This window comes from Sceloporus occidentalis, unplaced genomic scaffold, assembly GCF_023333645.1.
Source record: "Sceloporus occidentalis isolate IW3139 unplaced genomic scaffold, rSceOcc1.0.p SCAF_14, whole genome shotgun sequence".
In the NCBI taxonomy this organism is placed as follows: domain Eukaryota; kingdom Metazoa; phylum Chordata; class Lepidosauria; order Squamata; family Phrynosomatidae; genus Sceloporus; species Sceloporus occidentalis.
Window position 1 is genome coordinate 12,039,913 of NW_028316994.1, and position 128,677 is coordinate 12,168,589.

At 40.3% G+C, this 128,677-nt stretch overlaps 6 protein-coding genes across 6 annotated transcripts; all 6 read left to right on the forward strand.

Moving 5' to 3' along the window:
- Nucleotides 1–1,386: 1,386 nt before the first annotated feature.
- Nucleotides 1,387–9,310, forward strand: LOC149303991 (vomeronasal type-2 receptor 26-like). The gene is made up of 4 exons (XM_089480646.1): nucleotides 1,387–1,422; nucleotides 5,428–5,655; nucleotides 7,984–8,110; nucleotides 8,412–9,310. The coding sequence occupies exons 1-4, from the start codon at nucleotides 1,387–1,389 to the stop codon at nucleotides 9,308–9,310; spliced, it is 1,290 nt and encodes a 429-aa protein (XP_089336772.1).
- Nucleotides 9,311–17,997: 8,687 nt separating this feature from the next.
- LOC149303992 (vomeronasal type-2 receptor 26-like) lies at nucleotides 17,998–27,993 on the forward strand. The gene is made up of 7 exons (XM_089480897.1): nucleotides 17,998–18,002; nucleotides 19,323–19,484; nucleotides 20,072–20,363; nucleotides 21,285–22,139; nucleotides 24,811–25,038; nucleotides 26,667–26,793; nucleotides 27,095–27,993. Exons 1-7 carry the CDS (start codon nucleotides 17,998–18,000, stop codon nucleotides 27,991–27,993), a joined length of 2,568 nt encoding a protein of 855 aa, XP_089337023.1.
- A 5,727-nt stretch (nucleotides 27,994–33,720) lies between these two features.
- On the forward strand, nucleotides 33,721–50,004 carry LOC149303993 (vomeronasal type-2 receptor 26-like). The gene is made up of 9 exons (XM_089480898.1): nucleotides 33,721–33,725; nucleotides 35,040–35,201; nucleotides 35,789–36,080; nucleotides 37,003–37,857; nucleotides 40,527–40,754; nucleotides 42,447–42,573; nucleotides 42,875–43,771; nucleotides 45,414–45,464; nucleotides 49,835–50,004. Exons 1-9 carry the CDS (start codon nucleotides 33,721–33,723, stop codon nucleotides 50,002–50,004), a joined length of 2,787 nt encoding a protein of 928 aa, XP_089337024.1.
- A 1,313-nt stretch (nucleotides 50,005–51,317) lies between these two features.
- Nucleotides 51,318–63,147, forward strand: LOC149303994 (vomeronasal type-2 receptor 26-like). The gene is made up of 5 exons (XM_089480502.1): nucleotides 51,318–51,601; nucleotides 53,363–54,217; nucleotides 57,803–58,030; nucleotides 61,865–61,991; nucleotides 62,249–63,147. The coding sequence occupies exons 1-5, from the start codon at nucleotides 51,566–51,568 to the stop codon at nucleotides 63,145–63,147; spliced, it is 2,145 nt and encodes a 714-aa protein (XP_089336628.1). The 5' UTR covers nucleotides 51,318–51,565.
- Nucleotides 63,148–67,767: 4,620 nt separating this feature from the next.
- On the forward strand, nucleotides 67,768–83,336 carry LOC149303995 (vomeronasal type-2 receptor 26-like). Its single transcript, XM_089480899.1, has 6 exons — nucleotides 67,768–67,925; nucleotides 69,187–69,478; nucleotides 71,244–72,098; nucleotides 78,262–78,489; nucleotides 80,351–80,477; nucleotides 82,438–83,336. Exons 1-6 carry the CDS (start codon nucleotides 67,768–67,770, stop codon nucleotides 83,334–83,336), a joined length of 2,559 nt encoding a protein of 852 aa, XP_089337025.1.
- A 16,544-nt stretch (nucleotides 83,337–99,880) lies between these two features.
- On the forward strand, nucleotides 99,881–109,576 carry LOC149303996 (vomeronasal type-2 receptor 26-like). Its single transcript, XM_089480567.1, has 4 exons — nucleotides 99,881–99,916; nucleotides 104,334–104,561; nucleotides 106,537–106,663; nucleotides 108,678–109,576. The coding sequence occupies exons 1-4, from the start codon at nucleotides 99,881–99,883 to the stop codon at nucleotides 109,574–109,576; spliced, it is 1,290 nt and encodes a 429-aa protein (XP_089336693.1).
- The last annotated feature ends 19,101 nt before the right edge of the window (nucleotides 109,577–128,677 follow it).

Below are 128,677 nucleotides of genomic sequence, written 5' to 3' on the forward strand. Positions count from 1 at the left end.
TTGTGCCATGTCAATGCTGTATCTATAAAGACTCAATTCAGGATGCTATCTCATTTTAGCTGAGCATAAATCTCCTTCAACTCAGTGGGACCTACTTCTATGCAAACCCTGATGAAATTCCTCTGCAAGAAGCTTTGATATTTCATCTGGAGGACTAAAACACAGTTTGGAATCTGGCTCTTGATAAGGTTACCCAGTCATCTGTGGGGTGTGATTTCCTCTGGTTACTTTCAAAACAGATTCAGCTTATGATCACACAATTATGCTATCATCTATGTGTGCGACAATGCAAGTGTTTCAATGAGTTCAACTTTTGTAAGCGCACAATATGTTTTTCTTATCAGTACTCATTTTCTTCATTCCATTATCTTTCCTTGACAGCATGAGTTTGAACAACACTGGATACAAACAGCAAACAAACGCTCTGCCTCAAATCTTTAATCCTCAATACGATCTCATAATTGGTGAATTTGTATCTATGATGTATGCTGAATTGCCTTTACACAACTTTATGGCATATCCAAGCTCCAACACAATAGCAAGGTAAGCAGATAGATCCCCTTCCACAAGAAACTGCATTGGAGTAATCATCCTCATTCCTCTTATCGCCTTCATTGCCTTTCTCTGAATTTGCTCCAACATGTTCATATCATTTTTAAAATGAAGTACCCAGAACTGATCACAGCTACCAAATGGAGATCATTGCACTCTAAAAAAAGGGACTTACCTTTGCTGGGATACAGTCACATTACGGTTTGCTATCGGGAATTATCACACAAAGAGCGCAGGCGGTGGGTTCTGACACTAGTAGGGCTGTGCATCTCCTCCAGGTTTATATTGAATTTAAGAGGAACTGTCTAACATACAGAATTAATTTTGGGAATAGGGATCAGCACATTGGGTAGTTCATTTGAGGCTCAAATTAAAAGCTAGAGCAGATCTATCATCCATTGTTTAAACCTCAACCTAACCCCTCAAAATCAAAAAGAAAACCAGAACATGTGCATGGAATCCTGGCCGAAGGGCCAATAACTATTACTTGTGGAAGTTCATGCATGAATCTCATTGGCATAAAGTGTGCTTGTTGCTCTAATATGAGATTGTAAGACTATGTGAAATTCTCTTTACAGTCTTATGCCAAAAAACTACCAGTATGTCCTTGCTTTTGTTTTTGCCATTCATGAAATCAACAACAATGCCAGGCTGTTACCCAACATCACACTTGGATCCCAGGTTTATGAGAATGCTTTTAATCCACTGAGAGCCTCTTGGGCCACTTTAGATCTGCTTTTCACCTCAGAAGGCAACCCTCTGAATTATCACTGCAAGAGAGAGAAGAAGCTCATGGCCATCATTGGTGGGCTCACCTCCTACAACTCCATCCAAATGGCCAACATCTTAAATACATACAAGATTCCACAGGTATGTTTTTTCTTCTATTTTATTCTTCCAGATACACAGGGTTACCCTGTAGGAAACAAAGTTTACTCACTTAAACATAATACCTTGAATTGTATTGGTTCCACCAAGTTCTTAATTGTTCTTCAAGTAGAGTGGACTGATTGAATCAATAGCTGAACGAAGTGTCAACTTGTTGGTCCATCCTATTGATTCAATGGGTCTCTCTAGTACAGAATAAGAACAGTCAAGCCAATACATGTGTCATTTGCCTTCCCTTAGTAATGTTTGGTAGACTTCCCTCAGTTAAGTGAGATAAGTTCTCTTATGTTAAATGGGACTTTCCATCAATGCAATACAATGAGAAAGCATTAGCTATCTTTAATCAATGTTTTCCTTACACAATATTTCAAAACAAAATACAATAGTTCTTCTTTTTCTGTATCAATCTGGTTAGAGGCCCCTCCTGAGAGTCTTCTGTAGGTCAGAAATCTCTCCCACAAAATGGGTTTTGGCTATAATATGACTGCGAATGGCAGCTGTCCTATATAAAGTCAGACTGCCAATTTGTGTGGCTCAATTTTGCTAAACCAGTGTTGAGGAACCTTTAGATATTGTCCAATTACATTTTCCACCATCCCTAACCCTTGGTCATATTATCTGGGTCTGAGTTGGATGCATTTCTTAGGGTTTTTAATACAAGTTTTATGATTTGATTAGCTCACCTATGGCCCTCTTCTTGACCCTGTCCTGAGAGATAAAACTCACTTCCCCTCCTTCTTTGGGATGATTCCAAATGAAAGGCTTCAGTATGAAGGGATTGTGCAGCTCCTGAAGCATTTTGGATGGAACTGGGTTGGCCTTCTCCTTTCAGATGATGACAATGGAGAAACGTTTCTTCGAACTCTGAAACCAAAGCTCTCACAGAGCAATATTTGCCTAGCAATGACTGAGGTGATTCCAACTGTGGGAAGCTTCAGATCAATAGTTCATCATGATGTCCTCAGGAGGATTGCTTCCATCCTCTGGTTGTCTAAACTCAATGTATTCATTGCCCATGGGAATGATCAATCTATGGATGGCTTACGAATAATTCTTGAAAATTTTGAATTTATTCATATGCATCCCATGGAGAGGGTTTGGGTCATAACTTCTCAGTGGGATGTCACAACTCTTTTCCCTTGGAATAACCTCACAGTAAGATCCCTCAATGGCAGCTTGTCTTTCTCACACCACACAAACGCAGTGCCAGGATTTCAGGATTTTCTTGAGGCCATAAATCCATATGAGTCAACAATATATTTCATCCAGCAGTTTTGGACATTTGCTTTTCTTTGTTCATTAGCATCAAATACCGTTTATGAAGTGAAGCTGGTTAACTGCACTGGGAAGGAGAACCTGAGTCACCTCCCTGGAACTGTGTTTGAAAGAAGACTATCTGGCCTGAGCTACAGCATCTACAATTCTGTTTATGTTGTAGCACATTCTCTACATGCTTTATATTCATGGAGAGACAAAGAAATAAGAAATGGGATCAGAAATAGACAGAAATATTTGAAAGTGCAGCCATGGCAGGTAAGTCATGCCCCTTCCCACTACCCATCAAATATAAGGATCCCACTTAATGGGATTTTTCTGGTATGAAGAAGTGCTGTTGTTGGTCCATTGTCCAAACCACAGAATGAGATGATGATCTTCCTGCTTGGACCATAGTCTGCCAGTGATACGTGCTCCACACTATTTGGAATTACATTGGAATTTAAGCCACATCTCCACGTATCTCTTGTACCATGTGTAAACCCCATATTATGATTATTTTTGACTTTGTGAAGTGAGTTTCTTCAGTTTCCCAAATTCCACAGCCATACACAGAGATCAGAGATATTACAGTGTGGATTGACTTTGGTGTTTAGTAATATATCTTGGCATTTGAAGATCTTGTTGAGTTCCTTCATATCCACCCTTCCACTTCTTGGTCTTCTTCTGCATTTTTAATTATAATCCCTACTTTTATTTGATGACTAAATCAGGGTAGAGCAAAACAATTTCAGTGTCTTCATCATCAGCTCTGAATTTCTGTAAATCTTCTTTTGTCACCAGTCTTATCTTATTAATGTTTAGCCTTAGCTATGCTTTTGCAGTTTTCTTCTTAACTTTCATTAGAAGGCGTTTCAGGTCTTTGTTATTTTGTGCAAAGAATATATTTTCACTTGCATATTTATGGATATTTCTTCCTCCAGTCTTTCAAATTTCCTTCATCCAAGTCAAGTTCCATTTTTGTGTTTGTGAAACACCATGTATGTAAATAAAATAGTAAAAAGGGGTGGGTTTTTTGTTGAAAAAGTGTGCCTTTTCTGCAGTTTTTGCACATCTGCATTATCGGTTAATATTCTTCACTTTCCCATGTAACTTTGGTTATCATCGCACAAGTTCACCCTCCGTCTGTTGAAAATGCATGACCATCTGAATGCATACAACGCAGATGGACAGCCACACATATGATAATGTGCATTTCTGTAGATTTCAGTGCATACTCCAGTAAGAACTGCGGAATCTTTTTCTACAGAGTTAAATGAGTTTTTCTGGGGGAGAGGAGGTACAACAAGCCTGAATTCCTATGAATTGCATGTGACTGGATCATATTCTATTCAACTGGAATAAGGAATATGTCCAACCCTTGGTGATCTGTTAAATATCCATTTATCTGATTTAATTAATTTTTTGTTGTTTTTACTTGGAATTGTTTTAAATTGTCTACATTGCTTTTATTGCCTTGAGATCTCATGGTCGAAAGTGGGATAGAAATATATTAATAAAATAATAAATAAATAATTACTTTGAAGCCCCAGCTTCAAAGGGGCTGGAAGTTGCTTTATTTTGCCTGTCTGTTCCACCCCATAATCTCACTTGTTGGATTTAACAGCACAGGACCTGTGGAACCTTCCAGTTCAGAAAGCTCTGATTTTGTCTCTTTCAGTGAATATACACTGCAGAAATAAAGCGGTTGGATACCACTTTAGCTGTCATGGGTACATCCTATGGAATCCTGGGATTTGTCGCATGGTGAGATATTCAGCCTGGTCTTTCAGAATGATCTGGTGCCTTATCAAATTACTATTCCCAGGATTCTGTGGGATAAGTCATGGCAGTTCAAGTGGTATCCAATTGCTTTATTTCTGGAGTGCAGCTACATCCTTTCTTGGAGCCTTTATGTAGGCTTCATTTAGAAGTCTAAAGCTAGGTGCTGCTCACCTTTTGATTGTGAATGACTTTACTACTATAAAGTACATACTAATCATATTATTAATATATGTCTGTTCCCTATGAGACAGGTCATAAATATGTGTAAGCATGATGTATATCTAAATTTTGACTGACGTAGCCAAGCAGCTGGTATCCCCTGGCTAGTCTACAGATTAATTTTGCTGACAAAGAGGCTTGCTGTGTCATGTTGAAAGTCTTGCCCACCTCTGTTTTATTCTTCATTTCTTAAGGAATAGAACTGCCATTTTGTTATCCATCCCTGAAGCTTCTTAATTATGAAATATTAAGCACTTTCAGCTGAGTTTTTAGATAAAAATTGATAATGTGCCAAGAGAGGGCCTGGGAGTCTTTCATGGGCTTCCTACCAATGAGAATAGAAAATACTCCACTGTAGGGAGAACTGAAGGACAGAAGGAGAGATTGCTCCCTTCTTGTATCATTGTTGCACTACGTTTTCCTTTGAGAGGGGAGGTAACTATTGATGTATACGGAGGGATTCCACCAAAGCAAGAGAGAGAATGATCTCTCCCTGCTTTGTCGGGTGTGTCTCTTAATCCCAGGCCTGTTTCTGTGTTTTGCGGCTATTCCTTGTTCAGTTTACAAAATTCAGTGAATTCACTTTTAGCATTATGGGATCTGTGTAGAGTGGTTAAATCAATGATAAGAATGAGTTGACAAAGCTGAGATGACAGGAAATTACAGAGAGATAACCATTGACACTTTCCCTACCATTACACTGAGTGTTACCTTTTTTCTTCAATAAAGCTTTGCTCTTTCCTGAGGAACATTCACTTTAACAATAGTGTTGGAGAAGAAATACTTTTCAGTGAGTATGGAGACCAGGAATTTGGATATGATATTATCAACTTGATCACGTTCCCCAACCAAAGCTTCCAGAGAGTCCAAGTTGGGAGGATGGATCCCAAAGCTCCTGATGGAAAGCGGTTCAGCATTAACGGAAGTGCCATTTCGTGGAATCACAAGTTTCAACAGGTAGAGATAATTTTGGGTTAACATTCTCAGTTACCTAGTTTATTCCTGTGTCTAGAGAATCAGATTGCACTATTCATCTGGCATACATACACTGGGCCTGTGAGATTTCTAGTCAATGCATGGACTAAAGCATATGATCCATATACGCACCTACCACAAGCACCTGTTAGAAAACACATACTTTAAATTACTTTCCATGCTGCACTGGGTGCCAAGGATCAATATCTTTCCTCCATAATTCTTGGGTCCAATCAGGAGGAAAATAAAAATCCAGGATGTATCAGTAGTTATATGTTAGTATTTTATTGATTGTAAATTGTAATTGTATTTGTATGTGTATCTGTATTCATTTTATTGGATGTAATCCTGCCTCGATCCTCAAGGAGAGGTGGGAAATGTATTATTATTATTATTATTATTGTTATTATTATTATTGCAAATTCCCACAGACATATATTTTGTTCAGTACTGCAGAAAAACAAACAAACTATGAGATGGGCTTTGTTTGCTTTCATTTCCGAAGGGTGCATGGCTTGGCATGTAGTTAGTCTGTAGTCCCTCCATTGCTGTAGCGCTTCTTCTCAGGCAAGCCGCTCTGATATCCTTTTAGCTGAAGAGTGGGGTATAAATAAATAAATAATAATAATAATAATAATAATAATAATAATAATTAGTCCATCAATGCCTACCATTCACACTGCTTTTCCACCATTGATGAATGTGTGATAAGTTCCTCCTGAAGCAGTTCCGCTGTTGTGGAAAACTGATAAAACACTGCAAGTTCTTCCACTTGACTCACAGCAAACCCGGTCTGACAGAATCAGAAAGGAGGGGACCAAAGATGAATTTGCAAAACACAGATTGTTTATTTTAGACAGCTGTCACTCTGGGAGGAATTCACATTCCAACAAAGATCCCAGAGCCCCGAAAAAAGAAAAATGGCTCCTTTATATAGGATAGAAACAAAGAACTCTAGCTGGCATATCCCATTGGATATGGTAAAAGTTAAACATATAGGATTTTCGTACAATCAGGGTACAGATACATGAATACATTAAAGGTACATTTTAGCCACATTCCATTAGCCTATTAGTCTTATCTGTCTTTGCCCCCCTTCTAGTCCTTGCGGAGATATCTCTTCTCCAGGATTCATGTCTCTCTGCTAACTTCAACTAACAACAATCTCCAGAACCTCGAGGTCAGAGCCTTGGGTCACTCTGAGCTCTTATGTCTTAAATCTTACTCTTTTGCCTGCATTCCTGGGCCTCTCAAATTCATTCCAATGCATGTACCTTTATTTCTACAAACTACATTTATATGCATACTAAATATGAAACTTTAAAAATCTTCTATCTCACCGCTATGCAGGCAGTGATGTGATGTGAAAAGGCATGATTCTGATCCTCCTTTCCTTCCTTGTCCTTCCTGTACTTAAGTAGGGATAAGTGTTTCCCCCTCCCCATTTCTTTCCCATTCTTTCTTTGAGACTTTATCACATGACACCTCAAAAGTGGATTTAGAACAGGATAGTAGGATCTGTGCCTGTACCTTATCATACAACACTGTGTCTTTTCATTTGCTGGTCTCTATTCCCCCCATTGCTGGAGTGCTCCTTCTCATTGATGGGCAAAACCCATCACTGCCTCCCAATCACACTGTTTTTTCTCTGTTGATGCATGTGTGATACATTCCTCCTGAAGCAGTTCCAATATTCAGGCAGTCATGTGGTGTGAATGGATATGATTCTGCTCCTCTCCACCTCTCCTCCTTAATATACCAAAGTAGGATATAGTTCCCCCCACATATTTCTATTCTTTTTTCTTTCTTTCTTTCTTTCTTTCTTTCTTTCTTTCTTTCTTTCCAGTGGATTGCTATTATCATATCATTGTAATAATAATAATAATAATAATAATAATAATAATAATAATAATACAGCCTGAAAGGCATGCTGAGAAGACCATAGGGCAGAGATGCAGGATTTTGATGGCCAGTGTGTGGAAGTTGAAGGCTAGGACCATGGAGATTTGGAAGAACTGGGTGATAGTCCCGATCTGGTATGTTTGAAGTTCCTAGATTAATGAAATAGTGATGCCTTAGGGCCTGGCATAATTAGGTCTTTGGCCTCCCAAAATACTATTTACAACCTCCATTACCACTATATAGTTTCTCATTACACTTCTAGTGTAGTTTAATTTTCTAATCGAAGAATTAATTCCACTTTTAGTTGGTTCTATAGACTTATGCCACAAAACTCAAAATTAAAGAAGTACAGCTGTAACAATCTTGTCTATTTCCCCCTCCAATTTCCTTCTTGTTGTTTCTCACCAGACAGTTCCTCGCGCCACATGTGTTGACAGCTGCAGCCCTGGTTTCACCAGGATTGTCCAGCCAATGGAGCAAATTTGTTGCTATGGATGTGCTCAGTGCCCTGAAGGGGGAATTTCACCTTATGCTGGTGAGTACAAAATAGTTATTTGGGAAGGGGTGGTCCAGATTCTTTCATGGTGGGCTTACTGAACAAGACATTCAGCATGAAATATCTGCTCATTGATTATAAGCTAGAATGGACATGTGAAATTTTTCATACATCCCTTTTGCTAATATTATGAGGAACCTGCAGAGAATATTTAGCACCGGTTACTTTTCAGTGGGCAGTATCAAATATTTCTTACATAACACAAGTGACTGTGATGTGATGCCTGTTAAAACTAGAAGTTACATAGTAGAAACACTGAGGTTTTGTTGCTGAATTTCAGATACAGATCAATGTGAGAAATGCCCGGAAGAGCAGCATCCGAACAAAAACCAGACTCACTGTATTCCCAAAACTGTGACCTACCTATCATACAGTGAACCCTTGGGAGCAACTTTGGCTGGCTGTGCCATTTTGTTTTCCACCATCACCAGTCTAGTGGCCTGGATTTTCATTCACCACCGACATACTCCTCTTGTCAAAGCCAACAACTGGAACATTACATGTGTCTTGCTTGCCTCACTTTTACTTTGCCTTCTGTCCTCCTTCCTTTTCATTGGAAGACCTGGGAAAGTGTCCTGCCTCCTGCGACAAACCATGTTTGGCATCGTCTTCTCATGTGCTGTGTCATCTGTCTTGGGCAAAACCATTACTGTGGTTTTGGCTTTCATGGCCACCAAGCCAGGAAACAGAATGAGGAAAGGGGTTGGTAATAGACTGGGACTATCTATTGTTGTTCTGTGTTCACTAATTCAAAGTGGGATCTGTGTTATATGGCTGACAACATGTCCTCCCTTCCCAGAGCTTGACATGCACTCCCAGATTAGTGAGATCATAGTGCAATGCAATGAAGGCTCAGATGTCATGTTCTATATTGTCCTGGGCTACATGGGTCTTCTGGCCATCACCAGCTTCACGGTGGCTTTCTTTGCCAGGAAGTTGCCCGATAGTTTCAATGAAGCCAAGCTGATCACCTTCAGCATGTTGGTGTTTTGTACTGTTTGGGTCTCTTTTGTCCCTTCCTACCTAAGTACCAAAGGGAAATACATGGTGGCTGTGGAGATCTTATCCATCTTGGCTTCCAGTCTTGGTTTACTGGGTTGCATCTTCTTCCCAAAAACCTACCTTATAATCCTGAGACCTGAACTAAACAGCAGAGAGCAACTAGTAAGAAAAAAATGAGGATGATCTTCACATTTATTTCTTAATATTCCTTGGCCCACTTTACATTGCTGTATTCCTGTCTTGGAGGTTTAGGCCCACTGCAGAATTAAAGCAGCATGACACCACTTTAACTTCCATGACTCTATCTTTCAGACTTGACCAAACTCAGAACCAATGTGCATCAAAGAGTCCAGTGTATTGAAACAACAGAGAACTTTACTGAATGGTCATAGTCAGAAATTGACCAGTAGGCGTTTAAACCAGTGTCAGGGATGATGGGAGTTGTAGCTCTTTACCTCTGGCTCTAACTCACCACCTTGTTATGAAGCATTGCTGACCTGCTTTGGTCAGTGGTTAATGCTTTTCTTCGAAGCAGCAGAGTTTCAGAGAATAGGCTGAAGACCCTGACAAACTCTCCAAGCCTTTTCACTCTTCTTCCTCAGATGTCTCCAAACTTCTCCAGGATTCTGCTGACTCTTGTATCTTCACCCAAGACACCAGACAACTCAGTAGTCTTATATAAAAGATCTACTTTATTCTACTATATATAAATATTATATGTCCTACATCACAGTCTCTACAATCTCCAATGCTCCAAACTACTCCAACTACCCACAAAATACATTGGCAAACATTGGCAATTATTATAGCCATTGTTAATCACCACCCACTAGTCAGTTTCCACCCAGTGGGCGTGTACATTCATTTTGATTGGTTCACATAGTTCAACCCATACTTAAGAGTTTCATCATTTCACCTTGGACACTTAATGAATCTCAGGTATTTCCAATTGTATATTCTATAATTCTGTCCTTGACCTTTAAGACTTCTAAATTACATTAGCTTTTTCACCTGTGTAGCTTTTTAATTGCTCTTGCTTAGTCATTGTGACTTTCACATACATGTTTTATTTCTTTTACTGTATGTCCCCTGTTGCATTTTCCTTAACAATCCGCTCTGAAATAAAATATTGTATGTGTCTTATAATGTCATTTTAACCATTTGTGTCAGTCTTTTATGTTTTTCTATTGTCAATGCTTTTGTGAACAAATCCGCTATGTTATGTTGTGTATCTATATATCTCAACTCTATTTCACCCTTCTGAACCATGTCTCGCACATTTTGATATCTTATATCTACATATTTCATTCTGTTTTTCAAACTTTCAGTTTTAGCCATCGCTATGTATGACTGTGAATCTTCTAGAATTTTTACTGGTATCTTGAAATTTTTGTTTAAATCATTTAACAATTGTTCAACCCACTGTATCTCACTCACTATCTCATTCAAAGCTGTAAATTTTGCTTTAGTCGTATTTAACGCTATATTAGTTTGTTTTTTATTTTTCCATACTATTGGACTTTCACTGTATTTAATTATCATTTCTGTAACTGACTTTTTGTCTCTTAATTTTGACGCAAAAGAACTGTCTATATAACAATCTAATCTGAACTATTGTTTTTGATTATTAATTTTTTATCTAAAGTTCTTTTTAAATATCTCAATAAATGTTTTACTGCTGTCCAGTCTTTAATTTTTGGATCATTAAGCCTTTTTGATAATACATTTATAGCATAAGAAATGTCTGGTCTGGTGTGACAAGAAATGAATTGTAAAGATCCTATGATATTCCTGAATAAAGTCTTGTCTTCAAAAGGTCTAGTTGTTTTTTCAGACAGAAAACCAGTTGTCATTGGAGCTCTTACTATTTTAGCATTTTGTAATCTATACTTTTTAATCAAACTTTCAATTTTTTTTCTGACTTAACAAACAATGTCCTTTTTTTGTCTATTTAACACCAATATCTAAATAAGACTTTAATAAACCTAAATCCTTTAAAACAAACTTTTTAGACAATTCTCTTTTTATTGACTCAATTTCCTGTTTTGACTTTGTTGCTATGCACAAATCATCTACATAAATCACTAATATTATGTCACCTTTTGTATAGACACAAGCATCTGAAACGCTCCTTTTGTATCCTAGCTTAACTAACTCATCATTAATGTATAAATTCTAAGCTCTGGCACTCTGTTTTAAACCATATAATGCTTTTTTCAATTTATAAACTTTTTGACTACCATTTTTTTTAAAACCTTGTGGCTGTTCTATAAATATTTTTTTATCTAAACTAGCATTTAAGTAAGCTGTTTTAAAATGAAAATGTTCTACAACTAAATTTCTTCTTGTAGCTATAGCTAGAACCATTTTCAAACTTTCTGGCTTTGCAGTTGGAGAATATGTCTTATCATAGTTTTCATACTGTTGTTGTGTAAAACCCTTAGCTACTAACCTAGCTTTATATTTAATACTTCTATCTGGCATTTTTTTTTGTATACCCACTTATAACCAATTACTTTCTTATCTTTGGGTCTGTCTACAATTTCAAAAACGTCTTTATTTACCAGGCAACCAAACTCACTATCCATTGTATCAAACCATCTTTCTTGTTCTTTTCTAGAAAAGTTTTCCAACTCTTCAAAACTATCAGGCTCTTTTACTGTTAAACAAGCTCTTGTCACAACAAATCTATCTGGAGACTTTTTTATTCTGTGACTATGCCTGGGAATAAAACCTGCTGATCTGCCTCTTTTATCATCACTTTTTGTACTAGGAGTTGTAGTTCTACGACTAAATCTCTTGTCTTTAGTCATTCGAGTAGTAATAGGTCTAGATTGTGTCTCATCACCTGAAGAACTATCACTACTGCTGGTTGATGCTTCTGGCTTAACTGAAACCCCTCCGTTTTCTGAAGTTGGTTCAGTTTGTACTTTTTGTTCATTTGAACTTTCTAATCTCAAAAAAACTTTTTTATTGGCATGTAGTTTGTCCCAACCAGCATGTCTCTCGAAATTTGTAGACCTAGAATACTGTATTTTTTTTCTACCCAAATGAAACTTGTAGCTATTTCCAGAATACCCCAAAAACATAAGCCTTTTATTTTTGGGTTTTCCTTTTTTCTTGAAACAAGCAGGTGTGTAAACATAAGCAAATTGTCCAAAAACTCTCAAATACTTGTAATTTGGCACTCTCCCATACAATATCTTGTAGGAAATGTCTTCAATTTCTGAATGATATAGTCTGTTATTAATATGTATTGTTGTCAAAGTTGCTTCTGTCCAAAAACTATCTTTTACTCCTGTATCTGCCATCATACAAGCAGATATTCTTTTAATGTCTTGTATTTTTTTCTCTGCTAAACCATCTTCACTTGGACAAGCAGGGTTTGTAGTGTCATGTCTTATTTCCACCTTTTGAAACCAGTTAAACAGTTGATTATTTAAAAATTCTCCTCCTCTGTCAGTAACAATGGTGCCTATTCTGTTATCAAACTGTATTTCTACCATTTTTACCCATGTTTTTAAACTTTGCCCAGTGTCAGATTTGTTTTTCAATATTCTCACAAACGCAAACCTTGTAAATCTGTCAACAATTACTAGGAAATACTTGTTTCCACCTAAAGATAAACAATTAGCTTGGGCAACATCTGTATGAACAAATTGAAATGGTCTTTGAGCAATTCTCTTAGTTTTCTTGGCAACTGGATATGCTCTGACCTTTACCTGATTATATATTGTACAATCTAAAGGATTTTTGCATTCAGTTACTTTTAAATCTGGACACATACTGATTAAATTCTTTAAACATTTGAAACTAGCATGTCCGAATTTTTTGTGGAGCTCGTGTATGCAGTCTTTGTGGATTGGACTATTGTCTATGTTATTAGCATTTTCAACCTTGTAGCTATCAATATTGTCCTCCAAGAAATAAAGTTTATCTTTTTTCAAACCTATGTCACGCAATTCTCCATTTAGTGTTATCTTACACAAGTTCTTTTCAAAAATGACTGTGTAGTCTCTGTCTGTTAATCTGTTTACTGATAACAAATTATTTTCTAACTCCTTTACATGTAACACATCACTAAAGTTTTCTTTCAGCCCTGGAATGAAAACTGTACCCATTTGATTTACAGTATTGAGCTCTTTCCCATCAGCCAAAACTACAGCATTTATATTAGCTGATTTTCTATTACTTATTAAATTAATATTATTATACATTGAGGATGAGGCTCCTGAGTCAACCAGCCATTTAGAATTAGTATTTTGTTTTTCCTTAATCATGGTCGCAAACCCCTTTTTATTATTTTTGTCCTTCAAAAATGGTGGTTTGGACTGCTTTTGATAGTGCTGCGGCTGCCATCTGTTCTCTCCTTGCTTGCTTCTTTCAGCAGCCAATTGTTTACAATGTCTCTGCAGATGACCAATCTTTTTACAATAAAAACACCTTCTTTGCTCCCTTGAAAAAGACACAGTAGAAGCAGCTTCTTTCTGTTTTCGCAAATCAGGCGTTGTTTGTTGATTCGGCACAATCTTTAAACTTGCTGTGTCACCCCGCTCAGACATTCTTCTCTGGTTCTCTTCTAATATTCTGGCCACAATTAAGTCTCTGTTAAGCTCAGCTTCTGCTAAGTTTTGCAAACTGTTCGTAATATTGTCCCAAGAAGAGTCTAGCGATTCTATTAAAATGTAACACTGCTGTTCTTTGTTAATTTCCACTCCCCTCAGTTCAGCTTGTACAAATAAATCTTGCATGGTTTTTAAATGTTCTATCACACACTGTCCTTTAGTCATCTTTTGCCTGTATATTCTTTTAGACCATAACATTTTTGCAAAAGCAGTTGAAGGAGTGTGTAATCTCTGCAAGGTATCCCACACATCCTTGGCGGATGCTTTATCTCTGACGTCGTTAATCAAGTCTTCTTCAAGCATGAGAGAAAGACAGGCTTTCGCTTTATTATCTCTCTCTCGAGTGGCTGTATTAGGATCGGCTGCCAGCCCTGTTTCAACTGTCGACCACAGACCTTCCTTCACTAGTAGAGATTGGGCATAAATCTTCCAGGTGGAGTAGTTGTTTCTGTTTAATTTACTAAACTTTAGAATCTCCATCTTAATTTGTGCAGTGACTCAATTTGACACAGTCCTTCTGAGTATGTACAATTGACCCCTTCCGGGCTTAAACAAAACACAGAATGATTTACTCACGAAGCTTATCAGTGCAGCGCAAACAGCTTGCTCTGATCTGTCTTCCACTCTCTGGAACTTTCAGCTTCTGTGGATGCTGGTTGCTCTAGTATCTGGGCACTTAGACTCTGGGCCCATAACCCTTGTCAGGGATGATGGGAGTTGTAGCTCTTTACCTCTGGCTCTAACTCACCACCTTGTTATGAAGCGGTGCTGACCAGCTTTGGTCAGTGGTTAATGCTTTTCTTTGAAGCAGCAGAGTTTCAGAGAATAGGCTGAAGACCCTGACAAACTCTCCAAGCCTTTTCACTCTTCTTCCTCAGATGTCTCCAAACTTCTCCAGGATTCTGCTGACTCTTGTATCTTCACCCAAGACACCAGACAACTCAGTAGTCTTATATAAAAGATCTACTTTATTCTACTATATATAAATATTATATGTCCTACATCACAGTCTCTACAATCTCCAATGCTCCAAACTACTCCAACTACTCACAAAATACATTGGCAAACATTGGCAATTATTATAGCCATTGTTAATCACCACCCACTAGTCAGTTTCCACCCAGTGGGCGTGTACATTCATTTTGATTGGTTCACATAGTTCAACCCATACTTAAGAGTTTCATCATTTTACCTTGTACACTTAATGAATCTCAGGTGTTTCCAATTGTACATTCTATAATTCTGTCCTTGACATTTAAGACTTCTAAATTACATTAGCTTTTTCACCTGTGTAGCTTTTTAATTGCTCTTGCTTAGTCATTGTGACTTTCACATACATGTTTTATTTCTTTTACTATATGTCCCATGTTACATTTTCCTTAACAACCAGAACTGCCCCCCAACAGGTGGAGGCCCACTGCAGAATTAAAGCAGCATGACACCACTTTAACTTCCATGACTCTATCTTTCAGACTTGACCAAACTCAGAACCAATGTGCATCAAAGAGTCCAGTGTATTGAAACAACAGAGAACTTTACTGAATGGTCATAGTCAGAAATTGACCAGTAGGCATTTAAACCAGAACTGCCCCCCAACATCCAAGCAATATATAAAAACCCCAGAAATCCAAACTCCACCTGAACTCCATTCGGCCCCAAAACTAGCATCCACCTCCAATTCCCATTGCTTCTTCCCCCCTACTAGCCAACCCCCCTTCTCAGCCTTCTCACCAACTCTGTCTCTTTCAGACTCAGGCATTTCCACCATCCACCCCTCTTTTCCTCACTACCAGACACCATTCCGATGCAGCCCACATCTTACACATTCAAAATCTACCCTTCCCAAAACTATCCTAAACAGCTGCACATATCCTATTTTCCCCTATGCCAACTTGGTATCTAATTCCCCATAAGCCACAGTAACTATTAGCCTACCCATCAGCCCAGGCAAGGAAGCATAGTAATAAAATTTATTCGGTCATTGACCAGTATAAAAACAAATCACACAAGCAACATATCAATATAACAATAACAAATTAAAATATAAACTGATAGTAGACTGTACATGTACAGTATCAAACAGTTCTTTCTACACGGTAATAAAATGACCATTTGACAGTTGAGGGCGCAGTTTACAAACAATATAACAGAATTTAGCCACCTTAAGGGATACTGTAGAATCATTGTTGTCCAATAAAAGGAGTCAGGTTTGCCTGGGAATTTACACAGTAGTGGGCTAATCAGTTGGTGACGAATGTCTCTATAGAATTGACAATAAAGGAAAACATGCTCATTGGTTTCAACAGTGCCCGAGCCACATGGGCAAAAACGGATTTCAAAAGGTGTTTTTTTAAATCTACCTTCCAACATGGCTGTGGGCAACACATAGAAACGTTCATATTCCTTCCTCCTATTTTCACTCCTACTTCTGTGTTCAAATCTGCTTTTCGTATAACATATTCTGCATACAAATTGAACAGATAGGATGAAAGGATACAACTTTGACTGACTTCCATGCCAATTGGGAACCATTCTGTTTTTCTGTGTTCTTTAATGACAATAGCCTCTTGTCCTGAGTAGAGATTTCTCATCAGCACTAACAGACCTCAGTTTAGCTGAGGGCATTAACTGTGGCCTTTCTGGTACAGAGACATATTGAATACATTTATTCAGGCTATTTGGATTTCAGGTTGAGTCTCCTTTACCTGGAATTCTGAAATCTGAAGTATTCCAAAATCCAAAACATATTTCATGGATGGCTGAGATAGTAACACCTTTGCTTTCTGACGGTTTGGTGTACACAAACTTTTAAAAATATTATATAAAATTGCCTTCTGGCTATGTGTATAAGATGTATATGAAATGAATTTTGTGTTCAGACTAGGGTCCCATCTCCAAGATATCTCATTATGTACATATATGCAAATATTCAAAATCCAAAAACATCCAAAATCCACACACCCCCAAAAATTTCTGGTCCCAAGCATTTCAGATAAAGGAGACTCAGCTTGTATTGTAATGCATAGGGTTATTGGAAACTTCATTTTGTACGAAATAGAATGGCTGTGTAGGGCCAGATCTATGGAAAACAGCCTCCTCATTTCCAAGTGCATTCACTTGTTACTTGTCCATTTCTAGGCACAGTACAAGATCCTAGGTTTAATACTGAAAGCCCTCAGGCCTTATGAACTAAAAACCAAATGCATCACTTGCCCTGATGTGTAAAAAGTGCTGCTGCTGACCTTTGAAGCCTTTAATAAATATCAGAATTAATATACAGTAGGATAATAAATATTAGGGGAAAAAAGAATGGGAAATATATAAATAGCTTTGCACCTGGTGCTAAGACCTAAATTCTGCTGAAAGGCTGGAAATATCCAAACAGAATAATCAACCAACATGACACCTAAAAGACTTTTAAAAAGTTAATATTTTCAAGGATTCTCTGGAGAGGGAAGGATAGGACCTTGCCAATAAGAAAGACTGTATCTTAGGTCAGTTTAGTCATTTCATCTCAAATGGTGAGTAGCGTCAAAGAAACCTCCCCTGAAGAGAATAACAAGATCGGTGAAGGTTCACATGGAATCAGATGCTCCTTAACTTCTCATCTTAGACTATTGCTGTTATTGTGTGTCTTCGTTTACACTTTATGATGATGCTATGGTGATCTTATCATGGGGATTTCTTGGCAAGATTTTCTCAGAGGTGTTTGCCTTTGCCTTCCTCTGAAACTGAGAAAGTGTGACTTGTTCAAGGGCATTGGGTTTCATGGGCAAGCAGGGATTCGAACCCTAGTCTCCAGAATCCCAACGTTGAAACCACTATGCAATGCTGGCTGTCCATCCTAAACTGTATACATACATCTATAAGGCGAAATCAGCTCTCTGAATTATGAGTAGATGTGAAGCAGATAGTTGTGTGCTTGCCACAAGACAAGAGAGCTGGATGGCTTGAATGATTAGTCATAGATAGTAAGATGATGTTCATGGCCAGGCAATATTTTTCCAGGCTCCAGGAGTCCTCACAAGTCAAAGAATAGACTCTGTGCCAAAGAAACTCAGAAGGGCTACTCATGTGAATAAACCAGTTGATGTGCCCCTCATGACAATGATTGAGTATGTGGCAGTTTGCTGTGACCTTTTGTCTAAAGCAATTGTCAGTCCCAATGGCAGGGAGGAGAAGGAGGAATGGGCACACTCGTTCCTGTTTCTCCTTGCCCAAGGGCCTGTGCCTGACGAAATGGCGTAATGTGTCACTTCCGGCACACGTGCCATAGGTTCACCATCATAGCTTTAGCAGTAAGATTTGACTTGATAGACTACATGAGGCAATGGAAACGGACGTACTGACAGCTCGTATGAGAGAGAATATGAGAGAGAATACGGATGAAAAAGCAAACTTAATTGAAAAAGAATGGAATTGTGTAAAAATATATAGAGAGAAAAAACTTAAGAATGAAGAAAGATATATTGATTAATTTGTGTTAAGTGGTATCCAATTTCATAAGATATATATATATTTAAAGATTTCTTTTCTCTGCTCCTTTTTTCATTCTCTCCTCCTCCTCCTTCTTTCTCTTTTCTTGTTCATAGAAATAGATTACTCGGTTAATGAATCTTGTAACGCCGAATTGGTTGGGAAATTATAATATATATAAAAGATAAAAATACACTCCTCTCCTTCCCAAAAAGCGGAAGTAGAAAATATGTATAGCCAATGCTGGGAATCTGCTGTGTTTGAATCTCTTTTTTGGATTGAGTTTATTAGATAAGAAACTTGATTAGTGAAAATAAATATAAGGATTAAACACCATCTAGGAAGTAAATTATAGATGAGACAAAAGATATTTTATTTATCTTGTTTTCGGAATGTTATTGTATATATGTATAGTAACGTCATGTGTTTTTTTTCTAGATGTATAACCATTTAATAAGAACTTAATTTAAAAAACCCATATTTTCCATCACCCCAAGTGAAGAGCACTATACTATACAGTCAGAATAAATCAGGTACACATGTTTTCTTTGGCTCTCCTCCGATTGTTCAAGGGCTAAAGCCTTTGAGGACAGACCATTTCCACCCCTCAATTAACTGGAGCGATATGGCTTGCGTCTGTTTCTTGTGGACGTCCCAACGGAATCTGAGGCTGTTTATGGGACTAATCACAAAAACAACATAGTAGCTTGTGCCATGTCAATGCTGTATCTATAAAGACTCAATTCAGGATGCTATCTCATTTTAGCTGAGCATAAATCTCCTTCAACTCAGTGGGACCTACTTCTATGCAAACCCTGATGAAATTCCTCTGCAAGAAGCTTTGATATTTCATCTGGAGGACTAAAACAAAGTTTGGAATCTGGCTCTTGATAAGGTTACCCAGTCATCTGTGGGGTGTGATTTCCTCTGGTTTCTTTCAAAACAGATTCAGCTGATAATCACATAATTATGCTATCATCTATGTCTGCGACAATGCAAGTGTTTCAATGAGTTCAACTTTTGTAAGCGCACAATATGTTTTTCTTATCAGTACTCATTTTCTTCATTCCATTATCTTTCCTTGACAGCATGAGTTTGAACAACACTGGACACAGACAGCAAACAAATGCTCTGCCTCACATCATGAATCCAAAATATGATGTCATAATTGGTGAATTTGTATCTATGATGTATGATGAATTGACTTTACACAACTTTATGGCATATCCACGCTCCAACACAATAGCAACGTAAGTAGAGAGATCCCCATCCACAAGAAACTGCATTGGAGTAATCATCCTCATTCCTCTTATCGCCTTCATTGCCTTTCTCTGAATTTGCTCCAACATGTTCATATCATTTTTAAAATGAAGTACCCAGAACTGATCACAGTTACCAAATGGAGATTATTGCACTCTAAAAAAAGGGACTTACCCTTGCTGGGATACAGTCACATTACGGTTTGCTATCGGGAATTATCACACAAAGAGCGCAGGCGGTGGGTTCTGACACTAGTAGGGCTGTGCATCTCCTCCAGGTTTATATTGAATTTAAGAGGAACTGTCTAACATACAGAATTAATTTTGGGAATAGGGATCAGCACATTGGGTAGTTCATTTGAGGCTCAAATTAAAACCTAGAGCAGATCTATCATCCATTGTTTAAACCTTAACCTAGCCCCTCAAAATCAAAAAGAAAACCAGAACATGTGCATGGAATCCTGGTCGAAGGGACAATAACTATTACTTGTGGAAGTTCATGCATGAATCTCATTGGCATAAAGTGTGCTTGTTGCTCTAATATGAGATTGTAAGACTATGTGAAATTCTCTTTACAGTCTTATGCCAAAAAACTACCAGTATGTCCTTGCTTTTGTTTTTGCCATTCATGAAATCAACAACAATGACAGGCTGTTACCCAACATCACACTTGGATCCCAGATTTATGACAATGATTTTAATCCACTGAGAGCCTCTTGGGCCACTTTGGATCTGCTTTTCACCTCAGAAGGCAACCCTCTGAATTATCTCTGCAAGAGAGAGCAGAAGCTCATGGCCATCATTGGTGGGCTCACCTCCTACAACTCCATCCAAATGGCCAACATCTTAAATACATACAAGATTCCACAGGTATGTTTTTTCTTCTATTTTATTCTTCCAGATACACAGGGTTACCCTGTAGGAAACAAAGTTTACTCACTTAAACATAATACCTTGAATTGTATTGGTTCCATCAAGCTCTTAATTGTTCTTCAAGTAGAGTGGACTGATTGAATCAATAGCTGAACGAAGTGTCAACTTGTTGGTCCATCCTATTGATTCAATGGGTCTCTCTAGTACAGAATGACAACAGTCAAGCCAATACATGTGTCACTTGCCTTCCCTTAGTAATGTTTTGTAGACTTCCCTCAGTTAAGTGAGATAAGTTCTCTTATGTTAAATGGTACTTTCCATCAATGCAATACAATGAGAAAGCATTAGCTATCTTTAGTCAATGTTTCACTAACACCATATTCCAAATACAATAGATCTTCTTTTTCTGTATCAATCTGGTTAGAGCCCCCTCCTGAGAGTCTTCTGTAGGCCAGAAATCTCTCCCACAAAATGGGCTTTGGCTATAATATGACTGAGAATGGCAGCTGTCCTATATAAAGTCAGACTGCCAATTTCTGTGGCTCAATTTTGCTAAACCAGGGTTGAGGAACCTTTAGATATTGTCCAATTACATTTTCCACCATCCCTAACCCTTGGTCATATTATCTGGGTCTGAATGGTGAGACATTGAGAGTAACAGATTCCTCACCATCGCTCCACCATCAATAATACCAGGTTTTCAAGGGATCAGAGATGTATCTTTTCAACCCTTAACCAACAATGCCAAGGAACCAACCTGGGAATTTCTGCATAGGAATCATGTGCTGTATCATAAAGTTGAACCCTCTCCGTCATTTTCTATTCATTGGAAAGTCCTCTCTGGTGATATTTTGGGGGATACAGATGAGTTGGATGCATTTCTTAGGGTTTTTAATACATGTTTTATGATTTTATTAGCTCACCTATGGCCCTCTTCTTGACCCTGTCCTGAGAGATAAAACCCATTTCCCCTCCTTCTTTGGGATGATTCCGAATGAAAGGCTTCAATATGAAGGGATTGTGCAGCTCCTGAAGCATTTTGGATGGAACTGGGTGGGTCTTCTCCTTTCAGATGATGACAATGGAGAAACGTTTCATCGAACCCTGAAACCAAAGCTCTCACAGAGCAATATTTGCCTCGCAATGACTGAGGTGATTCCAACTGTGGGAAGCTTCAGATCAATAGTTCATCATGATGCCATCAAAAAGATTTTATCCATCCTCCGGTTGTCTAAACTCAATGTATTCATTGCCCATGGGAATTATCAATCTATGGATGGCTTACGAATAATTCTTGATAATTTTGAATTTATTCATATGCATCCCATGGAGAGGGTTTGGGTCATAACTTCTCAGTGGGATGTCACAACTCTTTTTCCTTGGAATAACCTCACAGTAAGATCCCTCAATGGCAGCTTGTCTTTCTCACACCATACAAACACAGTGCCAGGATTTCAGGATTTTCTTGAGGCCATAAATCCATATGAGTCAAGAATACATTTAATCCAACTGTTTTGGTCCACTGCTTTTCAATGTTCATTAGCATCAAATGCCATTTATTGGGTGAACCTGGTTAACTGCACTGGGAAGGAGAACCTGAGTCACCTCCCTGGAACTGTGTTTGAAAGAAGACTATCTGGCCTGAGCTACAGCATCTACAATTCTGTTTATGTTGTAGCACATTCTCTACATGCTTTATATTCATGGAGAGACAAACAAAAAAGAAATGGGATCAGAAATAGACAGAAATATTTGAAAGTGCAGCCATGGCAGGTAAGTCATGCCCCTTCCCATTACCCATCAAATATAAGGATCCCACTTAATGGGATTTTTCTGGTATGAAGAAGTGCTGTTGTTGGTCCATTGTCCAAACCACAGAATGAGATGATGATCTTCCTGCTTGGACCATAGTCTGCCAGTGATACGTGCTCCACACTATTTGGAATTACATTGGAATTTAAGCCACATCTCCACGTATCTCTTGTACCATGTATAAACCCCATATTATGATTATTTTTGACTTTGTGAAGTGAGTTTCTTCAGTTTCCCAAATTCCACAGCCATACACAGAGATCAGAGATATTACGGTGTGGATTGACTTTGGTGTTTAGTAATATATCTTGGCATTTGAAGATCTTGTTGAGTTCCTTCATATCCACCCTTCCACTTCTTGGTCTTCTTCTGCATTTTTAATTATAATCCCTACTTTTATTGATGACTAAATCAGGGTAGAGCAAAACAGTTTCAGTGTCTTCATCATCAGCTCTGAATTTCTGTAAATCTTCTTTTGTCACCAGTCTTATCTTATTAATGTTTAGCCTTAGCTATGCTTTTGCAGTTTTCTTCTTAACTTTCATTAGAAGGCGTTTCAGGTCTTTGTTATTTTGTGCAAAGAATATATTTTCACTTGCATATTTATGGATATTTCTTCCTCCAGTCTTTCAAATTTCCTTCATCCAAGTCAAGTTCCATTTTTGTGTGTGTGAAACACCATGTATGTAAATAAAATAGTAAAAAGACATGGGGGTTTTTGTTGAAAAGATGTGCCTTTTCTGCAGTTTTTGCACATCTGCATTACCGGTTAATATTCTTCACTTTCCCATGTAACTTTGGTTATCATCGCCCGAGTTCACCCTCCGTCTGTTGAAAATGCATGACCATCTGAATGCATACAACGCAGATGGACAGCCACACATATGATAATGTGCATTTCTGTAGATTTCAGTGGATACTCCAGTAAGAACTGCGGAATCTTTTTCTACAGAGTTAAATGAGTTTTTCTGGGGGAGAGGAGGTACAACAAGCCTGAATTCCTATGAATTGCATGTGACTGGATCATATTCTATTCAACTGGAATAAGGAATATGTCCAACCCTTGGTGATCTGTTAAATATCCATTTATCTGATTTAATTAATTTTTTGTTGTTTTTACTTGGAATTGTTTTAAATTGTCTACATTGCTTTTATTGCCTTGAGATCTCATGGTCGAAAGTGGGATAGAAATATATTAATAAAATAATAAATAAATAATTACTTTGAAGCCCCAGCTTCAAAGGGGCTGGAAGTTGCTTTATTTTGCCTGTCTGTTCCACCCCATAATCTCACATGTTGGATTTAATAGCACAGGACCTGTGGAACTTTTCCGTTCAGAAAGCTCTGATTTTGTCTCTTTCAGTGAATATACACTGCAGAAATAAAGCGGTTGGATACCACTTTAGCTGTCATGGGTACATCCTATGGAATCCTGGGATTTGCTGTTTGGTGAGATATTCAGCCTGGTCTTTCAGAATGCTCTGGTGCCTCACCAAATTACTATTCCCAGGATTCTGTGGGATAAGTCATGGCAGTTCAAGTGGTATCCAATTGCTTTATTTCTGGAGTGCAGCTACATCCTTTCTTGGAGCCTTTATGTAGGCTTCATTTAGAAGTCTAAAGCTAGGTCCTGCTCACCTTTTGATTGTGAATGACTTTACTACTATAAAGTACATACTAATCATATTATTAATATATGTCTGTTCCCTATGAGACAGGTCACAAATATGTGTAAGCATGATGTATATATAAATTTTGACTGACATAGCCAAGCAGCTGGTATCCCCTGGCTAGTCTACAGATGAATTTTGCTGACAGAGAGGCTTGCTGTGTCATGTTGAAAGTCTTGCCCACCTCTGTTTTATTCTTCATTTCTTAAGGAAGAGAACTGTTTGACATATTTCTCACACTTTGTGTTGCAAACTTCGTTGGACTGTATTCAGCCTTGGCATTGCTGGGCATATTCCTGATCTAATGGTATCTTCATAGGGTTCTTGACTCAGCACTTCTTTGAACTGTTGGTAGAAGCAGTTTTTATTATGGAATTTCTGTTTTTAATTCTAGAGTTAGTCAATAAATTGTCTGTGGAATCTCTCTAATTTTACTGCCATTTTGTTATCCATCCCTGAAGCTTCTTAATTATGAAATATTAAGCACTTTCAGCTGAGTTTTTAGATAAAAATTGATAATGTGCCAAGAGAGGGCCTGGGAGTCTTTTGTGGTCTTCCTACCAATGATAATTGGAAAATACTCCACTGTAGGGAGAACTGAAGGACAGAAGGAGAGATTGCTCCCTTCTTGTATCATTGTTGCACTACGTTTTCCTTTGAGAGGGGAGGTAACTATTGATGTATACGGAGGGATTCCACCAAAGCAAGAGAGAGAATGTTCTCTCCCTGCTTTGTCGGGTGCGTCTCCTAATCCCAGGCCTGTTTCTGTGTTTTGCAGCTATTCCTTGTTCAGTTTACAAAATTCAGTGAATTCACTTTTAGCATTATGGGATCTGTGTAGAGTGGTTAAATCAATGATAAGAATGAGTTGACAAAGCTGAGATGACAGGAAATTACAAAGAGATAACCATTGACACTTTCCCTACCATTACACTGAGTGTTACCTTTTTTCTTCAATAAAGCTTTGCTCTTTCCTGAGGAACATTCACTTTAACAATAGTGTTGGAGAAGAAATACTTTTCAGTGAGTATGGAGACCAGGAATTTGGATATGATATTATCAACTTGATCACGTTCCCCAACCAAAGCTTCCAGAAAGTCCAAGTTGGGAGGATGGATCCCAAAGCTCCTGACGGAAAGAGGTTCAGCATTAACGGAAGTGCCATTTCGTGGAATCACAAGTTTCAACAGGTAGAGATAATTTTTGGTTAACCTTCTCAGTTACCTAGTTTGTTCCTGTGGTTAGAGAATGAGATTGCACTATTCATCTGGCATATATACACTGGGCTTGTGAGATTTCTAGTCAATGCATGGACTAAAGCATTTGATCCATATACACCCCTACCACAAGCACCTGTTGGAAAACACATACTTTAAATTACTTTCCATGCTGCATTGGGTGCCAAGGGTCAATATCTTTCCTCCATAATTCTTGGGTCCAATCATAGGAAAATAAAAATCCAGGATGTATCAATAGTTATATGTTAGTATTTTATTGATTGTAAATTGTAATTGTATTTGTATGTGTATCTGTATTCATTTTATTGTATGTAATCCCACCTCGATCCTCAAGGAGAGGTGGGAAATGTATTATTATTATTCTTATTCTTGTTATTATTATTATTGCAAATTCCCACAGATATATATTTTGTTCAGTACTGCAGAAAAACAAACAAACTATGAGATGGGCTTTGTTTGCTTTCATTTCCGAAGGGTGCATGGCTTGGCATGTAGTTAGTCTGTAGTCCCTCCATTGCTGGAGCGCTTCTTCTCAGGCAAGCCGCTCTGATAGCCTTTTAGCTCAAGAGGGGGGTATAAATAAATAATAATTATTATTATTATTAATCCATCAGTGCCTCCCATTCACACTGCTTTTCCACCATTGATGAACGTGTGATAAGTTCCTCCTGAAGCAGTTCCGCTATGCATGCAGTGATGTGATGTGAAAGGGCATGATTCTGATCCTCCTTTCCTTCCTTGTCCTTACTGTACTTAAGTAGAGATAAGTGTTTCCCCCTCCCCATTTCTTTCCCATTCTTTCTTTGAGACTTTATCACATGACACTTCAAAAGTGGATTTAGAGAAGGATAGTAGCATCTGTGGCTGTACCTTATCATACAACACTGTGTCATTGCTGGAGTGCTCCTTCTCATTGATGGGCAAAACCCATCACTGCCTCCCAATCACACTGTTTTTCCTCTGTTCATGCATGTGTGATACATTCCTCCTGAAGCAGTTCCAATATTCAGGCAGTCATGTGGTGTGAATGGACATGATTCTGCTCCTCTCCACCTCTCCTCCTTAATATACCCAAGTAGGATATAGTTCCCTCCGCATATTTCTATTCCTTCTTTCTTTCTTTCTTTCTTCCTTTCTTTCTTTCCAGTGGATTGATAATAATAATAATAATAATAATAGTAATACAGCCTGAAAGGCATGCTGAGAAGACCATAGGGCAGAGATGCAGGATTTTGAAGGCCAGTGTGTGGAAGTCAAGGGCTAGGACCATGGAGATTTGCAAGAACTGGGTGATAGTCCCGATCTGGTATGTTTGAAGTTCCTAGATTAATGAAATAGTGATGCCTTAGGGCCTGGCGTAATTAGGTCTTTGGCCTCCCAAAATACTATTTACAACCTCCATTACCACTATATAGTTTCTCATTACACTTCTAGTGCAGTTTAATTTTCTAATCGAAGAATTAATTCCACTTTTAGTTGGTTCTATAGACTTATGCCACAAAACTCAAAATTAAGGAAGTACAGCTGTAACAATCTTGTCTATTTCCCCCTCCAATTTCCTTCTTGTTGTTTTCCACCAGACAGTTCCTCGTGCCACATGTGTTGATAGTTGCAGCCCTGGTTTCACCAGGATTGTCCAGCCAATGGAGCAAATTTGTTGCTATGGATGTGCTCAGTGCCCTGAAGGGGGAATTTCACCTTATGCTGGTGAGTACAAAATAGTTATTTGGGAAGGGATGGTCCAGATTTGTTTATGGTGGTCGTACTGAACAAGACATTCAGCATAAAAAATCTGCTTGTTGATTATAAGCTAGAATGGACATGTGAAAATTTTCATACATCCCTTTTGTTAATATTATCAGGAAACTGCAGAAAAGATTTGGCACCGGTTACTTTTCAGTGGGCAGAATCTAATATTTCTTACATAACACAAGTGACTGTGATGTGATGCCTGTTAAAACTAGAAGTTACATAGTAGAAACACTGAGGTTTTGTTGCTGAATTTCAGACACAGATCAATGTGAGAAATGCCCAGAAGAGCAGCATCCGAACAAAAACCAGACTCACTGTATTCCCAAAACTGTGACCTACCTATCATACAGTGAACCCTTGGGAGCAACTTTGGCTGGCTGTACCACTTTGTTTTCCACCATCACCATTCTAGTGGCCTGGGTTTTCATTCACCACCGACATACTCCTCTTGTCAAAGCCAACAACTGGAACATTACATGTGTCTTGCTTGCCTCACTTTTACTTTGCCTTCTGTCCTCCTTCCTTTTCATTGGAAGACCTGGGAAGGTGTCCTGCCTCCTGCGACAAACCATGTTTGGCATCGTCTTCTCATGTGTGGTGTCATCTGTCTTGGGCAAAACCATTACTGTGGTTTTGGCTTTCATGGCCACCAAGCCAGGAAACAGAATGAGGAAATGGGTTGGAAATAGACTGGGACTATCTATTGTTGTTCTGTGTTCACTAATCCAAAGTGGGATCTGTGTTATATGGCTGACAACATGTCCTCCCTTCCCAGAGCTTGACATGCACTCCCAGATCAGTGAGATCATAGTGCAATGCAATGAAGGCTCAGATGTCATGTTCTATATTGTCCTGGGCTACATGGGTCTTCTGGCCATCACCAGCTTCACGGTGGCTTTCTTTGCCAGGAAGTTGCCTGATAGTTTCAATGAAGCCAAGCTGATCACCTTCAGCATGTTGGTGTTTTGTACTGTTTGGGTCTCTTTTGTCCCTTCCTACCTAAGTACCAAAGGGAAATACATGGTGGCTGTTGAGATCTTATCCATCTTGGCTTCCAGTCTTGGTTTACTGGGTTGCATCTTCTTCCCCAAAACCTACCTTATAATCCTGAGACCTGAACTAAACAGCAGAGAGCAACTAGTAAGAAAAAAATGAGGATGATCTTCACATTTATTTCTTAATATTCCTTGGCCCACTTTCCATTGCTGTATTCCTGTCTTGAAGGTGGAGGCCCACTGCAGAATTAAAGCAGCATGACACCACTTTAACTTCCATGACTCTATCTTTCAGACTTGACCAAACTCAGAACCAATGTGCATCAAAGAGTCCAGTGTATTGAAACAACAGAGAACTTTACTGAATGGTCATAGTCAGCAATTCACCAGTAGGCATTTAAACCAGAACTGCCCCCCAACAGCCAAGCAATACATAAAAAACCCAGAAATCCAAACTCCACCTGAACTCCATTCGGCCCCAAAACTAGCACTCACCTCCAATTCCCATTGCTTCTTCCCCCCTACTAGCCAACCCTCCTTCTCAACCTTCTCACCAACTCTGTATCTTTCAGACTCAGGCATTTCCACCATCCACCCCTCTTTTCGTCACTATTATTATTATTATTATTATTATTATTATTATTATTATTATTATCCTTTATTTATAAAGTGCTGTAAATTAAATTACACAGCGCTGTATGTACATACACTACCAGACACCATTCCAATGCTGCCCACATCTTACACATTCCAAATCTACCCTTGCCAAAACTATCCTAAACAGCTGCACATATCCTATTTTCCCCTATGCCAACTAGGTATCTAATTCTCCATAAGCCACAGTAACTATTAGCCTACCCATCAGCCCAGGCAAGGAAGCATATAGCATAATTTCTCATTTGAAAGAAAACATCCTCAAGAGCATTCCCTATCTATATGAGAGAATCCATGAAGAACTCTGACAGCATGCAGGTTCTGATAGTCCACCCCCTAAAAAAAAATACATTACAAACATTAATTTTGTATTTTTGACTTATTAATTTATTGCTGCATGCAAAACTGGCTTTTAATGGAGCTGTTCATAAGAGCATAGGGCATTCACCATTTGAAATTGTTTATGGCCATGAACCTAAGTTGTTGCCCACACTGTCAGTTGACTCATCCGATCCTGTGTCAGTGACTCAGTGAATCTCTAAGTTGAATTAAAAATAATAATAATTGTAAACCTCTCTGATAGCTTCTAGGGCTGAAGGTCGGTGCATAAATAAATAAATAAATAAATAAATAAATAAATAAATAAAGATGCTTGGCGGCAAATCAAAGACCAAAAATAAGACTTTAATAAGTTTGCTGATAGACATCAAAATTTGGGGTGGGACTTAAAACTGGGTGGCAAGATATATTTATCAAGCAAACATTAGAAAACAAGGCACCCTACTAAGAAGCTGAGAGTAAATATTTAGGGCTTTTTTGAAATCACGAGACCGGTGAATAATGTAAAGGCAGATTTGAGTTTGCCAAAAGCATATAGACATTTACACCTGTAATGACTGGGCCCTCCAGTCATTTGGGGACTTTTCCTGAACCACAAAGGGTTAATCTGGAGGGAGGTACATGCTAATGAGAGCTGACATCACATGCTAATGAGCAGCTACATCATAGCTGACATAAGGTCTAACTGACCAATCAGAGAGTACGACCGCGAGATTCAAGAACATTCCATGAAAACCTTTACAAGGCCCTTGGGGGCCATGTGGTCCTTTGTCTCCCCTCTTCCTCATCTTGCGGGGGAACCCTATGCTTTCTTTGTTCTCCATCTTGGCAGGTTGCTGTGGGAACAGCTGTGTGCCTGCCCTGAGGAAGGCAGAAGTAATGCAAGTGGAGCTAGGCAATGAGGGCCAGCTCCTTGCATCCGAGAACTCAACAAGGACTGCAAATCCCGTCACTGTGTGAGTAGCTAGGAAATGTATTAGCTAGTGCGTTTAGGTTTTGTTATGTTTATCTAATAGCTTGCCTGAAATGAACTCTTTGTAACTATGCTTTTCTGTACCTGCAAGGCAAGGAGGCTTTGCATGAATGATATCTTCCTATCCTATTCTATTTCTTTAAAATAAATATCTTTCTTTAAAAGTATCTGCTGTCTCTCTCTGCTCCTGTACACGCGTCTTAGCTCGGTTACTGGTTGCTTTAAGTTAACAAGGAAACCGAAACTAGAAATCCCTAGCAAGTCCCAGTGTGTGCTTAGGGAGACGTAGTTCATTGAGATTCACTGGGTGGTGGCAGCAAAGAATACAGGATCTCAAGGGGTCTCATTCAGCTCAGCAGGGAGCGGGAATGGAGACCTAGGAGACTCTAGGGGAAAGTTTAAGGGACTCCCTGGGGGTAAGAGCCAAGCACAGGGCGGCTGGGTGGCTGCTGGACTCCCAGGGATCATCACAACACCCTGTTTTTCATTTCAGCCTGCTGAAAAGTGCCCTGACCAGTGAATGCTGGAGGATTGAAGAAGCTCCTCCTTTGCCAATGCTAATAGATGGGGAGCTTAACTTTGAAATAGTGTTAGTATTAGACAAGGACTGAGGGGACCCAGGTTCAAAGCATACATTTCATTGGAGGACTTTGCACCGTTCAACATCTCTTGGGAGCTTTTCAAACCACACAATAAGAGCACTATGATTCCACTATAACTGCCATGACAACAGCCTATGAATTCCTGAGATTTATACTTTATATGAATGAATGAAATTTTATTTCTATACCGCTATTCCTATACAGATCACAGAGGTTTACAACAATGAATAACACATGACAACACATATCCCAACAGTGCAACCAAACCCCCCCCCCATACCAATTAAAAGCTATACATAATACTCTAAAACCATTCCATTACAACCATTAACAATTTAAAACCATATTAAAACCATACAACAAAATAGCTGGATCGAACAATATGCAACAAGGGAGAAAAAGATAGTATTAAGGCACATGGGGGAAAGCTGGGCGGAAAAGAAAGGTCTTCAAATTTTTCCTAAATAGATCTAGAGTGGTGACTGAGCGGAGCTCATCGGGCAAGGAGTTCCAAATCTGTGGGGCCAAGATGGAGAATGCCCTTTGTGAAGAAGAAATATATCTTGATTTTGGAACTCTTAATAGATGTTTTCCGCCCAATTTGAGAGTGCGGGGCGGATTGTATGGAGAGAGGCAGAATCCATAGGAATCCATGGGAAGTTGCCACTGCAGTTAATGTGGAATCAGAGTGCTACAACTGATTAGTATGAACAGGCCCTAAGCCTTAGCCTGGATTCAGATGGGCATCCCCTCCCTATTTGACAGTTATTGTGCAGATAAGAATGGCGTGAATGACCAACCTTGAGCTCCTTCAAGGAAAAGCAGGAGAGAAATGCAACAAATACAGACAATTAATGTAAACTAAAAGCAAAAAGACAGACTCTAATAGGACATCCAGTGGACATTGAAAAAAAAATGATGCCTGGGATTCATGATCTTGGTTATCAAGGCATAATCTAGAATTATGCATTCATGACTGGTTTATATTCATGATAACCGCATATGAGTCCATTCTCCTGTTGATCTGGACACAACAAACCGATGTTTTTTCCCATCTCCCTCCAGAGATCCAGTGCAAAAAAAGAATTGTGAGAGAGCAATCCTGTTTTTGAATGTTGCACCAGAGATTGCTCACCAGTCTGATACATCCCATTCAACAGGAGAACAGATCCCTGTCTCTTGCAGTGACTGGTGCCCACTTAGGCGTGTTACAGACTGCCCCTTTGGGGTAGCCTGTAACTGGCCCTTTCCCCCCTGTATCGGGGCCTCAGCTGCCACAACGGCAGGCTCTGAGGCCCCGGGCCGCGGGGAAGTGGCAAAAAGGCCGCTTCTATGCGGCCTGGAAAGGGGTGTCCTTGGGGCTTCATGCCCCAAGGACACCCGATGGCGGCGGGGAGGAGGAGAAAGGGGCCGCTTGACCCCTTTGTCCTTCGCATCGCTGGCGCAGCCATCTAAAGGAAGGAGCTCTGTTTCGGAGCTCCTTCTCACGCTGCGGAAAGGGCGCTCTAGGCGCCCTTGCATGGTGCGACGACGTCACAACGGCGCCGCCTCGTTTGGAGGCAGTGCAGTGGTGACATAGTCATGGTGGCATCCATCTGCACAAGGCGCCTCCATTTTGTATGGATTGGGTCCATACTAGGGTTAGGGGCGTCAACAAGTGAAGCACCTTTCTAACCCTAGTATGTGCTCGTAGCGTACTAGGGTGCCTGTTTGTAATGGGCCTTAGACAGGATTCAGGACAGAAGACACTACTTCGCTACATAATTAAGGTAGTTATGTAATTTAGCTGGTAGAGAATCATGGCCTACATCTCCTGTCCCTAGACTATACACTTCCTCACTCATGACTCCATCCATATGAGTAGAAGCTCAGGCTGTAGGCATCTGAGATGACATGACATACCATTCATGAACCACAGTGTTTGAGAATTCCCTGTGGACTGATGTGCTGACCTAGATAGAATCTGCTTGCAACCACTCCTATGTATATTTATTGCAACAAAGAGTCCCAGCAAGAAAGAGGGAACTTATAGGTTGCCTTGTCTGACTTCCGAGGTTAAGTTCTCTATGGTTAGATTTGTTCTGACCTGCATTCTGTATTCTGAGGGCATTCAAAAACACATCCTTGTTGGCCTCAGAAACATGAAAACCCTTTCTTCTGTTGTTGTTGTTATCCACCCTCGAGTCAATCTCGACCCATGGCGACCCCGTAGATGAGACATCTCCAAGTTTCCTTATTCCCCACTGCTCTGCTCAGTTCCTGCAAATTCATACCCATGACCTATTTTAAAGAGTCCATCCATCTAGCATTCAGCCTTCCTCTTTTTATGCTTCCCTCTAGATTTCCTAGCATTATTGTGTTCTCCAATGAGTCATGCCTTCTCATGATGTGGCCAAAGTATGACAGCCTTATTCAAATCACCTTGGCTTCCAGAGAGATTTCTAGTTTGACCTCTTCTAGGGCCCGTTTGTTTGACTTCTTGCTGTCCATGGTATCCTCCGTAATCTTCCCCAGCACCACATTTCAGATGAATTGATTTTCTTCCTATCCACTTTCTCTGCTGTCCAGCTCTTGAATCCATAAATGGTAATAGGGAATACAGTGGCTTGTACAATTCAAACTTTTGTGCTCAGAGAATAACAAGATCGGTGAAGGTTCACATGGAATCAGATGCTCCTTAACTTCTCGTCTTAGACTATTGCTGTTATTGTGTGTCTTCGTTTACACTTTATGATGATGCTATGGTGATCTTATCATGGGGATTTCTTGGCAAGATTTTCTCAGAGGTGTTTGCCTTTGCCTTCCTCTGAAACTGAGAAAGTGTGACTTGTTCAAGGGCATTGGGTTTCATGGCCAAGCAGGGATTCGAACCCTAGTCTCCAGAATCCCAACGTTGAAACCACTATGCAATGCTGGCTGTCCATCCTAAACTGTATACATACATCTATAAGGTGAAATCAGCTCTCTGAATTATGAGTAGATGTGAAGCAGATAGTTGTGTGCTTGCCACAAGACAAGAGAGCTGTATGGCTTGAATGATTAGTCATAGATAGTAAATGATGTTCATGGCCAGGCAATATTTTTCCAGGCTCCAGGAGTCCTAACAAGTCAAAGAATAGATTCTGTGCCAAAGAAACTCAGAAGGGCTACTCATGTGAATAAACCAGTTGATGTGCCCCTCATGACAATGACTGAGTATGTGGCAGTTTGCTGTGACCTTTTGTCTAAAGCAATTGTCAGTCCCAGTGGCAGGAAGGAGAAGGAGGAATGGGCACACTCGTTCCTGTTTCTCCTTGCCCAAGGGCCTGTGCCTGACGAAATGGCGTAACGTGTCACTTCCGGCACGCGTGCCATAGGTTCACCATCATAGCTTTAGCAGTAAGATTTGGCTTGATAGACTACATGAGGCAATGGAAACGGACGTACTGACAGCTCGTATGAGAGAGAATATGAGAGAGAATACGGATGAAAAAGCAAACTTAATTGAAAAAGAATGGAATTGTGTAAAAATATATAGAGAGAAAAAACTTAAGAATGAAGAAAGATATATTGATTAATTTGTGTTAAGTGGTATCCAATTTCATAAGATATATATATATATATATATATATATATATATTCTTTTCTCTGCTCCTTTTTCATTCTCTCTTCCTTCTTCTTCTTTCTCTTTTCTTGTTTATAGAAATAGATTACTCGAATTGGTTGGGAAATTATAATATATATAAAAGACAAAAATGCACTCCTGTCCTTCTCAAAAAGCAGAAGTAGAAAATATGTATAGCCAATGCTGGGAATCTGCTATGTTTGAATGTCATTTTTGGAGTGAGTTTATCAGATAAGAAACTTGATTAGTGAAAATAAATATAAGGATTAAACACCATCTAGGAAGTAAATTATAGATGAGACAAAAGATATTTTATTTATCTTGTTTTCGGAATGTTATTGTATATATGTATAGTAACGTATTGTCTTATGTTTTTTTTTCTAGACGTATAACCATTTAATAAGAACTTAATTTAAAAAACCCATATCTTCCATCACCCCAAGTGAAGAGCACTATACTATACAGTCAGAATAAATCAGGTACACATGTTTTCTTTGGCTCTCCTCCGATTGTTCAAGGGCTAAAGCCTTTGAGGATAGACTTTTTCCACCCCTCAATTAACTGGAGCACTATGGCTTGCGTCTGTTTCTTGTGGAAGTCCCAAAGGAATCTGAGGCTGTTTATGGGACTAATCACAAAAACAACATAGTAGCTTGTGCCATGTCAATGCTGTATCTATAAAGACTCAATTCAGGATGCTATCTCATTTTAGCTGAGCATAAGTCTCCTTCAACTCAGTGGGACCTACTTCTATGCAAACCCTGATGAAATTCCTCTGCAAGAAGCTTTGATATTTCATCTGGAGGACTAAAACACAGTTTGGAATCTGGCTCTTGATAAGGTTACCCAGTCATCTGTGGGGTGTGATTTCCTCTGGTTTCTTTCAAAACAGATTCAGCTGATAATCACATAATTATGCTATCATCTATGTCTGCGACAATGCAAGTGTTTCAATGAGTTCAACTTTTGTAAGCGCACAATATGTTTTTCTTATCAGTACTCATTTTCTTCATTCCATTATCTTTCCTTGACAGCATGAGTTTGAACAACACTGGACACAGACAGCAAACAAACGCTCTGCCTCAAATCTTTAATCCTCAATACGATGTCATAATTGGTGAATTTGTATCTATGATGTATGCTGAATTGCCTTTACACAACTTTATGGCATATCCACGCTCCAACACATTAGCAACGTAAGTAAATAGATCCCCATCCACAAGAAACTGCATTGGAGTAATCATCCTCATTCCTCTTATCGCCTTCATTGCCTTTCTCTGAATTTGCTCCAACATGTTCATATCATTTTTAAAATGAAGTACCCAGAACTGATCACAGTTACCAAATGGAGATCATTGCACTCTAAAAAAAGGGACTTACCTTTGCTGGGATACAGTCACATTACGGTTTGCTATCGGGAATTATCACACAAAGAGCGCAGGCGGTGGGTTCTGACACTAGTAGGGCTGTGCATCTCCTCCAGGTTTATATTGAATTTAAGAGGAACTGTCTAACATACAGAATTAATTTTGGGAATAGGGATCAGCACATTGGGTAGTTCATTTGAGGCTCAAATTAAAACCTAGAGCAGATCTATCATCCATTGTTTAAACCTCAACCTAGCCCCTCAAAATCAAAAAGAAAACCAGAACATGTGCATGGAATCCTGGCCGAAGGGCCAATAACTATTACTTGTGGAAGTTCATGCATGAATTTCATTGGCATAAAGTGTGCTTGTTGCTCTAATATGAGATTGTAAGACTATGTGAAATTCTCTTTACAGTCTTATGCCAAAAAACTACCAGTATGTCCTTGCTTTTGTTTTTGCCATTCATGAAATCAACAACAATGACAGGCTGTTACCCAACATCACACTTGGATCCCAGGTTTATGAGAATGCTTTTAATCCACTGAGAGCCTCTTGGGCCACTTTGGATCTGCTTTTCACCTCAGAAGGCAACCCTCTGAATTATCACTGCAAGAGAGAGAAGAAGCTCATGGCCATCATTGGTGGGCTCACCTCCTACAACTCCATCCAAATGGCCAACATCTTAAATACATACAAGATTCCACAGGTATGTTTTTTCTTCTATTTTATTCTTCCAGATACACAGGGTTACTCTGTAGGAAACAAAGTTTACTCACTTAAACATAATACCTTGAATTGTATTGGTTCCATCAAGCTCTTAATTGTTTTTCAAGTAGAGTGGACTGATTGAATCAATAGCTGAACGAAGTGTCAACTTGTTGGTCCATCCTATTGATTCAATGGGTCTCTCTAGTACAGAATAAGAACAGTCAAGCCAATACATGTGTCACTTGCCTTCCCTTAGCAATGTTTGGTAGACTTCCCTCTGTTAAGTGAGATAAGTTCTCTTATGTTAAATGGTACTTTCCATCAATGCAATACAATGAGAAAGGATTAGCTATCTTTAGTCAATGTTTACACAGTATTTCAAAACCAAATACAATAGATCTTCTTTTTCTGTATCAATCTGGTTAGAGGCCCCTCCTGAGAGTCTTCTGTGGGCCAGAAATCTCTCCCACAAAATGGGTTTTGGCTATAATATGACTGAGAATGACAGCTGTCCTATATAAAGTCAGACTGCCAATTTCTGTGGCTCAATTTTGCTAAACCAGGGTTGAGGAACCTTTAGATATTGTCGAATTACATTTTCCACCATCCCTAACCCTTGGTCATATTATCTGGGTCTGAATGGTGAGACATTGAGAGTAACAGATTCCTCACCTTCGCTCTACCATCAATAATACCAGGTTTTCAAGGGATCAGAGATGTATCTTTTCAACCCTTAACCAACAATGCCAAGGAATCAACCTGGGAATTTCTGCATAGGAATCATGTGCTGTATCATAAAGTTGAACCCTCTCCGTCATTTTCTATTCATTGGAAAGTCGTCTCTGGTGATATTTTGGGGGATACAGATGAGTTGGATGCATTTCTTAGGGTTTTTAATACATGTTTTATGATTTTATTAGCTCACCTATGGCCCTCTTCTTGACCCTGTCCTGAGAGAGAAAACCCATTTCCCCTCCTTCTTTGGGATGATTCCGAATGAAAGGCTTCAATATGAAGGTATTGTGGAGCTCCTGAAGCATTTTGGATGGAACTGGGTGGGTCTTCTCCTTTCAGATGATTACAATGGAGAAACGTTTCTTCGAACCCTGAAACCAAAGCTCTCACAGAGCAATATTTGCCTAGCAATGACTGAGCTGATTCCAACTGTGGGAAGCTTCAGATCAATAGTTCATCATGATGCCATCAAGAGGATTTTATCCATCCTCCGGTTGTCTAAACTCAATGTATTCATTGCCCACGGGAATTATCAATCTATGGATGGCTTACGAATAATTCTTGATAATTTTGAATTTATTCATATGCATCCCATGGAGAGGGTTTGGGTCATAACTTCTCAGTGGGATGTCACAACTCTTTTCCCTTGGAATAAACTCACAGTAAGATCCCTCAATGGCAGCTTGTCTTTCTCACACCATACAAACGCAGTGCCAGGATTTCAGGATTTTCTTGAGACCATAAATCCATGTGATTCAAGAATACATTTAATCCAACTGTTTTGGTCCACTGCTTTTCGTTGTTCATTAGTATCAAATGCCATTTATAGGGAGAACCGGGGTAACTGCACTGGGAAGGAGAACCTGAGTCACCTCCCTGGAACTGTGTTTGAAAGAAGACTATCTGGCCTGAGCTACAGCATCTACAATTCTGTTTATGTTGTAGCACATTCTCTACATGCTTTATATTCATGGAGAGACAAACAAAAAAGAAATGGGATCAGAAATAGACAGAAATATTTGAAAGTGCAGCCATGGCAGGTAAGTCATGCCCCTTCCCATTACCCATCAAATATAAGGATCCCACTTAATGGGATTTTTCTGGTATGAAGAAGTGCTGTTGTTGGTCCATTGTCCAAACCACAGAATGAGATGATGATCTTCCTGCTTGGACCATAGTCTGCCAGTGATACGTGCTCCATACTAATTGGAATTACATTGGAATTTAAGCCACATCTCCACGTATCTCTTGTACCATGTATAAACCCCATATTATGATTATTTTTGACTTTTTGAAGTGAGTTTCTTCAGTTTCCCAAATTCCACAGCCATACACAGAGATCAGAGATATTACGGTGTGGATTGACTTTGGTGTTTAGTAATGTATCTTGGCATTTGAAGATCTTGTTGAGTTCCTTCATATCCACCCTTCCACGTCTTGGTCTTCTTCTGCATTTTTAATTATAATCTCTACTTTTATTTGATGACTAAATCAGGGTAGAGCAAAACAATTTCAGTGTCTTCATCATCAGCTCTGAATTTCTGTAAATCTTCTTTTGTCACCAGTCTTATCTTATTAATGTTTAGCCTTAGCTATGCTTTTGCAGTTTTCTTAACTTTCATTAGCAGGCATTTCAGGTCTTTGTTATTTTGTGCAAAGAATATATTTTCACTTGCATATTTATGGATATTTCTTCCTCCAGTCTTTCAAATTTCCTTCATCCAAGTCAAGTTCCATTTTTGTGTGTGTGAAACACCATGTATGTAAATAAAATAGTAAAAAGACATGGGGGTTTTTGTTGAAAAGATGTGCCTTTTCTGCAGTTTTTGCACATCTGCATTACCGGTTAATATTCTTCACTTTCCCATGTAACTTTGGTTATCATCGCCCGAGTTCACCCTCCGTCTGTTGAAAATGCATGACCATCTGAATGCATACAACGCAGATGGACAGCCACACATATGATAATGTGCATTTCTGTAGATTTCAGTGCATACTCCAGTAAGAACTGCGGCATCTTTTTCTACAGAGTTAAATGAGTTTTTCTGGGGGAGAGGAGGTACAACAAGCCTGAATTCCTATGAATTGCATGTGACTGGATCATATTCTATTCAACTGGAATAAGGAATATGTCCAACCCTTGGTGATCTGTTAAATATCCATTTATCTGATTTAATTAATTTTTTGTTGTTTTTACTTGGAATTGTTTTAAATTGTCTACATTGCTTTTATTGCCTTGAGATCTCATGGTCGAAAGTGGGATAGAAATATATTAATAAAATAATAAATAAATAATTACTTTGAAGCCCCAGCTTCAAAGGGGCTGGAAGTTGCTTTATTTTGCCTGTCTGTTCCACCCCATAATCTCACATGTTGGATTTAATAGCACAGGACCTGTGGAACTTTTCCGTTCAGAAAGCTCTGATTTTGTCTCTTTCAGTGAATATACACTGCAGAAATAAAGCGGTTGGATACCACTTTAGCTGTCATGGGTACATCCTATGGAATCCTGGGATTTGTTGTGTGGTGAGATATTCAGCCTGGTCTTTCAGAATGATCTGGTGCCTCATCAAATTACTATTCCCAGGATTCTGTGGGATAAGTCATGGCAGTTCATGTGGTATCCAATTGCTATATTTCTGGAGTGCAGCTACATCCTTTCTTGGAGCCTTTATGTAGGCTTCATTTAGAAGTCTAAAGCTAGGTGATGCTCACCTTTTGATTGTGAATGACTTTACTACTATAAAGTACATACTAATCATATTATTAATATATGTCTGTTCCCTATGAGACAGGTCATAAATATGTGTAAGCATGATGTATATCTAAATTTTGACTGACGTAGCCAAGCAGCTGGTATCCCCTGGCTAGTCTACAGGTGAATTTTGCTGACAAAGAGGCTTGCTGTGTCATGTTGAAAGTCTTGCCCACCTGTGTTTTATTCTTCATTTCTTAAGGAAGAGAACTGTTTGACATATTTCTCACACTTTGTGTTGCAAACTTCGTTGGACTGTATTCAGCCTTGGCATTGCTGGGCATATTCCTGATCTAATGGTATCTTCATAGGGTTCTTGACTCAGCACTTCTTTGAACTGTTGGTAGAAGCAGTTTTTATTATGGAATTTCTGTTTTTAATTCTAGAGTTAGTCAATAAATTGTCTGTGGAATCTCTCTAATTTTACTGCCATTTTGTTATCCATCCCTGAAGCTTCTTAATTATGAAATATTAAGCACTTTCAGCTGAGTTTTTAGATAAAAATTGATAATGTGCCAAGAGAGGGCCTGGGAGTCTTTTGTGGTCTTCCTACCAATGATAATTGGAAAATACTCCACTGTAGGGAGAACTGAAGGACAGAAGGAGAGATTGCTCCCTTCTTGTATCATTGTTGCACTACGTTTTCCTTTGAGAGGGGAGGTAACTATTGATGTATACGGAGGGATTCCACCAAAGCAAGAGAGAGAATGTTCTCTCCCTGCTTTGTCGGGTGCGTCTCCTAATCCCAGGCCTGTTTCTGTGTTTTGCAGCTATTCCTTGTTCAGTTTACAAAATTCAGTGGATACACTTTTAGCATTATGGGATCTGTGTAGAGTGGTTAAATCAATGATAAGAATGAGTTGACAAAGCTGAGATGACAGGAAATTACAGAGAGATAACCATTGACACTTTCCCTACCATTACACTGAGTGTTACCTTTTTTCTTCAATAAAGCTTTGCTCTTTCCTGAGGAACATTCACTTTAACAATAGTGTTGGAGAAGAAATACTTTTCAGTGAGTATGGAGACCAGGAATTTGGATATGATATTATCAACTTGATCACGTTCCCCAACCAAAGCTTCCAGAAAGTCCAAGTTGGGAGGATGGATCCCAAAGCTCCTGACGGAAAGAGGTTCAGCATTAACGGAAGTGCCATTTCGTGGAATCACAAGTTTCAACAGGTAGAGATAATTTTTGGTTAACCTTCTCAGTTACCTAGTTTGTTCCTGTGGTTAGAGAATGAGATTGCACTATTCATCCGACATATATACACTGGGCTTGTGAGATTTCTAGTCAATACATGGACTAAAGCATATGATCCATATACGCACCTACCACAAGCACCTGTTGGAAAGCACATACTTTAAATTACTTTCCATGCTGCACTGGGTGCCAATGGTCAATATCTTTCCTCCATAATTCTTGGGTCCAATCAGGAGGAAAATAAAAATCCAGGATGTATCAATAGTTATATGTTAGTATTTTATTGATTGTAAATTGTAATTGTATTTGTATGTGTATCTGTATTCATTTTATTGGATGTAATCCCACCTCGATCCTCAAGGAGAGGTGGGAAATGTATTATTATTATTATTATTCTTGTTATTATTATTATTGCAAATTCCCACAGATATATATTTTGTTCAGTACTGCAGAAAAACAAACAAACTATGAGATGGGCTTTGTTTGCTTTCATTTCCGAAGGGTGCATGGCTTGGCATGTAGTTAGTCTGCAGTCCCTCCATTGCTGGAGCGCTTCTTCTCAGGCAAGCTGCTCTGATAGCCTTTTAGCTGAAGATTGGTGTGTGTGTGTGTGTGTATGTATAATTAATTAATCCATCAATGCCTCCCATTCACACTGCTTTTCCACCATTGATGAACGTGTGATAAGTTCCTCCTGAAGCAGTTCCGCTATGCATGCAGTGATGTGATGTGAAAGGGCATGATTCTGCTCCTCCTTTCCTTCCTTGTCCTTACTGTCCTTAAGTAGGGATAAGTGTTTCCCCCTCCCCATTTCTTTCCCATTCTTTCTTTGAGACTTTATCACATGACACTTCAAAAGTGGATTTAGAGCAGGATAGTAGCATCTGTGGCTGTACCTTATCATACAACACTATGTCTTTTCATTTGCTGGTCTCTATTCCCCCCATTGCTGGGGTGCTCCTTCTCAGTGATGGGCAAAACCCATCACTGCCTCCCAATCACACTGTTTTTCCTCTGTTCATGCATGTGTGATACATTCCTCCTGAAGCAGTTCCAATATTCAGGCAGTCATGTGGTGTGAATGGACATGATTCTGCTCCTCTCCACCTCTCCTCCTTAATATACCCAAGTAGGATATAGTTCCCCCCGCATATTTCTATTCCTTCTTTCTTTCTTTCTTTCTTTCTTTCTTTCTTTCTTTCTTTCCAGTGGATTGCTATTATCATATCATTGTAATAATAATAATAATAATAATAATAATAATAATAATAATACAGCCTGAAAGGCATGCTGAGAAGACCATAGGGCAGAGGTGCAGGATTTTGATGGCCAGTGTGTGGAAGGTGAAGGCTAGGTCCATGGAGATTTGCAAGAACTGGGTGATAGTCCCGATCTGGTATGTTTGAAGTTCCTAGATTAATGAAATAATGATGCCTTAGGGCCTGGCGTAATTAGGTCTTTGGCCTCCCAAAATACTATTTACAACCTCCATTACCACTATATAGTTTCTCATTACACTTCTAGTGCAGTTTAATTTTCTAATCGAAGAATTAATTCCACTTTTAGTTGGTTCTATAGACTTATGCCACAAAACTCAAAATTAAGGAAGTACAGCTGTAACAATCTTGTCTATTTCCCCCTCCAATTTCCTTCTTGTTGTTTTCCACCAGACAGTTCCTCGTGCCACATGTGTTGATAGTTGCAGCCCTGGTTTCACCAGGATTGTCCAGCCAATGGAGCAAATTTGTTGCTATGGATGTGCTCAGTGCCCTGAAGGGGGAATTTCACCTTATGCTGGTGAGTACAAAATAGTTATTTGGGAAGGGATGGTCCAGATTCGTTTATGGTGGTCGTACTGAACAAGACATTCAGCATAAAAAATCTGCTTGTTGATTATAAGCTAGAATGGACATGTGAAATTTTTCATACATCCCTTTTGTTAATATTATCAGGAAACTGCAGAGAATATTTGGCACCGGTTACTTTTCAGTGGGCAGAATCTAATATTTCTTACATAACACAAGTGACTGTGATGTGATGCCTGTTAAAACTAGAAGTTACATAGTAGCAACACTGAGGTTTTGTTGCTGAATTTCAGACACAGATCAATGTGAGAAATGCCCGGAAGAGCAGTATCCCAACAAAAACCAGACTCAGTGTATTCCCAAAACTGTGACCTACCTATCATACAGTGAACCCTTGGGAGCAACTTTGGCTGGCTGTGCCATTTTGTTTTCCACCATCACCATTCTAGTGGCCTGGATTTTCATTCACCACCGACATACTCCTCTTGTCAAAGCCAACAACTGGAACATTACATGTGTCTTGCTTGCCTCACTTTTACTTTGCCTTCTGTCCTCCTTCCTTTTCATTGGAAGACCTGGGAAAGTGTCCTGCCTTCTGCGACAAACCATGTTTGGCATCGTCTTCTCAACTGCTGTTTCATCTGTCTTGGGCAAAACCATTACTGTGGTTTTGGCTTTCATGGCCACCAAGCCAGGAAACAGAATGAGGAAATGGGTTGGAAATAGACTGGGACTGTCTATTGTGGTTCTGTGTTCACTAATTCAAAGTGGGATTTGTGTTATATGGCTGACAACATGTCCTCCCTTCCCAGAGCTTGACATGCACTCCCAGATCAGTGAGATCATAGTGCAATGCAATGAAGGCTCAGATGTCATGTTCTATATTGTCCTGGGCTACATGGGTCTTCTGGCCATCACCAGCTTCACGGTGGCTTTCTTTGCCAGGAAGTTGCCTGATAGTTTCAATGAAGCCAAGCTGATCACCTTCAGCATGTTGGTGTTTTGTACTGTTTGGGTCTCTTTTGTCCCTTCCTACCTAAGTACCAAAGGGAAATACATGGTGGCTGTGGAGATCTTATCCATCTTGGCTTCCAGTCTTGGTTTACTGGGTTGCATCTTCTTCCCCAAAACCTACCTTATAATCCTGAGACCTGAACTAAACAGCAGAGAGCAACTAGTAAGAAAAAAATGAGGATGATCTTCACATTTATTTCTTAATATTCCTTGGCCCACTTTACATTGCTGTATTCCTGTCTTGGAGGTTTAGGCCCACTGCAGAATTAAAGCAGCATGACACCACTTTAACTTCCATGACTCTATCTTTCAGACTTGACCAAACTCAGAACCAATGTGCATCAAAGAATCCAGTGTATTGAAACAACAGAGAACTTTACTGAATGGTCATAGTCAGCAATTCAGCAGTAGGCATTTAAACCAGAACTGCCCCCCAACAGCCAAGCAATATATAAAAAACCCAGAAATCCAAACTCCACCTGAACTCCATTCGGCCCCAAAACTAGCATCCACCTCCAATGCCCATTGCTTCTTCCCCCCTACTCGCCAACCCCCCTTCTCAACCATCTCACCAACTCTGTCTCTTTTAGACTCAGGCATTTCCACCATCCACCCCTCTTTTCCTCACTACCAGACACCATTCCAATGCTGCCCACATCTTACACATTCCAAATTTACCCTTCCCAAAACTATCCTAAACAGCTGCACATATCCTATTTTCCCCTATGCCAACTAGGTATCTAATTCCCCATAAGCCACAGTAACCATTAGCCTACCCATCAGCCCAGGCAAAGAAGCATATAACATAATTTCTCATTTGAAAAGAAAACATCACAAGACCATTCCGAATCTATCTGACAAAATCCAGGAAGAACTCTGACAGCATGCAGGTTCTGATAGTCCACCCCCTCAAAAAAAACCAAAACATTACAAACATTAAATTTGTATTTTTGACTTATTAATTTATTGCTGCATGCAGAACTGGCTTTGAATGGAGCTGTTCATAAGAGCATAGGGCATTCACCATTTGAAATTGTTTATGGCCATGAACCTAAGTTGTTGCCCACACTGTCAGTTGACTCATCCGATCCTGTGTCGGTGACCCAGTGAATCTCTAAGTTGAATTAAAAATAATAATAATTGTAAACCTCTGTGATAGCCTGTAGGGCTGAAGGGCAGTGCATAAATACCGTAAATAAATAAGTAAATAAGGATGCTTGGCCGCACATCAGGGACCAAAAAGAGACTATAAAAAGTTTGCTGATAGACATCAAAATTTGGGGTGGGACTTAAAACTGGGTGGCAAGATATACTTATCAACCAAACATTTGAAAACAAGGCACCCTACTAAGAAGCTGAGACCTAAATTTTTAGGGCTTTTTGAAATCAAGCGACCAGTGAATAATGTAAAGGCAGATTTGAGTTTGCCAAAAGCATATAGACATTTACACCCTGTTTTTCATTTCAGCCTGCTAAAACCTGCCCTGACCAGTGAACGCTGGAGGACTGAGGAAGCTCCTCCTTTGCCAATGCTAGTAGATTGGGAGCTTAACTTTGAAATATCCAAGATATTGGACTCTATAATACAAGAAGGGAGCTTACAATATTTGGTTCGCTGAAAATATTTCCCAATTGATCATAATAATAATAATAATAATAATAATAATAATAAATAATTTGTTTTATTTATATACCGCTATTCCAAGGATCATAGCGGTGAACAGCAAGTAAGCTAATTAGCAAGTAAGCTAATTAGGGGCAAGTGGGGGCAAAACATGTCAAAGCTCCTATATTGGTTGGGGAATTTCATTCCAGTTACACTGACAAACCTGGGAGTACAAATTAAATGCTTGTTATTTTGGGGGGGGGGTAGGAGTGGGCGGTTGGACTGTCAGAAGCATGCATGCATACATGGATTCAGTCAGAGGTCAGAGACAGAGATGGTAGTACCTACAAATGGAAGACCTTTGGGACTGCAACAATATGTCAGATGCATATTTTCCGAAGCCCTGGAGAAAAATGAACACATTGCCCACTTCCCCTGTGTAGCTCTTACTGCTACTTCTTTACTTCTGATCTCCTTTTAATTCTATTCACATATTTAAAAAACCACAGATTATTTTCCAAGCCATCTGTCCCACAGTGCCTTGGCTCCAACTCCCCCCTTCCCAACCCAAGCATTTAAGATATGAGCCACTTCTATTATGCCATTCCATCTTGTTCTTCATTTCTTCTGTTATCTCTCTGAAATTTCATAGGTTGTGATCTGTGGGCCAAAAGAATATTGTGGCCACTGTTATGAAGAGTGCTCAATATGGATTTGTGGCATTTGTAGACTTCAGCCTTTCCCGACTACTAACATGCAAAATTTGAAGTTAGTTTTGAGGAAAGGATTAATTCTTTCAACAATGGAAATGGAAGCATATTTGTGTCACAGAGCCTTGTTGCATGAGAAAAGAAAGCCAAAAAGTAATGCGAGAGCAGTGGCTTTCTCTGATCTTTCATTCTCTTCCTGAGGGAGACGGTCATGCCGAGGGAGATGCTTGTAAGAAGTGTGTCTTTTGCTGTACTGGAAAAAATCAGTTCAACAAAAAGCATGCTTTTATGACTGTTTCTCTTGGAAATAGAATGGAAGTGTTACAAGATGATGCAGAGAGGCATGGAGAAAGCCACTGCTCTTGCACACCTTTTTGGCTTTCTTTTCTCATGTGATCAGGCTAAAAGACCAAAGTTGAGCCTTCTGCCAGTTTGATCATATGGGATAGGGAAAGCCTTCTTTAAATTATTTGCTAAATAATTTGATCACTTCTTGTAGGGCAAAGAAAGTCCCCTCTTTCCCTGCCATTTCTGACCCAGTCAGGTAGTGGCCAGTGGAGAACAGGGACAGAGAAAGATCACCACTGGCTATTTTCCAAGAATTAATATGGGATGATGATGTGACCCTCTGGAACTGCCAGATGACCACCACCCCCCAGGAGGTCCCTGAGGGTGCCTGCATTAGCTATCAGAACATAGGCAGCAACATTCCTCACTGGATGGTCCCCCACCAGCCAGTATACCACAATGATGGGGATAGAGGGGGAAGGAGGAGAATACAAGAAAGGATCACAGCCAATATCTGGTACTACATGCCCACAGGGGCTGCACAACGTTGAGTAATCTTCAAGTCTGTTGACAGACTGGGGTGGAAAAAGAGGCTTTGGGAATATTCTCCTTGTTGTGATTTCTTGGCACTTAAACAGGCCCTTTTTGTTATTTTTATTCCCTGAATAAAGGGTGAATAAAGATATCACTGTTTTGTGTGTTTTAGATGTTTCATTCAAATACAGTGATTGCAAAATCCAAAAACTTCCAGAATCCAATGCACTTCTAGTCCCAAGCATTTCAGATGAGAGGAATTCAGCCTGAGTTATAAAGCTTTCAGTTATTGTAATGTGGACTCTTGTGTTTGGTCTGGAAACTCCATTCTGAACAAATGAGAATGACTATGGAGTGTCTTGCATCCCAAATAAACCTGACTCACCTCTTCTGAGTTAGATGTTTATCACACTATACTCTTAAAGTGCTACTATTCCACTTTGACTCCTCTAGCTGCCTCCTGTTGCATTCTGGGATTGGCACTCTGCCTGAGAATTCTAAATACTCCTCCTTAAAACTGCCAATCCCAGAATGCAACAGGAGGCAGCTAGAGGAGTCAAAGTGGAATAGTAGCACTTTAAGTGTATAGTGTGATAAACATCTTAGATTCGATTACAGGATGCAGTCAGGTAATATCTCAGGGGAAATGACCCCGTTGCCGCCACCTGACTGCATCCCATCTAAACCCTGACAACAAGCGGCGCTCAGATGGCCAATTTGCAAAGCTGGGAGCTTCCTGATTTTGAAAAGCATCTGGTTGAGTACCGCTTGGAGCTGGATTTTAGGCAGGATGGAGTCAGGCAGCAGCAACAGCGGCATTTTCCCTGTGACAATACCCGACTGCATCCTGCAATCAAATCTAACCCGGGAGAGTCGAGTGGGGATTATTTGGGCTGCGATAAACTCCTATGTTGGACCAGGTCTATGGGAAAGATATTCCTAATTTCAAAGTGTACACACTAGTTACTTGTCCATTACTAGGCCCAGTGCAAAGTCCTGGGTTTAATATGAAGAGCCCTCAGGCCTTATGAACTAAAGGCCTATGAATTAAAAAAAAAACTGCAAAAAGTGCTGCCGATGACCTTTGAAATTTTCAGTAAATATCACAGTTAATAAATAATAAGAACAAATGAATGACAAAATATAAAAATACATAAATAGCTTTTGCACCTGTTGCTAAAACTATAATCTTCTGAAAGGTTGAAAACATCCAAAGAGAATAATAAAGCAACATGACACCAAAAAGATCAAGGGAAGTAAAGAAACCTTTTTAAAAAATTTAATATCTTCCAAGATTTCTGGAAATAGAAGGACAGGACACTGTGAATGGGAAAGGTTGTATCTTAGGTCAGTTTAAACACTTCACTGCAGATGATGGTTAGCACAAAGAAACCTCCCTGAAGAGAATGTTGTGAAATTTCACACGGAACCAGAAGCTGCATAAATTCTCATCCTAAACTGTTGCTGTTATTGTGTACTTTCAAGTCGTTTATGATTCATGGGGATGCGAATGAGACCCTGTCATGGGGTTTTCTAGGCAAGGCTTGTTCAGAAGGGGTTTGCCTTTACATTCCTCTGAGACTGAGAAAGTGGGTCTTGCTCAAGGTCACCCAGTGGGTTTCAGGGATGAGCAAGGATTCGAACCTTGGTCTCCAGAGTCACAATACAGTACTAACGCTCAAACCACTATGCCATATTGGCTCTCCATCCTAAACTGTATATAACTTTGAAGATAAAACCTGCCCTCTGATTTATAAGTAGATGGGAGGCAAATAGAAGTGCTTACCCCAAGACTAGAGAATTGTATGCCTTGAATGTAGGGTTGCCATAATTCTCTTTCACAAAACTCGGACAAAAATATATGGGACAGGACTGGACATGTTATCGACAACTCTTCCCACAAAAAAAAACCAAACACACAAACCACAATTTGACGTTTAACATAGTTTTATTGCATATTCCTTTGAGTACTGATATTCAAGGCTATCATGACTGCAGCTGAATCTGCACTACAGAATTAATGCAGTTTGCCACTGCTTTAACTGCCATGGCTCAGTACTAGGGAATTCTGGGATTTGAACTTTGTTGTGGCACCAGAGCTCTCTGACAGAGAAGGCTAACTGTCTCGCAAAAGTAAAAACCTCAAAATTCCCTAGCATTTATTCCTTAATGCTTTAGCAAAGAGATTTGTCATGTGGGATTCTCGGCACTGCCATACGTGACTATAGAACCATAGAATCATAGAGCTGGAAAAGACCATGAGGACCATCCAGTCCAATCCTTTTCTGCACAGGAAGACACAATAAAAGCATTCCTGGCAGATGGCTATCCATCCACTGTTTAAAAACCTCCAAAGAAGGAGACTCCACCACCCTCCAATCAGAATATTCTACTTTTGGACAGCTCTTACTGTCCGGAATTTCAGCCTTATGTTTTGTTGGAATCTCTTTTCCTGCAGTTGGTGTATTGTGCTTTCCCCCATTTCTCTCACTTGGAAAGTTTGATGCATTATATTCCATGACCCCAAGTGAAGAGCATATACCATACAGTCAGAGCAAATCAGGCCAACATGTTTTCTTTGTCTTTCCTCCAACTGTACAAGGGCTAAAGCCTTTGAGGACAGACCTTTTCCACCCCTCAATTAACTGGAGTGCTATGATCTACGTCTGGTTCTTGTGGAAGCCCCAAAGGAATCCAAGGCTGCTTTTGAGACTAATAACCAAAACAACATGGTAACTTGGACCATGTAAATGCTGTGTCTATAAAGACTCATTGCAGAATGCCATGACATAGCTGAGTGTAAGTCTCTGTCAACTCAGTTGGTCTGACTTCTGTGCAAACCCACATGACATTGGGTTCTGGAAGTAGCTTTGATATTTCATCTGGTGGATGAAAAACAAATCTGCCGCTTGATAAGGCTGCCCAGTTATGCTGTGGGGTATCCTTTCTTCTGGTGTCTTTTAAAACAGATTCAGCTCATAGTTACACAGTTATGCTATTGGTTATGAGCATGACAATGCAAGTGTTTCACTGAGTCCAACCTTTGGAAACCAATATGTTTTTCTTATTGCTCATCATCTTCATTCCATCATCTCTCACAGTCAGCATGAGTTTGAACAATGGTGGACACAGGCAACAAGCAAATGCTCTGCCTCACGCTTTTAGTCCAAGAGATGATATCATAATTGGTGAATTTGTATCTATGGTGTATCAGGAACTGACTTTACACAATTTTATGGAGTATCCACACTCTTACATACTAGGAACGTAAGTAGATACATCTTGATTCCCCAGAAATCTGCATTATAGTAACCACCCTCATGTCTCTTACTGTTTTCGTTGTCTTTTCTGAACTTGCTCCAATTTGTCTATATCCTTTTTATAATGAAGTGCCTAGAACTGATCCCAATTTCCAAATGAGGCCTGACCAAAGCAGGATATAGATGTACTATGACTTTCCTCGATTTGGAAGCTATGCTTCTGTTAATGCAGGCTAAGATAGTATTTACCTTTTTTGCTGCAATATCACACTGTTGACTCACATGCAGCTTATGGTCAACAATAACCCCAAGGACGATTTTAACAGGTTTTATTTCTGAGCCATGCATTTTTCATCCTATACCTCTGCATTTGTTTCTGTGTCGTCTAAATGTAGAATTTTATCTCTGTTGAATTTCATTTTATTAATTCCAGTCCAGTTTCCTAATTTATCATGGTCCTTTTGAATTCTGTTCCTACCTTCCAATGTGTTAGCTACCCCTCCCAGTTTTGTATCACCTGCAGATTTGAAAAGTATTTCCCCCACCCCATCATCTAAAGAGAATGATATAAATATCGAAGAGCATGTGCTGCAAGACAGAATCCTTTGGAACTCCACTTGAGACCTGTTTGCAGTTTGAAGTAAAGCCAGTGATGACAACTCTTTCAGCATGTATTTCCTACCAATTTTAGATTCATCCAGTAGGATATCCATCTATTCCAATGAAAGAAGATACAGTATATGGTTAGTTTGTCACAATTTACTCTTGGCAAATCCATGCTGGCTCCTACTAACCATCAGGATACTTGCAAACCAACTCCTACATAATCCATTCTTATTTTGTTCTTGGCATAGAGGTCAGACTGACTGTCCTTTGGAGGCCTGTAGGACAGGTTGAGTCACTCTTCCTTTCCTTCTCTCTGTGTACAAAACGTCCTTGATCAAGTTTCTATCACATAAATCATTCTTTGAGAAAGATCAGGTTGCCGGCTCTAAAAACAGGAGGGCTATGCATCTCCTCCATGTTTATACTGAATTTAAGAGGAATTGTCTAATGTACAAAATTAATTTTGGGAGTAGAGGTCAGCACACTGGATAGTTCATTTCAAGCTTAAACTAAAACCCAGAGCAGATCTACCATCCATTGTTTAAACCTCACCTAGCCCCGCAAAATCAAAACAGAACACGTGTATAGAATCCAGACCAAAGGGCCAATGACTAATTTTCATGCAAATTTAAGTATTAGAATGTCATTGATATAAAGTCTGCTTGTTGCTCTGATATTAGATTATAGGACTATGTGAAATTCTGTTTACAGTCTCTTGCCAAAAAACTACCTGCATGTCCTTGCCTTTGTTTTTGCCATTCATGAAATCAACAACAATGCCAGGTTGTTACCCAACATCACACTGGGATCCCAGATTTATGAGAATGCTTTTAGTCCACTGAGAGCCTCTCGGGCCACTTTGGATCTGCTTTTCACCTCAGAAGGCAACCCTATGAATTATCTCTGCAAGAGAGAGAAGAAGCTCATGGCCATCATTGGTGGGCTCACCTTCCACAATCCATCCAAATGTCCAACATCATAAATACATACAAGATTCCACAGGTATGTTATTTTTTTTCTTGTATTTTATTCTTCTAGATACACAGGGTTACTCTGTAGGAAACAAAGGGATGCAAGATACTCACTTAATGATAACACCTTGAATTTTATTGGTTCCACCAAATTCTTAATGGTTCTACACCAAGTAGAGCGGACTCACTGAATAAATAGCTGAATGAAGTGTCAACTTGCCGGTCCATCCAAATGATTCAATGGGTCTCTCTAGTAGTGAAGAAAAAGAGGAGTCAAGCCAATAAATGGTTCACCTGCTTTCCCTTAGCAATGATTTGGGTCAGTAATGGGCTGGATGATGGAAAATAAACTCAAGTTGAATCCCTTCTCTGGTTGCCAATCAGCTTCCAGGCACAGTACAAAGTGTTGGTCATAACCTTTAAGGCCCTATATGGCTTGGGCGCGAGTTACTCAAGGAAACGCCTCTCCCTACATAATCCACCAGCACTCTCAGAACATCCGGGAGGAATCTTTTGGATCATCCAAATACCAGATTATTGTCAATTTCCCACAAAGCATTTACTGTCATGGCCCCTAAACTGTGGAATGCTTTACTGGTAGAGATCCAACTGATTACTACTCTAGAAGCTTTTAAGAAAGCGATTAAAACGGACCTTTTCCGGTGGGCTTATCCCCCTAATCTTGTATAAAACTAAAGGGACATCCCACGCTGAGTATGTGAATGATATGTTGATATATGAATGTTAACGTGCTGTCTTGATTTTAACACGTATTTTATATATGGAAATTGGTGTTCCATTTTTATTGTTGTAAGCCCACCTCGATCTGTAAGGAGAGGCGGGAAATATAAATAAACTTTTATTATTTATTATTATTATTGTAGACTTCAACAGAGAAAAGTTTTCTTTTACCAAAACTACCTGCCATTAACACATTACTATGAGGGAGCATGCACTGTCTTTAGCCAATGATTTTCTAACGCAATATTTTTTACCCAAATGCAATATATCTTCTTTTTCTGTATCAATCTGGTTAGAACCCTCTCCTAAGAGTCTTCTGTGGACCAGAAATCTCTCCCACAAAATGGCCTTTAATATGACTGAGAACAGCTGTCCTATGCAAAGCCAGACTGCCAATCTGTGTAACTCTGTTTTGCTAAACCAGGGTTGAGGAACCTTTAGAGATTGTCCATATATATATGGAGTATTTATACCCTTCTCTTCAGCCACAAAGGTGCTCAGAGCGGCTTACATTTTTTAAAATTAGACAATTCCCTGCCATCAGGCTTACAATCTCATAAGACATGACAGAGAAGGGGAAGGGAATGGTGGGGAAGGGATCAAGTTCATTGGTTCCTCTCTCTCTATGGGGCCATGGACATGGCAGATGGGCTGGAGGGAGGGCTCTTCATCTAGGCCTGATGGTGCTGGCCTGCCTCTCTCTCCCTCTGAAATTACATTAGAATTACTTATTCCACCATCCCTAACCTTTGATCATATCATCTGGGTCTGAATGGTGAGACATTGAAGGTGACAGATTCCTCACTTTCACTCTACCATCAATAATACTAGGCTTTCAAGAGATCAGAGATGTATCCTTTCAACCCTTAACCAACAATGTAGGAATGGACTTGGGAATTTCTGTATAAAAATCATGTGCTGTATCATAAAGTTGAACCCTCTCCACCAGTTTCTATTCACTGGAACGTCCTCTCTGATGATTTATTGGGGGATACAGATGAGTTGGATGCATTCCTTAGGGTTTTTAATATATGTTTTATGATTTGATTAGCTCACCTATGGCCCTCTTCTTGACCCTGTCCTGAGAGATAAAACCCATTTCCCCTCATTCTTTGGGATGATTCGAAATGAAAGGCTTCAGTATGAAGGGATTGTGCAGCTCCTGAAGCATTTTGGATGGAACTGGGTTGGTCTTCTTCTATCAGATGATGACAATGGAGAAACGTTTCTTCGAACTCTGAAACCAAAGCTCTCACAGAACAATATTTGCCTGGCAATGACTGAGGTCATTCCAATTGTGGGAAGCTATGTAACAAAATTTCGTACTGATATCCTCATAAGGATTTCCTCCATCCTCTGGTTGTCCAAACTCAATGTATTTATTGCCCATGGGAATGATCAATCTATGGAAGGTTTACGAATAATTCTTGAAAATTTTGAATTTATTCATATGCATCCCATGGAGAGGGTTTGGGTCATAACTTCTCAGTGGGATGTCACAACTCTTTTCCCTTGGAATAAACTCACAGTAAGATCCCTCAATGGCAGTTTGTCTTTCTCACAGCACACAAATGTATTGCCAGGATTTCAGGATTTTCTTGAGGCCATAAATCCATATGAGTCAAGAATATATTTCATCCAGCAGTTTTGGACCACTGCTTTTCTTTGTTCATTAGCATTATTTGGCGTTTATAGGGTGAACCTGGTTAACTGCACTGGGGAGGAGAATCTGAGTCACCTCCCTGGAACTGTGTTTGAAAGAAGACTATCTGGTCAGAGCTACAGCATCTACAATTCTGTTTATGTTGTAGCACATTCTCTACATGCCCTGTTTTCATGGAGAGCCAAACAAAAGAGAAATGGGATCAGAAATAGACAGAAACATTTGAAAATGCAGCCATGGCAGGTAAGTGATGCCCCTTCCCATTACACATCAAATATAAGAATCCCACTTAATGGGATTTTTATGGTTTAAAGAAGTGCTGTTGGTGGTTCACTTTCCAAACCACAGAATGGGATGATGATCTGCCTGCTTGCAACATAAGTTGCTTCATTTTGCAATGACTGAAAGTGCTCTCCAAACCTACCCTTGAAGCCAGGCAGCCACTTCAACTTCAACAGAACGAGTGTCAGACTTGAGTTTGACTTCAAAGGTACTTGAGAATCAGGTGCTGAGTGATGATGCATCCAACTTTTCTGGCAGAGAGGCATGATGTGACAAGCAACATCGGGGACCCATGAGGCTCACTATTGCCTCAGAAATTCTTCTGAGTGATGGAGGCTGCCTTGTTTCAAAGGTAGGTTTTTGCAGGCAGCATCAGGAGTTCAAAGTATGAAAGGAAGCTATTTTTTCCAATGCAAGGTCTCAGCCAAAGTTGTAAAAACAGAAACCATAGGATGAGAATAGATAGAGTTATAAACATGATATGTCTTAAATAATGATACTAGCACCCAGAGCAGAAAAAAGTGGCTCGGTCCTGCTCCCATGGTGGGCAGTCTACCCAAGGGACACAATGTCAGGCTGTGCCACTGGTACATTTTTTGTTCACCTCCCCACCATGCATGTGCACCGTCACACAAACACACTGCAGGTGACATCCAAGTACCTCCTACTGTCCTCCTATAGCCCATCCCATTGGATTCCTCCCCCCTTTGATTGGGCACACAGTTGCACGTGCGATATTCTACAGGTGCAAGGCATCAGAGCATACTGGCGAATCACAATCATGCTCCCCCATACATGCCCCCTTCACCTCCCTTCACGTCATCCCCCTCCACCCCCGTTAGACTATCTGGTTTTGGTATGTTGCACTTACATTCATTGGAGGCTTCACTCATTCAGTTTTTTGCTTTGCCCCAATCCTGCACTAGCATTTTACTATTTATATGCAAAGATGTGCATTTTCCAGGCTAATCTGGAGAATCCCAGCTTCTTTTTGCTTTTGATTTTAGCTCTGGAGCACATCTCCTTTCTAGTTTCTACCCGCTTTGGAGTTGTGTGTCTGATAATAATAATAATAATAATAATAATAATAATAATAATAGTTTATTTATATTTTCCCACCTCTCCCAGATGGATTGAGGTGGGATTAAAGTCTGCTAAAATACATACATCAATACTTAAAATACATATAAAAACACATCAATAAAATTAATAGCAATTAATCTTAAAACCTAACTTTTCATCAGGTGGCAATGCAGCAAAGTTATACAATGGTCAGAGGGTATTTCTTACATAAGGTCAGGTAGGTAAGCTCGCTGGAAGAGATCCGTCTTAAGTGCTCTCTTAAATGCCTCCAAGGAGTATATGAGACGGATCTTTTCCGGAAGACCATTCCACAATTTCGAAGCAGCTGCTGTAAAGGCTCTCTGGGAGGTCGATATAAGCCTAGCTGACTGATGTTCTAGCACATTCTTTCCAGTTATTCTGAGAGTACAGGGCAGATTGTGTAGGGAGAAGTGTTCCTGCAAGTAACTCAGGCCCAAGCCATATAGGGCTTTAAAGGTAATAACCAACGCCTTGTATTGCACCCAGAAGCTAATCAGCAGCCAGTGAAGGGATTTTATCTGGTCAAACCTGGATGAATTTGGTTGCTGCATTTTGAACCAACTGAACCTTCCGAACTTGGTGCAAGAGTAGCCCCATGTAGCCTATTGCGAGTACCTCTGTTTTCCCTGGATTCAGCTTGAGTTTGTTTTCCCTCATCACCAACCCAACCCAAAGTAGGCATCCATATAATTGCTCTGCCTTCAAAGTGGCTGGAAGCTGCTTTATTTTTCCTGTTTGTTCCACCCTGTAATCCCTCTTATTGGATTTAATAGTATAGAGCCTGTAGAGCTTTTCAGTTCGGAAAACCGATTTTGTCCCTTTCAGTGATTATATATTGCCGAAATAAAGCAGGTAGATACCTGGGCAGTCTACTGGTGAATTAACCTGACAAAGATGCTTGCTGTGTCATGTTGGAACTCTTTGCCACCTATGTTTTATTTTTTATTTCTTAAACAAGAAATATATATATCTGACATATTTTTTACACTTTGAAGCTTATTGCACAGGCCCCTGGAATGGACCTGGTGTGTTACAAAAGGGGGCGTGCTGGGAATGGGAGGAGGCATAGAATGCATCTTACTGCACAGGAGAACATTGCTGCTGCTGCTGCTACTGCCAGAAGTTCCCATCATGTTTTGGATGTGCCCCAGAGAGAGCAATTTTCAGGAACGCTTCTAAAGAGTTCTTGAAAATCACCCCCTCTCGAACGCATCTGGAATGCAATGGGAATTTCTGGCAGTGACATCGTCATTCTCCTGTGTGGCAAGATGCATTCTATGCCACATCCTGTTCCCATCACGCTTCCTTTTGTAATGCACCAGGCCTGTTGCAGCAACCTGTGCGATAAAGCCCTTTATGTTGCAAAATTTGTTGGAATGTCTTCAGCCTTGGCATTGCTGGGCAGATTCCTGATTGAAATGGTGTCTTCATAGGGTTCTTGCCTCAGCCCTTCTTTGAACTGTTTATAGAAGCACTTTCAGTTATGGTAACTCTGTTTTTAATTCCAGAGTTAGAGGCTGTACAAACAGCCCATTCAGGGGTGGCTCTATGCTGCCCCTGAATGGGCTGGGTTGGGGACGCGGTAGCTGCATGCCACGCTCCCAACCCAGTGCAAAAAGAAGCAGCGAGACCCAGCTCCTATTTGCTCCCAAGAATGGGTGCCATAAGGGCAGCAGTGTGGCCTTATGACACCCATCACGCGCAACACTGTGTAAGCACTATGCACGAGCGACCTCATCATGGCCCGCCCCGTCTGTACGGGTGTGTGCCAAGATGGTGCCGGGGATGCACGGTAGTGTTGCTGAGCATATAAATGCTCAGCCCTCACGCAACCCTAGTCTGTGGTCAGGCCAGCACAAAATGCTGGTCTGTACCGATCTTTAGTTATTAAATCGTCTGTGGAGTCTCTCTAATTTTATTGGCATTTTGTTATCTGTCCCTGATGCTTCTTAATTGTGAAATATTAAGCACTTTCAGTTGAGTTTTAAGTAACAATTGATAGTTTGACAATAGAGGACCTGGACATCTTTCATGGGCTTCCTCCCAATGGGAATAGGGAGATACACAACTGTAGGGTGAACTGATAGAAAGAACAAGAGATTGCTCCGTTCTTGTATCATTGTTGTGCTACGTTTTCCTTTGAGAGGGGAACCAACTATTGAATTGCACAGAGAGCAACTACCAAAGAAAAAGAGAGGATGATCTCTCCCTGAATTGTTAGGCCACCTCATCCCAGGCTGTTTCTGTATTTTGCAGCTATTCCTTGTTCAGTTTACAAAATTCAGTGAATGCACTTTGAGCTTTATGAAATCTGTGTAGAGTGGTTAAATCAATGATCAAGACTGAGGTGACAAAGCTGAGATGACAGCAAATTTCAGAGAGAGACCCCATTAACCCTTTCCCTACCATTTCACTAAGTGTTATGTTTTTTCATCAATAAAGCTTTGCTCTTTTCTGAGGAACATTCACTTTAACAATAGTGTTGGAGAAGAAATAATTTTCAATGAGCATGGGGACCTGGAATTTGGATATGATATTATCAACTTGATCACATTCCGCAACCAAAGCTTCCAAAGAGTCCAGGTTGGGAGGATGGATCCCAAAGCTCCTGATGGAAAGCGTTTCAGCATTAACAGAAGTGCCATTTTGTGGAATCACAAGTTTCAACAGGTAGAGATAATTTTTTTAACGCTTTCAGTTACCTAGTCTGTACCTGTGGTAGAAGAGTGAAATTCACCATTTACTGGGCATACATACACTGGGCCTATGAGATTTCTAGTTGATGCATGGGCTAAAGCATGCGGTTGATATATACACCAACCAAATGAACCTGTTGGAAAGCATGTACTTTAAATTACCTTCCATGCTGCACTGGGTGCTAAGGGTCAATATCTTTCCTCCCTAATTTTCAGGACCAATGAGGAGGAAAATAAAATCTCTATCAATCCTTGCCCCTCATGGCTGGTCACCCAGGCAAGTGATGCAGTAAAACCATTACTTCAGTCCATAATCAATGCATCCTTCAGGGAGGGAAAATTTCCAGCCAGCTTGAAACAAGCGGTGGTCAAGCCATGAATGAAAAAACACTCCCTTGATCCCCTGGTAAGAAATAACTATAGGCCAGTCTCTCTTTTACCATTTTTGGACAAGGTGATCAAGAGGGCGGTTCACTTTCAGCTCCAAGCAGTCTTAGAGGAAGCCAATTATCTAGATCCATTTCAAACCGGCTTCAGGTCAGGATATGTAGTTGAGACCGCCATGGTCACCTTAGTTGATGATCTCCGTCTGGGCATTGACAGAGGAAGTGTGACCCTGTTGGTGCTCTTGGACCTCTCAGAAGCCTTTGATATCATTGACCATGGTATCATTCTGGAACATCTGAGCGAACTAGGAATCAGAGGCATTGCACTCCAGAGGCTCCGTTCCTATCTCTCGGGCAGATTCCAGATGGTGACGCCGGGAGACAGTTGCTCTTCTAAGCGAGAGCTAAAATTTGGCACCTCTCAGGGTGCCATTCTGTCTCCCATGCTGTTTAACAATTACATGAAGCCAATGGGTGAGATCATCCAGAGATATGGGGCGGGGTGTTGTCAGTGTGTTTCCTTATGTCTCGGACTGCTGCAGTGACTAAGGATGGCATCTCTCCTCTGAATGACTGTCTTGGGTCGGTAATGGACTGGATGAGGAAAAACAAACTCAAATTGAATCCAGAGAAAACAGAGGTACTTGAGCTAGGAACCCCAAATCCAGGGATGGAGATTTGTCAACTGGTCCTGGACGGGATCACACTTCCCCTAAACGGCTGTGTTAGCAGTTTGGGAGTCCTCCTGGATTTGTCTCTTCAGTTGTCATCTCAAATAGATGTGACAACCAGGAGTGCTTGTTTCAACTTCAGTTGATACGCCAACTGCAACCCTACTTGGACCAGGGGGACCTTGAAGCGGTGGTATATGCGCTGGTAACCTCTTGTCTTGATTTCTGCAACCTGTTCTACATGGGGCTACCCTTGTGCCAAGTTCGGAAAGTTCAACTGGTCCAAAATATGGCAGCCAGATTGGTCACCGGTAAATCCAGGTTTGACCACATTACACTTGTCCTAAAATATCTTCACTGGCTGCCAATTACCATCTGGGCACAGTACAAGGTGTTGGTTATTACCTTGAAAGCCCTACATAGCTTGGGCCCAGGTTATTGCAGGAACGTCTCTCCCTACATAATCCACCTCGCACTCTCAGTGTTAGGGTGTGTTGAAAAAGATCACGGCAGAGTTGTGGAGGAATGTCAACAAAAATAGAGCTTTACTCAGCAGAGTGTAAAACAAAATAAGCAAAGCAAAAAATATAGCAATGTGGCTAAGTACAAATATACACAATGCAAAAATAAATCAGCATAGCATAACTTGCTGCATGCCAGCAGTACTACAACTCTCTAGCAAAGAGAAAAAACATACTTCCCAGCAACATGAAAAGCAACAGGCTCCTGGCCAACATGGAGAATAATACACTCTCTAAAAACCAAGCAGATTCCCAAAACAGTTATACTCTGCTAAGTGGCTATCATAACCACCTGGCCCAATTGCCTGATTGCATCACTAATTGCCAGTGCACCCTCATCCAGTCACAATTTAGTATGCAAACTGGCATATCCTGACACTGGGACAAATCTATTACAATCACAAAAGACCAGATTGGTAAAAACCTCCCAGAGGTCCTTCGTTGCTGCCGCCCCCAAACTATGGAATGGCTTTCCGGAAGAGATCTGTCTTATTGCCACATTAGTTTCCTTTAAGAAGGCAGTCAAGACGGATCTCTTCCAGCAGGCCTTCCCACCTTGAGCCTTATGATCGATCCCCCATCCACTTTGGATGGTCCACTCCATTTGATTATAATTGATTTAAATTTTAACAGCAAATTTTATTAATTTAAGTTGGGGAGGGTTTAGGGGATTTGTTTAGTTATTGTTTTACTGTATTCTATCTTTATATCATTGTATTTTATCCTTGTTGTAATCCCACATCGATCCCCAGGGAGAGGTGGGAAAATATAAATAATAAATTATTATTATTTGGGAGGACCATCACCTCCCAAAAATAGTATTCTACGGTGAACTTGCCACGGGTCAGCATAAGAGAGGTACCCCAAAGAAGAGATACAAGGACTCCCTGAAACAACATCTTAGGCTTGGCCAAATTGATCACCAACAATGGTCTGCCCTGGCATCGCATCGGGAGGCATGGAGACACACTATCCACGATGCTGCAGCCTTTTTTGAAAGCTCACGGCGAACAAGTCTCGAAGAGAAATGACAACGCAGAAAGAACCACAACCTGGAAATATCACCCAAGGAGACTTTCCGCTGTGCTTTCTGCAACCGGACCTGTTTGTCCCGGATTGGCCTTTTTAGTCACCAACGCGCTTGTACAAAGCACGGGATGAGTCCTTCCTGAATCTTCGTTTGCGAAGCAAAGCCAGAGAGAGATAATTTTTTTATCAGATTCCCACAGATACCTATTTTGTTCAATACTGCATAAAAACAAACAATGAGATGGGTTGTTTCCCCACTTTCCACGGATGCATGGCTTGGCAAAAAATAAACTAATGCCCAGTTTCTTCAAATTCAGTTGACTGGTTAAGGATGATCCATACGTGAATAAAATATGGGGCTCAAGGTGGTGAGAGGAAGAAATCAGAAAACAGGTTATAGATGAGACATTATTATGAATACTGAAAGTGCAGGACTTTTGGGTTATGGAAAAATAATTTAATACTTTCCTCACCTAATCTGAAACTTTATTACACGGGGCTTGAACAGTGGAATTAGAGCTGGATAGTAGCATATGTGGTTGGACCTTATCACATGTCACTGTGTCTCTCCAGTTGCTGATCTGTAGTTCTTCTATTGCAGGAGCACTCCTTTTCATTGATGAGCAAAACCCATTGATGACTCTCAATCACACTGCTTTTCCTCTGTTGATGCATCTGTGATATATTCCTCCTGATGCAATTCCAATATGCAAGTAGTCATGTGGTGTGAATGGACATAATTCTGCTCCTCGTTTCCTCCCCGTCCTACATAAAAATAAATAAAAATTAGTAAAGTCTGAAAGGCATGCTGAGAAGGGCATAGGACAGAGAAGCAGGGTTATGAAGGCCAGTGTGTGGAAGCAAGGTGGAAGGCCAGGACCATGGTGATTTGGAAGAACTGGGTCATATTAACTATCCCCAATCTTATATTTTTGCATTTCCTAGACAAATGCAATTGTTGTGCCTAAGGGCCTGGTGTAATAAAGTCCTTGGCTTCCCAACATATTATGTACAACCTCCATTAGCACTATAGAGTTTCTTATTACACTTCTACCACAGTTTAATTACACTAATCAGACAATGAATGCCACTTTCAGTTGGTTCTGATGACATCTGCCACAAAATTCAAGATTAAAGAAGTACAGCTGTGACAATCTAGTCTATTTTCCCCTTCAATGTCCTTCTTGATGTTTTTCACCAGACAACTCCTCGTGCCACATGTGTTGACAGCTGTAGCCCTGGTTTCAGCAAGATTGTCCAGCCAATGGAGCAAATTTGTTGCTATGGATGTGCTCAGTGCCCTGAAGAGAGGATTTCACTCTATGCTGGTGAGTACAAAATAGTTATTTGGGAAGGAGTGGAATGAGGGATCCAGATTCTTTTATGGTGGGCTTACTGAATTCAAATCCTTAAATAGACTAAGACATTCAGAATGAAAAATTGATTGTGATCTTGAATGAATATGTGAAATTGCATGGGCAATATCAAATACCTCTTACATAACACAAGTGACTGTGATGTGATACCTGTTAAATCTAGAAGTTATGTAGAAGTAGCACTGAGAGATTTCACTGCTGAATTTCAGATGCAGATCAATGTGAGAAATGCCCAGAAGAGCAGTATCCGAACAATAATCAGACTCAGTGTATTCCCAAAACTGTGACCTACCTATCATACAGTGAACCCTTGGGAGCAACTTTGGCTAGCTGTGCCATTTTGTTTTCCACCATCACCGTTCTAGTGGCCTGGATTTTCATTCACCACCGACATACTCCTCTTGTCAAAGCCAACAACTGGAACATTACATGTGTGTTGCTTGCGACACTTTTGCTTTGCCTTCTGTCCTCCTTCCTTTTCATTGGAAGACCTGGGAAGGTGTCCTGCCTCCTGCGACAAATCATCTTTGGCATTGTCTTCTCAACTGCTGTTTCATCTGTGTTGGCTAAAACCATTACTGTGGTTTTGGCTTTCATGGCCACCAAGCCAGGAAACAGAATGAAGAAATGGGTTGGAAATAGACTGGGACTATCTATTGTTGTTCTGTGTTCACTAATTCAAAGTGGGATCTGTGTTATATGGCTGACAACATGTCCTCCCTTCCCAGAGCTTGACATGCACTCCCAGACCAGTGAGATCATAGTGCAATGCAATGAAGGCTCAGATGTCATGTTCTATATTGTTCTGGGCTACATGGGTCTTCTGGCCATCACCAGCTTCACTGTGGCTTTCTTTGCCAGGAAGTTGCCCAATAGTTTCAATGAAGCCAAGCTGATCACCTTCAGCATGTTGGTGTTTTGTACTGTTTGGGTCTCTTTTGTCCCTTCCTACCTAAGTACCAAAGGGAAATACATGGTGGCTGTGGAGATCTTCTCCATCTTGGCTTCCAGTCTTGGTTTACTGGGTTTCATCTTCCTCCCCAAAAGCTACCTTATAATTCTGAGACCTGAACTAAACAGCAGAGAGCAACTAGTAAGAAAAAAATGAGGATGATCTTCACGTTTATTTCTTAATATTCCTTGACCTGCTTTCTATTGCGCTCACCACCTATTCCCATTGCTTCTTCCCTCCTACTTGCCAACCCTTCTTCTCAATCTTCTCACCAACTCTGTCTGTTTCAGACTCAGTCAATTCCACCATCCAACCCTCTTTTGTCACTACCAGACACCAATCCCATGCAGCCCACATCTTACATATTTCAAACCTACCATTCTCAAAACTACCCTGAATAGCTGCACATATCACATACCCCCATGTCAACTAGCTATCTACTTCCTCATAAGCCATAGCAACCGAAGGGTGGTGTATAAATACCATAAATAAATAAATAAATAAATAAATAAATAAATAAATAAGGATGCTTGGCTGCACATCATTAATGCCTTGGAGGGACCAAAAAGAGACTATAAAAAGTTTGCTGATTGACATCGAAAATTGGAGTGGGACTTAAAATTGGGTGACAAGGTATATTTATCAACCAAACATTTGAAAACAAGGCACCCTACTAAGAAGCTGAGACCTAATTTGTAGGGCCCTTTGAAGTCAAGAGACTGGTGAATAATGTGAAGGCAGATTTGAGTTTGCCAAAAGCATATAGACATTTACAACCTGTTTTTCATTTCAGTCTGCTAAAACCTGCCCTAACCATTGAACGCTGGAGGACTGAGAAAGCTCCTCCTTTGCCAATGCTAGTAGATGGGGAGCTTAACTTTGAAATATCCAAGATATTGGACTCTAGAATACAGAAAGGGAGGTTACAATATTTAGTTCGCTGAAAATATTTCCCAATTGATCATGATGGGGGCAAGTGGGGGCAAATCATGTCAAAGCTCCTATATTAGTTGGGGAATTTCATTCCAGTTATCCTGACAAACCTGGGAGTACAAATTAAATGCTTCTTATTTTTGGGGGGTAGGAGTGGGGGGTTGGACTGTCAGAAGCATACATGCATACGTGGATTTTGTCAGAGGTCTGAGACAGAGACAGAGATGGTAGTACCTACAAAAGGAAGACCTTTGGGACTGCAACAATATGTCAGATGCATATTTTCCAAAGCCCTGGAGAAAAATGAACACATTGCCCACTTCCCCTCTTACTGCTCTTACTGCTACCTTTACTTCTGATCTCCTTTTAATTCTGTTCACATATTTGAAAAACCACACATTATTTTCCAAGCCATCTGTCCCACAGTGCCTTGGCTCCAACTCTCCCCCCCTTCCCAACCCAAGCATTTAAGACAGGGGTAGGGAACCTGCGGCCCGCGGGCCGGATGCGGCCCGGCAAGGACTTGGGACTGGCCCCAGCCTGGTCCTGCCGCTGATTGCCGCCGGCGCCTTTGGGGGACAATTGTCTATAGAAGCCTCAGAAACATGCATTTATATTAACATTTTTTAAAAAATCAGCAAATTTTTTCGCATGTCCTCCATTTTTTTTAAAAAAAGTGTCTTCCATTTGAAAATTTTGTCCTACATTTGTCCTGGTTTATTTATATATTTAATTTTTTAAAAAAATCTTTAATTATTTATTTTTTGGCTTCGGCCCCCCAGTTGTCTGAGGGACAGCAACCCGGCCCCCGGCTCAAAAAGGTTGCCTACCCCTGATTTAAGGTATGAGCCACTTTGGTCATGCCATTCCATCTTGTTCTTCTTTTCTTCTGTTATCTCTCTGAAATTTCTTAAGTTGTGATCTGTGGGTCAAAAGAATATTGTGACCCCTGTTATCAAGCGCCTCAATATGAATTTGTGGAATTTGTAGGCTTCTGCCTTTCCTGGCTACCAAAATGCAAAATTTGATGCTATCTAGTTTTGAGGAAAGGATTAATTCTTTCAACAATGGAAATGGAAGCATATTTGTGTCACAGAGCCTTGTTGCATGAGATAAGAAAGCCAAAAAGGAGTGCGAGAGCAGTGGCTTTCTCTGATCTTTCATTCTCTTCCTGAGGGAGACGGTCATGCCGAGGGAGATGCTTGTAAGAAGTGTGTCTTTTGCTGTACTGGAAAAATCAGTTCAACAAAAAGCATGCTTTTATGACTGTTTCCCTTGGGAATAGAATGGAAGTGTTACAAGATGATGCAGAGAGGCATGGAGAAAGCCACTACTCCCACATTCCTTTTTGGCTTTCTTTTCTCATGTGATCAGGCTAAAAGACCAAAGTTGAGCCTTCTGCCAATTTGATCATATGGGATAGGGAAAGCCTTCTTTAAATTATTTGCTAAATAATTTGATCACTTCTTGCAGGGCAAAGTAAGTCCCCCCTTTTCCTGCCACTTTTGACCCGATCAGGTAGTGGCCAATGGAGAACAGGGGCAGAGAAGGATCACCACTGGCTATGGTCCAAGATCTAGTATGGGATGATGATGTGACCCAATCAATCAATCAATCAATCAATCATTGATTGATGTGACCCTCTGGAACTGCCAGATGACCACCACCCCCAGGAGGTCCCTGGGGGTGCCTGCATTGGCTATCAGAACATAGGCAGCAACATTCCTCACTGGATGGTCCCCCACCAGCCAGTATACAACAATATTGGGGATAGAGGGGGAAGGAGGAGAATACAAGAAAGGATCACAGCCAATATCTGGTACTACATGCCCACAGTGGAAGCATAACGTTGAGTAATCTTCAAGTCTGTTCAAAGACTAGGGTTTGCAAAGCTGGTAGCTTCCTGTTTTTGAAAAGCGGTTGATTGAGCACCGCTTGTAGCTGGATTTTAGGAGGGACGCAGTCAGGCAGCAGCAACAGCGGCATTTTCACTGCAATAATACCTGCCTGCAAATCTAACCCGGGAGAATCAAATTGGGATTATTTGGGGTGCGATAAATTCCTATATTGGACCAGGTTTATGGGAAACATGTTCCTAATTTCAAAGTGTGCACACTGGTTACTTGCCCATTAGTAGGTCCAGTGCAAGGTCTTGAGTTCAATATTAAAACCCCTCAGGACTTCTGAACTAAAGGCCTAATGGATTAAAAAAAAAACTGGGCAAAAAATGCTGCCGATGACCTTTGAGGTTTTCAATAAATATCACAATTAATAAATATTAGGAACAATACAGATAGGACAAAAGAAGTCAATTTAATTTCTTTTTTTTAAAAACTTACACATAACAAGAATTAGCTAAATAACTTTTTCTCCTTAAAGGGGGATGGGGAAAAAAAGAAGAGAAGTATAATTCAACATGATTTATGTTTAATCTTAATCCCATTATTAGTTCTATGAATGTTTATATCATGTTTGTTTGTTTGTCTGTGATCTTATGATTTTGTGTTTGTTTGTGACTTTTAAAGATGCAATGAATAAAGATTATTTTAAAAAAATTAGGAAAAAGTGCTACCAATGACCTTTGAAGCTTCCAATAAATATCCAAATTAATATGCCATAGGATATTAATATATTAGGAAAAAAATTAATGGGAAAGTATAACATATATAAATAACTTTGCACTTGTTGCTAATAATTACAATCTTCTGAAAGGTTGAAATCATCCAAACAGGATAATAAAGCAACATGACACCAAAAAGATCAAAGGGAAGTAAAGAAACCTTTTTAAAATGTACTATCTTCCAAGATTCTCTGGAGAGGGAAGGGCAGGACACGGTGAATGGGAAAGGTTCATCTTAGGTCAGTTTACCTTCACCTCAGATGGTAGTTAGTACCAAAGACACCTCCCTGACGAGAAAGTTGTGAAGGTTCACATGAGACCAGAAGCTCAATAAGTTCTCATCTTAAACTATTGCTGTTATTGTTATTGTGTACTTTCAAGTCATTTATGATTTATGCTAAGGAGACCACAATAAAATCACTCCTGACAGATGGTCATCCATCAACTGTTTAAAAACCTCCAAAGAAGGAGACGCCACCACCCTCCAAGGCAGCATATTCTACTTTTGGACAGCTCTTACTGTCCGGAATTTCTGCCTAATGTTTTGATGGAATCTCTTTTCCTGTAGTTTGTGTACTGTGCTTTCCCCCATTTATCTCAGTTGGAAAGTTTGATACAGTATATTCCATGACCCCAAGTGAAGAGCATATACCATACAGTCAGAGCAAATCAGGCCAACATGTTTTCTTTGTCTTTCCTCCGTTTAAGGGCTAAAGCCTTTGAGGATAGACCTTTTCCACCCCTCAATTAACTGGAATGCTATGCCCGGTGTCTCTTTCTTCTGGAAGTCCCAAAGGAACCCAAGGCTGTTTATGGGACTAAGAACCAAAACAACATGGCTGTGTGTACCATGTCAATGCTGTGTCTATAAAGACTCAGTTCAGGATGCCATGTCATAGCTGAGTGTAAGTGTCCTTCAACTCAGTGGGTCCGACTGCTGTGCAAATCCACATGGAATTGCTCTGGAAGTAGTTTTGATATTTCATCTGGTGGATAAAAAACACAGTTTGAAATCTGCCTCTTGATAAGGCTGCCAGTTATGCTGTGGGGTGTGGGCTCCTCTGGATGCTTTCAAAACAGATTCAGCTCACAGTTACACAATTATGCTATTGGTTATGTGTGTGACAATGCAAGTGTTTCATTGGTTCCAACCATTGCAAACCTACAATATGTTTTTCTTATCACTATTCATCGTCTTCATTCCATCATCTCTCACAGTCAGCATGAGTTTGAACAACAGTAGACACAGTCAGCAAGCAAAAGCTCTGCCTCACATCTTTAGTCCTAGAGATAATATAATTGGAGAATTTGTATCTATGGTGTATGCGGAGTTGACTTTACACAACTTTATGGAGTATCCACGCTCTTACACACTAGGAACGTAAGTAGATAGGTCTTCATTCCCCTGTAATCTTTGTTGGAGTAACCGTCCTCATACTTCTTGTGGCATTTCTCTGAACTTTTGCTTGTTGAATTTCATTGTATTAATTCCAGGCCAGTTTTCTAATTTATCAAGGTCCTTTTGAATTCTGTTCCTATCTTCTAATGTATTAGTTGTCCCTCCTAGCTTTTCATCTGCAAATTTGAAAAGCATTCCCCCCACCCCATCATCTAAAGGGATTGATAAACATATTTAAGAGCATGAGTTGCAAGACAGAATAGTGGCACTCTATTCTGCTTTGGTCAGGCCCCACCTGGAATATTGTGTCTAGTTCTGGGCACCACAATTCAAAAAGAATGTTGAAAAACTGGAACGTGTTCAAAGGGGGGGGGGGGCGACTAAAATGGTGAAAGGTCTGGAAACCATGTCCTATGAGGAACGACTTAAGGAGCTGGGGATGTTTAGCCTGGAGAAGAGAAGGTTAAGAGGTGATATGATAGCCCTGTTTAAATACTTGAAGGGATGTCATACTGAGGAGGGAGCTGACTTGTTTTCAGCTGCTCCAGAGACTAGGACCCGGAGCAGTGGATGCAAGCTACAGGAAAAGAGATTCCACCTCAACATTAGGAGGAACTTCCTGACAGTAAGGGCTGTTCAACAGTGGAGCACACTCCCTCAGAGTGTAGTGGAGTCTCCTTCCTTGGAGGTCTTTAAGCAGAGGCTGGATGGACATCTGTTGGGGATGCTTTGATTGAGAGTTCCTGCATGGCAGGGGGTTGGACTGGATGGCCCTTGTGGTCTCTTCCAACTCTATGATTCTATGATTCTGTGGAACTCGACTTGAGACCTGTTTGCAGTTTGGAGCAGAGTCACTGATGACAACTCTTTCAGCATGAACATTCTTTGAAAGAGAGCAGATTGCTGGCTCTGAAACCAGTCAGGCCATGCATCTCCTCCATGTTCATACTGAATTTAAGAGGAACTGTCTTATGTACAGAATTAATTTTGGGAATAGGGGTCAGCACACTGGACAGTTCATTTAAAGCTCAAACTAAATCCCAGAGCAGATCTATCATCCGTTGTTTAAATTTCAAGCTAGCCCCCCAAAATCAAAAACAGAACTGGAACACATATATAGAAACTTGGTCAAAGGGCAAATGACTAATTTTCATGCAAATTTAAGGGTTAGATTGTCATTGATATAAAGTGTGCTTGTGGCTCTGATGTTAGATTGTAAGACTATGTTAAATTCTATTTACAGTCTCATGCCAAAAAACTACCAGTATGTCCTTGCCTTTGTTTTTGCCATTCATGAAATCAACAACAACGCCAGGCTGTTACCCAACATCACACTAAGATCCCAGATCTATGAGAATGCTTTTAATCCACTGAGAGCCTCTTTGTCCACTTTGGATCTGCTTTTCACCTCAGAAGGTGATCCCCTGAATTATCTCTGCAAGAGAGAGAAGAAGCTCATGGCCATCATTGGTGGGCTCACCTCCCACAACTCCATCCAAATGGCCAACATCTTAAATACATACAAGATTCCACAGGTATGTTATTTTTATTCTTCTATTTTATTCTTCCAGATACACAGGGTTATTCTGTAGGAAAGAAAGGGATGCAGGTTACTCACTTAAAAATAGCACCTTGAATTTTATTGGTTCCACCAAGTTCTTATTGGTTCTACACCAAGTAGAGCAGACACATTGAATCAATAGCTGAATGAAGTGTCAACTTGCTGGTACATCCAAATGATTCAATGGGTCTCTCTAGTATGGAATAATCAGCGGAGTCAAGCCAAGAAATGGGTCACCTGCCTTCTCTTTTTTGCAATGTTTTGTAGACTTCCCTCAGTTAATTGAGAAAAGTTCTCTTATGTCAAAAGCTACTTCCCATGAACACATTACAATGTGGGAACATCAGCTATCTTTAGCCAATCTTTTCCGAATGCAATATTTTAATAAAATAAAAATATTTTTTTTATTTCTATCTCGCTTTTTGCCAGGCAATCAAAGCGGCTTACAACTGGTTAAAATACAGCCATATATACATAATGCCCCCCCCCTTAAAACAAGATTAAACAATGTAAGATTAAAAACTACATATTAAAACTGACTAAGCTAAATAAAAATCATCATGGGCAGAGTTCACTGGACAGGAAGTCTTATTTGTGGCTGAGCATTTATTCCGGGAAGGCTTGCCCAAATGCAATATATCTTCTTCTTTTTTTGTATCAATCTGGTTAGAGCCCCCTCCTGAGAGTCTTCTGTGGGCCAGAAATCTCTCCCACAAAATGGGTTTTGCTTATAATATGACTGAGAATGGCAGCTGTCCTATATAAAGTCAGACTGCCAATTTGTGTGGCTCAATTTTGCTAAACCAGGGTTGAGGAACCTTTAGATATTGTCCAATTACATTTTCCACCATCCCTAACCTTTGATCATATTATCTGGTGAGACACTGAGGATGACAAATTCCCCACCTTCGCTTTACCATCAATAATACTAGGTTTTCAAGAGATCAAAGATGTATTATTATTATTATTATTATTATTATTATTATTATTAACCTTTATTTATAAAGCGCTGTAAATTTAATTAATTAATTAATTAATTTGTTTTATTTATATACCTCTATTCCAAGGATCATAGCGGTGAACAGCAAGTAAGCTAATTAGCAAGTAAGCTAATTTGCCCCCAACAGTCTGGGTACTCATTTTAGCTCCCTCCTCGGAAGGATGCAAGCCTGAGTCGAGCTTGGGCCCTTTTGCTGGTCTTGAACTCGCAACCTTGTGGTTTCGAGTGAATGGCTGCAGTACAGGCATTTAACTACTGCGCCACCACAGTGCTGTACATACAACCTTTTAGTTAGACAGTTCCCTGCCTGCAGGCTTACAATCTAAAAAGACACAGCACAAAAGGAGAAGGGAGAGGTGGTGGGGAAGGGGATCAGGCCTGGACCAAGGCAGATGGAATGGAGGAAGGGCTTGGGTTCTTAATGGATGGTCAAAAGGAGAAGGGAATGAGAGTAGGGAAGGGGGAAAGTCCAGCTCATCTGCTCTCTCACATAGGCCTCTCCCCCCCTCAAGATGGTGGTCGGAAGGAGGTATCCTTTCAACCCTTACTCAACAATGCCAAGGAATCAACCTGGGAATTTCTGCATAAGCATCATGTGCTGTATCATAAAGTTGAGCCCTCTCCCCCAATTTCTGTTCACTGGAAAGTCCTCTCTAAAGGTTTAAAGATTTATTGGGGGATACAGATTTGTTGGATGCATTCCTTAGGGTTTTTAATACATGCTTTATGATTTGATTAGCTCACCTATGGCCCTCTTCTTGACTCTGTCCTGAGAGATAAAACCCATTTCCCCTCATTCTTTGGGATGGTTCCAAATGAAAGACTTCAATATGAAGGGATTGTGCAGCTCCTGAAGCATTTTGGATGGAACTGGGTTGGTCTTCTTCTATCAGATGATGACAATGGAGAAATGTTTCTTCGAACTCTGAAACCAAAGCTCTCACAGAACAATATTTGCCTGGCAATGACTGAGGTCATTCCAATTGTGGGAAGCTATGTAACAAAATTTCGTACTGATATCCTCATAAGGATTTCCTCCATCCTCTGGTTGTCCAAACTCAATGTATTTATTGCCCATGGGAATGATCAATCTATGGAAGGTTTACGAATAATTCTTGAAAATTTTGAATTTATTCATATGCATCCCATGGAGAGGGTTTGGGTCATAACTTCTCAGTGGGATGTCACAACTCTTTTCCCTTGGAATAAACTCACAGTAAGATCCCTCAATGGCAGTTTGTCTTTCTCACAGCACACAAATGTATTGCCAGGATTTCAGGATTTTCTTGAGGCCATAAATCCATATGAGTCAAGAATATATTTCATCCAGCAGTTTTGGACCACTGCTTTTCTTTGTTCATTAGCATTATTTGGCGTTTATAGGGTGAACCTGGTTAACTGCACTGGGGAGGAGAATCTGAGTCACCTCCCTGGGACTGTGTTTGAAAGAAGACTATCTGGTCAGAGCTACAGCATCTACAATTCTGTTTATGTTGTAGCACATTCTCTACATGCCCTGTTTTCATGGACAGCCAAACAAAAAGGAAATGGGATTAGAAATATTCAGAATTATTTGGAAGTGCAGCCATGGCAGGTAGGTCATGCCCCTTCCCATTACCCATCAAATATAAGGATCCCACTTAATGGGATTTTTCTGGTTTAACGAAGTGCTGTTGATTGTCTATTGGCCAAACCACAGAATGAGATGATGATCTGCCTCCTTGGACCATAGGTTGCTTCACCATTGTGATGATTGAAAGTGCTCCCCAAAGCTCCCTTTGAAGCCAGGCAGCCACTTCAAACTCAAAGGAAGGAGTGTCAGACTTGAATCTGACTTATAGAATCATAGAATCATAGAGTTGGAAGAGACCACAAGGACCATGCAGGAAATCACAATCAAAGCATCCCCAACAGATGGCCACCCAGCCTCTGTTTGAAGACCTCTAAGGAAGGAGACTCCACTACACTCCGAGGGAGTTTGTTCCACTGTCGAACAGCCCTTACTGTCAGGAAGTTCCTCCTAATGTTGAGGTGGAATTTCTTTTCCTGGAGCTTGCATCCATTGTTCCGTGTTCCAGTCCCTGGAGCAGCAGAAAACAAGCTTGCTCCCCCCTCAGTATGACATCCCTTCAAATATTTAAACAGGGCTATCATATCACCTCTTAACCTTCTCTTCTCCAGGCTAAACATTTTGTTTGCGGGTGTGATGTTGCTGATTTTTTGGTCAGTTTTTAACTTGTATGTTTGTTCGTGTATTTTTTTGGTTTGTGCCGTTTTAAATACTGTATCGGATTTAATACTTTTTTAAGGAGGGGAGGGTATTAGGGATTTTATATGTTCTGTATTTTAACTTTGTTAGCCGCCCCGATTGTTCTCAGAGGGGCGGGATACAAATAAATTTTATTATTATTATTATTATTATTATTATTATTAAACATCCCCAACTCCCTAAGTCATTCCTCATAGGGCATGGTTTCCAGACCTTTCACCATTTTAGTCACCCTCCTTTGGACACGCTTCAGTTTCTCAATGTCCTTTTTTAATTGTGGTGCCCAGAACTGGACACAGTATTCCAGGTGGGGCCTGACCAAAGCACAATAGAGTGGCACTATTACTTCCCTTGATCTAGACACTATACTTCTATTGATGCAGCCTAAAATCGCATTGGCCTTGTTAGCTGCTGCATCGCACTGTTGACTCATATTCAACTTATGGTCTACTTGGACTCCAATATCCCTTTCACACATAGTTTCATTCAGCCAGGTGTTCCCCATCCTATATCTGTGCATTTCATTTTTTCGCCCTAAGTGCAATACCTTACATTTCTCCGTGTTGAATTTCATTATGTTAGCTATAGCCCAGTTTTCTAATCTGTTCAGGTCATTTTGAATCTTGATCCTGTCCTCTGGAGTATTAGCTATTCCTCCTAATTTGGTGTCATCTGCAAATTGGATAAGTATGCTCCCAATTCTGTCATCCAGGTCATTGATAAAGATGTTGAATAACACTGGGCCCAGGACAGAGCCCTGTGGGACCCCACTGGTCACTTCTCTCCAGGATGAAAAAGAGCCATTGTTGAGCACCCTTTGGGTTCGGCTGGTCAACCAATTACAGATCCATTTAACAGTTACTTTGTCTAGCCCACATTTTACAAGCTTGTTTACAAGAATATCATGGGGAACTTTGTCAAACGCCTTACTGAAATCAAGATATACTGTATTCACAGCATTCCCTTCATCTACCAAGCTGGTAATTCTATCAAAGAAAGTGATAAGGTTTGTCTGGCATAACTTCTTTCTCTGAAATCCATGTTGACTTTTTGTGATTATGGCATTGCTTTCTAGATATTCACAGACTCTCTTTTTAATGATCTGCTCCAGAATCTTTCCTGGTATTGATGTCAGACTAACTGGACAATAATTGTTGGGATCCTCTCCCCCCCCCCCCCCTTTTTGAAGATGGGAACAACGTTTGCCCTCCTCCAGTCTGCTGGGATTTCTCCTGTTTTCCAGGAGTTTTCAAATATGATTGCCAATGGCTCCGATATTACATTAGCCAGTTCTTTTAGTACCCTTGGATGTAGTTCATCTGGTCCTGGAGACTTAAATTCATTTAGATTAACAAGGTATTCCAATACTATCTCTTTACTTATTCTGTGCTGAAATTCCCCTGATCTGTCCTCTGCTCCATTATCCTCAGGTTGAGTACCCTTTGCCTTTTCTGAGAAGACTGTAGAAAAAAAAGTGTTGAGTAATTCTGCCTTTTCTCTGTCCCCTGTTAGCATTTTTGCCATCTTCTCCACGCAGTTGCCCTACCATTTCCTTCTTCTTCCTTTTGCTGCGGACATAGCCAAAAAAGCCTTTTTTTGTTGTTCTTAACCTCTCTAGCAAGCCTGAGTTCATTCTGTGCCTTGGCTTTCCTGACTTTACCCCTACACAGGCTCGCTATTTGTTTGAATTCCTCTTTGGTGATTTCCTCATTTTTTCATTTCTTATACATGTCCCGTTTAAAATTTAGTTCAGTTGAAAGTTCTTTAGTCATCCATCTTGGTTTCTTGAGACAGCTCCCATTTTTCTTCCTCATTGGAACTGTTTGAAATTGTGCCTTCAGTATCTCCCTTTTAAGAAACTACCATCCATTTTGAACTCCCTTCTCTTTTAATATTGCTGACCATGGGATCACACCCAGTATTTCTTTAAGTTTACTAAAATTGGCTTTCCTAAAGTCTAGAACAGGGGTCGGCAACCTCTGGCCCGCGGGCCGGATGCGGCCCGCGGAGGCCTGCCGCCTGGCCCCTGGCTGCTGTTGCCGCCGCCGCCCGTCACGGCTTTTCGCTGCTCTGGGCGCCGCCATTTTGGGCGGCAAAATGGCGGCGAAGTTTCGCGCGACCTCCCCTGAGGTCGTGCGAGATTTCATCGCCATTTTGGGCAAAAAAAATGGTGGCGCCCATAGCCCCAGAGGCTGCTATGGGCACCGCCATTTTTTCGCCCAAAATGGTGGCGAAATCTCGCGCAACCTCGCCGCCATTTTGCCACCCAAAATGGCGGCACCCAGAGCGGAGAAAAGCCGCGATGGGCAGCGGCGGCGGCAGCGGCGGCGGGCCTTTAGGAGGCCCTCTGCCGTCCCTGGGGCCCTCCAGGAGGGCTCCGAGGGTGGCAGGGGGCCTCTGGGGGCCCGCTGCCGCCCCTGGGGCCCTCCAGGAGCGCTCCGAGGGGCAGCAGGGGGCCTCTGGGGGGCCCTTTGCCGTCCCTGGGGTCCTCCAGGAGGGCTCCGAGGGCGGCAGGGGGCCTCTGGGGGGCCTGCTGCAGTCCCTGGGGCCCTCCAGGAGGGCTCCGAGGGCGGCAGGGGGCCTCTGGGGGGCCCTTTGCCATCCCTGGGGCCCTCCAGGAGGGCTCCGAGGGCGGCAGGGGGCCTCTGGGGGGCCCTTTGCCCTCCCTGGGGCCCTCCAGGAGGGCTCCGAGGGCGGCAGGGGGGCCTCTGGGGGGCCCTTTGCCCTCCCTGGGGCCCCTCCAGGAGGGCTCCGAGGGCGGCAGGGGGCCTCTGGGGGGGCCCTTTGCAGTCCCTGGGGCCCTCCAGGAGGGCTCCGAGGGCGGCAGGGGGCCTCTGGGGGGCCTGCTGCCATCCCTGGGGCCCTCCAGGAGGGCTCCGAGGGCGGCAGGGGGCCTCTGGGGGACCCTTTGCCCTCCCTGGGGCCCTCCAGGAGGGCTCCGAGGGCGGCAGGGGGCCTCTGGGTGGCCCTTTGCCATCCCTGGGGCCCTCCAGGGGGCCCTCCAGCACTGGCAGCCCCCACCAGCTTTTTTGCCGATCTCTGACGGGGCCTGGGGCCCCGTCAGGGGCCAGCAAAGATGGGGAGGTCTGGCCCCCGGAGGGTGGAAGCTCTGCCCCCGGCATGCGGCCCCGCCCCAGAGGGTGGAAGCTCCGCCCCCGGCACGCGGCCCCGCCCCGTAGGGTGGAAGCTCCACCCCCCGCATGTGGCCCCGCCCCGGAGGGTTGAAGCTCCACCCCCAGCTTCGGCCCCCTAGTCGCCTGAGAGGCACCAACCCGGCCCCCGGCTCAAAAAGGTTGCCTACCCCTGGTCTAGAATGTGTGTCTGACTATGCCTGGCTTCTCCTTTCCATTGTATAACAAACTCCAGGAGAACATGGTCATTCCCACCTAAGGATCTCACCACTTGCACTCAATTAACTAGGTCATCCTTGTTGGTTAGAATCAGATCCAAAATAGCTGATCCCCTTGTTGCCTCTTCCACCTTTTGGACAATGAAGTTGTCTCCAAGGCAAGTGAGGAATTTGCTAGACCTTGAGGATTTGGCTGAATTTGCCTTCCAAGGTGCTTGAGAATCAGGTGCTGAGTGATGGTGCATCCAACTTTTCTGGCAGAGAGGCATGATGTGACAAGCAACATCAGGGACCCATGAAGCTTACTTTTGCCTCAGAAATTCTTCTGAGTGGTGGAGGCTTACTTGTTTCAAAAGTCGATTTTTGCAGGCAGCATCAGGAGTCCAAGTTATGACAACCGAGATATTTCTCCCAATTCAAGGTCTCAGCCAAAGTTCTAAAAACAGAACTCACAGGATGAGAATAGATAGAATTATAAATATGAATATGTTTTTAAAAATGATACTAGGGCCAGAGCAGATGGCAAGAAAAAAGTGGCTCAATCCTGTTCCCATGGTGGATAGTCAACTCACGGGCAGACCGCATGACGCGGTGTCAGGCTTTGCCACTGAGTCATTTTTTTGTTGCCTCCCCACTATGCACATGTACCATCACACAAACATACTGCTGGCAACCTACACATACCACCTACTGTCCAGCTATATGTCATCCCTTTGGATGGCCCACCTTTGACTGGCCACACAGTTGCATGTGCGATGTTCTGCAAGTACAGGGCATTGGAATATTGATGTGTCAAGTAATATACTGGCAAATCACAATCATGCTCTCCCATACATGCCCCCTTCACCTCCCTTCTCTTCATGCCCCCCCCCCCCCCCGTTAGACTACCTGGTTTTTGGATGTTGTAGGTGTCGCTTGTAGGTGTCGCTTGTTTGTTGCTTTCCCCAGCACCCCACTGGCATCACAACATTTATATCAAAGATGTCCATTTTCTGGGTTAATCTGGAGTATCGCAGCTAAGTACATTCTAATCATATTATTAATACATGTTTCTTCCCTATGAGACATGTCATAAATATGTGTAAGCATGAAGTATGTCTAAATTTTGACTGATGTAGCCAAGCACCTGCTATCCCCTGGGTAGTCTACTGGTGAATTTTCTTGACAAAGGGCCTATACAGACCAGGACTTTCTGCTGGTCTGTGGGCAGAATCAGGGTGCAGCGCCCTCACACTGGACAATTTGACTTGTGGCATTATGGTATGACTCCAGTGCTGAATCTACATGATGCAGCACCAAAGGGGTATCATAAAGCTGCGCTGCTGCAACTATGGCACCCATCAGGAAAGGTAGCTGCTTCTTGCAGCTCATTTTTGTGCCCTCGAGAGGCCAAATTGGGGCTACAGTGTGAGATTGCAGCGGCCCTGATCTGGCCAGGAAAGAGGTGGCTGCATGCCACTCCTTAGGGGCAGTCTGGAGAGCCCCAAAGATGCTTGTTGTGTCAGGTTGTGTCTTCCTCACCTATTTTTTATTCTTCATTTCTTAATGAAGAAATACATATGTCTGACATTGTTTTTTATACTTTATTTGCAAACTTTGTTGGACTGTATTCAGTCTTGGCATTGCTGGGCAGATTCCTGATGGTGTCCTGACCCAAATATGGTTTGTCAGTTCAGTTTTAAATAATAATTGATAGTTTGCCAAAAGAAGACCTGGACATCTTTCATGGGCTACTTACCAATAAGAATAGGGAAATACACAGCTGCAGGGTGAACTGATAGACAGAAGAAGAGATTGCTCCCTTCTTGTATCATTGTTGTGCTCCGTTTTCCTTTGAGAGGGGAGGCAACTACTGAATTGCACAGAGAGAACCTACCAAAGCAAAAGAGAGGATGATCTCTTCCTGAGTTGTTAGTTCATCTCATCCCAGGCCCTGTTTTCTGTGTTTTGCAGCTATTCCTTATTCAGTTTACAAAATTCAGTGAATGCACTTTGAGCGTTATAAAATCTGGGTACAGTGGTTATATCAATGATCAAGACAAAGATGGCAAAACTGAGATTACAGCAAATTCCAAAGAGTCCCATTGACCTTTTCCCTACCATTTTACTCAGTGTTTGAATCTTTTTTCTTCAATAAAGCTTTGCTCTTTCCTGCGGAATATTCGCTTTAACAATAGTGTTGGAGAAGAAATATTTTTCAATGAATATGGAGAGCTGGAATTTGGATATGATATTATCAACTTGATCACATTCTCCAATCAAAGCTTCCAGAGAGTCCAAGTTGGGAGGATGGATCCCAAAGCTACTGATGGAAAGCAGTTCAGCATTAACAGAAGTGCCATTTTGTGGAATCACAAGTTTCAACAGGTAGAGATAATTTTGGGTTAACACTTTCAGTTACCTAGTCTGTACCTGTGGCTGGGGAGTGAACTTAGTGTTGGAAAAGAGATACCATCCACTGGGCAGATGTACACTGGGCCTGTGAGATTTCTAGTCGATGCATGGGCTAAAGCATGTGGTTCATATAAGCACCTACCAAAAACACCTATTGGAAAGCACCTAGTTTAAATTACCTTCCATGCTGCACTGAGTGCTAATGTTTAATATCTTTCCTCCATAATTTTTAGGACCAATCAGGAGGAAAATAAAAATCTTGGACATCTGTATCTTTATTTTTATCATATTCCCACAGATACATACTTTATTCAATACTTCATAAAAACAGGATTTTTGGTTGACTGGTTAAGGATGATCCATGCGTGAATAAAATATCGGGCTGTAATAAATTGGTGAGAAGAAGAAATCAAAAATCAGATTATAGATGAGACATTATTATGAATACTGAAAATGCAGGATGTTTGGGTTCAGGAGAAATAATTCTACCCATTTCTCACCAAATTTGAGACTTTATTACACAGGGCTTGAAAAGTGGAATTAGAGCAGGATAGTAGTATATGTGTTTGTCACTTATCACATGACACTGTCTCTCTTCAGTTGCTGGTCTGTAGTCCTTCTATTTCTGGAGCACTCCTTTTCATTGATGGGCAAAACCCATATCTGGCGGGTTACAGACCGCCATTAAAGTACGGAGTCAGTCCATACAAAATGTCGGCTCCCCTTCCACATGGGGGCCGCCATGACGACGTCACGACTGTGCCGCCTCCTTACGTGTCGGTCTGCGCCAGGGCGCTTAGTGTGCCCTTTGCACGGACCAGGAAGGAGCTCCATTTCGGAGCTCCTTCCTGGTTTGCGGCGCCGCTTTGCCTTCAGACAGCTACGCCCAGCGAAGCAAGGGAGAAAGGGGCCAAGTGGCCCCTTTCTCCTCCTCCCCGCTGCCGCGGGGTGTCCTTGGGGCTTGAAGCCCCAAGGACACCCCTTTCCAGGTTGCGGGGATGGGGCCTTTTGCCGCTTCCCCGCAGCCTGAAAAGCGGCGGATTGGGGCCTCAGAGGCTGCCATTCTGGCAGCTGAGGCCACGATACACCGGGGAAAGGGGCGGGTACAGCCCGCCCCAAATGGGCAGTCTATAACCTGCGCATGCCTCCCAAAGACACTGCTTTTCCTCTGTTGACGCATCTGTAATACATTCCTCCTGATGTTTTTCCAATATGCAAACAGTCATCTGATGTGAATGGGTATGATTTTGCTCCTCCTTCCTTCCTTCCTCCTTCCTATAACCAAGTAGGGCACAATGTTTCTCTCTTTTCCTCCTGCCCTTCCTTCCTTCCTTCCTTCCTTCCTTCCTTCCTTCCTTCCTTCCTTCCTTTTTTTAATGGATTGCCATGATAACACCAATACACTAAATATCAATAAATAAAAATTTGTATAGTCTGAAAGGCATGCTGAGAATGATGTAGGGCAGAGATCCAGGGTTATGAAGGCCAGTATGTGGAAGAAAGAGGCCAGGACCATGGTGATTTGAAAGAACTGGGTGATATTAAATATCCTCAATTTCATCTTTTTCCATTTCCTAGACTTATGAGATTGTGGTGCGTAAGGGCCTGGTGTAATAAGGTCCTTGGCCTCCCAACATATTGTCTACAACTTCCATTGGCACTATATAGCTTCTTATTACACTTCTACCACAGTTTAATTATACTAATCAGACAATGAATGCCACTTTCAGTTGGTTCTGATGATCTCTGCCACAAACTTCAAAATTAAGGAAGTACAGCTGTGGCAATCTAGTCTATTCCCCCCTTCAATTTCCTTCTTGATGTTTTTCACCAGACAAGTCCTCGTGCCACATGTGTTGAGAGCTGTAGCCCTGGTTTCAGCAAGATTGTCCAGCCAATGCAGCAAATTTGTTGCTATGGATGTGCTCAGTGCCCTGAAGAGAGGATTTCACTCTATGCTGGTGAGTACAAAAATAGAGTTATTTGGAATGAGGGATCCAGATTCTTTTATGGTGGGCTTACTGATTTCGAATCCTTAAATAGACCAAGACATTCATCATGAAAAATCTTCTCATTGATTATGTTCTAGAATGGACATGTGAAATATTTCATACATCTCTTTTGCTAATATGATGAAGAAACCTCACTGAATACACTTCAGTGAGCAATATCAAACATTTGTTACATAACACAAGTGGCTGTGATGCTTGCTAATTCTAGAAGTTATGTAGGCCCCATTCCCACTGGCCCATTTACCCTGGATGGAACTGGGCAGATCCGGGTTCCCCCCTCCCGAATCTCTCCGGAAGCAAGTGCCCACGATAATTTTCCTCAATCAGGGTAATTTAACCCTGAATGCCATTGCAGCTCTTTGCAGAGTGTTCACATTTGTCGTACCAGTTTAAAATGAAGGCTCCTTTGCTGTCAATCAAATTCACTTTCGCTTTCGTCAGAGGTGACGTTTCCTACAGCAATTGGCCAAGCGGATGGGTGCTTTCCCTCTGCTTTAAAAAAAAACTGGTGGCAGAGTGCACATAATCTGTCAAATTTAAAAACCTCCAGGTGTGTGTATGTGTTGTGTGTATTTGGGTCATTACACATTATGGCAACCCTAAAATGACCCCATCCTGGGGTTTTCTTGGCAAGATTGGTTCCGAGGAGTTTCGCCATTGCCTTTCCCCTGAGGCTGAGAGAGTGTGACTCCCCCAAAGTCATGGGTCTCTGCAGCCTTCTAGTCTGCTGCCTCCACTTCGCTTCCAGCCCAATGCTACCTCCGAAGCCCTTGCATCCCCCCATGCATCCTCTTCTCATCACAACAACAACAACAACAATAATTCCTCATCCCAGAATGCCATGTCTGCATCTTCTTGCTTCACTGTCCCTCTGATTGCCACCCAAAACGCAATCTATCCTTCCTTCCTCTTTGGATCTGCCTCTGTTTTCAACCCCAATCTATCCTCATCTTAGAATGTCATCTCTGCAACCTCCCTCTTTGTGACCCCAGAATGCCTTATACACATACAATCATCATCATCATCATCATCATCATCATCATCATCATCATCATCATCATCATTCCTCACCTCGGAATGCCATCTCTGCATCCTTTGCCTGCCCTGCCACCGCAGAATTCCTTGCAGACACACATATATATATGTAGCAATAGCATTCTGTATCATTTTGCCAAATTGAAAGAGAAACATTTGTAACATTTGCATTGTAGCATTCGCATATAATTTTTTTTTAAAAAAAAGCCTCTTGCAAAGTGAGGAGCTGGGAGATGAAAGAGAAATGTAGCACAAGCAGACACATTATATCTGTATATGCATCTACCTGTAGAAAAAGCATGCGCATAGTCCGTCAAAATAAAAATTACCCCCCCAAAAAAGAGAGAGAGAAAAAGCTGCCAGTGACAGCGAAGGGATGTTCCATTCCCTGCTCTCCCTCTGACCTAATTCCATCCTCTGAACTTGACCCTTCATTCTGATCCTTTTTCCTCCTCCTCCTCCTCCTCCTCCTCCTCCTCTTCCTTCACCTGATGCTGCCCTTGGGACCCTTTCTCCTGCTCCCTCCTCCTCCTCCTCCTCCTCCTCCATCACCCCAATGAAGGGGAGGCATGTTCTGCCCTCTGCCCTCTCTCTGACCTAAATCCCTCCCCTGAACCTGACCTGATCATGACTGGGGCCAAGTTCATATTCTCCGGACCCGGTTTTTCTCAAAAGATACAGCTTTTACTCCGCTTTCAAAAGCCCCGCACCAAGGGGCATTTACCTCTGAACGGGTGTGAAACCGTCGTTTTTGCTTGTGGAAGAATTGGGGCCAAGATGAACCCATGGTTAATCTGGGTTCTGAACCAGGGTAAAAGGTAGTCTAAATGGGCCCATAGTAGAAGCACTGAGAAATTACATTGTTGAATTTCAGACGCAGATCAATGTGAGAACTGCCCAGAAGAGGAGTATCCGAACAAAAACCAGACTCAGTGTATTCCCAAAAGTATGACCTACCTATCGTACAGTGAATCCTTGGGAGCAGCTTTGGCTAGCTGTGCCGTTTTGTTTTCTACTGTCACCATTCTAGTGGCCTGGATTTTCATTCACCACCGACATACTCCTCTTGTCAAAGCCAACAACTGGAACATTACATGTATGTTGCTTGCCTCACTTTTACTTTGCCTTCTATCCTCCTTCCTTTTCATTGGAAGACCTGGGAAAGTGTCCTGCCTTCTGCGACAAATCATCTTTGGCATCGTCTTCTCAACTGCTGTTTCATCTGTCTTGGCCAAAACCATTACTGTGGTTTTGGCTTTCATGGCCACCAAGCCAGGAAACAGAATGAGGAAATGGGATGGAAATAGACTGGGACTATCTATTGTTGTTCTGTGTTCACTAATTCAAAGTGGGATCTGTGTTATATGGCTGACAACATGTCCTCCCTTCCCAGAGCTTGACATGCACTCCCAGATCAGTGAGATCATAGTGCAATGCAATGAAGGCTCAGATGTCATGTTCTATATTGTCCTGGGCTACATGGGTCTTCTGGCTATCACCAGCTTCACTGTGGCTTTCTTTGCCAGGAAGTTGCCCAATAGTTTCAATGAAGCCAAGCTGATCACCTTCAGCATGTTGGTGTTTTGTACTGTTTGGGTCTCTTTTGTCCCTTCCTACCTAAGTACCAAAGGGAAATACATGGTGGCTGTGGAAATCTTCTCCATCTTGGTTTCCAGTCTTGGTTTACTGGGTTTCATCTTCCTCCCCAAAAGCTACCTTATAATTCTGAGACCTGAACTAAATAGAAAAGAGCAATTAGTAAGAAAAAAATGATGATGATCTTCACATTTATTTCTGAATATTCCTTGACCCACTTTCCATTACTGTATTCTTGTCCTGGAGATGGAGGCCCACTGCAGGATTAAAGCAGCATGACACCATTTTAACCTCTATGATGCTTTCTTTGGAATCCTGGGATCTGTAGTTTAGTGAGGTACCAAATCTCTCTCACAAACTGGCTGAATCCTCATGATTATTATAAATTCCAGGTTATTATCTTCAATGTCAGTGACTCACTACTTTTTCTCAGAAAAAGGCCTATATCCTTAGATCATAGATGTATGTGTTCGTAGATTTTTAGATATTATTTTTAAAAAATATTGGGAGAAGGGGTGCAATTGGTCTCATGGTTCTAGGAACATTTACAGTCGATCCTCACTATCTATAGGGGATCCATTCCAGACCCCAAATCCACAAATGTTCAAGTTCTGTTGTCCCCAATGTCAGCACATGTATGTGGTCTTGCCTCCATTAGAGACAATGGGACTTGTATGGAAGCAAGTGTATATGGCCATGCCACCATTAGTGGTCACCCCCGTTGTCCGCAATGGCAGCACAAGCACATGACAGGGCCTCCATTAGGAACAACAGGACATGAATGGTGGTGTGTGCATGTGGCCATGCCACCATTAGGGACAGCCCCATTGTGCACAGTGGCAGTGCAAGCATGCGACCGCACCACCATTAGGGACAATGGGGCTCACCTGAAGTCACATTGATGCTGATGGTGGCACAGCTGTATGCACACGCCACCACAATGTCCCTAGGGAGTGTCCCTAATGGCAGTGCAGCCATGTGCATGCACTGTCATTGGAGCCAATGTAGGCTTGCCATCCATAGATGCTCAGATCCGCAGATGACAAGTCTGTGGATAAGTAGGACCACTGTATTTACAAAATCTCTCCATGTATACATGCAAGCGGCCACATCTGGGATTGTAGGGCATCACCTGGTCACTCCTATTATGTCAGACTGCTTTATTACTGCAGTGAAGAAGAATAGCCCTCCCTTCAGCCACCATCTTGGGGGAGAGAGGCAGGCAAGCTCCAACTGCCTGTCTGAACGAAGAAAAGCCCTCCCTTCAGCCACCATCTTGGAGGGAGAGAGGCAGGCAAGCTCCAACTGCCTGCCTGAAAGAAGAAAAGCCCTCCCTTCAGCCACCATCTTGGGGGAGAGAGGCAGGCAAGCTCCAACTGCCTGCCTGAAAGAAGAAAAAGCCCTCCTTCCGACCACCATCTTGAGGGGGAGAGAGGCCTGTTATGTTTGTTTTTTTTTACTTTGTATTGTACTTCCTGTTGTACACCGCTTTGATCTAATTTGGAAAAGCGGTATATAAATAAACATTATTATTATTATTATTATTATTAGTGTGGCAGCAGCCAGAAATACACTTTGGCCTATTTCATTGCTTGCAATAGCAGTTTCATCATCTGTGCTATTTAATGCGGGAATGTAAAGATGTATTTCGTAAAGACAAGAAGACCTCTGGAAAAAAAAACATATAGGAAATCACCTTTCTGATATAAGAAAGAAGAAGAAGAAAAGGAACAACAGCAGCAGCAACAACAACAACAACAACAACAACAACAACAACATGTATTCCTTTGGTAGCTCATTTTCTAGAATGCCATCATCCTGCAATAGAGTTCTAATTTTTGGTTATAGAAAAAATAAATAATAATAATGAAAAGATTCTATTTTTAAAAAACAAGCAGGCTGGGTTTTGAAATTAAAATCTGGAGGACTAGAGATGTATCCATACTGCAGAATTAAGGCAGTTTGACACTACTTTGACTGCCATGACTCAACCCTACAGAATCCTGGGGTTTGTTTCCGTTCACATTTGAGGGATAGTCCCATTCCCCTTCAGTCCTGCACATCCCACTTTGCTCTATTCATCAGTCCCTTCAATGGAGCTGGAGTCAGTCTGGTGATGAATCCACTCCAAGTTTGAGTCCAGAAGCCATCCAAAGTGCTGGATTCCTGTTGCTGTTGCTGTTGTGTGTCCTCAAATTGTTTTTGTGAAGGTGTTGTTGCTGTGTTGTTCTTTCTTGAGATAGTGTGAAAAGACATTTATGAAGGAAGTCCCTTTCTCCTTCTGTGGCACTGGGGAAGAAGGCATCCCAAAATTCAGGAGATAAAATTTGGAGGTTTCGACTAAGATGTTGAAGCGATTGAGGAGGAGTGTTTTCCAATAGGAGATTATTGTCAAAGAATATGGGCATAAAATGCAGGAGAAGAGAAATGGGTTTATATTGTGTATACCTGTTTAGTGTGAACCTGGTAATAAGATTCCAGGAAACTGGTAATAGTGTTTATATGTCAAGCGAAAGGGAAAAAGAGGAGTGATCACTGAACGAATTGCGGAAGTCTATAGTATGGAGGTTTCTCTTGAGACATACAATGTTCTCTGCCTAATAAAGGGGTCTATGGCCTTACAAAGGCTGCAAAATCTTGGATCTGAGAAGACTTTTTGTGTGTGTGTGTGTTGCTAATGGAATTGAAATTTGTGACTAACATTGTGATTTTTTAAAAAATTATCCTGTATGATTTTAACACCTTTGCCTGAAGAAGGAGCCAGTAGAGCTTTGAAATCTTGCATCATGTATTTTGTTCCTTTCAGATGACTGAATAAAGATATCACTGTTTTGTGGATTTTGGATGTTACATTCAAATACAGAATTCAAAAATATAGCCGTTTTTGTCTGTACAATCAATAGGTAGAGAGCTCTTGTAGCACAAAGAATCATACAATCCTAGAGTTGGAAGAGACCGCAAAGACCATCAGGTCCAACTCCATTCTGCCATGCAGAAATTCTCTATCAAAGCATCCCCGACAGATGGCCATCCAGCCTCTGTTTAAAGACTTCCAAGGAGGGAGAATCCACTACATTCCGAGGGACTGTGTTACACTATTGAACAGCTCTTACTGTCACGAGGTTCCTCCTAACGCTGAGATGCAGAGAGGGCCTTTCCTGTGGCTGCCCCTAGGCTCTAGAACTCCCTTCCCAGGGAGGCCAGAATGGCCCCTTCCTTGTTATCTTTCCGCCAGCAGACTAAGAAAGGCTTTTAAAACAGAAAGTTTATAAGCCATGTGATGGGATGTTGTTGTATTGTTTTAATGTTTTTAACCATTTTATTCTTTTGAAAGTACTTGATTTTAGCGTGGAATTTGTTTTAATTATTGTAGTAATTTACTTCTATTTTAATGTACTATTTTTGTATCTTTTTCACCGCATGGTGTTTTTTAACAGTCTGTATTGTAAAGCATTGAGTTATTGTAATACAGACCCCTGTGTTTGGTCTGGAAACTTCATATTGTACAAATGAGAATGGCTATGTTGGACCAGGCCTTTGGGAAACATATTTCTAGCTTCAAAATGCACACACTTGTTACTTGTCCATTTCTAGGCCCAGTGTAAGTTCTTGAGTTTAAAATTGAAAGCCCCCAGGCCTTAAGAACGAAAGGCCTAATGGATTTTTAAAAGTGTGCAAAAAGTGCTGCAAATGACCTTTGAAGCTTCCAATAAATATCCCAATTAATATGCAGTAGGATAATAAATATTAGGAACAAATGCATGAGAAAATATTAAAATATATAAATAGCTTTGCACGTGTTGCTAAGAACTACAATCTTCTGAAAGGTTGAAAATACCCAAACAGGATAATAAAGCAACATAACACCTAAAGGATCAAGGAGAAGTAAAGAAACCTTATACAAACTTAATACCTTCTAAGATTCTCTGGAGAGGGAAGGATAGGACTCGGTGAATGAGAAAGGCACTGTCTTAGTTCAGTTTAAATGCTTCACTGAAGATGATGGTTAGCACCAATGAAACCTCCCTGATGAGAAAGTTGTGAAGGTTGACATGGAACCAGAAGCTCCATAAGTTCTCATTCCTAAACTATTGCTGTTCTTCTGTACTTTCAAGTTGTTTTATGATTCATGGCAATGCTAAGGAGACCCTGTCATGGGGTTTTCTTGGCAAGGTTTGTTCAGAAGTGCTTTACCTTTACCTTCCTCTGAGATTGAGAAAGTAGGACTTGCTGAAAGTCACCCAGTGGGTTTCATGGCTGAGCTTGGAGAGCTCAAACCACTATGCCATATTGGCTCTCCATCCTAAACTGTATACATCTTTAAGGGTGAAACCTGCCCTCTGATTTAAGTGTAGATGTGAAGCAGATAGCAGTATGCTTAGCCAAGACTAGAGAATTGTATGGCTTGAATATAGGATTGCCATAATTCTCTTCCACAAAACTAGGATAAAAGTATATGGGACAGGACTGGTCATATTATTGACAATTCTCCCCACAAAAAGCACCACAACACACAAACCACGTTTTGACGTTTAACATGGTTTTATTGCATATCCCTTTCCATACTGATATTCCAGGCTGTCAGGACTATGGTTGAATCTGCACTACAGAATTAATGCAGTTTGCCCCCGCTTAAATGCTATGGTTCAATACTAGGGAATTCTGGGATTTTAAGTTTGTAGAGGCACCAGAGCTCTCTGACAGACAAGGTTAACTGTCTCACGAAACTACAAATTCCAGAATTCCCCAGCATTGAGCCATGGCATTTAAAGAAGTGTCAAACTGCCTTATTGCTGAAGCTTTTATTCCTTAATGCTTTAGCAGTGAGATTTGTCGTGTGTGTCAGAATGTGGAACCAGAATCCAGGACAATCAACCAGTCAGCTTTATGAAGAATAAACAGGACTTTATTGATAGCTCCAAGATCCAACAATTCAACTCCATTCAGCGTTTAAGCTGAGACTAACCCCTCCCAGCAAAAGCAATACATAAAACCCCAAGTTTGTCTACTCCACCGCCAGCCAAAAGCCCACGCAGCAAAATCCCCATCTATTTCTCACCGTTACTCATCCCCCATCACTCCTCCCATAGCTTCGATCCCTGTATGTTCTAAGATTACATTCCAAACCTCTGAGAGAGGTCTTCAAGGACACTAGATAACAGCCACCTGGTACCATTCAGCTCCTACATAACTACATCTATACTAGCCATAGCAAAAGCATCCCATCATGCCCACACACATAAAACATATATCTGGTAGAATACAACCAGGATTCTAACAGTCTGCCCTCCCAAAAATAAAATTTATATGACAATATAAAGAATATAATCAGACACTGGACAACGTAGGCTTTTCAGGATATTTTCGATGAAACTGAGCCAACAGTTCAGGGGCTTTTAAATGCTTAGGAGTGACCCACTCATCATGATCAGCAGAAAAATGTTTCCAGAGAACCAAATATTGTAGTTTGCCGCTATGAATTCTAGAGTCCAGAATCTTAGAAACCTCAAAGTGTTGTTCTCCCTCAATCATCAAAGGGAGGGTTGGAGTGTCATCACGCTTCCATGGTTCAGTGCTCAGGTCCAGCTTCAGCAGGCTAAAGTGAAAAACAGGGTGCAAATGGCTATGAGACTTGGGCAGATCAAGTTCAGCAGTAACATCATTGACCAGTCTCTTAACTTTAAAAGGTCCAATATATTTAGGTCCCAATTTTCTAGAAGGGTGTTGAGTTTTAAGGTGTTTTGTTGACAAATACACCTTATCTCCAGGTTTTATATTCCACCCCAAAGTCCTTTTTTTTGTCAGTAAACCTTTTATAGTCCTTCTTTGCCTCTTCCAAAGCAGACTCAATTTTTGGCCAAGACCCTCCTTAGCTTGGCATCCCACTGTGACACAGTCACAGGATCGGAAGGCTCCATAGACAAAGCTGGCAAAGCTTTGGGCTCATAGCCATAGATTATCTCGAACGGAGAGTGTCCAGTGCTTCTGTGTATAGCACTATTAAAAGCTATTTCAGCATGAGGGAGAAGATCGTACCAATCATACTGCAGGTAATTTGTATAACACCTGAGGTAGTGTTCTAAAGCCATGTTTGTCTTTTCACATTGACCGTCTGTCTGTGGATGATGGGATGTACTTAGTGCCACCTCTACTCCCAATTTTTTCTGAAGCACCCTCCAAAACATAGAGGTGAAGGTGCTTCCCCGGTCACTGACAATTTTGTCTGGTAAACCAGGTAATTTGTAAATATGCATTATATACAAATCTGCTAATTTTGAAGCATTAGGCATTCCTTTGCATGCCACATAATGACCTTGATTTGAAAACAAGTCAACCACCACCCAAATAGTGTCTCTCTCTTTACTCTCAGGCAAGTCCGTGATAAAATCCATGGTGATATGTTTCCATGGTCCACCTGGCGTAGTAAGGAGTTGTAGCAAACCTCGAGGTTTTCCCACCAACGGCTTGGTTGGAGCAAAAGCAGGGCAACTCTTAACATATGCTTCCACCTCTGAGCGAATCTCTTCCCACTAAAAGGACTTTCGAATTTTGTGCCATGTTTTCAAATAGCCCCAGTGTCCTGCTGCCTTAGAATCATGGCACATTGTCAGTATTTGAGGTCTCATACAAGCAGGTACATAAATCTTTGAGTCTTTGACCCAGAGGCCTTGAACATTTTGACTTAATAGGTCTTTATGGCTTTTTAGCCATTCATCCATTTCAGCTTCTTGTAAAGTGGCATCCAGTTCTGGAACTGGTTTGGACCCCTCCCTCTGGGCCTGGCTGTGGGTCATGATAGCCAACACCAATTGCTCCGGTGTGAAAATAGTTTGCAGCAGAGCCTGCTCTTTCCCAGTATGCTGGGGAAGCCGAGACAAGGTGTCTGCTAACATATTTTGCTGTCCTTGAAAAAAAAGCAACTTGAATGGGATTTGTAGTACTAATAAATACTCCTTGCCATTAATGAAAGACATGCTGGGGCGATTGGTCCCTGGAAAGGTGTTTACTTAATTGGACTTGAGAGATGCCTATTATAGAATGAGAATCAAAAAGGGTGGTGAATACTCTTCCGGGTTGGAAGGCGAGCCGAGTGGACGCGTTTGCGAAGGCTCCGCAAACTCGCCTGTGGAGTGTGGGTAAAGCTGCTTCAAATCGCCTGCAAAAGCAGCAGAATAGTCCATAAGAAGTGGATTTCGGAGGGGGCTCCTACATCCCTATTAATACCTTCGGCATTTGACTCTGGACGAAGGTAGGGGAGTAGCCACCCACAACCGCACCATCCTGCAGCGGGCAAGACCGCGAAGACTCGCCACCAATTTTTTTTTCCTTCAAGATTCGAGGTAGAAGCTTCTTATGGGTCTGGGGGCTCCCCAGTCCCTAATTTGCCGGAACTTAACTGCATGCTGACGCTTAGCTAAATCCAGTATAGGACTTTGCATACACAAATAATATTAAGGCTTATTACAGATTGCAGGAAGAAGGGGATTCCGGCAGACTTAAAAGCATTGAATATGGAAGTAAAGCTACTAAACGCAACAGAAGTGGTGGGAATTACAAGCAGTCTCGCCTCATCTCTCCTATTTGTTTTTTCTTTTACTCTTATGATACTCATTTCATTATAGAAGGAACAATAAGAGCAATAAAAATCAAGGAAACAATATGCAATTATCTGTGAGTAACTCCCCTCTGTAATTGGGACTTCTCAGCTTCCCAGCATTTGTGTGAGACCACAGGAAGCTGGGCTGCAGAGCAAACACAGGAAGTAGTGTTGGTACACGCCTGGCATGCTGGCAATTGTAGTTTTATAATCTTCACAACGGAGTAATACCACAAAAGGACAAATATTGTAATATTGTAGAAGGACAAATAAAGCTACTATGGCCCCATACAGACTGCCAAAATAAAGCTGCTTTGGGTCACTTTGGTGGTATGCTGTTTCACTGATGCCTGTGTCCTAAGAGTCTGGAAGGTGCGCCAAAGGTGCGCTCCAGTCCTTAGGACTGGATTGTGGCTTTGGCGTGGCTTCCAGACTCTTAGGACACATGCATCATTAAACAGCATATCTCCAAAGTGACCTGAAGCAGCTTTATTTTGGCCTGTCTGTATGGGGCCTAAGATATCTGGATATAACTAAGGACTATAAGATACCTTAGTACACAGTTATATATCCATTTTCATTTATTGAAACTTGTCAAGCATAAAATCATTATGGACACTCGGAAAAAGACCCAGCTTCAGGCGCAAAGTGCAAAAATGAGTGTGAATCAGCCAAGAAGAGCATCCTTTGACCAGCAAACTCCACATGGGTTGCCTGAAAATCTAGCTTTATACTTCAAGGATATTCGAATAATAACATCTCAACTTAGTCAACAAATGGAGAACTTAGGTAAAGAAATGAAAATTTTTAAGTCGGAAATAAAGAAAGAGCTATGGGACGATCTGAAAGAAATTAATAATACAGTTGAAAAAATATCCTCAGATTTGAAAAATATGAAAGATAAGATTGGCAACTTGGAAGATAAACAATTGGATGTTCAACAAGAAATCGAAGAGATTAACGTAAGGCAAAATTATTATGAAGAAGAACAACTGATCAGGGATGCTAAACTGAAGGGAAAATGCATTAAGGTTAGGGGTCTTTCCGAAAAAGAAGATGAAAACCTATATAACTGAATAATTCCAGAACTGGCAAAATTTTTACACATTGAAGAACACTTTTGCTTAATGGAGACAGACAAAATGTTCAGATTGTACTTGAAGATTGCTGAACAAAAAAAAATTAGTAGAGATATCGTGATCTATTTTTTGCGGAAAGAAATGTGTGACCATGTTTTGAGAACCCATAGAGCAATCCCACTCAAAATTGATGGCCAGGAGGTACTTTTGTTCAAGGATGTCCCTGTTCCAATTTTGCAAAGGCGTAAGGAATACAAGTTTTTGACTAACGACCTTCAAATGGACACCATCCCATATTGATGGATAATACCTGAAGGAATCATCTTTTGGTTCAAAAAGAAAAAAATTGAGCTAAAAACAGTGCAACAAGCAAGGTTCTTCTGGGGAAAATATATGAAGGATGGGAAAAAAACTAAGAAGTCAGAGGGAAAAAAAACCAAAATAACTCTAAGTTTGGACCAGGAGAAAAAGGACATAAGGCTTCTGTGACTGATATCCTTGTTGATCCTTTCTTTGTATCTAAGATTGTATCTAATGATCCCTTTGATATATCAACGACATTGTCTGATAATGGTTTGATTTATAAGATCTCAGCAGAATAAGGAAATAAAAGTTTAGATGATGATCCAGCTGTCGACTCAGATGATCCTGACCCAAGACAAGATGAGGACTGAAAAACTCAAATTTGTGACCTGGAATGTGAAAGGTATAAATAGAGTGATTAAGAGGAAAAAAGTCTTTTTGTATTTACAGTAACAAAACTGTGATGTATGTTGTGTTCAGGAAACTCATATTCAGAAATCTGATTTAAATTTTCTTAAGAATGCTAAACTTGGCAACTGCTTTGCAGCTGGTTCGGATAAGAAGAAGAAAGGGGTCGCCCTATATATTAAACATAGTTTATCAGCACAAGAGGTCTTGAATGACCCAAATGGGCATTATGTAGCTGTACTATCTCAAATTCAAAACCAAAAAACGCTAATCGTAGGAATTTATGCCCCTAATGAGAAAAAAGATAGATTTTATGCGAAATTGCTAAATAAAATTAAAGAAATCCCTTTTGACAACATGGTTGCTTTGGGTGATTGGAATGGGGTAATTAACCCCTCCTTAGATAGATTTTCTGATAAAAAAGTTAAAAATACACAAGGTAAACTGCCTAAGTCATTTTTTGATTTGTTGAATTTTTGTGGAATGGAAGATGGATGGAGAATAAAATATAACAAGGCTAAAAGCTATACTTTTTTCTCAGAAGTGCAACAATCATGGGCAAGGTTAGACGTGTTTTTCATGTCAAAGGGTCTTTGCCCATTTATAAAAGAGATAGAAACTCTACCTAAAGTCATGTCAGATCATAATCCTGTAACTATGACATTACTGTTAGGACATAAAACTTGGGATTGGAAATTAAATAATTTGCTTCTAAAAAATGATAGAATAGTACAGGAAGCCAAAGTCACGCTGACTAATTACTTTAAGGAAAATTTGGACATAGACACTAACATGAATATGATCTGGGATGCCTCTAAGGCAGTTATGCGAGGCTTTTTTATACAAAAAGGTTCAGAATTGAAAAAAATTCAACAGAAAAAACTTAAGGAACTACAAGATAAACTTGGTAATAAAGAAACATTACTTCTAAAATTTTCAAATAGGAAATATATACAAGATGAAATTAAATATATTCAAAAGCAAATTTCAATTCTATTAGTGGATGAAGTAAACGAGAAAACAAGGAAGGTCTGACAAAGATATTTTGAGCATGCAAATAAAACTGGCAAACTTTTTGCGATTCAAATAGAGGGTACAAACTACACTGATCAACACAATATCAAAAATGCCTTTACTAAATTCTACTCGCGGTTATTTAAAAAAGATGAAATTGATAATGAACAAATAGAAAAATATTTATATAATAGATCTGTAAGGACGTTGACTGAAGAACAAAAACAAATGCTAGATAGAGATATTACAGCACAAGGGTTAGCTGACACGATTAAAATGAGTAAAAATGGTAAGGCAACGGGCCCAGATGGGTTCCCCTCAGAATATTATAAAACCTTTAAAGACGTTTTGGAAACTCACTTGCTTAAAGTCTTAAATAATATATGGCATGATAATTTACCGAAATCATGGTTAAACTCAGATACGATTGTAATCCCTAAGGCGGAAAAGGACCCATCTAATATTTCTAATTACAGACCGATTGCTCTGTTAAACACCAACTATAAATTATTTACACATATCATAGCGGCAAGACTCAAAACAATTCTTTCAGACTTAATTGATTCAGACCAATGTGGCTTTTTGCCAAATAGGAGATTAAAAGAGAACATAAGGCATATAGTAGACATCGTAGAATATCATGGCAGCAGGGTGGATAAAAAATTAGCTTTGATTTTTATAGACTTCCAAAAGGCCTTTGACAGCGTTAATTGGGCATTTATGAAAACGTTGATTAAAAAGATGAATATGGGGAATAAATTTCAAAATTGGATAAACAAAATATACCAACCACAAACCACAAAGTTAATAATAAATAATGATAAAACACATAATATTAATATGCTGAAAGGAACTAGACAACGCTGTCCTTTGTCGCCGCTACTTTTCATAATTACCCTGGAAGTACTTAACAACATGATAAGAGAGGATACAGAAATTACAGGCGTCAAAGTGAAAAAAGATAATTTTAAGCTGAGGGCATATGCAGATGACTTGGTCATCTCATTATCAAATCCACTAAAAGACATCCAACGGCTCACTGAAACTCTCAAACAATTTGGCTCAGTCTCAGGGTTGAAGATAAACAAAGAAAAACCCTCCAAGTTGTTAATGAATATGACAAAGAAAGAAGAAGACGAGCTGCAATTAAAACCCCCTTTCCAAATTAAGAAAAAGGTTAGATATCTTGGTATTGACATTACGGCAAGAAATATTGAGCTTTTCAAAAATAACTATGAAAAAACATGGAAATCTATCAAAAAAGACATGGAGAAATGAAATAAGATAGGAATCTCTTGGTTAGGCAGAATCTCTATTGTTAAAATGAATCTCTTCCTAGGATGATGTTTCTTTTTCAAAACATCCCAATATTAACTAATGAAAAACCTTTTAGAACATGGCAAAGTGATATTAGTAAATTCATCTGGGGAGGAAAAAAGCCTAGAGTGAGATTGAAAGATTTACAGGACTTTTCTGAACAGGGGGGCTTGGCAGTACCAAACCTTAAAATTTATTTTCATGCCTGCTGCTTCGAATGGATTACTGATTGGTGTAATCTTGAAAATAGAACCTTATTAAATTTGGAGGGATATAATACGGTTTTTGGTTGGCATGCGTATATGTTTTATGGTAAACTAAAAATAAACCGGGATTTTCAAAACCATTGTATCCGGAAGGCCCTTATTAAAATATGGCACTGGTATCAGCCACGATTGTTTAATAAAATCCCCATGTGGGTCTCAATAAACAAAGCTTTGTACAAAAATCAAGAATTCACCCCTGGGAAATGGATTAACCATAAACAATTATTGACTATGGATAACGCAACTCAAAAATTGAGGTTAAAGTCACATGAAGAGCTTATAAAGGAGGGATACCTGATTAGTTGGTTTACTTATAGACAAATTAAGGAGAGATATACCATAGACAAAAATACCATCGGCATAGATTCTAAAGGGTCAATTACAGATGATATCCTGTTTTCAAAAATTAAAAATAAAAATAAAACCAGAAAAATTGCTAGACTATATAGAATTCTACTATCTTTAGAGATGGAAGAGGATCACATTAAAAAATCCATGATCAAATGGGTCCAGGATCTGCATCATAATATCCCACTAAGCCAATGGGAAAAGAATTGGAAAATAAGAATCAAATATGCTGCTAGTTATGCTCTCAGAGAAAATTATTATAAGATGCAATTTTGCTTGTATTTAACCCCATCGAAATTAGCAAAAATTTATCCTAGTGTCAACCCAAATTGTTGGAAATGTAATAAAGCTCCTGGATCATTTTTCCACATGTGGTGGAATTGTCAATACGCGAATAAGTACTGGAAACAGATCCATAAGTGGATGCAACAAATTTTAAGTTATAATTTTCCCATGTACCCAGAATTCTATTTATTGGGTATGGTAAATGATGACAATTTAGAGAAAAAATTTGGAAGACCAATATTTTATTTGACCTCAGCTGCAAGGATGATTTATGCCGGTAATTGGAAAAGCAAAGAGAATATTGACTTTAATAAATGGTTATTAAAAGTATTAGACCTCTCGGAAATGGACAAACTTACCTGTAGATTAAGAGGACTTGATTAGGAAACCTGTAAAGAAAATAGGAAACCAGTTACTAGGTTCTTGGAAAAAGAAAAGCAAATCACATGTACAATTGATTGACTCTTATGTGATATTGGTACCATTTCACGCTGTTAGGAACTTAGAAAATTAATATTTAGTTCACTAAACTATGTTTTCCTTCTTTATTTTATTCTCTAAAGGACATCAAGAGAAATAATGGAGAGGTTTGGAACTTTTTTTATACGACATAATCATCTTTTATTTGCAATAATTGGTATGATTACATGTGTTGTGGATGATCCCATGAATATATCTATAAAAATAGTTTTTTGCTCTATTATTTTTGAACCTCGCTTAAGGTGTTAGCAAAGCTGTATAACCGGAACTTAAAAGGGCATTTGGATTTGGTAAAAATTAGAAGATTTACAGCTTAAGAGAGCATGCCGTAATTTCCAGGAAGGGAATTTTATTTTTTGTTTGTTAGTAATTGTTTGTATTTGTCATATTGTTATGTGGTTACTGTAACATAAGGGGGAGGGATAATAAGAGCTGAGTGTTGTTAAATGTTTATAATGTATGTACGTCAATATGTTTGCCATTATGGCATGTTATGTGTCATTGTGTTGTCTCGTAATGTTGGTTTTTAAACAATAAACTTTTTTTTTTTTAAAGGGTGATGAATACAAGACTGCTTTTAATTGCCCTCATCATCCCACACACATAAAACATTTATCTGGTAGAATACAATTGTATGCCTTGAATGTAGGGTTGCCATAATTCTCTTTCACAAAACTCAGACAAAAATATATGGGACAGGACTGGACATGTTATCGACAATTCTTCCCACAAAAAAAACCCAAACACACAAACCACAATTTGACATTTAACATAGTTTTATTGCATATTCCTTTGAGTACTGATATTCAAGGCTATCATGACTGCAGCTGAATCTGCACTACAGAATTAATGCAGTTTGCCACTGCTTTAACTGCCATGGCTCAGTACTAGGGAATTCTGGGATTTGAACTTTGTTGTGGCACCAGAGCTCTCTGACAGAGAAGGCTAACTGTCTCGCAAAACTAAAAACCTCAAAATTCCCTAGCATTTATTCCTTAATGCTTTAGCAAAGAGATTTGTCATGTGGGATTCTCGGCACTGCCATACGTGACTATAGAACCATAGAATCATAGAGCCGGAAAAGACCATGAGGACCATCCAGTCTAATCCTTTTCTTCATAGGAATATACAATAAAATCACTCCTGGCAGATGGCCATCCATCCACTGTTTAAAAACTTCCAAAGAAGGAGACTCCACCACCCTCCAATCAGAATATTCTACTTTTGGACAGCTCTTACTGTCTGGAATTTCAGCGTTATATTTTGATGGAATCTCTTTTCCTGCAGTTTGTGTATTGTGCTTTTCCTTATTTATCACACTTGGAAAGTTTGATACAATATATCCCATGACCCCACGTGAAGAGCATATACCATACAGTCAGAGCAAATCAGGCCAACATGTTTTCTTTGTCTTTAATCTGATTGTACAAGGGCTAAAGACTTTGAGGATAGACCTTTTCCACCCCTCAATTAACTGGAGCGCTATGATCTACGTCTGTTTCTTGTGGAAGTCCCAAAGGAATCCAAGGCTGCTTTTGAGACTAATAACCAAAACAACATGGTAACTTGGACCATGTAAATGCTGTGTCTATAAAGACTCATTGCAGGATGCCATGTCATAGCTGAGTGTAAGTCTCCTTCAACTCAGTGGGTCCGACTTCTGTGCAAACCCACATAGAATTGCTCTGGAAGCAGCTTTGATATTTTTTCCAGTGGAGGAAAAACAGAGTTTGGAATTCAGCTCTTGATTAGGTTGCCCAGTTATGCTGTGGGGTATCCTTTCTTCTGGTGTCTTTTAAAACAGATTCAGCTCATAGTTACACAGTTATGCTAGCGGTTATGTACATAACAATGCAGTTGTTTCGCTGGGTCCAACCTTTGCAAGTCTACAACATGGTTTTCATATCATTACTCATCATCTTCATTCCATCATCTCTCACAGTCAGCATGAGTTTGCCTCATGCTTTTAGTCCTGGAGATGATATCGTAATTGGTGAATTTGTATCTATGGTGTATGAGGAACTGACTTTACAGAACTTTGTGGAGTATCCACATTCTTACAAACGAGGAAGGTAAGTAGATAGATCCGCATTTCCCAGAAATCTGCATTGTAGTAACCACCCTCATACCTCTTACTGTTTTCGTTGTCTTTTCTGAACTTGCTCCAACTTGTCTATATCCATTTTATAATGAAGTGCCTAGAACTGATCCCAATTTCCAAATGAGGCCTGACCAAAGCAGGATATAGATGGACTATGACTTTCCTCGATTTGGAAGCTATGCTTCTGTTAATGCAGGCTAAGATAGTATTTACCTTTTTTGCTGCAATATCACACTGTTGACTCACATGCAGCTTATGGTCAACAATAACCCCAAGGTCGATTTTAACAGGTTGTATTTCTGAGCCATGCATTTTTCATCCTATACCTCTGCATTTGTTTCTGTGTCATCTAAATGTAGAATTTTATCTCTGTTGAATTTCATTTTATTAATTCCAGTCCAGTTTCCTAATTTATCATGGTCCTTTTGAATTCTGTTCCTACCTTCCAATGTGTTAGCTACCCCTCCCAGTTTTGTATCATCTGCAGATTTGAAAAGTATTTCCCCCACCCCATCATCTAAAGAGAATGATACAAATATCAAAGAGCATGTGCTGCAAGACAGAATCCTTTGGAACTCCACTTGAGACCTGTTTGCAGTTTGAAGTAAAGCCAGTGATGACAACTCTTTCAGCATGCATTTCCAACCAATTTTAGATTCATCCAGTAGGATATCCATCTATTCCAATGAAAGAAGATTTACTCTTGGCAAATCCATGCTGGCTGCTCCTAACCACTCTATTGTCATCAGGATACTTGCAAACCCACTCCTATACAATCCATTCTAATTTTTTTCTTGGCATTGAAGTCAGACTGACTGTCCTTTGGAGGACTGTAGTTCAGGCTGAGTCACTCCCTCTTTCATTCTCTCTGTGTACAAAACGTCCTTGATCAAGTTTCTATCACATAAATCATTCTTTGAGAAAGATCAGGTTGCCGGCTCTAAAAGCAGGAGGGCTATGCATCTCCTCCATGTTTATACTGAATTTAAGAGGAATTGTCTAATGTACAAAATTAGTTTTGGGAGTAGAGGTCAGCACACTGGGTAGTTCATTTCAAGCTTAAACTGAAACCCAGAGCAGATCTACCATCCATTGTTTATGCTTGTCACCCAAAATCAAAAACAGAACTAAAACACATGTATAGAATCCTGGCCAAAGGGCCAATGACTAATTTTCATGCAAATTTAAGTATTAGAATGTCATTGATATAAAGTCTGCTTGTTGCTCTGATATTAGATTATAGGACTATGTGAAATTCTGTTTACAGTCTCATGCCAAAAAACTACCAGTATGTCCTTGCCTTTGTTTTTGCCATTCATGAAATCAACAACAATGCCAGGTTGTTACCCAACATCACACTTGGATCCCAGATCTATGAGAATGCTTTTAATCCATTGATAGCCTCTTGGGCCACTTTGGATCTGCTTTTCACCTCAGAAGGCAACCCTATGAATTATCTCTGCAAGAGAGAGAAGAAGCTCATGGCCATCATTGGTGGGCTCACCTCCCACAACTCCATCCAAATGGCCAACATCATAAATATATACAAGATTCCACAGGTATGTTATCTTCCATATACACAGGGTTACTCTGTAGGAAAGAGAGGGATGCAGGTTACTCACTTCAAGATAACACCTTGAATTTTATTGGTTCCACCAGGTTCTTATTGGTTCTACACCAAGTAGAGCAGACACATTGAATCCACCCTATTGATTTAATGGGTCTCTTGAGGAGGGAATAAAGAGAGGATTGAAGCCAATACACGTGTCACTTGCCTTCCCTTAGCAATGTTTTGTAGACTTCTCTCATTTAGGTGAGATAAATTCTCTTATGTCAAATGGTACTTTCCCTCAAAGAAATACAATGAGAGAGCATTAGCTATCTTTAGCCAATGTTTCCCTAACGCAATATTTCAAAACCAAGTACAATAGTTCTTCTTTTTCTGTATCAATCTGGTTAGAGACCCCTCCTGAGAGTCTTCTGTAGGCCAGAAATCTCTCACACAAAATGGGTTTTCCTTATAATATGACTGAGAATGGCGGCTGTCCTAAACAAAGTCAGACTGCCAATTTGTGTGGCTCAGTTTTTGAGGAACCTTTAGATATTGTCCAATTACATTTTCCACCATCCCTAACTTATGATCATATTATCTGGGTTTGAATGGTGAGATATTTAGGGTAACAGATTTCCCACCTTCGCTCTACCATCAAAATACTAGGTTTTTAAGGGATCAGAGATGTATCCTTTCAACCCTTAACCAACAATGTAGGAACGAATTTGGGAATTTCTGCATAAGAATCATGTGTTGTATCATAAAGTTGAAGCCTCTCCCTCATTTTCTATTCACTGGAATGTCCTCTCTGATGATTTATTCGGGGATACAGATGAGTTGAATACATTTCTTAGGGTTTTTAATATATCTTTTACGATTCGATCAGCTCACCTATGGCCCTCTTCTTGACCCTGTCCTGAGAGATAAAACCCATTTCCCCTCCTTCTTCGGGATGATTCCAAATGAAAGGCTTCAATATGAAGGGATTGTGCAGCTCCTGAAGCATTTTGGATGGAACTGGGTTGGTCTTCTCCTTTCAGATGATGACAATGGAGAAACGTTTCTTCGAACCCTGAAACCAAAGCTCTCACAGAACAGTATTTGCCTGGCAATGACTGAGGTGATTCCAGTTGTGGGGAGCCAAAATTCAGCCATTCATACTGATATCCTCCTCATAAGATTTTCCTCCATCCTCTGGTTTTCTAAACTCAATGTATTTATTGCTCATGGGAATGATCAATCTATGGACGGTTTACAAATAATTCTTGAAAATTTTGAATTTATTCATATGCATCCCATGGAGAGGGTTTGGGTCATAACTTCTCAGTGGGATGTCACAACTCTTTTCCCTTGGAAGAAACTGACAGTAAGATCCCTCAATGGCAGCTTGTCTTTCTCACACCATACAAACGCAATGCCAAGATTTCAGGATTTTCTTGAGATCATAAATCCATATGAGTCAAGAATATATTTCATCCAGCAATTTTGGAGCACTGCTTTTCTTTGTTCATTAGCATCAAATGCCATTTATAGGGTGAACCTGGTTAACTGCACTGGGGAGGAGAACCTGAGTCACCTCCCTGGGACTGTGTTTGAAAGAAGACTATCTGGCCAGAGCTACAGCATCTACAATTCTGTTTATGCTGTAGCACATTCTCTACATGCCCTGTTTTCATGGAGAGCCAAACAAAAAGGAAGTGGGATCAGAAATATTCAGAATTATTTGGAAGTGCAGCCATGGCAGGTAAGTCATGCCTCTTCCATTACACATCCAATATAAGGATCCCACTTAATGGGATTTTTCTAGTTTAAAGAAGTGCTGTTGTTGGTCCATTGTCCAAAGTACAGAATGAGATGACGATTTTCCTGCTTGGACCATAGGTTGCTTCACCATTGTGATGACTGAACGTGCTCCCTAAACCTATCTTTGAAGCCAGGCAGCCACTTCAAAATGAAAGGAAGAAGTGTCAGACTTCAATCTGACTTCCAAGGTGCTTGAGAATCAGGTGCTGAGTGATGGTGCATCCAACTTTTCTGGCAGAGAGGCATGATGTGACAAGCAACATTAGGGGCCTTTGAGGCTCATCATTGCCTCAGAAATTCTGCTGAGTGGTGGAGGCTGACTTTTTTCAAAGGTCGATTTTTGCAGGCAGCATCAGGAGTCCAAGTTATGACAAGCGAGCTATTTCTCCCAATTCAAGGTCTCAGCCAAAGTTCTAAAAACAGAACTCACAGGATGAGAATGGATGGAATTAGAAACATGATATGTTTTATATAACGTTACTAGAGCCAGAGCAGATGGCAAGAAAAAAGTGGCCCAATCCTGCTCCCATGGTGAACAGTCATCACACGGGTGGACCACAAGGCGCGGTGTCAGGCTGTGCCACTGAGTCATTTTTTGTTGCCTTCCCACTATGCACATGTACCATCGCACAAACATACTGCTGGCAACCTACAAGTAACTCCTACTGTCCAGCTATATGTTATCCCTTTGGATGGCCCCCCTTTGACCGGCCATACAGTTGCATGTGCAACATCCATTGAAGGTGTTGCTTGTTCAATTTTTTGCTTTCCTCAGTATTACACTGGTGTCAATCCATTTATATCAAAGATATGCATTTTCTGGACTAATCTGGAGTATCACAGCATCTTTTTGCTTTGGTTTTTAGCTCTGGCACACAGCTCCATTTGGTTTGTACCTGCTTTAGAGTTGTGTGTCGTATAATTGCCCCGCTTTTAAAGTAGCTGGAAGCTGCTTTATTTTCCCTGTCTCTTCCACTCTGTTCTCTCTCTTATTAGATTTAATAGCACAGGACCAGTTTGGAAAACTGACTTTGCCTCTTTCAGTGATTATACACTGCAGAAATAAAGTAGTTAGATATCACTTTTGTTCTCATGGGTACATCCTGTGGAATCCTAGGATTTGTGGTGTGGTGAGATATTCAGCCTGGTCTTTCAGACAGCTCTAGTGACTCACCAAATTACAATTCCCAGTATTGCGTAGAATAAGTCATGGCAGTTCAAGTGGTATCAAATTGCTTCATTTTTTGAGTGCAGATACATCCTTTGTTTGAGCCTTTACATAGGCTTCATTTAGAAAGCTAAAGCTAGGTGCTGCTCACCTTTTGATCGTAATTGACCTTAATGCCATTAAGTACATACTACTCATACTATTCATATATGGTTCTTCCCTGTGAGACAGATCTTAAATATGTGAAAGCATGAAGTATGTCTAAATTTTGACTGATGTAGCCAAGCAGCTGGTATCCCCTCACTAGTCTACTGGTGAATTTTCTTGACAAAGGGTCTATACAGACCAGGACTATTTGCTGGCCTGTGGGCAGAGTCCGGATGCAGCATCCTCCCCATGACATCATAATGCCGTGAGCCCTTCCAGACAGCGTGCAGCATTGTGGCATAACTCCGGTGCTGCATCTACACAATGCAGCACCAAAGGGGCATCAGAAACCTGTGCTTCTGCAACTATGGCACACTTTAGAGGGTGGGAAAGGGAGCTGCTTTTTGCAGCTCATTTTTGTGCCCTTGAGAGGCTGGATCGGGGCTACAGTGTGAGATTGCAGTGGCCCTGATCTGGCCAGGAAAGGGGTTGTTGCATGCTGCCCCTTAGGGCCAGTCTGGAGAGCCCCAAAGATGATTGTTGTGTCAGGTTTGAACTCTTGCCCACCTATGTTTTATTTTTCATTTCTTAATGAAGAAATACATATGTCTTACATATATTTTTACACTTTATTTGCAAACTTTGTTGGACTGTATTCATGCTTGGCATTGCTGGGCAGATTCCGGATCCAAATGGTGTCTTTATAGGGTTTGTCATATCAGTTTTAAATAACAATTGATAGTTTTCCAATAGAGGACTTGGACATCTTTTATGGACTTCTTACCAATAAGACTAGGGAAATAATAATAATAATAATAATAATAATAATAATAATAGATTTATTTCTAGCCCACCCAATCACGAAGAATCCGGGCGGGCTACAACAATAAAATACAACTAATTACAATAGAGTTAAAAAATCAAATACACAACTGCAGGGTGAACTGATAGACAGAAGAAGAGATTGCTCCCTTCTTGTATCATTGTTGTGCTACATTTTCCTTTTAGAGGGGAGGCAACTACTGAATTTCACAGAGAGAACCTACCAAAGCAAAAGAGAAAATGATCCCCCCGACTTGTTAGGTCACCTCATCCCAGGCCCTGTTTCTGTGTTTTGCAGCTATTCCTTATTCAGTTTACAAAATTTAGTGAATGCACTTTGAGCGTTATAAAATCTGGGTACAGTGGTTATAACAATGATCAAGACTAAGATGGCAAAGCTGAGATTACAGCAAATTCCAAAGAATCCCAATGACCTTTTCCCTACCTTTTAACTGAGTGTTTGAATCTTTTTTCTTCAATAAAGCTTTGCTCTTTTCTGAGGAACATTCGCTTTAACAATAGTGTTGGAGAAGAAATATTTTTCAATGAATATGGAGAGCTGGAATTTGGATATGATATTACCAACTTGATCACATTCCCCAACCAAAGCTTCCAGAGAGTCCAAGTAGGGAGGATTGATCCCAAAGCGCCTGATGGAAAATGGTTCAGCATTAACAGAAGTGCCATTTTGTGGAATCACAAGTTTCAACAGGTAGAGATAATTTTGGGTTAACACTTTCAGTTACCTAGTCTGTACCTGTGGCTGGGGAGTGAAATTAGTGTTGGAAAAGAGATACCATCCACTGGGCAGATGTACACTGAGCCTGTGAGATTTCTAGTCGATGCATGGGTTAAAGCATGTGGTTCATATACGCACCTACCAAAAACACCTATTGGAAAGCACCTAGTTTAAATTACCTTCCATGCTGCACTGGGTGCTAAGGTTCAATATCTTTCCTCCATAATTTTTAGGATCAATCAGGAGGAAAATAAAAATCTTGGACATCTCTATCTTTATTTTTATCATATTTCCACAGATACATACTTTGTTCAATACTTCATAAAAACAAACTATGAGCTGGGTTGTGTTTCTTTCCATTTTCAAAGGTTGCAAGCCTTGGCAAAAACTAAATTAATGCCCAGATTCTTCAAATTCAGTTGACTGGTTAAGGATGATCCATGCATGAAGAACATATGGGGCTCTAATAAGGTGGTGAGAGGAAGAAATCAGAAACCAGGTTATAGATGAGGCATTATTATGAATACTGAAAGTGCAGGACTTTTGGGTTCTGGAGAAGTAATTCAACACATTTCTCACCTAATTTGAGAGTTTATAAATAATAATAATAATAAATTTATTTCTACCCCGCCCTTCCATAGATATGATCAGGGCGGCTTACAAGATTTAAAAACAATACAATAGAAGAGAAAAATTCAGATATAAAAGTTAAAAACATTACTACGAAAACAGGAACAGGAGATCGATAAAATACGCGTGTCAAGGGCAGAGAAAAAGAAGAGCTAATTTACAACGAACCGGGGTCAAAAGGGGAAAAAAGGGCAGGAGAAAAAAACAGTCTAACTAAGGCGGGAAGGCCAACCGAAATAAATACGTCTTCAGATTTTTCTTGAAGATATCTAGTGAGGCGGCGGAGCGAAGCTCTACGGGGAGCTTATTCCAAGATGACGGGGCAGCGATGGCAAAAGCCCTCTGAGAGGTCCGTACAAGGTTGGACCTAGGGACCTCCAACAGGTTTGTCCCGGATGTTCTGAGTGTGCGGGGCGGATTATATGGGGAGAGGCGGTCCTCCAAGTACCCTGGGCCCAAGTCATTTATCACATGGGGCTTGAACAGTGAAATTAGAGCAGGATAGTAGCATATGTGGTTGTACCTCATCACATGACACTGTCTCTCTTCAGTTGCTGGTCTGTAGTCCTTCTATTGCAGGAGCTCTCCTTTTCATTGATTGGCAAAACCCATCGATTCCTCCCAATGACACTGCTTTTCCTCTGTTGACGCATCTGTGATACATTCCTCCTGATGCTTTTCCAATATGCAGACAGTCATGTGATGTGAATGGACATGATTCTGCTCCTCCTTTTCTCCCTCCTCCTTACTATACCCAAGTAGGTTATTGCGATTCTCTCTTCTCCTCCCACCATTTCTATCTTCCTTCCTTCCTTCCTTCCCTTTCCTTCCCTTCCCTTCCCTTCCCTTTCCTTTCTTAATGGATTGCCATGATAACACCATTGCACTAAATATAAAAATAAATAAAAATTAGTATAGTCTGAAAGGCATGCTGAGAAGGGCACAGGGAAGAGAACCAGGGTTATGAATGCCAGTGTGTGGAAGAAATAGGCCAGGACCATGGTGATTTGAAAGAACTGGATGTTATTAAAGATCCCCAATCTCATCTTTTTCCATTCCTAGACTTATGAGATTGTGGTGCGTAAGGGCCTGGTGTAATAAGGTCCTTGGCCTCCCAACATATTGTCTACAACTTCCATTGGCACTATATAGCTTCTTATTACACTTCTACCACAGTTTAATTACACTAATCAGACAATAAATGCCACTTTCAGTTGGTTCTGATGATCTCTGCCACAAAATTCAAAATTAAAGAAGTACAGCTGTGGCAATCTAGTCTATTCCCACCTTAAATTTCCTTCTTGATGTTTTTCACCAGACAAGTCCTCGTGCCACATGTGTTGAGAGCTGTAGCCCTGGTTTCAGCAAGATTGTCCAGCCAATGGAGCAAATTTGTTGCTATGGATGTGCTCAGTGCCCTGAAGAGAGGATTTCACTCTATGCTGGTGAGTACAAAAATAGAGTTATTTGGAATGAGGGATCCAGATTCATTTATGGTGGGCTTACTGAATTTGAATCCTTAAATGGACTAAGACATTCAGCTTAAAAAATGTTCTCATTAATTATGTTCTAGAATGGACATGTGAAATATTTCATACATCCCTTTTGCTAATATGATGAAGAAACCTCAGCGAATACTCTTCAGTGAGCAATATCAAGCATTTCTTACATAACACAAGTGACTGTGATGCCTGTTAATTCTAGAAGTTATGTAGGCCCCATTCCCACTGGCCCATTTACCCTGGATGGAACTGGGCAGATCCGGGTCCCCCCTCCCAAATCTCTCCAGAAGCAAGTGCCCATTATAATTTACCTCAATCAGGGTAATTTAACTCTGAATGCCATTGCAGCTCTTTGCGGAGTGTTCACATTTGAGGTACCGGTTTAAAATGAAGGCTTCTTTGCTATCAATCAAATTCACTTTCGCTTTCTTCAAAAGTTATGTTTCCTACAGCAATTGGCCAAGCGGATGGGTGCTTTCCCCCCTCCTTTTTCTAAAAAAACTGGTGGCAGAGTGCGCATACTCTGTCAAATGTAAAAACCTCCAGGTGTGTGTATGTATTGTGTGTATTTGGGTCATTACACATTATAGCAACCCTAAAATGACCCCACCCTGGAGTTTTCTTTCAAGATTGGTTTCGAGGAGATTTACCCTTCCCATGAGGCTGAAGAGTGTGACTCCCCCAAAGTCATGGATTTCCGCAGACATTCAGCCTCCTGCCTCCCCTTTGCTTCCAGCCCAAGGTTACCTCTGAAGCCCTTGCATCCCCTCATGCATCCTCTTCCCATCACAATAGTAATAATAATAAAAATAATAATAATTATTATTATAATTCCTAATCCCAGAATGCCATGTCTGCATCCTCTTGCTTTCCTTTCCCTCTGATTGCCACCCAAAACACAATCTATCCTTCCTTCCTCTTTGGATCTGCCTCCATTTTCAACCCCAGTCTATCCTCATCTTAGAATGCCATCTCTGCATCCTCCCTCTTTGTGAACCCGGAATGCCTCATACACATACAATCATCATCATCATCATCATCATCATCATCATCATCATCATCATCATCATCATCATTCCTCACCTCGGAATGCCATCTCTGCATCCTTTGCTTTCCCTGCCACCGCAGAATTCCTTACAGACACATGTAGCAATAGCATTCTGTATCATTTTGCCAAATTGAAAGAGAAACATCTGTAACATTCGCATTGTAGCATTTGCATATAAAAAATAATTTAAAAAAAAAGCCTCTTCCAAAGCGAGGAGCCGGGAGATGAAAGGGAAATGGAGCACAAGCAGACACACTATATCTGTATATGTATCTACCTGAAGAAAAAGCATGTGCATAGTCTGTCAAAATAAAAATTACCCCGCAAAAAAAAAGAGAGAGAAAAAATGCTGGTGTGAGTGAAGGGGTGTTCCATTCTCTGTTCTCCCTCCCCTGAACTCGGCCCTTCATTGTTATCCTTCCTCCTTCTCCTCCTTCACCCAATTCTGCCCTTGGCACCCTTCCTCAGATCCTTCCTCCTCCTCCTCCTCCTTCACCTGATGCTGCCCTTGGGACCCTTTCTCCTGCTCCCTCCTCCTCCTCCTCCTCCTCCTCCTCCTCCTCCTCCTCCTCCTCCTCCTCCATCACCCCAATGAAGGGGAGGCATGTTCTGCCCTCTGCCCTCTTTCTGACCTAAATCCCTCCCCTGAACCTGACCTGATCATGACTGGGGCCAAGTTCATATTCTCCGGACCCGGGTTTTCTCAAGAGATACAGCTTTTACTCCACTTTTAAAAGACCCGCGCCAAGCGGCATTTACCCCTGAATGGGTGTGAAACTGTCGTTTTTGATTGTGGAAGAATTGGGGCCAAGATGAACCCATGCTTAATCCAGGTTCTGAACCAGGGTAAAAGGTAGTCTAAATGGGCCCATAGTAGAAGCACTGAGAAATTACATTGTTGAATTTCAGACGCAGATCAATGTGAGAACTGCCCAGAAGAGGAGTATCCGAACAAAAACCAGACTCAGTGTATTCCCAAAAGTATGACCTACCTATCGTACAGTGAATCCTTGGGAGCAGCTTTGGCTAGCTGTGCCGTTTTGTTTTCCACTGTCACCATTCTAGTGGCCTGGATTTTCATTCACCACCGACATACTCCTCTTGTCAAAGCCAACAACTGGAACATTACATGTGTCTTGCTTGCCTCACTTTTACTTTGCCTTCTGTCCTCCTTCCTTTTCATTGGAAGACCTGGGAAAGTGTCCTGCCTTCTGCGACAAATCATCTTTGGTATCGTCTTCTCAACTGCTATTTCATCTGTCTTGGCCAAAACCATTACTGTGGTTTTGGCTTTCATGGCCACCAAGCCAGGAAACAGAATGAGGAAATGGGTTGGAAATAGACTGGGACTATTTATTGTTGTTCTGTGTTCGCTAATTCAAAGTGGGATCTGTGTTATATGGCTGACAACATGTCCTCCCTTCCCAGAGCTTGACATGAACTCCCAGATCAGTGAAATCATAGTGCAATGCAATGAAGGCTCAGATGTCATGTTCTATATTGTCCTGGGCTACATGGGTCTTCTTGCTATCACCAGCTTCACTGTGGCTTTCTTTGCCAGGAAGTTGCCCGATAGTTTCAATGAAGCCAAACTAATTACTTTCAGCATGTTGGTGTTTTGTACTGTTTGGGTCTCTTTTGTCCCTTCCTACATAAGTACCAAAGGGAAATACATGGTGGCTGTGGAGATCTTCTCCATCTTGGTTTCCAGTCTTGGTTTACTGGGTTTCATCTTCCTCCCCAAAAGTTACCTTATAATTCTGAGACCTGAACTAAATAGAAGAGAGCAATTAGTAAGAAAAAAATGATGAGGACCTTCACATTTATTTCTGAATATTCCTTGACCCACTTTCCATTCCTTTATTCCTTTCTTGGAGGAGGGGGTCCACTGCAGGATTAAAGCAGCATGACACCATTTTAACCTTTATGATGCTATGTTTGGAATTCTGGCATCTGTAGTTTGGTGAGGTACCAAATCTCTCTCACAAACCAGCTGAATCCTCATGATTATTACAAATTCCAGGCTATTAGCTTCAATGTCAGTGACTCACTCCTTTTTCTCAGAAAAAGGCCTATATCCTTAGACCATGTGCTCATTTGTTTGTAGATTTTTAGATGTTCTTTTTAAAAAATATTGGGAGAGGGGGTGCCATTGGTCTCATGGAATTCCATAAATGGATAAATTCTAGAAACATGTACAGGCGACCCTCAATATCCATAGAGGATCCATACCAAGCCCCAAATCCACAGATGTTCAAATTCTGTTGTCCCCAATATCAGCATGTGCATCTGTCCGTGCCTCCATTAGAAACAATGGGACTTGTATGGAAGCATGTACATGGCCATGCCACCATTAGGGGACAAACCTGTTGTCCCCAATGGCAGTACATGCACATGACTGGGGCTCCATTAGGACCAATGGGACATGAATGTTGGTGTGTGCATGTGGCCATGCCACCATTAGGGACAGCCTCATTGTGCCCAGTGGCAGTGCAAGCATGAGACTGCACCACCATTAGGGACAATGGGGCTTCACCTGAAGTCACATTGATGCTGATGGCAGGACAGCTGCATGCATGCACCACCACAGTATCCCTAGGGAGTGTCCGTAATGGCAGTGCAGCCATGTGCATGCACTGCTTTTGGAGCCAATGCATCACATGGTCACTCCTATTATGTCAAACTGCTTTAATTCTGCAGTGTGGCAGCAGCCAGAAATACACTTTAGTCTGTTTCACTGCTTGCAATAGCACTTTCATCATCTGTGTTATATAATACAAGAATCTAAAGATATATTTTGGAAAAGAACAAGACCTCTGAAAAAACATATAGGAAATCACCTTTCTGATATAAGAAAGAAGAAGAAGAAAAAGAAGAAGAGGAAGAAGAAGAAGAAGAAGAAGAAGAAGAAGAACAACAACAACAACAACATGTATTGCTTTGGTAGCTCATTTTCTAGAATGCCTTTATCCTGCAAAAGAGAATATACAATGCTCACCAGAATGCTTCAAACGAAAAATATCTGGTACTGTTGGGAACCGATAGAAGGTGTCTCCTTTATGTGGAAACAGAGACAAATAAGCATCGATACAATAGAAAAAGTGAAGACTTTTTATAATAAATGGTTCAAGGAAGAAGATGGGGAAGAAGAGAAAGAAAAGAAAAGAGTCCAGGATGAGGAGGGAAAGAAAAAAGAAGAGGAAAAGAAATGACAACAAAAAGAAGAAAATAAAATGGCAAAACAGAATCTAGAAGAAGCAGATGAGGATAAACGTAGGAAAAATGAAGAAAGACTATTGGAAGAAGCCTTGCTTGGAGCAGTGGGAGGCCTTCTTCTGGAAGACGAAAATATAGACGAATTGGTAAGAGAGGAAGAAAGAAGACTTCAAGAAGAGGAAGGAGAGGAAGAAGAAAGTCTAAGAGAAGAAGAGGAATTAGAGGAAGAGAGGGGAAACGGAGCTTAAGTTATGTAATCAAAGAAAGGAGTTTGGAAGAAGTATAAGGGAAAATGAAGCTGTTTTCATGGAATGTAAAAGGAATGAATTCCCCTCACAAAAAGAAAAAAGTCTTTCACCTATTAGAAAAAGGCAAGGCAAATACGACATTTGTTGCATCCAAGAAACAAGAATTGGAAAGAATGAAGAAAAATATTTAAAAAACCCTAAATTAGGACAAACCTTTATTGCAGCTGGGGACAAAAAGAAAAACGGGGTGTCAATTTTTGTTAAAAAAGAGATAAAAGCAAAAGAAGTTTTGTGTGACGACAAAGGCAGATACATTGCAATAGAAATTATATGGGAGGCAAAATATACATTAATTGTAGGGGTATACGGTCCAATTGGCAATAAATCTAAATTCTTTAAAATTTTAGCAAAAAAGATAAAAACCTAAAGTATGAGCAACATATATTAATGGGTGATTAAAACGGGGTGGTCGACCCCTCTGTAGGCAGACTATCCCATTAAAAAAATTGATGTAAAACAAGGAAAACTTCCCCAGACCTTTTTTGAATGATTGGAAAGCTTAATGTTAATTGACCCCTGGAGGTTGTTACATGGTAAAAGTAAGGAGTTTACCTTTTACTCAAATCCCCACAATTCAGCTTCCAGGACTGATAGCTTTTTTTATCTCAAAAGATTTGTGGATAAATGTTAAAAAAGCAGAAATTAAAATAAATAAAATATCAGACCATAATCCAATTTACTTAGAATTCAAAATACCAAGATGTGAATTTAGTTGGAGACTGAACGAATATTTAATAAAAGACGAAATGATTATGAAGCAAACAAAAGAACAATTAATACTCTTTTTCAAGGAAAATATGATGGAGGATGTTAACATAAGTACAATTTGCGACATGTCAAAAGTGGTAATTAGAGGATTCTTGCTGGAAAAGAGTAGTGAAAAAAGAAAGAAACAAAATAAACAATTACAGGAGATATCTGAGAAAATACAGGAGAAAGAAATGGCTAGAATTAAAAAAACCCAAAATGGTAATATCCAGAAAGAATTTTTTTTACAGAAACAATTAGACCAAATACTGTCAGAAGAAACCTCAAAAAAGCTAAAATACATCAAACAGAAGTATTTCGAATTTGGTAACAAAGTGGGGAAATTTCTAGCATATAAAGTTAAGAAGATGAAGGAGGGAAAACTGATCATGGAATTACAAGATGAATTTGGGTTACACACAGATCAAACTAAAATAAAAGAAATTATTCAGAAATTTTACAGGAATCTGTATCAAGAGACTAAGGGAAGAGAAGAACATAGAAAGAAAACTGAAAAATATTGGGAGAAAGTAAATCTGACAAAAATAAAAGTCGATGCTAAGGAAATACTAAATAGAGAAATTACCAAGCAAGAAATTAGGGATGCAATTAAAAGAGGCAAAAATGGAAAATCCCCCGGCCCGGACGGCTACATAATGATCTATTATAAACTATTTGTGGAAGAAATTATTGACCCCCTCCATAAATTGTTTAATGAAATCAAAGACGCAGACATACCGAATTCATGGAAAGAAGCAGATATAATACTTATACCTAAAGAACACAAAAATCTAATCGACCCGCAAAATTATCGACCTATTTCACTTTTAAATTCGGACTACAAATTATTTACTAGCATTCTAGCAAAAAGATTGAATTTTTTTTACAGAATTGGGTAAATGAAGACCAAAGTGGCTTCCTACCAAAGAGACATTAACATTAGAACAATAATAGATATAATTGAATACTACGATAAAAATCCTGGCTCAGAATTGGCTTTGTTGTTCCTGGATGCAGAAAAGGCATTTGATAATATTAATTGGCAATATATGATTGAATTGATGTATAAATTGGAATTAGGTAATAATTGGATTAAATGGATAGAGAAAATATATATGGAACAAAATGCAAAAATTATTGTTAATGGAAGCAAAACCGAAAACTGTAAAATTGAAAAAGGAACCAGGCAGGGGTGTCCTTTATCACCATTATTATTTATAATGTGTATAGAAGTACTATGCAATGCAATATGAGAAGAGAACGGGATAAAAGGAATCCGAATAAAAGGTAAAGAATTTAAGATCATGGCTTATGCAGATGATTTAGTGATCGTGATGGAGGACCCCCTGCATGGAACTGAAAAAATATTTCAAATTATAGAACAATTCGGAGAATGCTCTGGGTTCAGGATCAACAAAACAAAATCTGCTTTAATTACGTGTAATATGTCGAAGAAGAATCAAATTCAATTACAAGGAAAATTGGGAATACAGATTAAAAAAAAGTCAAATATTTAGGAATATACATTACTAAAAAGAATAGCGATCTGTTTGACAATAATTATAAGAAAATTTGGCAAGAAATTAAAAAAGACTTAGAAAATTGGTCTCACTTACAAACATCTTTATTGGGAAAAATTGCAATTATTAAAATGTGTGTACTCTCAAAAATATTATTCTTGTTCCAAAATTTACCAATTGTAACTAATGATAAAAATTTTAACCATTGGAAAAAGGTTCTGACTAAATTCATATGGACAGGTAAAAAATCAAGAATAAATTGGAAATCTTTAACAGATGATAAAGAACGTGGGGGACTTGGCCTCCCAGATTTTAAAATATACTATCATGCATGCAATCTTGATTGGCTTATGGATTGGATATGCCTAGAAAAGGAAAAATTACTAAATTTAGAGGGTTTTAATAAAATTTACGGTTGGCATGCCTACTTATGGTATGGAAAATTGGAATGTAACAAACAATTTGAGGATCATATTGTGAGAAGGTCGCTGTTAAGAGTATGGAAAGTTACAAAGGAAAAGGATATAGAAATATACCAGACTGGGTGTCACCACATGAAGCTTTTTTGAGAAACGTAAGATTAGAAAATCAAAATTGGATAAGTTATAAGGAAATTCTGAAACAAGCAGATGGAGAAAGAGTAATGAAATCCAAAGAGGAACTTGAAAAAGAGGGGTTTAAACTAGAGTGGTTCCTGTATTGACAACTTTTGGTAAGATTTAAAATAGATAAACAAACAAAAAAAAAAAACAGAATTGGATCGGATGACACAGTTTTAGGTGAAATAATCAAGAAAAAAGATAAGAAAGGGAGAATATCCAGATTAAATAAGATGTGTTTAAAATTGGAATTGGAAAGTGAACAAATTAAACACTGTATAATAAGATGGGCAAGAAATATAGGGCACACGATTGAATTGGAAAAGTGGGAAAGGGCTTTGGGCATAGATGCTAAATTCTCAACCTGTGTAGATATAAAAGAAAATCTAATGAAAATGATACATCGGTGGTATCTCACTCCATCTAGATTGGGGAAAATCTATAAAAATAGCAAGGCCAAATGCTGGAAATGCAAAGAGGGGGTTGGTAACTTCTTCCACATGTGGTGGTTATGCCCTAAGGTGAAATTTTTTTGGAACTTAGTAGGTAAGATCATTCAAGATATATATGACATCAAAATAAATCTCGAGACTGAACTTTTCCTCTTGAACATGGTCGATAGTCAGGAAGTCAGGAAGCATCTCAAACAAGTATTGTATCTGCTCACTACTGCCAGAATGATAATTGCGCAATATTGGCGCACAGAAGAAATCCCAACAGTTGATAAGTGGCTACAAAAATCCTTTACAATAATAGAAATGGATAAAATTACTATGAATTTAAATGACAACATCACTGAGGGAAAACAAATATGGTAGTCATTTTTTATATACTGTAAAAAAAGATGGCACCTTTCTTAGGAGTTAACAAACTTCCTCTGCATATAATGGACAGAAAGGTCTCAAAGCTAACTCTCTCTCCCTAGATTGTATACTGTAAAGAGCTGTTATAAATATAAAGCATGGTCTTCGTTGATAGATATATTACATATAACCAAATGGTGTTAGTTACAATTAAGCATTAATAGTTAATAGAGGTTTGCAAGGACGTAGTGCTATTAATAAATGATCAGTCATGAATGTGAGTTACAACATGGGTGGGAGGGGGTGGGGGAAATTAAGCAATGAAGAAAACAGATGATGTGTGATGTAAGTTTTGGGATTTTATTGGTTGTATAATTTCAATAAAGAATAGAAGAAGAAGAAGAAGAAGAAGAAGAAGAAGAAGAAGAAGAAGAACAACAACAACAACAACAACAACAACAACATGTATTACTTTGGGAGCTCATTTTCTAGAATGCCTTCATCCTGCAATAGAGTTCAAATTTTTGGTTATAGAAAACGTAAATAATAATAGTGAAAAGATTCTATTTTTAAAAAACAAGCAGGTGGATTTTGAAATTAAAATCTGGAGGACTAGAGCTGTATCCATACTGCAGAATTAAGGCAGTTTGACACTACTTTGACTGCCATGACTCAACCCTACAGAATCCTGGGGTTTGTTTCCATTCACTTTTGAGGGATAGTCCCATTCCCCTTCAGTCCTGCACATCCCACTTTTCTCTATTCATCAGTCCCTTCAATGGAGCTGGAGTCAGTCTGGTGATGAATCCTCCTTTGGTTTGAGTCCAGAAGCCATCCAAAGTGCTGGATTCCTGTTGCTGTTACTGTTGTGTGCCTTCAAATTATTTTTGTCAAGGTGTTGTTGCAGTGTTGTTCTTTCTTGAGATACTGTGAAAAGATATCTATGTAGGCAGGCCCTTTCTTCTTCTAGGACTTGGGAAAAAGGCACCCCAAAGTTAAAGATATAAAATTTGGAGGTTTCGACTAAACAATAAAGATGGTGAAGCGATGGAGAAGGAGTGGTTTCCGATAGTAGATTATTGTAAAAGAATATGGGCATAAAATGCAGGAGAAGAGAAGTGGATTTATATTATGTATAACTATACCTGTTTAGTGTGAATCTGGAAATAAGATTCCAGGAAACTGGTAATAATGTTTATATGTCAAGCGAAAGGGAAATAGAGGATTGATCATGAATGAACTGTGGAAGTCTATAGTATACAATTGACATTAAAAAAATTAAAAAAGAGGTTTCTCTTGAGACATTCAATGTTCTCTACCTAATAAAGGGGTCTATGGCCTTACAAAGGATACAAAATCTTGGATCTGAGGAGACTTTTTTTGTTTGGAATTGAAATTTGTGACTAACATTGTGATTTTTAAAAAAATTATCCTGTATGATTTTAACACCTTTCCCTGATGAAGGAGCCAGTAAAGCTTTGAAATCTTGCATCCTGTATTTTGTTCCTTTTGGTTGACTGAATAAAGATATCACTGTTTTGTGGATTTTGGATGTTACATTCAAATACAGAATTCAAAAATATAGCTGTGTTAGTCTGTACCATCAATATGTAGAGAGCTCTTGTAGCACATAGAATCATACAATCCTAGAGTTGGAAGAGACCACAAGGGCCATCTGGTCCAACTCCATTCTGCCATGCAGGAACTCTCAATCAAAGCATCCCTGACAGATGGCCATCCAGCCTCTGTTTAAAGACTTCAAAGGAGGGAGAATCCACTACATTCCGAGGGACTGTGTTACACTATTGAACAGCTCTTACTGTCACGAGGTTCCTCCTAACGTTGAGATGCAGAGAGGGCCTTTTCTGTGGCTGCCCCTAGACTCTAGAACTCCCTTCCCAGGGAGGCCAGAATGGCCCCTTCCTTGTTATCTTTCCGCCAGCAGACTAAGAAAGGCTTTCAAAACAGAAAGTTTATAAGGCATGTGATGGGATGTTGTTATATTGTTTTAATGTGTTTTAACCATTTTATTCTTTTGAAAGTACTTGATTTTAGTGTGGAATTTGTTTTAATTATTGTAGTAATTTACTTCTATTTTAATGTACTATTTTGTATGTTTTTCACCGCATGGTGTTTTTTAACATTGTAATCCACCCAAGTCCCAGCCCTGGGAGAAGGGCAGGATATAAATATAACAACAGCAACAACAGTTTCCTGTAGCTTGACTGACTGAAGACTATGAGAGTTTATGTCACCAACCTTTTTCTTTCAGTTAGTCTCAAAGGTGCTACATGATCTCTCTGCATACATTCAAATACAGTTTTTCTAATATACAAAAAACCCCACAAATCTAAAATACTTCTGGTCCCAAGCATTTCAGATAAGAAAGACTCAGTCTATATTGTAAACCATTGATTTATTGTAATACAGACCCCTGTGTTTGGTCTGGAAACTTCATATTGTACAAATGGGAATGGCGATGTTGGACCAGGCCTACGGGAAACATATTCCTAGCTTCAAAATGCACACACTTGTTACTTGTCCATTTCTAGCCCCAGTGCAAGGTTTTGTGTTCAAAACTGAAAGCCCTCAGGCCTTAAGGACGAAAGGCCTAGTGGATTTTTAAAAAGTGTGCAAAAACTGCTGCAAATGACCTTTGATGCTTTCAATAAATATCCGAATTAATATGCAGTAGAATAATGAATATTAGGAACAAATGAATGAGAAAATATGAAAATCTATAAATAGCTTTGCACCTGTTGCTAAGAACTACAATTTTCGGAAAGGTTGAAAACATCCAAACAGGATAATAAAGCAACATGACTCCTAAAAGACCAAGGGAAGTAAAGAAACCTTATACAAATTTAATACCTTCCAAGGTTCTTTGGAGAATGAAGGACAGGACATTGTGAATGGGAAAGGCTCTGTCTTAGGTCAGTTTAAATACTTCACTGCAGATGATGGTTAGCGCCAAAGAAACGTCCTTGATGAGAAAGTTGTGAAGGTTGACATGGAACCAGAAGCTCCATAAGTTCTCATCCTAAACTATTGCTGTTATTGTGTACTTTCAAGTCGTTTTATGATTCATGGCCGTGGTAAGGAGACCCTGTCTTGGGGTTTTCTTGGCAAGGTTTGTTCAGAAAGGGTTTACCTTTACCTTCCTCTGAGACTGAGAAAGTGGAACTTGCTCAAGGTCACCCAGTGAGTTTCATGTCCGAGCAAGATTCGAACCTTGGTCTCCAGAGTCACAGTCCTAACACTCAAACCACTATGCCATATTGGCTCTCCATCCTAAACTGGATACATCTTTAAGGGTGAAACCTGCCCTCTGATTTATGAGTAGATGTGAAGCAGATAGCAATATGATGACCCAAAGACTAGAGAATTGTATGGCTTGAATGTAGGATTGCCACAATTGTCTTCCACTAGGATGAAACTTTATAGGCTAGGATTGAGCATATTATTGACACAAAAAACCCACAAAAAACCCCCAAACACACAAACCACATTTTGACATTTAACACGGTTTTATTGCATATCCCTTTCCATATTGATATTCCAGGCTGTCAGGACTATGGTTGAATCTGCACTGCAGAATTAATACAGTTTGCCCCTGCTTAAATGTTATGGCTCAAGACTAGGGAATTCTGGGATTTGAAGTTTGTAGAGGCACCAGAGCTCTGTGACAGAGAAGGCTGTCTCACAAAACTACAAATTCCAGATTTCCCTAGCATTGAGCCATGGCAGTTAAAGAGGTGTCAAACTGCTTTATTGCTGAAGCTTTTATTCCTTAATGCTTTAGCAGTGAGATTTGTCATGTGTGTCAGAATGTGGAACCAGAATCCAGGACAATCAACCAGTCAGCTTTATGAAGAAATAACAGGATGTTATTGATAGCTCCAAGATCAGAAATTCAACTCCATTCAGCGTTTAAGCTGAGACTAACCCCTCCCAGCAAAAGCAATACATAAAACCCCAAGTTTGTCTACTCCACCGCCAGCCAAAAGCCCACGCAGCAAAATCCCCATCTATTTCTCACCGCTACTCATCCCCCATCGCTCCCCCCATAGCTTCTATCTCTCTATGCTCTAAGCCGGTGACCGGGTTGCTGTCCCTCAGACAACTGGGGGGCCGAAGCCAGATGGGTAGCTTCCACCCTCCGTTGGCGGGGCCGCATGCCGGGGGCAGAGCTTCCACCCTCCGGGGGCAGGGCTTTCTCTGCTCCCTTTCCCAACTTCCAGCTGTCTGAGGGACAGCTAGAAGTGGGGGGGGGGATTGGGAGAGGGGGTGACAGGCGCACACCTGCTCCTCCTGCCCTTCCTTGGCCCCCGGCTGCCTCTCAGAGACAGCTGGGGACCAGTAAGGGCCTGTGAGGGTCAAAAGCAACAGGCGCACGGCCCCTGCTCCTTTCCTTGGGGCTTTGTCAGGCCTGAGGTGTCCTCCGAAGGACACCTCAGGTCTGCCGAAGCCCCGCTGGGAGGAGGAGTCGTGTGCCCGCCCTCTCCTCCTCGGCCCCTTCCTTCGGCCGAAGGGGAGGCAGAAGGGAAGGGCTTGGGCACCCGTCCCAGGCTCTTCCCTTCAGCCGAAACCACTATCATTGTTAAAGCAGACCTTTTAGCATTAAAAGCACCGAAAATACACAGAAATGCACTTTGGAAAGTCACACAGTCTCACCTTCAGAAAGAGTCTTCTTCTTCCTCCTCCTCCTCCTCCTGCTTCTTCCTTCCTTCCTCCCTCCTCCTCTCCTTCTTCCTCCTCCTCTTCCTCCTTCCTCCTCCTTTCCTCCTCCCTCCTCCTGCTCCTTCCTTCCTTCCTCCCCCCTCCTCCTCTTCCTCCTCCTTCCTTCCTTCCTTCCTCCCTCCTCCTCCTCTTCCTCCTCCTTCCTTCCTTCCTTCTTTCCTTTCTTCATTCCTCTCTCCTCCTCCTCCTCCTTCCTTCCTTCCTTCCTTCCTTCCTTCCTTCCTTCCTTCCTTCCTTCCTCCCTCCCTCCCTCCCTCCCTCCTCCTGCTCCTTCCTTCCTTCCTCCCTCCTCCTCCTGCTCCTCCCTTCCTCCCTCCTCCTCCTCCTCTTCCTCCTCCTCCTCTCTTCCTTCCTTCCTCCTCCTCCTGCTCCTTCCTTCCCCCTCCTACTCCTCTTCCTCCTCCTCTCTCCCCAGCCCCTTCCTTCCCTGCCCGTGGCTGTCTGGCAGCCGCGGTAAGAAAAGGAAGAAGGAAGAGGACCCCCACCCCCTTCCTTCCCGCTCAGTGGCTGTCTGGCAGCCGCGGTAAGGAAGGGAAGGAGAAGGAGGACCCGCCCCATTCCTTCCCTCGCCGCGGCTGTCTGGCAACCGCGGTAAGGGAGGGAAGGAGGAGGAGGACCCCCGCCCCCTTCCTTCCCTGCTAGAGGAGGAGCTCCTCCTCTTCAGGCTGGCTGGACAATGGGGGCAGGCTGGAACTGCAACAGCCCGCCCCCTGCCAGCAGAATTGGCTGGCCAGCCCCAGGAGGAGAAACTCCTCCTATTTAGCTCTGCGCGCAGGGCTGCAGGCGCGTGCAGGGCTACAGGAAGCTGTGGGCAGGCGGCGTTGGCACACTGTCTGCGGCCCACCCTCCTCCTCCCTGCCCCCCGCCACGGTACCGCCTGTGGCAATCGGTGGCAGGAGCGGGCTGGGGCCGGTCCTGCCACCTCAGTGGGCCATGGGGCGGGGGTTGCCTACCCGTGCTCTAAGCTTACATTCCAAGCCTCTGAGAGAGGCCTTCAAGGACACTAGATAACAGCCACCTGGTACCACTCAGCTCCTACATAACTACATCTATACTAGCCATAGCAAAAGCATCCCATCATCCCCACACACATAAAACATATATCTGGTAGAATACAACCAGGATTCTAACAGTCTGCCCTCCCAAAAATAAAATTTATATGACAATATAAAGAATATAATCAGACACTGAACAATGTAGGCTTTTCAGGATATTTTCGATGAAACTGAGCCAACAGTTCAGGGGCTTTTAAATGTTTAGGAGTGACCCACTCATCATGATCAGCAGAAAAGTCTTTTCAGCAAACCAAATATTGTAGTTTGCCCCTATGAATTCTAGAGTCCAGAATCTTAGAAACCTCAAAGTGTTGTTCTCCCTCAATCATCAAAGGGAGGGTTGGAGTGTCATCACGCTTCCATGGTTCAGTGCTCAGGTCCGGCTTCAGCAGGCTAAAGTGAAAAACAGGGTGCAAATGTCTATAAAACTTGAGCAGATCAAGTTCAGCAGTAACATCATTGACCAGTCTCTTAACTTTAAAAGGTCCAATATATTTAGGTCCCAATTTTTTACAAGGGTGTTGAGTTTTTTTAAAAAAATTTAAAATTTTATTTATTAAAAAAAACATACATAACATACAATAACTTCCATTCTATGCAAGGTATAATGTTGTTCCCCCCCAAAAAAAGTTGTTTAAACAGTTCTTTTTCTCGAATGTTTTAAGTTCTTTAATTAAATTTTCTTCTTATCTGCTCCAATCTTTCGTTGTCAGTTTTCCCTTCTTGATCTTTTTCTTCTTTCTTCCTTTATTCTTATCCTTGCATTTTACAATCCTTAACATACCCCCTCCCATCTTCATCTCACATACAATTAAATTTCATTCATCTTTCTTCTTTCAAACCCTTCCATTCATCTTCCACTCCGCACTGGACAGTTTTTCTAACACCTGATCTCTGGATTTCCAAAATATCTTACTAAACTAACTTGTTTTCTGTTCATAATCTACTTATAATTATTCTAACTTCATAAGTTATTCTTTGCTACTATTCGTTGTATATTATATCTCTATCTAAATTTAACTCATTTTCTAACTTTCTGTAGTGTATAGTGTGGGTCTAAGTAGCTTAAAATGTATCTTAGCTTTAAAAAGAAAAAAAAGAAAATATAAATAAACGATATTCTCTCTCTCCGTCTTCTCCCAATCCTTTTTATATTTGTATGTTTCTTTATAATACCCCTATATTGTAGTATCCAGCATGTTACAATATCAGTTTGGCTTCTAATTATGTCTTCTCTTTATTACTATATTTCTCATTCAAATTTTTCTCCAAATATGGTAATACTGGTTCCCATTCTTTCTGTATGTCGTCTAATGGTTTATTAGTTAATTTTTGTGTTAATATATCCATCTCTAACGCATCATATAATTTACTTAACCAATCTCTTAAATCCAGAATGTTATTTAATTTCCAATTTTGTGCAAATGTTATTCGGGCCGTGGTTGTCAAATAAAAACATATTTTTTCATGTTTCTTTTCTATTTGGGTATTCCATATATTTAATAGGAAAAACTATGGTTTTAATTGAATATTTTTTTCAAGATGTCTTCTATAGTTTTCTTTACAGCTGTCCAGTATTGTTTGGCTTTGAAGCAAGTCCACCAGCAATGGTAGAATGTCCCTGGTTCCTTATTACACTTCCAGCACAATTTGGAACTCTTTTTGTAAATTTTAGATATTTTTTCGGGAGTAATGTACCATCTATGGAACATTTTATAAAAGTTTTCTCTCAAATATTGTGATTTGGTATATTTCCCCACTTTATCCCAAATATATTCCCATTTTTAAAATTCAGTCTTATATCCTATGTTCTGCATCCATCTTATCATTGTATTTTTAACCATTTCTGTTTCTTGATCCAGGTCCAACAATATTTTGTAGACTTTACTAATTAATTTAACCTTTCCATCGAATATAATTTTGTCCATTTCATTTTCTTTTGTTGCGATTCCTGGGTTAATATTATCTTTTTTAAAAATTGTTCTTTAAGTTGCTGATAATTAAACCAGTTGATTATCCTACCATCTTTTTGTAGATCTTCTTGTGATTTAAGGTTTATTCTTTCTTTTTCCTTCCTAATTAACATCTTATACATTAGCCAATTTCCCCCTCTCATCATCTCTCTCCTATAAAAAGCTTCATGTGGGGAGTTCCATGTGGGTATATTAATATATAACTTAAATCTCTATTTTTGCCAGACTCTAAGCAGAGCTTTCCTTATACAGTGATTGTTAAAAAATTGTTTGCATTGATTTTTTCATAATTCAAGTAAGCATGCCAACCAAATTTTAGATTATCACCCTCCAGTTCCAATAATTTATGATTGTCTAATTTAATCCAATCTCTAATCTAGGTAAAAGCTGCAGCGTCGTGATACAGATTTAAATTTGGCATTCCCAATCCTCCTCTACCTTTAGTATCTTGTAAGATCTTCATTTTTACTCTTGATTTTTTTCCGTCCCAAATAAATTTTGTAATTTCTTTGTTCCAAATCTTGAAGCGTTTGTCATTGGTTATTATCGGTAACATTTGAAATAGAAACATGAATCTTGGAAGTACAGACATTTTGATTAATGAAATTCTTCCCAATAAAGAAAATTTTAATTTATTCCACCTTATTAAATCCTTTTGAATATCTTTCCTAATTTGGTTGTAGTTATTGTCAAATAGCTCTATAGTTTTTTTATGTATATTCCTAAATATTTAACTTTTTTCTGTATTTTAATTCCTGTGATTTTTCCTAGCTCAAGTTCTTCCAAGTTATTCATGTTTTTAGTTAATATTGCCGATTTGTCTTTGTTAATTTTACAACCCGTAATTTCTCCAAATAACTCAATTGTTTTAATCGTTTCATTTGCACTTTTTATCGGATCATCTAATATAATTACCAAATCATCTGCAAATGCTAAGGTGTTTTAAGAGTAATTTTTCTTTTTCAAGCCAATTATTTGATTATTTTGCCTTATCTTATTCAATAATCTTTCCATCACTAGAATGAATAGTAGAGGTGAAAGAGGGCATCCTTGCCTTGTCCCTCTGTTTATCTGAATTTTTTCCGTTTTTTCTCCGTTAATGATTATTTTTGCCGATTGGTTCTTATAAATTTGCTTTATCCGATTGGTATAATTTGTTCCTAATTTTAATTTATCTAATATTTTATATAAACATTGCCAATTAACCGAATCAACAGCTTTCTCAAAATCTATAAAAATTAACCCTAATTTGTCGTTGATGTGATTTTCATAATATTCCAATATGTTTGTTATATATCTTAAGTTTTCCTTCATATATCTATTTGGTATGAACCCTCTTTGATCCTCCACTATCCATTCATTTAATAATCGCTTCAGCTTGTTTGCCAAAATCGCCGTAAATATTTTATAATCCTGATTTAGGAGGGAGATAGGTCTAAAATTTGCCGGATCTTCTTTGTCTTTGTTACTTTTGGGTATCATCATTATATTAGCCTCCTTCCATGAATCAGGTATTCCATCTTTTAAAATGTTATTCATTGTGTCTAATAAGGGATTAATTAATTCTTCCTGAAATGTTTTGTAAAACAAGGCCGTGAAACCATCTGGTCCAGGTGCTTTCCCATTTTTGGTGTTTTGTATGGCTTCCACTAATTCTTCTTTTGTAATTAAATTATTTAATTTTTGAAATTGTTCTTTAGAGAGATTGACTGCCTGCAAGTCCTCAAGATAATCATCTATTTTATCTGGGTCAATTTGTTGTTCTTTGTATAGGTTTGTGTAATATTTCCAGAAACAATTTTTAATTTTATCTGCTCTATGAGAATTGTTCCCTCCTCTTTAATTCTATTAATCACTCTAGCTTCTTGTTCTTTTCTAATTTTCATCGCTAACCATTTTCCCGTTTTGTTGGCATAGTCAAAGTTATTTTGTTTGGCCATTTTAAATTTTTTTTCTAATTCATTCACCAGTGCAATAGATATCTTTTTTTGTAAAATCTTGATTTCCAATTTAATATTTTTGTCATTTGATTTTGTTTCTTATTCCTTCTCTTTCTTTTCCAATTTCTGATTTAGATTTTTTAATTTTTCTTTTCCTTTGAATGATGCTATTTTGTTGAATAAAAAAACCCCTTATTACTGCCTTCCCTGCATCCCATATAGTTGTCATTTTTAAGTTCCCATCTGCATTTTCTCTGAAATAATTCTTAATCACATCTTTAGCTTTAAGTATGGTTTCCTCTCTTTGTAGTAATTCTTCATTCATTCTCCAACAATATTCTTTCTTAGTCGTTTCTATATTCATAACCACTGGATTATGATCTGAAAGTGTACGTGGTAGGGTCTCTATACTTTTGATGTAATTTGTTAGATTTTTTGATACCCAAAACATATCTAAACGGGAGAATGAATTGTGCCTTTCTGAGAAGAATGTGTATGATTGTGCTTTGTTATGTCTGTGTCTCCAGTGAGACAGTTAGCCTTCTCTGTCAGAGAGCTCTGGTGCCTCTACAAACTTCAAATCCCAGAATTCCCTAGTATTGAGCCATAGCATTTAATAATAATAATAATAATAATAATAGGATTTATTTATATTCCGCCCAATCACTGGGAATCCAGGCGGCTAACAACAGAGGGGAAAATAGATGGTTCCCTGCCCTCGGGCTTACAATTTTTTAGAAGGGTGTTGAGTTTTAAGGTGTTTTGTTGACAAATACACCTTATCTCCAGGTTTTATAATCCATCCGAAAGTCTTTTTTTTTTTTGTCAGCAAACCTTTTATAATCCTTTTTTGCCTCTTCCAAAGCAGACTCAATTTTTGGCCGAGCCCCCCCTTGGCAACCCACTGTGACACAGTCACAGGATCGGAAGGCTCCATAGACAAAGCTGGCAAAGTTCTGGGCTCATAGCCATAGATTATCTCGAATGGAGAATGTCTGGTGCTTCTGTGTGTGGCACTATTAAAAGCTACGTCAGCATGAGGGAGAAGATCGTACCAATCATCCTGCAGGTAATTTGTATAGCACCTGAGGTAGCGTTCTAAAGCCATGTTTGTCTTTTCACATTGATCATCTGTCTGTGGATGATGGGATGTACTTAGTGCCACCTCTACTCCCATTTTTTTCTGAAGCACCCTCCAAAACATAGAGGTGAAGGAGCTTCCCCGGTCACTGACAATTTTGTCTGGTAAGCCAGGTAATTTGTAAATATGCATTATATACAAATCTGCTAATTTTGAAGCATTAGGCATTCCTTTGAATGCCACATAATGAGTTTGTCTTGAAAACAGGTCAACTACCAACCAAACAGTGTCTCTCCCTTTACTCTCAGGCAAGTCTGTGATAAAATCCATGGTGATATGTTTCCATGGTCCACCCAGCGTAGGAAGGGGTAGTAGAAATCCTCGAGGTTTCCCCACCAACGGCTTGGTTGGAGCAAAAGAAGGGCAACTCTTAACATATGCTTCCACCTCTGAGAGAATCCCTTCCCACCAATAGGACTTTCGAATTTTGTGCCATGTTTTCAAATAGCCCCAGTGTCCTGCTGCCTTAGAATCATGGCACATTGTCAGTATTTGAGGTCTCATACAAGCAGGTACATAAATCTTTGAGTCTTTGACCCAGAGGCCTTGAACATTTTGACTTAATAGGTCTTTATGGCTTTTTAGCCATTCATCCATTTCAGCTTCTTGTAAAGTGGCATCCAGTTCTGGAACTGGTTTGGACCCATCCCTCTGGGCCTGGCTGTGGGTCATGACAGCCAACACCAATTGCTCCAGTGTGAAAATAGTTTGCAGCAGAGCCTGCTCTTTCCCAGTATGCTGGGGAAGCCGAGACAAGGCGTCTGCTAACACATTTTGCTGTCCTGGAAAAAACTGCAACTTGAATGGGATTTGTAGTACTAATAAATACCCCTTGCCATTAATGAAAGACATGCTGGGGCTATTGGTCACTGGAAAGGTGTTTACCAAACTGGACTTGAGAGATGCCTATTATAGAGTGAAAATCAAAAAGGGTGATGAATACAAGACTGCTTTTAATTGCCCTCATCATCCCACACAAATAAAACATATATCTGATAGAATACAACCAGGATTCTAACACATGTGGGATTTTCTGCACTGGCCATACATGAATATAGAACCATAGATTCATAGATGTTTATCACACTATACTCTTAAAGTGCTACTATTCCACTTTGACTCCTCTAGCTGCCTCCTGTTGCATTCTGGGATTTGCAGTTTTAAGGAGGGGTATTTAGAATTCTCAGGCAGAGAACTTCTGTGCCTGAGAATTCTAAATACCCCTCCTTAAAACTGCCAATCCCAGAATGCAACAGGAGGCAGCTAGAGGAGTCAAAGTGGAATAGTAGCACTTAAAAGTATAGTGTGATAAACATCATAGAGCCGGAAGGGACCATGAAGACCATCCAGTCCAATCCTTTTCTGTACAAGAATATATAATAAAATCACGCCTGACAGATGGCCATCCATCCACTGTTTAAAAACTTCCAAAGAAGGAGACTCCACCACCCTCCAAGGCAGCATATTCTACTTTTGGACAGCTCTTACTGTCTGGAATTTCAGCCTTATGTTTTGATGGAATCTCTTTTCCTGCAGTTTGTGTATTGTGCTTTTCCTTATTTATCACACTTGGAAAGTTTGATACAATATATCCCATGACCCCACGTGAAGAGCATATACCATACAGTCAGAGCAAATCAGGCCAACATGTTTTCTTTGTCTTTAATCTGATTGTACAAGGGCTAAAGCCTTTGAGGATAGACCTTTTCCACCCCTCAATTAACTGGAGCGCTATGATCTACGTCTGTTTATTGTGGAAGTCCCAAAGGAATCCAAGGCTGTTTTTGAGACTAATAACCAAAACAACATGGTAACTTGGACCATGTAAATGCTGTGTCTATAAAGACTCATTGCAGAATGCCATGACATAGCTGAGTGTACGTCTCCATCAACTCAGTGGGTCCGACTTCTGTGCAAACCCACATACAATTGCTCTGGAAGCAGCTTTGATATTTTTTCCAGTGGAGGAAAAACAGAGTTTGGAATTCAGCTCTTGATAAGGCTGCCCAGTTATGCTGTCGGGTATCCTTTCTTCTGGTGTCTTTTAAAACAGATTCAGCTCACAGTTGCACAATTATGCCAGCGGTTATGTGCGTGACAATGCAGTTGTTTAGTTGGATCCACCCTTTCCAAGTCTACAATATGATTTTCTTATCATTATTCATCTTCTTCATTCCATCATCTCTCACAGTCAGCATGAGTTTGAACAACGGTGGACACAGACAGCAAGCAAAAGCTTTGCCTCATGCTTTTAGTCCTAGAGATAATATCGTAATTGGTGAATTTGTATCGATGGTGTATGAGGAACTGACTTTACAGAACTTTGTGGAGTTTCCACATTCTTACAAACGAGCAATGTAAGTAGATAGATCCTCATTTCCCAGGAATCTGCATTGGAGTAACCATCCTCATACCTCTTGCTGTCCTTGTTGCATTTCTCTGGACTTGCTCCAACTTGTCTATATCCTTTTTATAATGAAGTGCCTAGAAGTGATTCCAGTTTCCAAATGAGGCCTGACCAAAGCAGGATATAGACGGACTATGACTTCCCTCGACATGAAAGCTATGCTACTATTAATGCAGGCTAAGATAGTATTTGCCTTCCTTGCTGCAGTAACATACTGCCGACTCACATTCAACTTATGGTCAACAATAACCCCAAGGTCCTTTTCACAGGTTGTACTACTGAGCCATCCTATACCTCTGTATTAGTATTTGTGTGTGGTCTAAAAGTAGAATCTTGCATTTATCTCTGTGAAATTTCATTGTATTAATTCCATTCCAGTTTACTAATTTATCACGGTCCTTTTGAATTCTGTACCTTTCTTCCAATGTATTAGCTGTCTCTCCCTGTTTTGTATCATCTG

Excerpts from the sequence above, each read along its gene's own strand:
- LOC149303991 (XM_089480646.1), top strand. The coding sequence starts at position 1,387 with ATGGCCAACATCTTAAATACATACAAGATTCCACAG. Across the intron at positions 5,656-7,983 it reads GGAATCACAAGTTTCAACAG|ACAGTTCCTCGCGCCACATG; the intron begins GTAGAGATAATT and ends GTTTCTCACCAG. Across the intron at positions 8,111-8,411 it reads GGGAATTTCACCTTATGCTG|ATACAGATCAATGTGAGAAA; the intron begins GTGAGTACAAAA and ends GCTGAATTTCAG.
- LOC149303992 (XM_089480897.1), top strand. Across the intron at positions 22,140-24,810 it reads TGAAAGTGCAGCCATGGCAG|CTTTGCTCTTTCCTGAGGAA; the intron begins GTAAGTCATGCC and ends TCTTCAATAAAG. Across the intron at positions 26,794-27,094 it reads GGGAATTTCACCTTATGCTG|ACACAGATCAATGTGAGAAA; the intron begins GTGAGTACAAAA and ends GCTGAATTTCAG.
- LOC149303993 (XM_089480898.1), top strand. Across the intron at positions 43,772-45,413 it reads GCAACTAGTAAGAAAAAAAT|CACTGACAAACCTGGGAGTA; the intron begins GAGGATGATCTT and ends TCATTCCAGTTA. Across the intron at positions 45,465-49,834 it reads CTTGTTATTTTGGGGGGGGG|TCAGCATGAGTTTGAACAAT; the intron begins GTAGGAGTGGGC and ends CATCTCTCACAG.
- LOC149303994 (XM_089480502.1), top strand. The coding sequence starts at position 51,566 with ATGTCCAACATCATAAATACATACAAGATTCCACAG. Across the intron at positions 51,602-53,362 it reads ATACATACAAGATTCCACAG|CTCACCTATGGCCCTCTTCT; the intron begins GTATGTTATTTT and ends TGATTTGATTAG. Across the intron at positions 61,992-62,248 it reads GAGGATTTCACTCTATGCTG|ATGCAGATCAATGTGAGAAA; the intron begins GTGAGTACAAAA and ends GCTGAATTTCAG.
- LOC149303995 (XM_089480899.1), top strand. The coding sequence starts at position 67,768 with ATGAGTTTGAACAACAGTAGACACAGTCAGCAAGCAAAAGCTCTGCCT. Across the intron at positions 72,099-78,261 it reads TGGAAGTGCAGCCATGGCAG|CTTTGCTCTTTCCTGCGGAA; the intron begins GTAGGTCATGCC and ends TCTTCAATAAAG. Across the intron at positions 80,478-82,437 it reads GAGGATTTCACTCTATGCTG|ACGCAGATCAATGTGAGAAC; the intron begins GTGAGTACAAAA and ends GTTGAATTTCAG.
- LOC149303996 (XM_089480567.1), top strand. The coding sequence starts at position 99,881 with ATGGCCAACATCATAAATATATACAAGATTCCACAG. Across the intron at positions 99,917-104,333 it reads ATATATACAAGATTCCACAG|CTTTGCTCTTTTCTGAGGAA; the intron begins GTATGTTATCTT and ends TCTTCAATAAAG. Across the intron at positions 106,664-108,677 it reads GAGGATTTCACTCTATGCTG|ACGCAGATCAATGTGAGAAC; the intron begins GTGAGTACAAAA and ends GTTGAATTTCAG.